The 144,179-nt window shown below is 46.4% G+C and overlaps 1 protein-coding gene across 3 annotated transcripts; it reads right to left on the reverse strand.

Annotated features, from left to right (window-relative positions):
* Positions 1-1,033: 1,033 nt before the first annotated feature.
* Positions 1,034-67,957, reverse strand: PTPN1 (protein tyrosine phosphatase non-receptor type 1). Of its 3 annotated transcripts, none has more exons than XM_032878983.1 (10): positions 67,740-67,957; positions 23,452-23,542; positions 20,290-20,390; positions 17,177-17,275; positions 11,349-11,486; positions 8,133-8,342; positions 7,552-7,713; positions 6,955-7,178; positions 4,379-4,550; positions 1,034-3,125 (listed from the first exon to the last, which is right to left on the reverse strand). In XM_032878983.1, the coding sequence occupies exons 1-10, from the start codon at positions 67,800-67,802 to the stop codon at positions 3,102-3,104; spliced, it is 1,284 nt and encodes a 427-aa protein (XP_032734874.1). In that variant the 5' UTR covers positions 67,803-67,957; the 3' UTR covers positions 1,034-3,101. The 3 variants fall into 3 exon arrangements, with proteins under 3 accessions (XP_032734874.1, XP_032734873.1, XP_032734875.1); XM_032878982.1 differs by having other exon boundaries at positions 1,034-3,930; XM_032878984.1 differs by having other exon boundaries at positions 1,034-3,930; positions 23,472-23,542; positions 67,740-67,857.
* Between the last annotated feature and the right edge of the window lie 76,222 nt (positions 67,958-144,179).

A 144,179-nucleotide genomic window follows, 5' to 3' on the forward strand; every position in this document is an offset into this window, starting at 1 on the left:
TGTATATGTTCTGTGCTTTTCGGTTGAATTTAGTATTTATTTGCCTTGCCCTTAGGTTCGATTTTCTGAAATTTTGATTAAAATGATTTGTATGGGTGCTTCCCTTTACCTGGAAAAAGCAGAGAGCGGTGGCTGTTTCCCCAAACCTCCCGGGGAGGGACAAAGTGGCCCCCCAACCCCTTCCCGAAGGCGCTCTCTGTGCCTTCGGTACTCCCCGTGTTCGCAAAGCCTCCCCGAGGGCCTGCTCCTACACAGACACCAAGCAGCACGGCCCCTCCTTGTCTAGCCCTTGGCCTCATCTGATTTCTGTGCCGGTTACGAATTCAGCCATTTTTCTTCCCCCCACACTGGCATTCCACCACTTCCTGAAAGCTTAGATGCCATTTTTGTATCTGAAACAAAGACTGAAGTGACAATGGGTGTGACACCACCTTCCCCTGGCCACAGTCCTCTGCGGGCGTTCTAAGGTTACATGACCACAGTCTGCGTTTACTCCCCAGTTCTGCGAATCCTGCCAGGAGGCCCAAGCGGCCAATCACACCACCTGAAGGGCATAGGGAACTCTTGGTACTGTTTTTGCAACACTCTATAAATCTGAAATTATTTCAGAACAAGATGTCAACCAATCACTTTAGAGAAGATGTAACGGCATACAGGGAAGGACTAGGTGAATTTTCTATCTCGTCACTTCTCCATCAAGCACGGCTCGACAGAGATACTGAGGAGGACGCGTTCTGAGCAGCCCTCCAAGCAGTCTGGGTGGTTTGCTAAGGTAGCCCAAGGCCCTGGGCATTCAGAAGGTAGGTTCTGTCGTCGTCCAAGAAGCTGGGTTGACGCCGGAAGTGTCACATAAACTCACCGGGAAGGGAATGGTTCCCCAGCTCAAAGGTGAGCACAACCCCAGGAGGCCACAGTAACCCTCGGCCACCTGAGCGACAGCACCTGCTTTCTGGCGGCGGCGGCAAGAAACAGGAGGTACCCGTCCTCCTTTAGGCCCATGAAACAAAGGCATGGGAGGCACCCCAAATCCATGTTCTTTAGAAAAAAATTTTTATTGTTGCAACTAAAATGCAAACCCATCATTTATATGGCAAGTTGGAAATCTGTACAGTTTGACAGTTCTGTGAGGTCACAGAAGACCCTGAGACGCGCGCCCCCCACCCCCCATCATGCAGCCATGTATACACACACCTGAAAAGGTATTATACCGAAACACCTCGCTTTTTTTGTGTGTTTTTATTTTTGTAAAAACGGTTTATTCCATGGCCATTGTAAAAAATAATGACCAGATGAGTAAATATTGGCTTAAGGCATATAGCAGAGCAGCTCGCTACTTCTCTAACATACGTGTAACAAGATGGAGAGCCATCTGTTTTCCAAGGATAGGAGGTTAAACCAGTATATCCATTTTGAAATGCTACTGTATATACACACCCAAACTACTACATACATATATAGGACCTCAAAAAACAAACAAGCCCAACTCAAAAACGCCTCCAGCCTGGCACCTCAGCCTCACCCACACCTCACCAAGGCTCTGCGGAGCGATGCCTCGAATGTTCCCGCCGCAAAGTTTCTCTGCACGGGCTTCTAACGTGGGGAAAGGCAAAATGTGAAAATGCTGGCAAAAGAGCAGCTTGTGAGCTACAGCTGCCTTGTTTTTTGTTTTGTTTTTCTTGTTAAAAAAGCCACTTAATGTGGAGGTCTTAAGCTCCCTTGCAGGAAGAGTCATGAGCACCATCAGTCCCCAGGGTTCAAGGGCAGGGGCAGACGTGGCTCTCAGCAAGGCCCCCAGAACGGGACGGTGGCAGGCGGACTCCGAGGGACTGTCACCCAGATTGCTTCAGGCGTGTGGTTTCCAACAGTTGCCTTGGTTCCAAATCACAGTCTGCTCGAAAGGAGTGTGAACTTCTGACCATGGAGGCTGATCCCCAGGGTGTTAGGGGGGACCCTGCTTGCCTATATGTCCAGAGCGTGAGGTGTGACTACGGCTTCCCATACCCTTGGAATGTCTGAGTTACAGTGGGCCCCGGCTGGACAAGGCCAGGCCGGGCCTCACCAGGAAGTCACCAGAGTGTCATGCCAGGAATTCGGCAAATATCTGTTACTGGAAAACATCACTCCACTGCTGAATGGCGGATTTCAGCAAGTCTTAGGAACCACAGCCATGTAATGATCAGATCATGCAAAGGTAGATTGGACTTGTACATGGGGGCACATTAATAAGCAGAGAGCTAAGTGTTTCAAGCACATGGTATCTGATCGGGGCACGAGACGATCGAACATGCATTCTAATACACACAGGGAAAGCAGTGATCGAGAACAAGGTTCTAGCAGATAACCGGGAGGGGATAACTGGGACAAAGTCATCTCATGTCATGTATCTTAAATATCCAAGTGTTCAGTATATATTATCCCATGTTCTATAAACATATGCCAAACCTCTTCTCGCGTTACCCACAATGTCACGAAATAACGACTGCTTACAACCGTCCACCTTCCTAGTACTGGTCTCATGCAGCGGGCTCATGGCAAAGTCTTATGTTCCCAGCACTACCTGAGGGTTTATTATTGTACTTTTTGATAAAGCCCTTGATGCAAGGCTGACATCAAAAATTTTTAATACATTATGGGTTTAAGAAAATGCTAGTGCACTATGGATGCCTTTGGGAAAAAAAGACAAAAACAAAAAAATAAATATGGAGTGGAGAGGCTCACTGCGCATGCTGTCCGTGGAGGTCGAGGGAGGAGGACACTGGGTGCTGCCTCCCCGGGCTGCACTGGGCCACACCAAGGGGGAGCACGCGGCAGGGTGGGCCTCGCGACTTGCACAGGCCACCAGCACTGGACTCTCCTTTGCTCTCCTCAAAAAATGGGTAGTGGATTGGATACTCGAAGGAAAGGGAAGGGAAACAGAGTCAAAGGGAGTGAGAACCAACAGCCCGGGGAGGGTGGTTTTAGTGCAGAACAAACGTCCGTCCAGGTCCCGGCTGGCTACGCTGTCCTCGGCCCTTACCGACCACGGCCTGCCTGCCAGGCGCGCACGGGCTCTAGCAGCGGAGGCGGACAGTGGGGTGGAGGTGGAGTGGAGGTGGGTCAGATTATGTGCTGCTGCTGAACAGGAACTGGAATGAAACCAAACATTTTCAGATGAGCCCGGACCCACCCCCGCAGAGCGGCAGACTCACGCACTACCCCGGCCTCCCCAGCCTCCAGCGAAGGGGGTTCGTTTCTCTTTTAGGACAGCCCGCCTCCCCAAAAATCACCCCCAGGGAAAACATTGTTTACACATTGCTAAACCATCCGATGTACTCAAAGATGGTCGCTTGCAAAAAAGACAAAATATTTTAAAAATGATTTTTAAAAAGTCCTGTGAAGTGATTTCCATGACCAGAGTTCTGAGGCTAAACCTCCGTCTTCCCCGCACATTAAAAGCGACACGCATCTCGTGTGTGGATTTCTACTGCAACAGCATTTCTATTCCGAAGGAAGTGGAAACTGTTCCTTCGGGACCTCAAATGCAGGGTGAGAAGCTGGTGGCCACCCTGCTGTGACCTCAGACCCTGAGGCAGGGGCCTGAGGGAACCCCGTTTGTGGAGGTGGGGTGAGGAGGGCGGGGCCTGACCCAGATGGCCGGAGCGAGAAGGGACGGATGGAGAAATGAGCAATGGGAAACCGGTGGGGACACCCTGAGCAAAAGCAGAAGCCGGGCTTTGTTTTCTAGAGATGGCCTTCTGTTGTTTCTCTTCTAAAAATGGGAAAGCTCAGAGGCGCTGTCCCAGCTCAGCGTGCGCACAGCAGAGGAAGCGACTGAGCAAGACGGCGCCCTGAACCCTTAAACCCTCTTCTCCAAAGGAGTTTACATTCGTAAAAGCACGGGAAATCTTTCCCTGGGAAATCCAATATAAACTGTGTATCTGCTGACACCACCTAAGGGTACAAGGAAGTTTCGTAAGTGCCTAGTCTCTTTTTTTTTTCCAGAAATAACAAAAGCTGCTTTTTATAAAGGTTAAAAACAACAATGTGTTGTAATTCTATTATTTTTTTTTTCAAAAACAAACAACAGTAACAAAAAAAAAAGAGAGAGAGAGAGAGAGACACATATTTGGCATTTTCTCTACTTACTCCTGAATAGGTTAAGGCCCTGAGATTAGACTCTTATATATTCTTGGGATCACAGGGCTCCTTAAAACCCCAGTGCATCAATCCTCAATTCTCTCTTGCTAGCCCTTCACAGTTCCAGCCTTTAAAAACCTTTGCTCTGTTTCTTCTGAGACTGGCTCAGATCCTTCCACAGCACTGAATGCTAACGCTGGGCTGTCGGCCAGTGCTTTCTGTACCCACGGTCTTGCCAGCACGTCCGTCAGTGAAAACATACCCTGTAGCAGAGGTACGCGCCGGCCGTGAGGACTGTGGCCATGCACATGTTGACCAGGAAGGGCTTCCAGGGAGTCAGCGCCGGGTCCTGCTTCTCCTTGGGTGGCGAGGGCTCCCCCTGGGCAGGACCTGCCCCCACGGCCCGCCTTCTGACTTCAGTGTCTGGACTCGTGCTGAGGAAGGAGATGCACAGAGACGGGTTACTCACTCTGGGGAAAACAACAGCGGGGATGCTATTGGGAACTGCCAAGACCTTGGGAACACGGATACTAACCCGAAGCCCTCCTGTCGCACACACCCCCCCCACCCCGCCCCAGAGACCCAGACGGCCGCCACAGCCAGGGTATGGTTCTGGAGCCCCGTGGACTCCTTGGTGATGGAGGGTGGGTGAGACTCTGCTGAGAAATACAGGCGCTGGTGCAAAGCTAGGTGGTAATTTCCCCTGGGTTTGCTTGGAGAATGTTCCCCTTCAGTTCAGGGAGGGCAATGGTGCGGCCCACATGCTCTCTCTCTCTCCCCGGGCCCCTGCATAGGAGTCTTTGCTGCTGTTGATGTGAGGACATCACGTATTCCCTCTGCCCCTCAGCCTGCCCTGTCCCCAGCTTGAGGCCCCAGCATCGCTCAGACCCCGCCAGTAGGACCGTTTCTCAGGCCTCCTGTGTACAGACCGGCTGCCCTCCTGGTGGCAAGCCAGAGCGCCCCCGTGCGGGGACGATGTGAACGGTGTTCTTCCAGGCCTATCTCAGGAGAGGCCAACAGAGGCCCTTCCTCTCTTTGCCACCTCCCCCAGGCCTTTCCTTCTCCCCCTGCCCTTGCCACCCGACAGAAGACCTGACCACAAGATGTCCTGCTTCTCACATGCATCTCCACAGCTTTTCTACCCCAGCAGCATCGTGTGTAGTGGGCAGGACCCCTGAGGCATTACCTCCCCCGGAGGTGGCACAAAGCACCTGCTTTTCTGCTCCCCATGGTGGGGCCCCAGCTGCAGGGCTGAGGCCTGTGTGCACGTGGGTCCCCACTGGTGTCCAGAGGCACCGATGTTCTTGGCATAACCCCATTTTTTCCTGGAACTCTCCGGCTTTTGGCTTCCCAGATCCACACTCCCCTCCTTGCCACCTTCACACACACACACACACACACACACACACTGAAAAGCACCCCCTCTCCCCTCCAGTCTCAGCGAATACAGAACAGAACACATGACAGACTGGACACCAGTCACGTGCCAGCTCTCACCTCACTCACTCTCAACTCTTGGCAGGCCCTCAGATGAAGCACACTGGCACGCCCTGAGAATGTCACCAGAGGCCCTGGGAAGCCAGGCACGGTCTCCTGGGCAGACTGTCACGGAGCTACTGCCGAGCACATTGCACAGCACCTGTTCTGGGAGGCCCCACTGGACAAGTCCCAGAGGTAATGGGGCTGTGATAGGGACCCAGTCACATGAAGGACCCTGCTGACTTAGGTGCACGCGTCAGCACTGGGGCCTGGCACTCAGCATTTGGCAAGGCGCCCAGGTAATATTCTGATGATGAGTTTAGCTAGAGGACCACTCAGGGACACGCCATGTCTAAGCTGCTCACTTCAGTATTGTTATTCTAACGTCTAGCTGCATTAGTGCATTTCTGACTGTGTCCTTTAACAGCTCCAAAGTATCCCAAAGTAAGGAGAAAGCACGAGTTACCTAATCCCTACATATACAATCAGCTTGTCTCTTGTCACTGTTCTCAATGATGCCGTAATGAACACCTCCCCCTACAGATCTCTTTGGACACCTGTTTGCAGTGTTGCAAACCAAATTTCTAGATGTGTACAAATGCTGGGCCAAAGCATGCACTCATCCAGGAAGCAGGAACAAGGGCACTGTCTCCATAGGCTGAGGCTCAGGCTCACACCCATTCCTTCTCCATGCTTCCATGCCTCATGTAGGCCCTCCTTGAGCACCCTGGGAAGGCAGGGTATCTTCTTGATGGCTGACCACCACAGCATACACTTCCATCTCCTTATTGTCCACAGGGTCCCATCCATAATCCACTGTCCCCGCCCCAACAAGATGGTTTAGAATACAGACCAGGGGCCATGTTCCAGTGATCTCAGTATTTCACATGCATCAGTATGTGTTCAATAACCTTTGCTAAATGGCATTACGTTAATCAAAACTACACAAAAGGTTAAATTCCCAGAAGGACCAATCTGGGGGCCGAAAGTACATGGTCTAACCTGGATAGTACGTTTCAGGACTGGCTAGAAGCCAAGGGCAGGGCTAGGTCATCTCTGGGTGGAACTGCTTACCCAGATGCAGGATTCCAACAGGCACCACAAGGTGGTGCTAGAGCCCCACCGAAGTAGGTACCCGAGGGCATGGGGGACAGCGGCCAACCTGCGGCAGCGTCAAATGCTCCTGGCTCCTACAGCGAGGGGAGGAGTGGTGCTGGTCCAGGGGTCCCATTCCCCAAAGACACAGAGGCGATGCTTGCCAAGAGGAGGCTGGGTCCTCAGGGTTTCAATATCAATGTGTTTCTGGATCAGAAGGTCAGTCCCCCTCACCCCCAATAAGCCAGGCCCATTCGGGCTTACCTTTCCACACCACAAGGGACGTTTAGAGGGCTTCTGGTTTCTTCCTTGATAGAGCAGTCTTCTCTATCCTCCCCGGTTTCGTCCTTTACCCACTGGTGGTTGGGGAAGAATTCCTTGCACTTCCCATTGTGTGGCTCCAGGATGCGTTTGGGGGGCCGGGGAGGAGGGGGGACGTGTTCGGGTGGGGGCTCCAGGTCCTCATGGGAAAGCTCCTTCCATTGCTCCTAGGGAAAGCAGCAGAGAAAGCCCCGTTAGCATTCACGGTGGGCTGATCTGTCAGGAAATCTGCTCCCCTTTAGAGTGAGCAGAGGTGAGGGGCTCTCTCTGCTTCCTGGGGCTACAGATACGTATACGTGGAAGATGAAATCTTTTGAAAATAAAGTCTATTCTCCCTATCCATGTTCTCTACGTCAGTGTGTCCACAGCAGAAATCGGATCGCAGTGAGCACTTTCACAACCTTCTAGCTATTTCGCCAAGGAAGACAGCTATTTCTTCTGAGCCATGGTAGAGTATTTGAACTTTTACAACTGACAGCCTCCTTCAGAGACAAAAATTCAAAATCGACATACGAGGATGTGAGCAGAAGCGAGGCTTACCTGCACTGAAGCGTCTCCCATGATGAATTTGGCACCTTCGATCACAGCTAGGTAAGAGAAACGGAGCTGGTCTGCTGTCTGGATCAGCCCCATCCGAAACTTGCGCATTTCTAACAGAACTTTCTTGATGTCGACAGAAGAAGGGTCTTTCCTCTTGTCCATCTGAAAGCCAGAGAGGAGACACCATTCAGTCAGCCCCAACTCCCAAGTACAATGTGATTTTCAACGTTCCGGAGGCGTCCTCCGGTTTCTGCTCAGGAAAAATCACAGCGGGGAGGCAGAATTCTAGCAAATGTGTGAAAGTGCAGCAAAATCAGGACCACAGGAGCACGGGGGAAAGAATAAGAGAAAGGGAGTCTCTGGACCTTCCCAATTCCACATTCCACTTAAGAACATCCCTCCCAACAAAGCTACTTAGCTTAGAGCTACTGTCATAGGAGGACAATTGTTAAAAATTAAAGATCCTGGCTAGTTTACTGCAGAGACAATGACAGAAAAGCTTGGGGCAGGCCACAGGGACCAGCGGGGGCCCCCTAAGATGGGTTCCCTTCTCTTCCCGGGGCCTTCAGGGGCCTCCTTACCAGCAAGAGGCAGGTGTCGGCCAGACAGAAGGTCCCCGACCTGCCGATGCCCGCACTGCAGTGCACCACGACAGGGCCGTGCTCCGTGCTCAGTGACCCCGACTCACGAACTTTAAAAAGAAAGTTCAGGAATGAAGCTGGCGATTCGGGGACTCCAAAGTCAGGCCACGTAGTATAGTGGAAATGTAAGATCTCTCGAGTTTCCTGAGACTAAAAGAAAGAAAAAAGAAATTCTCTAAGAAAAAAGATTCTCCAAGAGAATCATCTGTACAGAAATCACGGCTTTCAAGTAAGCACGAAGTGTACCCCACCCCCACCGCATCTAACTGGAAGAGCAGCTTCCCTTCTCAGAGTTCCTTCTGTCTGCTCAGTCAGCCAAGATGTACCAAGCACTGGGGGGTCCCGACACTGGGCCTGGAGGCTGCTCCCGCCTCGACTTCCCCTCCTTTAGCATGGAACGTTCTCGTCCACATCTCTCCTCCGGTGCCCCATCCCCCTGCTGTCTTCATGGTTACAAGTGATTTCTCTCTACCCCACAAATCGCAATGACGCTGTGTGGCCACCCAACGGCAACCCTGTCCTAAAGCACTGTAGGGTTTCCCACGGAAGAGTAAAAAAATCGTCACCGCATGGGTGTGGCTCCAGCTCTGGGTAACGCAGGGCTTGACACGACTACCTGGAAGTCTCAGAGGACTGTCATTTTATAGAAAAAAGTAACCCGGCCAGGCTCCAAGGGCTGGCAGCTGACAGCTATGGTCAATAAACAGCTGAGGAGGAGGGCGTCAACACCACCAACCCCGCCGGCCCCGCAGCGTCCCAGGGCGGTGCACATCAGTTCACTGATGCGAATTCTCGCTTGAATCCTTCAAGGCCTGGATTCCTGGATTCCCATTTTCTCGACCAGGATACTGAGGCTTGGAGGCCAACCCTCCATGAAGTGAGGAGACAGGAGTTAAAAATCGAAGTGTGCCTGACTCCGGAGCTCCTGTTCAGAGTCCGCTGCAGGCGCTTCTGAAACAAGGGCCCTGAACCTTGTCCCCACCTGTTTCTCCCCCTGGCCCCGTCTGCTCCCAGTGGAACAGAATGAAGAATGGCCTCCAGTGCCATTTCCAGCCCCGCTCCTCCCTCTAAACCTATGAAGAGTCCAGAGGCCTGTGGACCAACAAAGCCTCCCCACCCTTAGCAAAATGTCCACAACATGCCTGCCACGCCAGCCACCATGCCCAGCAGGATAAGGTAAGGACACTGCCCTTACCTTCCCGGAGCTTACAGCTTCAGTTCTAACAGCCTCCCGGGGCCTGGTGCGATGAAAACTTGTGAAAGAGTTTACAATCAACACCAATGACCTAACATCAGCAAAGAATGCTCGTACGGAACCCGCACCAGCGGTGACACACAGAGGCCCTTCTGTGGAACTGGGACACTCTGCAGGCGACATGAGGGTCTTTTCTAGAACCACCCTAAGTAAGGCCATTTTTTCCTCCCTCGAAAATGGTCTCCTTGTATGGCTTAAAATGAGAGATGCCCTTTCTATTTTTCAGGGAAAGAAAAACACTTAAAAATAGATTTTAAAAAAGGAGTAAGAAGAAAATATACTAACAGCAAGTTCCTTCTTTAATCATTAAAAAGGTGTGGAGTAGCTCCCGCTGACACCCTCCCTCACAGCTGCCCACCTCTTTCTCAAGGAATTTGCTTTAAACCTGTGCTTGAACAGATCCACGCCTGAGAAAAGAATTTTTAAGAACAAGGTCTGTTAGAGCAAACAGCCTTTCCCAACACCAAAACCTCCGCGCTGCTGCAGGCGCCCCACTGAGCTGACATCACGAGCCCCTCTTGCTCCGTCCGAATTCCATTTCCCTCAACAAGCGGGAAACATTTTCTCAAGGGTTTGCCAGAAGTCCCTCTTGATGTCAGGGCTTGCACATTTTAAAAAGCATGAAAAAGAACGTCTACGACATGATCCTCCAGGCACATTCCAACACGCGGCTGCTGTTAGTCCTGAAAATGCTCCGTCGAAGCCCTCGGTAAACCAGAGCCCCCGAGGCTTGGGGGGCTGCGGAAGGCCCGGGCTGTCATGCTCAGGAGCCGTGTCGCTGCATTCCACAAAAAGCCACGCCACTTACTTTGCTCTGCTTATGGCAGCCCGCACTACGTTCTAGCTCTTACTCCAGTCAGTTATGCAACAACAGGAGGCAGGGGACTGGAATGCAGTCAGCTGAACACGAACATGTGAGCTGAAGTCATGGGCAGCCCCCCAGCTAGCCCCCATCCAAGCTGGCACTGCTCCCGCCATCCCTCCGATCTGGGTGGGGACCACCCTGGCTAATCCCGTCACTTCAACCCCACAGAACGTGCTGACCCCGGCAGGGGCTGAGCCAGGTGCTGTTCTAACACTTAACCGTGCTTCGTGCCGTCTGAACCCTTACAAAACCCCCATCTAGAAGAGAGTGAAACTGAGCCATGGTGAGAAGTGATGCCCTTCACTCCACGTCTGACAGTCTGAGACGGCGGGGCCGGGAGTCCAGCCCCGCGAGTGGGCTGGAAGGGAGTGGCTGACCGCCACGGCCGAGGCTGTCCCCCGGAGCTGCCCATCCTGGTGCAGGGTCCTCCGAGTGATGGCTTCTGGAAAATTATTTAGAATCCCTGTGGGTAGGGCCTTCTGTGGTGCTGCTGCTTAGCCCTGTGCCTTGATCTGTTCCAAGACCACCTTCTGAGGAGAGCCAGCAGCCAAGACAAATAAGCCCAAAACCTCACTTAGAAAATGTACACTAGTGACTTGGGAGTCAGCCCCAGAAGGGCCCTTCTTCCCTCGATTCAAGCTAAAGAGACTGTGGACAAGAAACAAGGCAGTGGCCACTATGTGACCTGCGGCCACCACATCAGTTCCATGGCAGTTGCAAAGACAGGAACAGTGAGAAGTTTTAGCCGAGAAACTCCCTTTTCCCTAGAGACTATGATGAACTAGTGTTACAGTTCAGGGAGAGAGCTCTGTGGAGGAGGGCCTGAGGACCTCCCCCCCTTCCCAGACTCACCACCACACACCGCCCCCAGCTCCCCTGGTAGGTAAGCGGGTAAGCTCTGCTTCCCACAGGGCTAAGACCACATCTTGGTCAGAGTGTACAAAACTCAGAAAAAGTGGCATTAGGTAATAGCACCCAGGCGGAAAGACATCTCAAGCAGCGGCCGTGGGAAGGACGGAGTACATGCCATACTCACTGTAAGGTTTTCCAATTCCAGCTGCCGTACTGTGTAATATGACTTAATATCTTCAGAGATCAAGGTTAATTTCAAATTTGTGTCTTCAAAGATCATTTCTTTCTCTTCTTTTTGTGGCCAGTACTGAGCACATTTTAACTAGGAGAGAAAATGATGAATTACTATAAGCAATGGACTGTTTTCCCTCGAAGGGAGGTAGAGAGTTCCTTCCAGGAGCTTCAGGACAACCCAAAGGTAAACTGGGGGTTTTCTGACCTTGGATGTCACCATCAGCATAACCGGCCTGCCTCTGAGGGAGATGGGGGGTGCGGTGGAGACCCAGGGCTGGCTGGGCAGAGAGGGCTTGGACCTCCAAACACAGCTGCTCCCTGGTTCTCCCTACACAAGGATAGGCTTCGGGGGTCTGGCTTTCCAGGCTGTCTATGAGGTGAAGCCAGACTGTGCCACAGCTTTAGTCTCTCACAGAGTACTTTCTGTAGCCATTTTGAAGATCACCGAGAACCGGATTGGTGCTATTGGCCCAATGCAGACCACTTACCTGGGGGAACGGAACCAAGTCTGGAGGAGACTGTGGGACACCTGTGCAGGCTGGAGGGCTGTAACTGAATATTCAGAGAAGGCGTAGACAGGGGCTCCTCCAAGGCTTAGGGTCGCCTGCTGCCCCATCCCACCCTTTCATTCTGGTTTGGCTCAGTACCAGAAAATCCTTCTTTTGATTTTCTAGTTTAATAATTCCAGGAACTATTCGATGGTCTTCATTTAAACATAGCTCATTCACTTTTTCTTCAAGCCAGCAAACTCCCAAAGATTTGGTTTCACTTAAGAGCTGGTTTATTTTATTTTTTTTTAAGATTTTTTATTTTTTCATTTGAGAGAGAATGAGAGTGAGACAGAACATGAGAAGGGAGAAGGTCAGAGGGAGAAGCAGACTCCCCACGGAGTCTGGGAGCCTGATGTGGGACTCAATCCAGTGACTCCCAGATCATGACCTGAGCCAAAGGCAGTCACCCAAGCAACTGAGCCACCTAAGTGCCCATCACTTAAGAGTTTTAAGAAAGAAAGTTTGACTCAAATTTAGTGGTGTACTTTGAGTCACGTTTCTATACTATACCTTTCTGTTTGGTGATGGTGATGCTGTGAACCAAAACAGCAGGCAGATGGGGGCTAAGTTGTAAGGTCTATAAGCCAGAGGGTCGGACAATGTGCCTAGACAGAGGGAACCCCAAAGACACGATGATTTCCATCACATGAAATTATCAGTGTGTGCAGCCAGCTCTTCAGGAAATGGTACAAATCCACGCCCACTGCACCTGAATGCGGACTGCCCCCCGCCCCCCGCACCTCCTCTGAGTTGCAGGATGAGCCACCTGAAATGCCAGGGCAGGTGGAGGAGGCCCCTCCAGGCCCAGCCTCTGCTGGTTAGAAGAGACCAGAGGTGCAGATCAGTGACAAGGGGGCATAGCGGGAGTAAACACTATGGATGTGCTGTGGGAATTCAGAAGAGGCGAAGGTTCCAGGCCAGCGGAAGCTACATGCAAGAGATGAGAGAAAACCCTATGGAAGGAGAGGCCTCTGTCATGATCCCAGGGTCCTGGGATGGAGCCCCACATCTGGCTCCCTGCTCAGCAGGGAGTCTGTTTCTCCCTCTCCCTCCACTCTCCACCCCCCACCTCACGCTCTTTTAAAATCTTAAAAAAACAAAACAAAACAAAAAAAACAGTGGCCTCTGACAGAGGCGTGCCTGGAGGGGTGACTAGGATTTCCTAGGCAGTGACGGCCCAGAAGTCAGTCTCAGAGGAACAGGGAGCAGGGCCAAGGGAAGACCAGGCCACAGTGACTCTGGGGGCAGGCTCGGGATCCGCAGTGTCACCTGGGCAGGGGAGGGCCAGGAGGCTCCCGAGCAGAGTGCGGATAGAATCAGGAAGGCCCATCAGTCCTGCTCTAATGAAGCTGCACCGCCCAAAAAAACAAGAGAAAAAGAAGCAGCAAACTGAGAGACACCAGACTGGGCCTGTTGGAAAGACTGAGCCGGTTTCATCCACATCCCCTCCGAACACCGAAGAGAAGTGGCCAAATGAACCCCTGGAACAGGACCAACCTGCCAGCATCAGAGCAATTCTGCCACTCAGGACATGGAAGCAGCAGTAACCCGGCAAGGTCCTCTGTGGACCCAAAGGGGTGGGGCAGCTGAAAGGGGGACCGGGGAAGACACTTCAAGGATGCTCGTCTTCCCACACTTCCGTAATCAGACCTGTGCAATTCCTGAAGACCCCAGAGGCAGAGAGACTGCCCTGGTGGGTTCGGCGCCCCATGTGCTGGAACGTGTCCCCAACACCACACACAGAGAAGCAGAAACGCAGGACGGTGCGTATCTCAGAGGAGAGGCCGGTGCTTTCAGGTCTCATGGGCAGGGAAGGAGTCTTCTACAGCTCACCTCCACACAGCAAACACTCACTTTCAAAAGCAAATCTAAAGCCCAGTAAGTCTCTGTGATGTGGTAAAGACTCAGGAACTCTGCTACCGCGCAACGCCAGTGCGTGCTAGGTGTCAATCAAGCAATATTTATTTTTAAGAGCTCGCAGGCATCCACAGCAACATGCCGTGCTCTGCTTGCTGTCATTTCCTGTAGACACTTTTAACACACAAAATAAAACAAAACACAAAAATAAGCTCAAGAGCACGACTTATTACTCTTCTATTAAACCGATCCATCCCCCTACCCCGGAGAAGAGACGTATTTTATTAGAAAGCAGTCTTTCCCCAGGATTCAAATCGTGCTGCATCCTGGGTCAGCAGCAAATGACAGCTAGCTGTCCATCACAGCTGCCCTTCCCGCCTCGAAGCTGAATGTGAGAGAGAGGCCTTGGGGCCTTCCCAAACAGCCAGGCAATCTTCAGAAAAATCCAGAGTCTCATGTGCACAAAAGTACTGAAGTCAAACTGCACCTTTAGTTGGGGTTTTGGGAGAGAGATAGAGGCGATATTTCTGGTTAAACACCTCCTTGTTTGTCTTTTTCTCTGCCTACACAATCCCCGCCCTTGCACCCAAATATACTCTTCACGGACATGTCTCAACTCCTTCTTTAAATTGAACCCCCAAGAACTTGGGCTACTTGGATGAGCTCCGTCTAACACACATAATCATCTTCTGTACCACTGTTTTCCAGGAAGCACAAAAGCCCAAAACGGTAACAGGCAGGTCTGCCAAAAGTAAGAGGGGCACATCCTATACTGTTCAGAGAAGGAAGGAAACCAGAAAACAAACACGCGTTGCATGGGAGCACTCCGCAAGCCGGGCTGACTGCAGGCTGTATGCAGAGATCATAACTACATCAGCTGAGCAGAAAGACACGGTGACTTCTTAGAATTTTCCCCAGTCAGCTCTAATGGGGAGGATAAATGTTGATGACAAGCTGAAATCGTTGATTCCCAAGAAACATTAAGAATCTCAAACCACCTGCTGCTTTCCACGCCAGTGTGCCTGGCTGAATGACCCTGAGTAGGAGAGCAGTGCCACAGGGAAACAGAGACTACTGTCACACGGTCACAGTCAACCGCATGGAAACCAACCAGCCAGGTTTCCTTTTTTTTTTTTTTTAAGTGGCCAAGGGGAAAAGCTGCCCGTTTACAGTCAGCCTTGGATGGGAGACAAAGCCAAGGGCAGGCCTGGGGGCCAGCACGCAGCTACAGGACAGCACCCTGGCTAGTCTGGGCCAACAGCAAAGAGGTTTCACTCAAATATAGTAACGAACAAATAAAAAGGAAATGCTACCATATCCAATCATTTCTGAATAACGAACCTGATTTAAAAGTCCCAAACCCTCAATGCCATCGAGAACAGTGCTTCTCAAGGGGAGCAATTTTGCACCCCAGGGGACCCTGGACAATGTCTGGGGACATTCTGGATGGCCACACGTGGGAGTGGGTATGCTAGTGGCCCCCCTGTGGGCAGCACTGAGCTCCCGAGACCCCGAATGCTCATCAGGGCCGAACACATAAGGCCACCCTATCTCTGTCACCTTCCCCTGCGGAGAGTATGTGCTGTGGGAACCTAAAGTTTCTTTATTCAAAATTGCTGACAAGAGTGGTGACGGTTGAGAGCTGGCTTCGCACTTGTAACTTCACATTTTACTAATCAAGCCACTAAAGCAGAAAACATTAAAAGCCACTTTCACTGAAAAAAAAAAATAAGTCTCGGAAGCATTATTCCATTCTTCCAACACTCAAGTATGCTCTTCATCTGTTATCATCAAGGAAATAGATGCTTTAAGAACAGGGACTGAGGCAAAAACCATGATTTTAAACTTGTGCTGTCTTAAGAGGACGATCTACTGTAACTAAGGCTGTCACTTTGTGGGGGGAGGGGAGGGGCCTGACGGTGAGTGCTTCCCCTTTGACCACTGACGTTTCCTTTGATGTCTTACTTCTCTGCACTTGTATCTGTTCCCTCTAAGGCCATGACTGTGCTTTCTTTGGAGGGGCAGCTTCTCTGGAGCCTGCATGTTCTCCTGGCAAGCCTGGGACCGAGAAGGCCGGGCCAGCAGGGAAAGCAGCGGCCCCACTGAGCTCGAGCGCACTGTGCCAGCACCTGGCAAGGCCCTGGGCACATGCAGTTCTCCGTGCCTGGGCCGCTCGCTCCTCCTGGTATCCACACTCCTGAGCCCATCCCAGGGCCTCCGCCTCTGAGGCTGGAGAGCCGGAGTGTGCTGGCCATGGCGGGAAAAGAGGGAAGGAGCCAGGGAAGCAAGGGTGCAGCATCCACTCGCTACGTGGCTGCCACACTGCTCGCTGTACACATCGCCTTTCATGGGAGACAGGCCTCCAGCAGGCAATCTGCAGAGTTGGAGGGGGGCAGTGAGGAGAGCACGAGCGGTGGCTGATCCAAGGAAGCACCCGGAGAACCTGCCAGAGGGGTGGGGCCGGGCGGGGACTCAGCTGTCAGGCCAGGGAACCTGGCAAGAAACCAGTAACAGAAGTTCTGGCTGGAGTTTGGAAATGGAGGTGGGACATCGGGGTCTAGGTTAACTAGGTCCTGTAGCCATATTACATATATCCCAGGAACCAGTGGGGGCTGCACAAGGGTTTTTGGCTGGAAGAGGCGTAGGGACACTTGGTTTCGAAAGACCATTCTGGACACCGGGGGTAGGATACACGGAGGAGAGCAAGTCGAGAGGCTACAGCGGCGACTGCAGGGACAGGTGCTGCCCAGACCGTCACGCACGTCCGGTACACATGCTATCCCTGGGGATGTTTTAGAGTTGCAGAGAACTTGGGAGAAATGCCACACCAATCCTCCAGTAAACGCACAGGCAGACAGCGTCCACGTTAACGAGGCGGCCGAGCGCCAGGCGTCTGGGTATTTGACAGAAGCTTTCCCAAATGCAGCGGCTCCCACAACTCAGTCAACAGGAGGCAAACTTGTCCAGCCAGAAAAGCAGAGACGAGGAGGATACAGAAGAAACTTGCTTTTCAGAATAAAGCTACGCTTACACAGCTCCATAAAGGAACAGTAGCAGCCCCGGAACCCCCGGCAGAGGACCACAGAACACGCGCAAGCACTCTGGGGAGAGACCGACTGATGGGGGCGGGGGGGCAGGGGTGGAAGAGGTCCAGAGCAATGACTTTTCCCCCTCTTTTTAATTCATTTACTTTTCAGACTAACAGACATGTATTTATGTAATGTTTCTTTAAATTTTTCTAATAAAGCAGATACAACGTAAAAGAAATACAAAAGCAATGTAAAGAAATAAACTCAGACAAAAATGTCAACTTCACGGACTGGGACACATATGGACGGTGAGGTAAATAGCAGATAAATCCATGACTTACCGATCCTTTCTCCATTACTCTGTTGAGCATGACAACGCCCCTGCTTTTCTGCTCCCACACCATCTCCCAAAAGTGACCGCACGTGTTAGGCAAAGGGCCCTGCAAATACACAATCCACAAAGTGTATACCATTTTACACGTGGACATGTGCTCGGACACATCGCACGTGCTCCAATGTGAGCACACCGCCGGCACTTAGCCATGACCGTGCCCTTCGGCAGAGTGGCGGCTGGGGTTCGGACAGGGACTGCCCTCCCTGCCTAGCAGTCAGTAACCTCAATTCTATTTTCTGCCACATGGTGAAAGGTTATTTCTGCCTCTCAGGGCTGGTTTGGGGCTGACCCACAGAGGACGGAAAAGGCTGATTCTACTTTCTGGCGTGAGCTGACTGGTGGAGGGGCCCCACTGCGGTCCCTCTGGAGCACGGATGGAATATCGAACAAAGCTAGGGGTGCAGGCAAGAAGCAGTAGGGGAAGCGATTGTCAGCGACACTTCCAGGGGCTGGAGTCTCAGCTCCAGTCACTTATCATCCATTAGACCTTGGACAAGTCACTTTACATCTCCATGCCTCAGTTTCTCCACCCACTGCTCTCGACTGATCACAGTCCTTATTCAGAGGGTTATGAAAGTTAACTACGTTCTTACACATAAAGGCCTTACTGCAGCACCTGGAAGACAGTAAATAGCTAGTAAACCGTTAGCTATTACTATCAATAATGATGGGACTGACCATGGACTGCCTTCCTCCTTGGACCAACGAACATCTGAGATGTAGACACATATCATCAGTCAAGGGGCCTAAGGGGTCCAGCGTGGGCACCAGGACATGGTGGGCTGCCTGCCAACCTAGCAATGGGCACAGATGTTTACTGGATACCAGAATAGGAATGCCCCCTGCTGTGTCAAGTGTTAGTACTGCCCAGAAGGGACATCACCTCTCACCTCCATGATAGCATGTCACCTCCTCCAACCAGCACCATGTCTAGAATGGTTTCTGGTGTCACCTCTTCTTACCCAAATTCTCCCGACTATTTGCATCTGTTCCCTTGAAGTCCCTCCATACCTTCCCTGACCAAATGAGCTCTCAACGCCCACTCACTTTCCTGAACTCCGCTCCCTCCTGCTGCCTAAACCAGACACATCTGAGCTCCACACAGAGCCTCAGACAACAGAAGTCAGATACATCACCCTTTCGAGCCAATTAACAGAAACACAGCTCCCAGAAGACAGAGGTCCCGGGGCCTCCTGGCTGGCCACCTGGGTCTTACAGTCTGCAGCCTGGGCCCAAGGACCCGGTCTCACAGCTATGGCTCTCACCAGTTACCAGCCTGTCACTGTCCCTGCTCCCCAGCACCCTAGCTTAGAATGGGTTTCAGGGATGAAAAATCATATAAGATCCAAAGGAGAACTTAGCTAACACTTCATTGTGGAAGTGACAGAGGGCATCTTTGACATTATTCTCTACATTTCCATACCACTGCCTTAAAAAACAAAACAAAACAAAACAAAACTACAGATTTGTATTATTTGCATAATGACCAGCACTGAAAATTTAAAAAATGGTCATGGTTTTCTTCGTTTTTGTGGCCTAGAAAATGTGTCGCTCCTACTCTCTAGAGGTACAACTTTGGGGTCAGGCTACTTTGATCCCTTTTATAAATCCCAGGGCAAAGGGTGACCGTGCAGGCAGCTAGGAATGCCCATGGTACCACCTGACAAAAACAGAGAGACCTTCAGATGTGCAAGTAATTGCTAGGGCATGAGGCTGGGGAAGACAGTAGTATGACAGTTTGCATGGCTATATCCTAGCGCTCCATTTGACTTTCTACGTCTATCCGTCTTTGCTTTGGACTTCCTATCACACCAAAGTTAAATGGCTAAGATTAAGAAGTAAGAAACCTTGAAAAAAAAAAAAAAAAAGAAAAAGAAAAAAAAAAAGAAACTTGTCTTCTAAAAAGAGAAGTTACCAAGAAGCTGCCTTTCCCTCAACCCCTTCCCTCCAGCTTGCTACCACCAGGATCTCGTTCCTTATCACCCTACCCCAACAACCCCAGAGGTGCTAGGAAGACCACAGGCTGAGGCCTGGTAAAAGGCCTGCCCCCTACACATATACCAAGAACTTCCTCAATCGCCCCAGGGCTGAACATGGCGTGGCTGATGTTCCATACACTGGGAGGCATCTGAGATGATATTCCTCATGGACAGAGAGGAACTGGGACAGGACCAGATGGGGCAGTAAAGAAGGGCCATGGTAGGTATGTTGATCAGCTCCCTGCCCCGAGGCAGCCTCTGTTCATATGCTCTCTGGCTTCGCTATCACCTTGATCTCCCAGTGTTAAACAGAAGTACCATGTTCAAAATCACCCTATACCCCAAAGCCATAGAGAACACTGATAAACAGATATGGAATGAGAAAGCAAAAACTATGACTAAAAAGAAAGAAACGTCAAGTGTTTAGAGCAACTTACAGGTAACAGACTAAGTAAGACTTGAGAAAATGAATTAAAAAGAAACTTCTCTATCCTCTTTCCCAGAGACCCACGGTCTTTGGGTCATATGCCAATAAGTGTTTCACAAGAAGGTCAAGTAGTAGTAAATCATTTTTATGTTTTTCCACAAAGATGCCAAAAGGCAATGGGAATTTTAAATGATTTTGCATGCTTATCCATTTCATCTCAGGATGCTTTATTTCAGGGCCAAAGAATGAAGACCATGCTGAGGAATTCTGAGTGGACACCTGGACGAAGATTACTGGTCTACTGCTTTGATTTCCGTGAGCAGCCCTCAGCGCCCTGAGGTGAACACTTACAGGCCCTCCTCTTGCCATGGCCCTACTGCCTCTGTCAGCAGACCACAGGCAATTCTGGCATTTCAGGCCATTTTCTGTAAGCCCAGCAGCGGCATACTTCCTGGAAAAATCACATGTTACAACCAAACCCTATCTCTGAAGGAAGATATTTTTCCTTTCTCGCTTTTTTGGATTGTGTACAACCTGGCCTTCTAAAGGAGGCGGCAGGTTTCATGTGAAGTATAAAGGACAGTACTGGACAATTTTCAAGTTGACATCAAGTAAGGCAAAAACCATTAGAAAAATTCTGAACAATCCGTTTACCTGGGTAAGAATGTAACTCCTTTGGGCTTCTTCCATCTTGATCAAACTGGCATTGATGTAGTCATTATCTTCCTGATGGAGTTTAATCCGACTATGGTCAACTGAAAGGCAAGCCAGAACTCGGACGTTAGTCCTGCAGGACCAAAGCGTCCGCAAAGGTCATGCACCCAATGGGGAAAGCGAAAAAGGTGAGTCGGTGGCATTAAGGGCATTTGCACTGGCTGGCTTTTAATCATACACTGGCTTTTAATTGAGATTAGTCATCAATAAGGGGATGACTTAGTATTCTCAGAAAGGTTTCTGGAAGTGTTTGAAATTGAATGTTAAATAGCAACAGGGACAAACGACACTAAAACATGGGTTCTGTCCTAATTGGACAATCTATTCTTAGGTCCTATCTTCCTACACTTATCACTGCCCCACAACTCAGGAGGCTGTGAGGAGGGGGTGCCAAGGGATCTTTTCTTGGATGCCTAATAAAAACTTTCACAAGGTTAAAAAAAAATACAGGGGATTCAATCTTTAAAAGGGAAAAAAATCCACCGAAAATTTCATCCAGTCCCTAGAGCTCTAGAGTTGGTAGGATTTATGATCATATTTCCACCTAATCTATGTCTAATGGTTTGAAGATGAAATGACCTAAATATATGGTTGTGTGGAAAAGGTTACCTGAATTCCTTTATATAAAGTTGTTGTTGTTTTAAGTTTTGAGTGTAATATACTTAAATGATTCTAACCTATGAACAAAATTCAATTAGAACTGAATTCTAATATTTCAAGTTCAGGAACTGTCATATCAAAGACTTAAAAGATAATTAATTGGAAAAAATAAACTCTAGAGTCCAAAACACCAAAAATACATCAAATATAACTTGCAAAAGTTTTCAAAAATAAACTCTCATTTGAAAGGTCTGCCCAGGTTACTGAAAATGCATAGCTACATTTTTTTTTCCTTTTACCATGACTTTGTCACATAAGCAGTGGTTCCCTGAGGGCCACTTTCCTGATCCTGCTAGTGCAGCTAACAAGAACAGGGGGTTATTTTTACTTCTGGTACAACACAGGGGATGATGAACGCAGGTGACCGCTGTCATAAATACTACTTTTTCTTCTCTAGCCCAGGTGGAAAGGAGAAGTTAATGGGGACACATGGTTTGGGGCTTTCTGTTCTAAAAGATTTCAAGGAAATGTTTTCAAAAATCAGTCACCATTTGGAATAATGTTTCTCATCGTAGAGGATTAATACAAACTGGAATACTTGGGTAATATTTAAGTCATGGAGATAGATCTTAAAGAAAAATGATGAGACCATATAAACCCTTGGGGGTTTATATGAATGGGTTCCAACAGTACTGGGTGACCTTGGAGAAACAATTTCTCCTCTGAGCACTGGGCTTTTCATTGGCCAAATGGAAGACAGACAAAAGATCACTTTCTACCTGAATCATTCTTCTCATGTCCCCCCTGACCTTAAGAGCAAATTATCTGTCCTACTGCAGAGTTGGGGGAAAACAAGAGAAACAGGAGGGAGATTGGGAGTGAAAAGGTTTGGGAGCTGTTTCCTGGGAAGAATATTTTAAATATTCCTTTCTTTCCCCCTCTGTATCTGTAAAATTGACTCATAAAACCATTTAGATGAGCACTAATGAAAAATGTAGAAAAGAAATATTAAGAGGACATTACTGCCTCGTGTAGAACAAGGACGGCAAGGCGCGGGGAGGGGGGCGTCTCTTGGCTCTGCATGAAAGATGCCAACAGTGATTATTCTCTGTAGTTCAGAGCTGCTGGCGGGGGCTTTACAACCGAATCACCCGAGGTTTTGTTTTTTTTTTTTTTTAAATAAAACATGTTAGGTGCCACAGCCTAGACGTGCTGAATCAAGAGTGTTGGGGCACCATCACATGGCACTTGTGCACAAGCACTAGACTTCAGATGTGCCTGGCGTGCGCCTTCAGTTAACAACCGTCTCAACCACGGAGAACGTTTATGAGCCAGGCGCTGGGCTAAGTGGTTTATGTTATTTTATTTCATCTTCACGCCATCCTGAGATCTGCGTGGCTCCTGCTTTACTGGAGATCAGAGAATAGACCCATCCGCCCAAAGCCACACAACTGTAAGCGGCAGGCTGAGACACCGCCGGGTGGGGAACCGAGGCAGCACGCAGAGGCAGACTGCCCAGGACCAACCTGGGTCCACTGTGTGCCCCTCCCAGGAACCAGGTGCTGCACAGCTCCGGGCAGGAGGCACTGCTGACTCCCCCGCAGAGAGCGGCAGACACCAGCGCCCATGGGAGTCGTGTGACCTAGCAGGCGTGCGGGAAGCGCCTGGGCAAGGGAAGACTGACTGTGTCTTCTGTGTCGCTGGCAGATGGAAGGGACTGCCACGGGAGACACTGGCAGCCACAACCATCTCTGATGGACAGATTCTAAAATCCCTGGAGGGGAGTCCGAGGGTTCTCTGTGGCCTAGAGGAGGTGGCGAAATTCATGCCCTTTACTTGGCTCCAGTGTTTCTTGCTTTACACAAATTCTAAAACCTTTAGTTCTTGACTTTTGAAATATCAGCAGATTCAGAGCCAATTACTCAGAAGGCAGAGGAGGCTGTCAGAGGCCAGCAGGCATGCTGGGAGATAATGGCAAGAAAGAGCTGGAAGAATGATGATGGCGGTGCGTGGTAGGGTGGGTGGGGTGGGACTCAAGGAACGAAGTTGTCTTTAGTGGAGGGCAAACGCCACTCCCATTCTTCAGTGGCTGTGTGGGGCACCGGCACAGTTCAAGACACTGCTCGGGGTCTAATAATACTGTTGCTGAGTCATCCAGAAAAGGTTATATTATGCCTACTATACTCCGCTTCAGCTGGGAGGAAAATGATTCATCATAAAAATAGTCAAAGCTAAAAAAAGTGCTTTGAACTTAGCTGAATTTTCCAGAAACCGAAACCTTATTCCTTCTACAATCGTGGAAGAAACGAACAAACCATTACTCTACGCCTCTGATGCTTTGATTACAGGAAACAACCATGTCATAAAGCTGTACTTCTATGGCTTTACGACCACAGCCCGGGGTTCAGGGGTCCTGCCGGAGAGGCCCTGTGCTGAGAAGACGCCGCTGCACGCGCACCCAGTGGAAGCGGGGAGACTGGCAATGGCGATGTGAATACTTACAGGGACTGACATCTCTGTACCTGTTTCGGTTTTTGTTCTTAGGAAGCTTGGCCACTCTACATGGGAAGTCACTGGCCTCGTGTCGGATATCCTACAAAAGAAAAAAAAAGGATAAAGAGTTCTCTTTTGAAATCTCTGGCATCAGGAATCCATGCGGACATTTAACAAGTGTGGGCTACATGCCAGGCACTGAGGGGACCCGGGACAGAAACGCATATCAAAGAGCACTAGGCAGTGTGGGAAATGCAAGGTGATCATTCAGAGCCATGTACAAGGTCAGGAAGAGAAACCAAAAGAGGAACAACCACATGCCTGCCGTGGGAGGAAGGCGTGGGGCTGGGAGCTGCAAAGATGTGGAAGAGGGCAGGGAGATGGAGAGGGATGGGGGGAGGTGGTATCTTCTGCGAGGGACAGTGAGTGGGCTCACGGGAGCAGTGACAGGCGGCTGGAGCACACAGGTGGGCAGGCTAGATCTTGGAAAGCCTTGAACGTCACGCCTGGCAGTGCCCTGTAGCCCTGTATAAAGCTACAGTGATTGAGGGCAAATAAAATGCACTTTTATGCCAACACCTGTCCAACTGTTTTCTGAGGAGATGGCAGATAAACCCCATTACAGCAAACTGTCCGAAAGAGGAGTGCCTGGGTTAACAGAAGACCCGAATCATGCCTCCTGCTAGACTGATCACAGGCATCTGATCCCGCTCTTCTCAAACACCACTGTAATTCCATTTAAAAATCTTTTCAATTTGTATTTTGTTCTTATTAAAAGAAACCCACACGACAATGTGAATGTACTTACTGCCACTAAGGTATACACCTAAAAATGGTTACAGCGGTAAATTTTGCTATGTGTATTTTACTACAATTAAAAAAAAAAAAGGCAAACTCACAGGAGAGGGCAGAACAGGAGAAGATAGCGACAGAATTTTGGAAGATAGAAACCTTATTAGTAGTTGGCTGGTCTGAGAAAGCTCAATTATAAGCCAGCAGTGGGGAAAGCAGAGCACCAGCCCATTTCCACCACAGAATCCTGCAGAGGCTCCAGAAATGCTGCTTCTGGATGGAGGGGTGGGGTTCAGTGCAGGGGACCGGGCTGGAGCTGACTGAGAAGCAGCGGATCTCCCCACTGCCCCCCTTCCGTGCTGCTGGGTGCCTGCCACCCCACCCCACAGAACTCCAGAGAATCATCTTCTGGAGAATATAAATCAGAGCGCTTTGCATGTGATCCAAGCAGACAAGAGGGAAGACCAGAAGATACTATCACCAGGGCATACAACCAATAGCCCAGCTAGAGGACTCACGGCCAGATTAGGGTTTATGGGCCCCTTCCACCTTCTCAAGGCTTTCAATCTGCTTTGTGAGCCCCAATTCTTCATCACACACAGACAACCACTGATTCCAAGATGTGAGAAGAATGCTTCGAATATAAAAGAGATTTACAAGAAAAATGAAACAGGAAAAAAGCCCCTTGGAAGACCTAATCTACAGAGAAAAGAAAGCTTTAAAAAATGTATTATTGATATACTCAGTGAGATAAGAATAGATATTGTATCTATGAACTCAGAACAAAATGTTAGGTAAAGGTAGAAGAAATCCTCCCAGAAAGTAAAGCACCCCCATCCCCCAAAACCAATAGAAAATTCGGCAAAACAAAAGACAAGGAAAGAAAACATTAAAAAAAAAAAAAAAAGTTCAAGGAAATCTTCCAGACCCATCAAATGCTCACCATAATGATAAAAACAGACCTACACTAAGGCACATTAATATGTGATTCCAGAATCTTTCAAAGAAAATTTCTGGGGGCACCTGGGTGGCTCAGTTAGTTGAGCACGTACTCTTAGTTTCCACTAGGGTCATGAGCTCAAGGTCATGGGATCAAGCCCTATATTAGGCTCTGTGCTCAGCGGGGAGTCTGCTGGAGATTTTCTCTCCCTCTCTCTGCCCCTCCCCACAAGTGCGCGTGCACTCTCTCTCCCTAAAACAAACAAATCTTAATAAAGAAAAGAAAATATTCTGTAAGTTCCTCGAAAGAAAAAATAGTTCACTTTCAAAGGATGAGGTCATCAGAATGGCTTCAGACTTTTTGAGAATACTGAAAGAGAGCAATGGAGCAATGCTTTTAGAACCTGAAACAAAAGGATCTCTAGCCTAGAATTCTATACCAACCCAATTATCACCCAGCCAGCTGGGGCAATAAATTAACTAAATTAACCCTGCAGAGCGGCATAGCCTCCAACACTGGACCACACCCATGCTTGCAGCTTCCGCAAGACACGGAGCATATCTCCCCCCTGAGGAAAGAAAGAAACCAAGAAAGAGGAAAGTGTAAGATACAGTAAGGTTAAAAAAAAAAAAGTCTGACACAAGAGCAAAGGCAAAGGAAACTTCCACTGAAACTGTGGAGGGAGGTGCTCCCTACTGGACCTAGGAGCAAGGGGGCCAGACTGGAGCAGTACGACTACAAGAGATCGATGGGTCTGTGACCTGCGTTTGTCCACCACACCCACTGTGACTGAAGGAAACCACCAGAGGGAAATCAGGAGAAAACCTGAAATCCAAGAAACAGGGAATCCAATCAAGGAAAAAAGAAGAGGTTTCAAGATGATAGCTATGTCTGTCATGTCTCCAGACCAAGCAATCCAGATAGAAGAAGGAGGTCTCCAGTACAGATGCCTCTAAAACAAAACCTGGAAAGACATCACCTGAAATTGCTTTAATACTGAGGCTACCACCCTCATGTGGCTACTGAGAGCGCAGGAGAGGGGGCCAGTTGGAGAAGAGGTGCTGTGTTAAGTGTTCAAATGCGCATCAGATTGTGCTGACAGTACTAAAAAAGGAAAGTAAAATATCTCATATTTTCAGTAGTATTTGTTGAAATAACATTTTGAACACACTGGGCCAAATAAACTACTATGCCTCTCATCTGCTTCTTTCTACCTTTCTTCCCATGGCCACTGGGAAGGCGAGACTGCCCAGGCAGGGTGCCCAGTATCCCTCCTGGCCAGTGATGACCGACCTCGTGGAAAACTGCCCGAGAGGCTCTAAGAGGTCCGGGAAGAATTAGCAATAGGCAGAAAGAGCCCTTTGCAGATCAAAGTATACAAGGCAATTATTAACTGTGGGAAAACTGTGACTATGTGCAGAGGCAAACAATGTCCATGACGGATACTGTTTTAAGGAAAAGGTGTAACAGACTGGGAGAACAGGGAAGGGGAAGCAAAGGGGAGGAAAAGCAACAAGGATGCCCGTTCAAGAAAATGAAATCCTCCACCTGCGTGAAGGTCTAAACCAATAAGAAGAAAAACATCCTCCTTAGAGATATGGAGATCTATACAAGCAAGAATCAGCAGCTCAAAGAACTGAAAATGGCTGTGAGCAGAGACGCCACCGCAGTGGGCCGAGGTGTAGACCGCACAGGACCAGCCTACATCACCAACCAATCATGGCCCTCTTTCACTTCTCAGACCATGTGCAGATTCAATGGGAATTTAAAAAAAGCCACATTCTGCTAGTCTACTTACTTAAGAAACTGCAAAATGGTGGGGAGGCTTTTCTGACTCACACTAGAGTTGAGCTAATAATTTAGCAGCACCTTTATGGATGATAAACTTACCTGAGACAAGCAAAATAATCCAGCATAACACACTCATCGTGTCCTTTGAGGATGAGATCAAGCTTTCGGGGAAATGCTATACAACAGAGAAAAATCACCTGAAGGAATAAAAATCTAAGTCTTAAGTATGTTTTTCTGTTTGACTGGAAGCACTTCGCAACAAGGAGGAATTCTGCCTTGGGAGGTGAAACGATCTGGTCAGTCCAGCTGGTGCGACTGAAGAGACGGAAGAAATCACTGAGAGGGTTAAACCACCGAACCAACAAATATTCGCTCTGCGGAAATAAGGGCCAAAGTATCCGTAACTGTGGGCAACTGATTTTATTCAGCTAAAGGATTATATTAACATGTACTTTTTTATCGCGTTTGCCACCATCCCCCTCAAAAAAGAGAGAAAGGGAAAGAAAGTAAAATTTGGAGATGTCACTTAGAAAGATCTTGAGAAAATAAGAGGTACTCACACAATACTTGTTAAAAACTGATTTTAAAATTAAGGTAAACTCACAGACTAAAATGCACTGATCTTACATGCAATAAGCTTTCTTAATTAACTTGAACCTACAAATAATAAAATACACCCATTTAAGTGTTTCTCTACATTACAGTGGCATATGGGAAATATATACATGCTCTGAATACAAGTATTTTTATTTCATTTAGTCAAATAAAATGCCAGGATTACAGTCTTGAACTTGAGCAGTGATGAAGTACCTTTATAGTTAAAGGTAAGTAGTAACAGTAGTTTGGAATTAAAATGGACTAGACCAAACACCTTCACAGAATTATAGCAAAACAAGATTTCCACATTGTGAGACTGTATCAAAGGTAAGGTAACTTTCTAAGAGCTGCAGAAAAAGCAGATTACTGACTAATGAACAAGTTTAAGGAGATTTCCATCACCAGTATAAAATATACCCAGATCATTTATCATGCTGATCAAGATTAAATAATCCAACAAGTGTGTAGAATTTCCACTCAGAGAAAATAAATAATAAAATAAAAGGTCTTAAAGCTGATGATGAGAAGATGAATGCAACATAAACTGGGAGCCAAGACAAAAAGGAAATAATGAACTTGCCATGAAACAGGGGTCCCAGAAGCATCCCTTCATGAGAAACAACAACATGTCCAGATCAAAGTTATCTCTTAGCATTTCAGGGAGAGGATCACATTAAGTGAGAAATTATACTAGTAAGAAATGAAATATACCAACGTGTAACAAATAAATTCTTTATTTAGCGCCTCCTTCTCTTAGCCAGTTCTTTACTGGCTTTTTGAGAGCCTACTTCGTATTCTTCTAGATTTCAGAAATGTGACAGAATAAAACAGCATGTGGACTAGATATCCAAGATTCATGCTTTCCTGGAGCTAATATGATAACGTGCTCCTGAATGGGGGGCTCAAGTTTGGCCCAAACTTATAGGCAAATGATTGAAATTACACTCTATCATTTTATACGGGCACTGGGCACCCTAATGATCTGAATCATCTCTATAGTGAACTACTGTCATGAGAGAAAATTAAGTTCTTAACTGGGTTAGAAAGCAGTGGTACAAATGTTTGATAAGTTATAAACAAAACATATGAACTGGAAATTTAAAAAGAGGCAAGGAAGTGAACAGGACTTTAACATTACCTAAATAATTTCTTTTTTTTTTAATTTAATTTTTTCAGTGTTCCAAGATTCATTTTTTATGCACCACACCCAGTGCTCCATGCAATACGTGCCCTCCTTAATACCCATCACCAGGTGAGCAATAATTTCTAAAACTGGTTCTTGATTCCTATCCACCCATTTTTTTTTTTTTTTTTTTTTAAGATTTCAGGGGCACCTGGGTGATTCTGTCGTTAAGCATCTGCCTTCGGATCAGGTCATGATCCCAGGGTCCTGGGACTGAGCCCTGCATCAGGTTCCCTGCTCAGTAGGGAGCCTGCTTCCCCCTCTCCCACACCCCCTACTTGTGTTCTCTCTCTCCCTCTCTCTGTGTCAAATAAATAAATATTTTTTAAAAAATAAAAGATTTCATTTATTTATTTGAGAAAGAACAAGAGCGAGCAAGGGAGTATGCACTCTTGAAGTGGGGAAGGGGGGAGAGGGAGAGCAGACCCCCCACTGGGTGCCCCTTTCCCCCTCAAGTGGGCTTGACCTGACCCTGGGCTTGATGTGCGGCTTGATCACAGGACCCTGAGATCTTGACCCCAGAAGAAATTAAGAGTTGGATGCCTAACCGACTGAGCCACCCAGGCGCCCCTATCCTGCCCCACTCATCTAAGGAGGTTAACAGATAATGTCCCAGTGAATACGAAGGGCTAACATACTTAGAAAGCTCTGCTAACAGAATGAATTAGGGCCTGAGGTGAATTCACATTCAGGAAAGCTCATTATCCATTATTCAAACACCTCCCAAATCCAAGGAGGCAAAGTAAAACTTGGGTGAAAAGCTGACAATTTTTTATTTGAGATTTCAATTTTTTTTCTTTTTAACCCACACAGGCATAAAAGCCAGTCTAGCCTTGCAGAAATATTTTCATGTTTATAGTAAGCACATCGTTAAGTCAAGCATAGCAATTTTGGTTTTAACACCCTTTTCTCTTTAGTCCCACAATGAGGTCAATGTCCTTTACTGGCTCCGTGGTAAAATGCATTAGTCACTTTTAAGCTGTTCCACACATGATGAGGTAGCTAGCATGTAGGCACCCTTCAGCAACTGCACATCTGACAGAAGTGCCTGGGTCCTCGCCCCTCCATCCCTCCCAGCACAGGCCCAGGCCCAGGGGAGGACACAACCAAATTCTGTTGACAAATCAATGAACGGTCCCAAAGAGTCCCCAAACTCAGAGTCCTTTACCTCTATACCAAATGCTTCATTTCGTGGGACAGAAAAGCTCCTAAAAGGGAGTATGTATGCAAATGTCTGATCTGATCCTATTTTCTCAATTACCTGTTACAGAATGGAAGTAATTGGAGTAATAATATCATTATTCTACTTTGCAATTGGGACAGAGTATCATAACAAGATAGTACCAAAATAGCTACTAATATGTGGATTCAAAGCAGAAAGGGTTATATTTTAACGGTTCTGACAGTGATCTGTTGTTCTACAACTCTAAAGGAAGAAGAACTCCAGTGGTATTCTACATTCACCAGGACCGAGCTGAACTACAAAGTCCCACCACACCTTCAACAGCTACAGTCCCCCGGCCCCCATTTTAAGAATGGTGGCCTAATTTGATTGTTCGAGCTATAACCTAGTACTTTATGGAGGTCCTGGCTCTCAGAAATGGACACAGCAAGCTCGATTGAGGGGAAGTGCTGAAGTACAGTAAAGGCAGTAATTTAAAATGCAGTAAGTGAGCATACAGGGGTGTTCATTTCCTGGAACTCTCAGCAGTTGCCCGTTGAACAGGGAGATATATATAGAAGTGGGGGGAGGGCGCTAGCCTAAAATTTTAAAAACCAAATCTCGAAAGTAATGTGTGGACCAAATTTTGTTACTTGTAAATCTCATTATAAAGGTGAACATTAAGTTGCTGTATACCAAAGTACAGTATTTCTGTATATACTCTAAAAAATACAAAAATTATCCAAATCAGAAGTTAAATGCCTTCCAAGCTAAAAGCAATATCGTGTCCTTTATATATGGAAATTAATGGAACGATACCATTTACTATAAAAATCTTAGAAAAATATTATTATTCTACTCATACCTTCCTATAATCAACATGCAAGCAATCATATGATCAATGTTGTTAAATTTTAAGATACACTACAATGCTGAGATAATAAAGAAAGGGCTTAAAATTTAGCTAACCAACACCAAGCTGGTTTCGGTTTAAGTTTTGAAATGACTGTGTATAAAATTTTTAAAAAGATGTTGAAAAGTAAACCAAGCACCTAAGAATCTTCTGTGGGGGCTGAAGGAGAGACAGGGAAAGGAGGGAAAAACTGGTCGGCATTTAAAAGAACGCAGAACATACAATCACGTTCCCTGCTGGAGCCTGAGAAAGCGCCGAGTCCTCTTGTACACGGCCCCGGCGAGGTCAAGATAAGCGAGTTACAAATCACTAACAGAACAAGTATGTCCACGTGGGAAACGACATGGAAAAAAAAAGCATCATCAAATCGCTTTACATATTCCTCGCCAGTGAGGGCAGGCCGGACGGGGGTATGGAACGCCCTTCACGAAGTTGGCAAGGGGAACATCTGGTGGAGATGGCGGAGCCGATTCCACGCTCTGATGCACGCCCTCCGCTGGGAGCACCGAACAATGGTCCATTAAACGTAGAGAAAAGCACAAAGCATAGCTAGGCTCAAAACCAGAATGAGAGTGAAGGCAAAGGAAACAAAAGCCCTCCCACTCAAAATGGCCTGTAAACACAGTACCCAAAACACAGCAGATGACTAGTTCTGAAAAAGATAACAAATCAGCTAGAAATAAATCCATCCCATGTGAAATGTGTTACACACCCTGTCAGGCACTTTCAAGAGAAATATATTCAAGATCAGGGATAAACGAAGGAAACCTTTTCAAAAAAGATGTTACAGATAAAAACAGGGAGAAATGAAACCCGAATAAGTAGATAGAAAAGAACAAATGAGAAATTTGGGAAAGGAAATTTAAAAACAAAAATAAGATACAAAACCTCAACAGAGAGGATAAATGCCAGATTGAACACAGTCAAAGGAGGAGTAAACTGAAAGCTAGGAGGGAGGAACAGAGAAGCATGAGAAACACGACACAGGAGAGAGGCCACAACACACGTCCAAACAACAGTCAGCACCCAGACACATCAGGGTAAGGGTTAAGCTGCAAAATATTAAGGATAAAAATCTTCAAAACAAGCTATAATATCTTTTAGAAGCTTAACAAAGCTTTAACATTATCACTCAATTTTAACAACTCTGTGGTTATACAGACATTTAAAGTAAAGAACTCTTTTTTTTTTTTTTAAGACTTTATTTACTTACTTGACAAACAGAGATCACAAGTAGGCAGAGAGGCAGGCAGAGAAGCAGGCAGAGAGAGAGGAGGAAGCAGGCTCCCCGCTGAGCAGAGGGCCCGATGCGGGGCTCCATCCCAGGACCCTGGGATCATGACCCGAGCCCCCCTTTCTGTATTTTTAAGAGTTCTTTACTTTAGGAGCGCCTGGGTGGCTCAGTGGGTTAAAGCCTCTGCCTTCGGCTCAGGTCATGATCCCAGGGTCCTGGAATCGAGCCCCGCATCAGGCTCTCTGCTCAGTGGGGAGCCTGCTTCCTCCTCTCTCTCTGCCTGCCTCTCTGCCTACTTGTGATTTCTGTCAAATAAATAAATAAAATCTTAAAAAAAAAATACAGAAAGGGACCACTGTCATTGATGATGACCCTAAATCATTTACAAGAACAAAGCCACTTTATATATTTGTAGTTAATAGCTATTTTTGATTCCCTAAGATCTCATGCAGTTTCAGAACTGAAAATTATGTTCCATCTGCAACAATAGGACTCATTTAGAAATGGAGGATTTGACCTTTAAAAAAACTGTGATTAGTGAAAGCATATCAATATGGTCTTCTACTATCGAAAAACTTTGAGGCAGATAAAATTAATTTGGAAACAGCATTCTGAGTTCATTACAGTAAGTTACTATAACCATAAGTTATTTGTACATGAAATAGAACAATTAACACAGAAGTATGAAAACTGCTTTTTCAAGTGTCACTGATCCTAAACCTTATTTTTACAATCCTTAGTTCATATTTTTTCTAAAAAATCACTTATGTTTTCTGTTAAATGTCATGACTTTCACCTTGGGCAGAAATCAATAGGCAGAAAATGAATCAGACTTACAGTAATTGATGTCAATAAAGCACACTGGAACCAGTATCTTTTTAAATGCTGAGAACCACAAAGCCATTCCTGTAAGAGAACAGTCTCAAAAACGCACTCTACTTTCGCTTCTGTTTTGTTTACCTTCTGCTTTCCATAAGGGCAGTTTAAGTACTTCAGGCCCTGGGGTGCTGGCACTTGGCCGGAGGACAGCGGTACAGCTGACTAAGGACACAAGCAGCCGGCAGACATGAGAGTGGAAGGCACAAACCTTCCTTACAGGGAACCAGACGGCCAACCACCAGCTTCCTCCTTCCACAGTTAATTCCCCTAAGCTCAGCGGTCACAGGGAGGGACCTCAGGAACCCACACGATGTTCCCTCTGAAGTAACTGAGAGTCATGCTTCTAAAATGGATATGGTACTTCTGTGGGTAATTCAGGAGGGTGAATGGAAGAAGACACAACGTCCAAATGAAAGGAACTTCGGTTAAAATTTCCTAAATACGGAGAGAACAGTACAAGATTCTGGGGCCGTCACCAAGGCTTTTTTTGCATTTGTCATCATCGAATGAATAAATTTTCCGAATCCATTCGAGATGGAATATGCTTTTCTATGCGCCACTTAGGGGGTCGGGGTGAAGAAGAGGAATTTTCCAACGCCCCAGAGCATTATGAAGCGGTAAGTTCTTCAGTGAGGCCACAAAAATCAAGTGATAATCTGGGAAAGAGGAAGCTGGTGACCAAGCTCTTCAATACGGCTTTCCAAAGAACTCTCCATAGTGATCAAGGAAGCAAGGCTCACATTCAGTGTGTGAGTCCCTTCAACTCATCTAAGTATCTGCCGAACCCTGACCATGGGGCAGGCACTAGGATATGAGGCTGAAGGACCTCGTGTTCCACTGGGGAGGACAGCCAGATCAACGGGACGCTACCCTCCGAGCCAGGTGCTGTCACGTGGAACTCCCACAAACACACCCACCGCCACTCATCCGAGTTACAGAGTATTAACAAGAAAACAGACAGACTGAGGCCCGCAAGCAAGCGGACATTCTACCTACGCCCGCACCCCACCATCAGGGGTGCTTACTCTCAGAAAGGCAGAGTGAGCAGTTCAAATGCCCCAACTTCTATAGGCACTTGCATCTTTCTTTTGGCTTCTTCCTCTGGATTAAATTGAGGGTCTCAGCACTGAAATGTACCTAAGAACATCGGTATCAGGCTGCATGCATAAAACCACACACATCAGACTTAATGGGCAATTTAAGGATTAAAGATAAGCTGGTCTACACACAGATTGCTTGTCTTTTTTTTAGAGCCTAATCCATGAGCGAGATGGACTCGGCAGACATGAAGCTAGTTGAGGACGTTGCTACACCAACAGCAAAAGTCGCAAAAACTTTAGGGCTTCAGAAGAAAATCTCCTTGGGCCAATCTGGTGAAAGGGCTTTCAGACAAACCTAAAATCATCAGTTTATTGTACGCTTGCTATTTACCATGCCAAGACAAGCTAGTCTTACCATGAGGTTGCAAGAGACAAAACCCTTGTGATCCCATCGCCTGTGGTTTCATTTCTCCATTAAGAAGTCACGCAATGCTCAGGGTGACCTGAAATCCCTCCTCGAGAAAGTATATGTGAATGCAGCAAGTGAAAGTAACATCATGGGAATGACTTTACAGCCACTCGAATTTAGTTAAAGTAACTTATTCATCGCATAAGCACTAAAAGCTCGTTAACTGGTGGCACCCTCGCTCCTAAGATGTCTGGACAAGGAGCTGCACCAGCTCAAGATACCACTGCTACAGGCCACAGGGACCGTTGAAGTGTTTTTGGAGAAAGGGTCACTCTTTGTTTTGCAAATTCTTTGTTTTGACAAATGTATGGTGACAAGTATCCACCATTACAATATCAAAGATTTTCACTGCCTTAAAATCCCCTGAGCTCTACCTAGTCATCCCTCCTTCTCTCCCCACAAACCCCTGGCAACCACTGATCCTGTTGCTGTCTCCACAGTCCCGCCTTTTCCAGAAAAGTCATATAGCTGGAATGATATCATATGCAGCCTCTGTCCATGTTTTTCTATTAGGCTGTCTGTCTTTTTCTTAATATGCGGTGCTCCTTATGTACTCTGGGCACAATGGCCCTTGGTGGTCATATATACTGCAAGTGTCTTCCTCTGTACCAGCTGGTTTTTGCTGTGCAACAAACCACCCCAAAACATAGGGCTTACAACAACTGCTTGTTTGCTCATGATTCTAGATGAGCAAGACGGCTCGTCTCTGTTCCATGTGTTGTTCACTGGGCTTGAATTTGCACTTATGGTCAGCGGGTGGCCCAACGGCCTCAGTCACACACATACCTGACGCTTGGCAGGCTGCTGACAAGGGTGATGGCAGTCATTCAGCCCCATGTCCCTCGTCAACCAACAGGCTAGCCTGGGCTAGTTAACAGGGTAGTGGTTGTAGAATTCTCAAAAACAGCAAGAGAGGGCAAGGCTCAATATGCAAGTACTTTTTCAGGCTTCTGCTTGTGCTATGATCACCAATATTGCACTGGCCGAAGCAAGTCACAAGGCCAACACAAGTTCAAAACTGGTTCTCTACCTCTTTATGGGAATCACACTCAGACGGGCAAGCAGACAGGGGTGGGAGGAATTTGGGGCTATTTCTGCAAACAACCTAATGGCATCTTTTGATGAACAGAAGTTCTTAATGTCAGTGTAATTCAATTTATCAATCTTTTCTTTTTTATGGTTTGCTTTCTGGGGCTATCTTAAGAAATATTTGCCCAGGGGTGCCTGGGTGGCTCAGTCATTATGCGCCTGCCTTCTGCTCAGGTCATGATTCCAGGGTTCTGGGATCCAACCCTGCCTCCAGCTCCCTGCTCAGTGGGAGGCCTGCTTCTCTCTCTCTCCCACTCCCCCTGCTTGCGTTCTGTCTCTTTGTCATACAAATAAATAAAATCTTAAAAAAATATATTTGCCCATCTCAAGTTCAGAAACACGTTCTCCTACATGGGTTTTTTTGAGAAATCAACTAAAGAAGAAAAATGTTTCCCACACATCTTAATTTATATCTTCATTATGTCTCAGAATGTTGGAAGAGAACACAGAGAAGACAATGTCACCGGTCTATCCCAACAGCCGTTCGTGTGCATAGGAAATGCAGCTTTTGTAAGGAAGCCTAACCAATTTGGCCAAACTGGGTGTTCAGTGTCGGCTGGACAATGTACACATAGTGAACTCCTCTGTCCTTTGCCTACCGATCTTTGAGAATACTAGTATTTTTCTTATTCATATAACCTCTTTATATATTTTAAAACCACCAATTTTGTCTCTGTTGGAAGCCACTTTTCCAATTTATTTGTTGTACATTTAAAAACTTCTTTGTATGGGAAACTAAATTTAAGTGTGGGAGGATGGTCATAAAACTGTCAATGTGCTAACAGTGGAGTGGCTACTGCTAGTTGGCAAGATGATAAGTGGTTTTTATGTTCTATTGCTTTCCAATATTTCCTACAGGGAACATGCATTGCCTGTGTAATTAAAAGTCTAAAAGTAGTTTTAAATTTGTATGTGTTCCAAACTATTGACCTTTTCCTGTGCAATTTCCTCTACTGCTCCTAACAGTAGAAAGTCTATCTTCCTCAATATGGCAATATCACTTTTTTAAAAAAATTCTTAATCTATCTGGAGTTTATTTTCCTGCTACAATTTTCAACTATGCCCATTATTAGCCTTTAAGTCTCACACTGTGCTTCTGGTTCAATCAGTTTATCAGTCCCACCATACTCAGTGCAATCTTTGTGCTTGTGTATTTCAGTAGCTCAAGTTGTATATTACAGAGAGCTCCCCCTCCTTTTCCCTAGGTTGAAATAGTAACAAAATGCAGCTGCATCTGATAATTCTGATTTCAGAATGAACAAATCACTATTTTTCATAGACAGATGAACGAACGCCTACAATTAGGTAGAGTTGTTTTTTAAAGGAGACCATACGGCCTAGACTAATTTTTTGCAACTATTTAGCAAATTAAAATTCATCAGGAACACAAGAGATTAAAGTATGGGGATTTTAAAAACCTACAATAGTAGTTTTGTAGTTAAAATGAATACGGTTTCTTTATTCTTCTGTAAGGAAAGAATGGACAGGATGACTAGGATACAAAAATCTCCCCCACATCCATCTAGTATGTATTACTATGTATATAAGCTTGTAGCAAAATAAAAGAAAGAATTAAAAACACCATTTCTAGTCACCATGTTCATAAGCAGTTCTGTTTAAAAAAAAAAAAAGGGCAAAGCATTGTTCACCATGTCAACTGCCTGACTTCTAACCTCCCGCAAAACAAATTTTATTATTAAGTATATTTAACTAGGGGCACCTAGGTGGCTCAGTGGGTTAAAGCCTCTGCCTTCAGCTCAGGTCATGATCTCAGGGTCCTGGGATGAGCCCCGCATCATCCAATCTCTCCTCTTCCTCCAATCTCTCTCTCTGCCTGTGTCTCTCTGCCTACTTGTCTGTCAAATAAATAAATAAAATCTTAAAAAAAGAAAGTATATTTAACTAAAATACACCTTTTAGATAATATACAGGTAGCAGTTTCCCAACAAATTAAATTAGTACATCTTCCTACCTTGTCAACATATTTAGTGAGATGAGATTTTTTTTTTTTTTAAAATGTTCCATCCCTTCCTCCTCTCCACTCACAAGCCTTGGGCTTTTAGTCTTCTGCCTTCGAGTTGAACACATGAAAAGCACATTCTCTACACAATGGAAAGAGGCAGTAAACCTTTGCTAATAACATACGATCAATTTTTAGAAGCTTTTTAAGGCTGAGAGATGCCAAATCCTTCAAGAGGGTTTGCTCAATATCTCAATGCCACAACTAAAACTAAATAGGAACCAAATCCATATACATATTGCTAGACACAAGCTGGGGTCACTATTGTTACATAAATAACCGAAGCTATTGGAGACGTAATATCCTTTAAAGATAGTACAATAGCTAGATATTCTTCCTCCCAAGGCTCACTAACCGACTAGCAGGAAAATAAATCCCAAGGGCCAAGTGGATCAAACATTTTGCAAAGATCAGGATAAATAAAGAACTTTAGAAGCACTAAATCCAGGGGCATTTTCCTGTTACAGCAATACATAAACTTAAAAAAAAAAAATCACTAGCGGAATGTTGGTTTTCCTACTGTGCTGAAAAGCAATCTTCACAAGAATACTCAGAGTGAACAGTACAAAATTTACCTAGGATATATTCATTAGAGGACAGGATAGTTAAAAGGCCAGAATTATACAATTCTTTAAAGGTCATCGGTTTTGCCACCCAAATATAGTCTTTACAGCAGATTCTTCCACAAGAGGCCGAAAGTGGAGTTTTGACAATGACCTTCAGAATCAAAACCACAATATATCATTGTACTTGGAGCCAATTTTTGCCCTTGCATTTCAAGTTGTGCCAAGTGTTGATGAGGCAGGTAGTTAGGTCATGGTCCCCGTCCTCAATGAGTTCCCACTTAGTGGGGGAAGACCACCTGAGGCCTTAAACAAATACTACAGGAAGTACTGATCAGAGGGGAAATCTATTCCACAAGAAAAGAGGAAAGACACCAAAGTTAGTTGGTAAAAATGGGAACAGTAAATTCAGGAATAATTAACTCAGAGAGGCCACATCTGATACAGAGGAAAGAGACCCTCCCGGCCCAGCTGACCAGTCGCTTCTCCTTGCAGACTCTGACTGGCGTCAATGGGAGGAAATAAATCAGACAGCTATGCCCAAGCTGTTTTGCCCAGCCCGTCACAGCACTGTTGCTTGAAAGGAAACCTTGGCACAGAGGCACGGGGTACAGAAGGGATGGCCATTCTTCCACTGGGCAACTTCAGAAGCCTGCTGCTTGGGCCACAGACTAGGCCCCTGTCCTCACACCAAGGTCAGAGTACAGTGGGCCGCTGCAGCACACTACAGTGGCCTGCACCCCACACAGAGGTGTGCTCAGACTCCTAAGGATGCCCAGGGCACAAAGCACACTTCCTAAACTTCCTGCCCCCCCATTCAACAGGGCTGGACAGGTTTTCCAGAAGAGATGACAGATGAGTCTCTCCTGCTCACGGGAGCAGACACTCACCGGGTCTAGCTTGCTGGGCAGCGCAGCCCAGTTCTTACCGCAGGGCCTCAGTGAGGATCTCCTAGGGGAGTGTGCTAAGGTCAGAGAGCAGCCAGGGAGAGCTAGGACTCTGGAATCAAGAGAGAGCCACAGCATGAGGACTGCAGTGGGTACAAAATGACGGCAGTAAGAAAGCACTGATGACAGAACTAATTGTGAGAATTCTGTTCTCTCTTCGACCTCAATACAAGGCTCACGGGTGATTTTCCAGTAATGAGTAATTTCCTGCCTAGGATACCCAGGGAATGCTTGGGTGTGAGAGAAACATTTCTTGGAAGGATGTGTCTCTACCCCCCACCCCCACCCCTTCCCCTGCAGGCAGAGCCATTTTCTGATGTGATACATTCCTGGAGAAGGGAACATTCCATCGGAATACACACCCTCCCTACCAATCTGGGATGGCACAGGCCAATGGGGGGGATAGCAGGAAGGATTTTACACGGGGCTGCCAAGCCAGGCTGAGGCAGGGCTCAGTTGAGTACGAAGCACTCCCAAATGATGAAACACTGGGACCCCGCAGACACTATTCAGGCAGGAATGACAAGCATGGTCGTGCTAGCTCCTTGTGCCCAAGCGGGGACTGCCATGATGCCCAGCTCCCCAGAAGCTGTACTCTGACTGTACTTCCAGGCTGAGGGGCACCTTGGCCCAGACCCGGGACGCAATCATCTCCTTTCCTTGACCCTTCACCTTCCTCTAGAGATGCTTCTGGATTCTCCGATCCCAGAGTATTCAGGTGTTTTTTTTTTTTTTCTTCTTCTCCGAAAAGAGCATTTGTTATGGTGCTAGGACTTACTTCAAAACAAAACAGAGCTAAAAGGGGTTCATGGGGTGGGGTGTGGGGAGTTCAAATGAAAGAAGATGGGTCCTGAGTTTATAATTTTTGAAACTAGGTGATGGATACATAAGGGTTCATTATACTAATCTAATTCTTTATGTTTGAAAGTTTTCTTGAAACAGAGTCTAAAAGCTCAGTTTTTCAAAGGTAGGGGATGATATAATGAGATGTAGGTTTCTGAGTGATTACTCTGGTTCTAGGACCACGAAGGTGGTGGCAGCAATGGCAGTTTTCCCTTCCTCCCAAGTTCCTCCACATAAGTAAAAAGAGCAATAAGGATAGAAGACTAACTCAGATAACAACTAAACAAAACCAGAGACAAGGCACCCGTATGATCCTGCAAGTGCAAGGACATGGGGACAAACCACTTGCTGAGACCCACATGGCATCAGCTTTTGTGTGGGAAGAAGGTGAGTCAAGACCACAGCTGATTCTGACAACTCTGAGATGGGAAGAGCCCCCCAGTCACCAGTAGATGTGTGCTGTGAAGTGTGACAGCCAGTCTGTGTTAGTAGCCAAACTGGAAACAGATTCTGCAGGCTCCAGTTTAAGGGCAAGGCCAGGCTCTCCTGCCACCCAAGGCGCTGGGGCGTTGCAGGCCCTAGAGACTCTCAAAACTGGGCACAGAAAGGCCCTTCTAGGACAAAGTCCTGCACTGAGGAAAAACTTCTAGGAGTAGAACAAATTAAGCAAATACGGGCAAAACCGGGCTAAGGAAAGAGGAGGCTTATTAGATGAAGGTCTCTGAAAGTTCAAGGTAATTTTAAAATAACTTCACAAAGACATCGGAAGAGGGAGCCGGAGAGCCCTAAACTAGATTATCCACCTGACCCACCCCTTCCTTCCGAAAACTACAAGGAAACTGTTCAGTTAAAAATGATGTGAAGGGACGCCTGGGTAGCTCAGTGAGTTAAAGCCTCTGCCATCGGCTCAGGTCATGATCTCAGGGTCCTGGGATCAAGCCCTGCATGGGCTCTCTGCTCAGTGGGGAGCCTGCTTCCCCCTCTCTCTCTGCCTACTTGTGATCGCTCTGTAAAATAAATAAATAAAAATCTTAAAAAAAAAAAATGATGTGAAGACAAGGAGCACTTGAGTTCCACACAGTGCTATTCTAAGGAAGACAGCAAGGCACACAGCAGCATCTTTACAGAAAATAAAAGCCAGCTAGAGAGATGACCACGAAAACTCAGCCAACCAGCAAACAGAAATTAGGAAAGTGGTAGAAGCTCTGGAAGAACAATATAGACAAGAATGAGAACTCAAGAATCAAGGTCATTGAAACAAAGAATGATCTGAAAAGAGAAGTAAAAGACATCAGGAAAGAATTAAAAATTAAAGGAAAACGTGTTTTCAGAAATGAAGACAAAACAAGGAGGATTATGAGTGCAAAACAACACGCTTAATTCCTTGAAAGAAAAAAAAGGGGAGTTAAAAACAATTTTTAAAGAAACAAACAGAAATAGCCTCCTTGTACTACTATAATTTTTATGTAAAATTTTTTGAAATCATACTTAATTTTTTTAATCAAAAAGACTTTTTTTTGAGAGAGAGGGTATGAGCAGGAGAGGCAGAGAGACAGGGAGAATCTCAAGCAGACACCATGATCAGCTCAAGGCAGAGCTCGATCTCATGACCCTGAGATCATGACCTGAGCCAAAACCAACAGTCAAACACTTAACGGACTGAGCACCCAGGTGCCCCATATTTTAAAATAATTTCAAACTAAATATAGTATAGCTTTTAAAAGTAATCTCTACCCCCATTGTGGGGTTCGAAATCATGACCCTGAGATCCACAGTCGCATGCTCTACTGATTGAGCCAGCCAGGTACCCCGCATTTTTTTTTTAATAAATAAGGAAAGATTTTAAAAATTTTGAGAGAAGGTGAAAGAAACAGATGACAGGCAAAGAAGATCAAACAGAACAGGCTGAGTCCCTGAAAAAGGAACCCAAAGCAATGTAAGGAAAGAAATACTAAAAACTCTAAATCAAGACTTAACTAAGGTAAAAAAAAAAAAAAAAAAGGGTACGAAATTCTTCACTGAACAAATACACTGACTTTTTTTGGAGGAGAATGAATGAAAATGGTGACCATGGTATGGTTTAATAAATGATCAGACTTTGAAATAAAAGGTTAAAAAAAAATCCTTTCAGAATCTAGCAAAAAGACCTAGTGACTTTTAAGGGAAAGATAATTAGGCTGTCAAACACCCATAGTAATGCTTTATACCAGAAGATAATAAAGCAATATACTTAAATCACTTAAGGAAAAAAATGTGATCCAAAGATTTTTATATTCAGGCAAAGTGGTCTTCAAATTTAAAGGCGGCAGATAGACTGTTAAGAACATGCATTATCAATTCACAGAATATTGTTCCATAACCTGTCCTGAGAAATCTGGTAGAGAATGAGCATCAAGCAACCGAAATGACAAAGGAGACTTAGGGAAGAATGGGTAGTTAGCCTTAGTATCTGCTAGTTGATTTAAAACCAGGACAGTGGGCGGTAGGGGAGACCATGCACTGTGTAATAACGTGGAGTACAACTATCAAAAGGGGGTATGGGAGGCAGATTGGAAAGAGTTTTTATCTCGTTGATGGGTTTTATGGATATTGGCTGAGAATCTTCAAGAATCAACTGAGAGTAGCTCAAATCAGATGCTGGGGAAGGAGGACGGGAACAGGAATAAATGCCCACCAGGTAACATCAGTCCTGCTCACAGAAGGGCACCACAGTAACAGCCGAACACGGAGGGCACCAAGGGTACATAATAAAGATTTGTGCAAGAGGAATCATTAGAGAATACAAACATTCTCCAATACCAAAATACTTAAGCATTTATAAAGTTCCTTCTCAAAAATTATAAAAACAACATGTCCCTAGTAGAGAATACAAAGATGCAATAAAAAAACTTAACCAAGGTTAATAGTCTAGTCAGTGTCTACTCTCCCAAATTTTCTCCAAACACACGCAAACATAAATCATGAATTCTTACTGCTTATTTTTACAGACAGGCTCACACTAGACACATTATCCTGTAATATAATCTCGTAATCCAGCCATCTAACCAGCTTTCATTTACTCAGGTTTTTTTTTTAACCGCGTTTTCTAGGAGTCTATCAATTTCGTTAGCAAATACACTATACCTGCATCTACCGATACTTTAGCAATAATTTACTTTTCTTATTACTTTACCTAGAACCTCCACAATAATGGTCAATGAAAGCTGGTTTAAGTTAAAAATCACTTCAGCATTTTACCAGTTAAGTTTGAGATAGAAATTCTATTTAAGTAGGTTCCTTCTATTCTTATGTTACCACATTTTAATTGTTGAGAACTGCTAAGTAAGGCCAGTTAGAACTCCATAGTAAAAATTTTTTTTTTTAACCAGGGAGAGTCTAACCTTCCCAGAGAGATACTATTCTGGACAGAAAGAGCTCCCTGCCTTCTCTCACTGCCCAAACTCTAACCTCACAATCGTACCTAACCAGTTTCTCTCTTTGGGCCTTTTCCATTTGCTTGGATAAAGTCCCTTGACAGTTACTTCTGCTTTTAATTTTTCTCCAGCCCACTATCTGCTCTGTGGTGCTCTGATGTACTCTGGACACAGCTCGTGCAACCGGACAAGCAGCATCAACCATCCTGCTTCCCTCCGCCCTCTTCATGATTTTGGAACTCAAGTCACTCTAAAACAACGTCCTTTTCACGCATCTACTGTTTCCTTTTTATACACCCCAATTGAAAAATTCTCATTGAGAAAATCCAAGCAACACTGAAAACCAGATCACGTATGAAAATCCTATGACCGCTGACAACCAACTGCCCACATGTGTATCCACCGGGGTGGTGCGTATCTTTCTGGTTATTTGTCCCACAGAGCAGCAGTCATCGACGGTCGCATGATCTGTTACCGCCTGAGAATGTTCATTCAAGAGTCAAAGCGAAGGTCTCAAAGCCTCCTTTGTTACTGGTACTTTCCCTGGATGTTTAACTCTTCTACTTACTCTGCTTTTTTAAAATCACAGGCAACTTGACATCCTTATCACTGTCAGGTCTTTTTCAGACAGTTAATACTTCAGTCCATTCTGAATGGCACTAAATGGTTCTCTCTTGGTTAGAAATCATCCACAGAATCTTTCAGCAGCCAAACTAGCTAGCTAGTCAAGCTGAACTAGCTAAACAGTCTATAAACAACCACGAGACTGGTAAAGTACGTTCAGACTGACAATTTGTTTTCAATCTACTTCTTTTCGTGTAGGCAGCTGATTTTTAAACAGCTTCAGAGAAAACACAGAGGGGCATGCCAGGGATATATGATTAGGGGAGGGGATGCTTCTTACGGGCATATTAAAAAAAAAAAAACCCTACAATTAAAGCATCAAAAATAGCATTACTAATACAAGAGTCTATGGAAAACAAACTATACAAATGACTACAAGTAAAACCGAAATCTGAATAAGATGGGCAAATTCTATCCATGTCACTCTCCTGGTTGTGATATCGTACTAGTTTTGCATAATGTTACCATGGGGGGTACTGGACAAAGTGTACAATGGATTTCTGTATTACCTCTCATTGGCAGCTGCATATGAATCTACAATTATCTCCATAAAAATTTCAATTAAAAATATAATTGACAAGAGTGCATGGCTGGCTGAGTTAGTAGAACATGTGACTCTTCATCTCAGGGTTATCAATTCCAGCCCCATGTTGGGTGTAGAGATCCCTTAAAAATAAAATATTAGAAGAGCACACTGATGGCTCAGTCGAGTAAGTGTCTGCCTTTGGTTCAGGTCATGATCTCAGGATTCTGGAATCTGGCCCTGCAACGGGTTCCCTGCTCAGCAGGGAATCTGCTTCTCCCTCTTCCTCTGCCCCGCCCCCCCACTCATGCACACTCGCTCTCTCTAAATAAATAAAACCTTTAAAAAAATAAAATTTTAGGGGCAACCTGGGTAGCTAAGCTTGTTGAGCATCCAACTCTTGATTTCAGCTCAGGTCATGATTTCAGGGTCTTGAGACTGAGCCCCGCGTCAGGCTCCATGTTCGGAGGGGAACCTGCTTTGGAATTCTCTCTTTCCCTCTCCCTCCGCCCCTCCCTCCCATGCTCACACTTTCGCTTGTGCTTTCATGGCTCTCTCTCTAAAATAAATCTTTAAAAAAAATTAAAATCTTAAAAAAAATGATTGGCAGAATACAGACAAAATGTTTATAGTACTTATACAGTGACAGGGATAAAGCAAATTTTTATTCGTTCTTTGTTTTTACTTTACAATGAAATGCAGTATAAATTAGAAATATAAAGGATTCTTAACAAGGTTGAAAGGACATAATCAAGACTTTGGACATTTAAAAAATATTTTATAAAATCTCAAGTAATAGGAGGAAAGTAAATACAGGACAGTTCAACAAATCACAGAATTCTACTATAAAACAAATCCTTAATTTCTAAAATCTGTATAATTGGGGTGCCCGGGTGGCTCAGTGGGTTAAAACCTCTGCCTTCAGCTCAGGTCATGATCCCAGGGTCCTGGGATCGAGTCCTGCATTGGGCTCTCTGCTCATCGGGGAGCCTGCTTCCCTTCCTCTCTCTCTGCCTGCCTCTCTGCCTACTTGTGATCTCTTGTCTGTCAAATAAATAAAATCTTTTAAAAAATAAATAAATAAGATAAAATAAAATGAAATCTGTATAATCAAAGGGGAAGTACTACTTTCTAGCAATAAATAAACTTCCAGGGGTCATTCTCTCAAAAGGTGACATACACTAGAGACCAGTACTCTGGCCACTCTGGCATGCCTTCCCTGTTCCGGAAAAGGCTAAGCTATTTCTAACCGAGAGGCTCGCCCACCTGCTCCTTCAGGCCTCGCTTACCCAGTCAGTGACCCCTTGCATCCAGCTTAAAGCCCAACCTTCAACACCCTCCTGGCATCCTTTAAGTGTCCTTCAAAGCACTTCCACCATAAGATTAATCGTTTGTGTGATGGCTTCAGCTCTCTCCTCCCTAGGACCATGAAAAAGACCACAGGTCTATGTTCCCCATCACTCCTGTCCTTGTCAGTGCCTAGCACACTGCCTGGCACCTGCAGGTGCCCAATAAACTCGTGATGAGTTACGTGCCAGCATGACTTACATGGATTTATAGATGGCCGTCATGATGGTTTATAGGGAAAATTAGAGGACTCTCCTGTTCAAGACGAACTGTTAGGTAGATTACTTAAGTGCTGAGTCCTTCATATGGTTCATTTCATTCCATAAACATTTCTAAAGGATTTACAGAAGTATCCAATTCTATGCAGCAACTAAATTCTATAGTTAGCAAGAAGCAAAACCACATGCAATTAAGATTAACCTTGGAAAAAACACCCTCAATGGCCAGCATAGAAGCCTCAGATATTTTAAAGCCCAGATCTTAACCCCTTGTTTCTCTTTCAACTGCAGCCTCCCTTCTCCTACAGGAGATATCAAGGTGTGGTCTGTCAGGACAATGTGATATTTATTTATTTATTTAATAAATTTTATTTATTTATTTTTTTAAACATATATTTTTATCCCCAGGGGTACAGGTCTGTGAATCACCAGGTTTACACATTTCACAGCACTCACCATAGCACATACCCTCCCCAATGTCCATAACCCCACCCTCCCTCTCCCAACCCCCTGCCCCCATCAACCCTCAGTTTGTTTTGTGAGATTAAGAGTCACTTATGGTTTGTCTCCCTCCCAATCCCATCTTGTTTCATTTACTTTTCTCCTACCCCCTTAACCCGCCATGTTGCATCTCCTCTCCCTCATATCAGGGAGATCATATGATAATTGTCTTTCTCCGATTGACTTACTTCACTAAGCATGATACCTTCTAGGATGGAATTGGAACAATGTGATATTTAAAGGAATGTCTTTGGTTTGGGGTGGGGGGCGGGGAGGATGACACTATGTCCTGTTTAACTAAGGAAGGTTCAGTGTGTGCAAGTCCACAAGGCAATGCTGGGCCAGACACTGTGGTACTTTAGGTACTGAGAACACGAAGATGTGAAATGCACGATCGCATATTCTCAGAGGGTTCACATGCCAGCTAAGAAGGAAATAAATTATATATAAAGAATAAAATAAATATAATAAAAATAAAATAAACTATTTAAAATAATAAAAATGAAAGTTACATCATATAAAATGCTAAGTATTAAAAAGGAAAAGCATGCTGCAAAAAACACTATCTGGCCTCTCAGAAGCTGACGGATGTTCTTTCTAGTGGCTTTCTTTCGGTAACCAAATCCTGATTTCCCCCTAGGCAGAGGATTCCTCGGGTGGACCAGGGCCAAGGGAGCAAAGCAGCTGAAGGCAACTGTAAAAGGCCAGAAACCAGGAGGGCCTGGATGCCCTCAAGGAAACAGATCAGGAGGAAGGGGAAGCAGTTCAGACATACAACCAAGAATGAAGGTGGAGGACTTGGCCATCAGCTGGATGTAAGGGTAAATCAGAGAGTTGAAGATTAGATTTTGAGTAAGTGCCACCACAGATAGATAGGTAAATGTAAGTATCCCCTGATTTTATAATCACCCAATGGATTTCTCAAAGCAGAAAAAAATTCTTAGTGGTTAAAAAAAAAAAATCAAGCTATAAAGCAGTGGTCTACATCACAGAACAAACCTCAAAAAGCATACGAAAGTCTACAGAAACCTATTTAATATAAAAAGAATGTATTAGAAAATACATAAAATCTTTTGGGTATCCCACTGCTGATCCCATTTTAAAAGAATGTAGCATATTTGCACAGGTTAAAAAAAAAAAAGACAAGTGCTTGAGTGATTTTGTGGCAAAAATAATTATACATTTTTCAGAAGAAATGCTAGGAAATTACAGAGAGAAAAATCTAAAATCTCATTTGGGTAATATTTGCTAAAAAGCAAGACAGCATCTATGACCAGACAACCTCCCTACCCCCCCCTTCTGTGCCCTTGATTAAGGGGGGAAAATGCCAGAAACTTTCACCACACTATGCCAGAATGTACTTGTGGAACCATCTGTAGTTCTGGAGAGCCCCCACGTTCCTCCTTCAGCTCCACCTGACCCATCTTCTTGATTACAATGATGCCAGATGGAACCTTTCAGAAGCGGTACCTTTTAGAAGCGGTGCATCAAACCCTCCTTTCCAGGTGTGCATTGCACAGTGCCCCTTTCTGCTCAGTAGCCATCCAGTCAGGGACAAAAAGCTGGGTATGAATGGGCCGAGAACCTCCAGCTCTATGGTCTCCACAAGCCAGTTCAAAAGTGCGCAAGCTGCCAGAGGGGAGGGCTCAGCCCTGTTATCTACATCAGCTAACAGCCCAATGTCCGAGCATTTTAGTAGTGTTTAGTGGAGGACAAAAATTAGGTACAGGTTGAGTTGTCTATGTGTTCAGGGAGAGGGATGTTAATATCCGCAGGAAAGGAGAGGCCTGGAGCACAGGCAGACGCTCTCCCACAGGCCCTGCTGCGCCATTCAGCCCTCCCAGGTCCTGCCTGCTATACTGCATGGTGCTGCCAGTCCTTGCCCAAAAAGAAAGACTGTCTTTGTACCATGTGAAACAAGAGTCAAGCTGTAAGAGACCATAGTCAAGAATGACCCTAAGGTTTAGCCTCTCTCCCAGCAGAAGACATCTTGGACTCTACAACACTGCAGAGGACAGTTCTAGAGCGGGTGAGTAGGTAGTGCACTGCATCACATCACGGACTATCACAAAAAGGTCTTCTCTGAAAACAAAATCAGAACTACAACCAAGGGAGGCAACGTTCATTATAAAAGCCATTATTTTCTGCAATGGGATGTACAAAAGAGGAGAAGGAGATAGAAATTCATTTGGTTTATAAAGTGTAGTCATCTGGGATTCTATAATTTCTCATAGCAAAAATAACATGGGATAACTCTGCCGCAACATTTAATTTAGAAAACCTCAAAAAGACTATATATTTCTTCCCAAAGCAGGACAGATAGGGTATTTGGTTATAGACCAGAGACAAGCCCCTGCTCAGAAGCAACAAAATGGTAACCAAGGGAAAAAAAAGGCCAATGCCAATGCCTGGGGACCCCAGAGGAAAACAAAAACAGGGTAAGGAAAAGAGAGAGGCAGGCCCGAGAAGAGTCCTTAGGAGCTGTCATCGCTCTCCAGCCTAACCGTGTTCTTCTCAGTTCTTCTCTACCCCCTGCATCCTTAACTCCAGCCTGCCTCCAAAATCCACAGGCGTCCACACTACACAGAAAGCGAGGAGCTAAATCACATTGAGTGCCAGTGTAGCATGGGAAGGGGAGACATTAACCCGTACCCACACCCACCTTTCCCTCATGTACACACATACGTATTACCCCCGAGATGGACTCCGGAACGGTTCTTATTTGTAAAATTACTATTATGTGCACTATTAATCACTATCACATACACTAATTCTATGGGGAAGTACCTGTTATATTAATAGGAAAATTTTGCCACACACTGACCCTGCTCTACTCTATGGACATACTGTGGTAGCTTTCCGGCTGTTTATTAACACCCCTCCCAACCTGCTTCAGCCTGGGCTTGCTTCTCTCGTCCATGGCTCCCCACTTGGCACTGGCAGGCCATCCATGCACCCTAAATGCAGAGGCAGCGAGCAACGACAGATGGACCAGACAGCAGAAGAGACAGTTTATTGCTGGTCTGCAGGCAGTCAAACGTCACGAGGTACACGGGAGAGAACCCACAGAGTTTGGTTACCATGTCTATAGCCAACACCACATGCCCTGTATCCTTATAGGGAAGCAGCCTCAAGATCCAACATGCCGGTAATTGCTAGTGGTGGTTGCAGTGGGGGTGGGGGGAAGCAAAGAAGGGGGAAAACAAGACAAAGAGTACGATTGTGGGTGGGGACTCAGTGACACACAGACTGCAACACGGGGACCGAATAAGTTTGCTTAAATCCAACACAATGGAACACAAATGCTTACTGCTTCCCACACAACCTTCAACACGTTTTATAAGACTCCTGCCAACAACCCTGTCTTTAAAGCTATTTCTACTCTGTTCTTAACTGTTCTACCTCTGACCCTTCAACCTTGTTTACAGGCATTTTGAGGTTTTTAAAAATCTCGGTAAATAGGGGTGCCTGGCTGGCTCGGTCGGTAGACCATGGGACTCCTGATCTCAGGGTTAAGCCCCATGCTGGGTGTAGAGAATTACTTAAAACAAAACAAAAAAAGCTCAGTAAATAACACAGAGGAGTCAGATCTGCTGTTCTAACGGACATAAGCAGAATGAAGGCAAGAAAGTGCTATAATCTAATAAGAAATCTCTATTCCGTTTAGACTCAGTTACTCTGATGAAAGGCAATCGTGGGGCTCCAGGAAAGTAACACATTTGGAGGAAAGGCCGCTGGACCAGGAAGAGCAGGACTCCCTTTGGGTCAGAGGGGTCACGAGTGGGGTCTCAGTTCACTTGAAAACAATCTTCGCCCCAAGCTGTTTACCATGACAGTTTTAAAATGGGTGCTCGGCATATCGCAAAACTAAGTGTTTCTATTCTAAATTCGGTTACATTCTCGTAAAAATTCCAGTTTAAAAGAAAAACCTTCAAAAAAAAAAAAAATCAAATACAAGAAGCCAAACCAACCCTAAGTATCCCTTCTTCACCAGACTAGACGTGTCATTCCGCTCCAAGCTATAAAGCCGAGCTTGCCCAGGCAAGAAACAAGGCTTTCGCATTTATTTTTATTCTTCTCCTCCTCTTCTCCACTCAAACAATACCACTTGTTTCGTAAGATCCAGAAGATGAGGGAAAGGTTAAGATCCACAAATAATGGAATAATCTTCAGGACTGAACCAACGATCATATGTTAAGAAAAAGTTAACAACAAAAACAGCGACTTCGTTTCAGATGCAAATGATTCACCTGCCCAGATTTTTTTTTTTTTTTTTTTTTTTGCTCTGAACTTTCTGGCAAGATCCAAATCTCAGGAAATTCCAAACAAATGAAACTCTAAAGGCAATTTACTTAGGGAAAAGGATCTAACTTTAGAGACCCAAGCACATAGCCCTCATTCTTGCCTAGTTCTTTACAGAGTTGCACCAAACCAACCACAAAATCATATGCTAACAAGAGCTTTGCTTCCTGCAAGTTGACAACTCTCTGGCTTTTAATAAATGTCTCTGTTTCCTGTCAGCGTTGGTCAGTCCCGGCTACCAAACCTCTGAAGTCTGAGCGAGGGAGACTTTCATACCATGGCTGTCTCTCATGCTTGGCCAGCATGCTGGAACACAGCAGCTAATAAGCCACAGGGAAACTGTCCCTCTGGACTGCCATGGTCTGCGCATGGCACAGAGGCCAGGCCAGCTGAGGAAGGCAAGGACAGACCGCAGATGAGACTCTGTTCCATTAGGTGTGGGATGGTTTATGTGTATGCATGAGTATATCTGGGTTTAGGACCAATGAAATGAAATCAGAGGATACACAAGGCACTGAGGGAGACACCCAGAATTACACATGGTTGTCCCTCAGAAAGGGCTTCTAATGTCACTGGGGGAGGGAGGGTATGTCAGACACAAAAAATTAATAAAAAGCAACAAAAACAAAACAAAAAACAAAGTGTGTGCTAAATCGATGGTGGGTTAGTAACACACGGTTTCCACAACATTATTAACTCGATCCTCCCTATCAACAGTTCATGAACATTTTGGGGGGAGGGGAGTGCCCAGGGAGAGACAGAATCTCAAGCAGACTGCCCCCGAGAGTGGAGCTCTACACAGGACTTGATCTCACAACCCTGAGATCGTGACCTGTGCTAAAGTCAAGAGCCAGACGCTCAACCAACTAAGCCACCCAGCCGCCCGATTCGTGAACGTTCTGGATAGCAGAGCTCACCCATTTGTTCAGGAACTGCTTACTGGGCACTTTCTACATACCAGGTACAATAAGGGGTACGAAGAGATACAAACGACTCAGACAAAAGCAGTCCCAACTCAATTTGAAGACTTGACAGGTGACTCGGAAATTCGTCAGTGAACAGGCAACTAAAGGACAGTGGATATGACTACAGCACAGCTGCACAACATGCTACGAGAAGGGAAATACGGGGGTCACAGGAGGACCTAGAAGAGGTACCTAACTTGGATCTGGGGAAAGGGGAAATCAAAGAAAGCCTCCTAAAAAAGGATGCCTAAGATGTGACTGAAAGGAAGAACTAGAATTAGCAAGGTAGAATGTTCTAGGCAGAGGAAACAGTACATGTAAAGGCTCTAGGAGAGACAGAGGACATTACCATTTCAGGAACTAAAAGTGTTTTGAAGGCTGCACCAGACTGCGAGAATGTACCGGCGCATGCTCTGCATTCAAGGGCCATGACTACTTCCTGAGTGAGGAGCTGAGACAGCCCCGGAAGAAACAAAGAGTCAGATGAAAAGGAGCAGTGTGGGGGGACCCCTGATGAACGTCCCCAGTAGAGGATCAGAGAAGAAGCCCAAGAGGGAGAGTGAGGATGAGCTAGAAAAACGGAAGCTATAAAAAGAAAGAAAAAGGAAATAATAAGAGCAAGTAATGGAAAACAGAGGCTAGAGAAAATTGAAGAAGCAAACAGAGGTCAGCCACGTTGAACGGTACCATGGTAAGAATGCAAAGAATCCCTTGGATTAGCAACAAGGAAGCCAACAGTGACATTCTCAGGAATTACTTTGTGGCTCGGTAGGGTGGAACCTAACTTCCCTGAGTCAAAGTGACTGGAAGGTGAACAATGGACACAGTGACCTATTTATTTCGAACACTTCGACTGGAGAAGGAAACTAAAGAGCAGTGGCTGGAGGGAGAGTCACAGCTGGAGGAAGCCTGAGTTTAAATGGTTCAAGTAGGATGACAATAGAGAGGGAGGGTTAAGGACACATGCCTAAAAGGTCACTAACCTTTAAGGGCAAGATGCCTTCAACAGGTGAGATGGGAAGGTGTCAAGAGCACACACCTAAGGGTTGCCTCAGACAGGAACGAAGGGCCCCTTCTCCCTGTTAGAGAAAAGAGGTAGGGAGGATGGCAGCTGAGTTTCAGATCTGACAGCCAGAGGTTGGGGGAGACAGATCTAGGCTGAAGACTGGATTTCTAGTGGCTCAAGTGGCAAAACCAGGTGATTTTCTCCACCTGGAAGATTTCCTTCCCTTAGCATTTAGGAGCCTGAGCGCAGGGAGAGAAAGGCTGGTCCGGGGCTAGAGCAGGTCATGGATGCTGATAGCAAGCAGATGGGCAAAAAGGCTAGGAACGTCGGAGAGACAGCATTTCACATCATGACCACTGTGGGAAAAGGGGAGAGAGGACTTGGGGCTGGGAAAGGAGCAGCTGAAAATCTGGATTAGGACAAAACCCAGAGATGGGGAAGTAACTGAGTGAGGGAGTGTGGAAGCACAGGAGGCCGGGACTGCAGAGCACAGGGTCTGAGTGTGAGGAGGTGTGTAAGGGAGAGAAGATCCCAAGGACCCAGCCTTGCCCACGGGAGGGAGGCAGCAGAGAGGGACATGCGGTTTCCAGGGATGAGGTGGGCATGCTGGGTGGACTGCCCAAATGAACACTGACATGGCCCAGTGGTGACAGCAGCCTTGGAACAGAAGACCCACTGTGAGTCAGGTAAATTAAGAGGAGGAGGCAGGGATGGGGGGTGGGGCAAGAACTTAAACACTTCCCTAATATGGCAATTTATTGACTAGGAGGAAATCCTTAACCAACTCCTAAGATTAAGATACACACACCCCCGCCCTCCCCTCCAACCCCAAGTGTTATCACTTTCCTTAGCAAATCTGAAGACAAAGGATAATCAATGAACCATGGGTCTTATCCAGAGTCTGGACTTCTATAAAGAATGCCTTTTTATAATATTTCTTCTTCACTTCCACCTTAAAAATGGTTGCTTCCCCTACCACATCCTGCAATATTTTGGCCATTTAATGGCTATGTTTTAGTGATTCTGTTGAGAGGCTTGTGAACCATTCTTTTTCTACCTCACACATCTACTTCTGCTATGTTCTACAGACATGGATATGATTTCAAAATAAAACCAGAAAGAACACACACTCACTCAATCATCCTGCTCACCATTAAAGGAGAAACAGTCAAAATGTCTTTTTTTGTACTTAGTCATCTCTTGGTAAAGAAAACTCTCCTTTTCAGATCTTTAATTAGTGATCAATGACTACTTTTTTTTTTTTTTTATCACATGCAGGACTTCTGCACATAATCTTCACAGCTAGAAATAGAAGGGAAAAGGGAAGAGGACTCCCAACACCATAATGGTTTGCAGATACCAATTCTGACCACTTCTACACGGCAAGGAGCACAGTAAGCATGTGAATGAGAAACAGGCAGTAACCGGTAATTCCCTCAGAATTTCTCAAGAAGAACATTTCTGTGTCTAAACTTAAGCAACTGTAGTCTCAGAATTTGTAATCATATCCCAAGTGTTTAAATGCCTAAAAATTAAAGCCTATTACTCAGCCATTTAAAAGTAGGATAATTATCAGCAAATTTAAGTTATTTTATAAGGTACTTGACTTGAAAGAATCACTCAAACAAAGCCATCTGTGTACCAAAAACTGCTAATAAACAGACCACATAATGGGATAAGCCAGCCAACATCATTAAAAATATCCTTTAAAATCCACAATGAATAATTGAGACCTTTAATCTCATAGTGTCAGCTGCAAATCAGGGGTCTAACCACATAATTTCAATTTATTCATAACAAGTCAGGCTTATACTTAAAGATTCTTATAAAGAACCTTTATTTTGCCTATTAAAATATATAATAATTCTGCTAGTTTTACAGACTGAGGAGACTGCATAAAATCTACAGCCAAGTCACTGATCACGGCAGTCAGTACCGCGCTGACTTGCCGGCTAGGTGCAGCTCACTGTGGCTGGTGCGCCCTGGCTGGAAGCTGATGGCACACCACCCTCCTCCTGAAGAAGACACCTACACAGATAAGTCAGTGCACGGTGGCACGCGGTCAATGCCATGATGTAACCTCTACTATGCCATCCTATCAGAAGGGTTCAGAGGCCATTAGCGCAGTCAAGGTAAGAAGTAATGGCACAGGAAACGGAAAAAAGGGAGAAAAGAACTATATGTGGGAGGGCATAAAATGCACAAGAAATGTGTGCTAGGGATGGGAGAAGGGTTGAAATCGGAGAGAAAGGAAGTCACATGCGTTCCCATGTTCTCAAACGCAGGTAATGTTAACACTTAATATGAAGGGCAAGGAGGAGCCCAGATTCGGGGTGTGGAGTACAGGGCTTGCTCCTGCTTGCTTGTGGGATCCCCACTTAGGCGTTACTTTTATAGATTGTCCTTCCTTACCTGACAGCTCCTCCATCTGTTTTTCAAGTGTGCCCTGGGCCTAGGCCTGTGAGGGTTTTTATCACTCTGAACTGGGACTCTCTCCACTCAGCCCCTTTGCTGGCTGGACTCTAAAGCTGCCACGGGCGGGACCAAGCGTGCCTCGTTAACCACCGTCCTCACTGTCTAGTGAGGCCCCAGCACCCAGGAGCCATTCATGTGTTCGCGGAGCGACTGAATGAATGGACCCTGCCTGCAAGGAGCTTACAATCTAGGAGAGAGGAAATGAGGCGGATGAAAAATGTCACGGAGAAATTGTGGTCTTTAGGTTTTCATTTCATGTCATATATACAAAAAGTATAAAATGGCTAATGCCATCCTGTCACATGACGTAGGGGTACTAAAATATTGACTGGTTTGGGGATCCCCTTTTGGGATTCTGCTTTGGGGGGAAAGGTATAAAACTTAGAACAAAGACCCTGACTGTTTAATAATGGTAAAGAATCTTCCCTGTTTGTTCTAATTTGTCATATACAACATTATCTCTGTGGAATAACAGATGCTCAAGAAGGATCAAAGAAAAAGAATGACCTACAATATAACACGTCCTTCTGCTCCTGAACAAGAATAGAGACCTTAACAACACACATTCTCTGTAACCTGTGTATTTATTTTACTTGTATCATGGCTACCATTTCTTTCATCCCTGGACAGAGTAAGGTAGAGAAGCCATATAATCATGAGTTCAGACCTGTGACAAATGGTCTCATCCCTAACCAAGTCATAAAACAAGTCATTAAAAATACCACTTCTTCAGTTTCTCGATGCAAGCATATTTGTGCAACTCATTCTTTTTATCAAGTCCCAATTTAATTTCCATGTTGGTCATCAAAAACAGTTCGCGGAAATAGCTGAACATGGGACAAAAATACCCTTACACTCAGTCGCCCAAGGTGGAAAAAAATGGTGGCAGCTTCCAACTTCCTCAAAATAGCAGGAGCGGGGGCGCCTGGGTGGCTCAGTGGGTTAAAGCCTCTGCCTTAGGCTCAGGTCATGATCCCAGGGTCCTGGGATCGAACTCCACATCTGGCTCTCTGCTCAGTGGGGAGCCTGCTTCCCGCTGCCTTTCTGCCTACTTGTGATTTCTGTCAAATAAATAAAAAAAATCTTAAAAAAAAAAAAATAGCAGGAGGGGCTAACGATGAAGAGGGGAAGGGGAAGGGCGGGAAGAAGCACCTGGTTCAAGATTTCATCCTGGATGTTAATGTCAAGGGCATTCTCCTAGGCATTTTCAAATTTGCCTGTGGCTAGTCTTCCCTTGCTTCGATCTTCCCTAATGACAGTGTACCAGCTACTTAGCAAGGCTAAACATCTTTTTAAAATCATCTTAATTCTGGGGCGCCTGGGTGGCTCAGTGGGTTAAGCCTCTGCCTTCGGCTCAGGTCATGATCCCAGAGTCCTGGGATCGAGCCCCTCATCGGGCTCTCGGCTCAGCGGGGAGCCTGCTTCCTCCTCTCTCTCTCTCTGTCTCTCTCTCTCTCTGCCTGCCTCTCTGCCTACTTATGATCTCTGTCTGTCAAATAAATAAATAAAATCTTAAAAAATAAATAAATAAAATAAAATCATCTTAATTCTAATACTAATATCAAATGCCAAGGAAAAACCCAACTTGGACTAGACGCTGCAAACTCAAGAACCTCCAAGAGCTGGGTGGTTCATGTAAGGGAGGGCGGCGTGACCTGCCGTGGAGCTGCTAAACTGAAGCACACACACGTGTGTGTCCAGCAGGAGGGGTGCCCCTCAGCCTAGCAGACCACGGCCAAGGTAGGCTCAGACAGGGTAGTCTTCAGATTTTTCAAGAGAATACCAGAAATCCAGATTTGTATGTAACTTCTCCTGATTTAGAAACAATGACAAAAATTTAAACTCCTCCTAAAAAAACAAACAAACAAACGAAAACACTGTGTAGACCAACCAAAACAGGACTGCAGGTGGCCAGTCTGACATCTAGGAAAAGAGGACAGAAAACTGAGTAAAGGTCTAAAACTACAAACTATCTCTTCTACATCCTAACAAACTGGGAGACCTCACACAATTCCTTATATCTCTCTCTGCAGCCGAGCACCGGCGTGACGTGACCACGGTGCTGCTGTCAGTCTGGACTGCGGACACGGGCGATCTGAGCAGAGAACATCAAGGCTCTGATACCTAATTGTCCTCCTAAAACACTGCCTGCTGTCAAAGACCAATTTACGGTGCACACTATATGGCAGGGCATGTAAAGCACTTTGCACAGTGCCTGGAGCACAGAACAGATTCGATAAATGTTCTCTGTTTACTGTGTTCTATTACAAATGCGGGTAGAACATGGGTCAGACCATGCATTTCTCCCTTGAGCAGGAGGTATTAGTCCAATTACAAAACCCAATAATCCTTTTTAGACATAAAAAGGATTTCTAAGGAGAGTTTCTAAGGAAACAACATTCATCAATTGTACGTAGTTATTTTACGAAATAATCGGATTTACGCCCTCACTGGGCAATGTTAATTATTTTTATGGACATAATAATCGATTTTTAAAGATTTAAGTTGAGGTAATTTGGAAATGTAAAGCTCCATCTCACTGTTAGGTAAGGGGGAATCACATATAAAGCTACCAAGTCCAGCAAGAGTAGGACACGAAGCCCCACGTTTTCCAGAAAAGCTGCCCCATCCTCCTGGCTCCTTGTGTGACTGTGCACTGGTAGAATGTTAGCTTCGAGTCATGCTGTAAGGCTATCTCGTCTAATCTCCACATTTTACACATACTGCATGTAACTCTTTCAAGGTCCCACAACAGTCGAAGGCCGACTGAGAACCCGGACCCAGCCGTCTTTTTCCATGACCTCACAAATCCCTGGGGAGACGTCTGCTCAGGCTGGATGGTTAAGGGTGGTAGCCGGGCAGCCTGGGACTAACACCTGGAAACACATCTGTCCTGTGTGAAACTGACCAGCGCTAGGGAGAGATTTAAGGCCCAGCCCTTAGGAGCAAATGGCCCTATCCACCGAGGGCACAGGGTGGGGAAGGTTTCCGACACACAGCCAACCAAAGCCTCGCTTCAGCAGTACACCTCAGGGTCCATCACGCTCTTTTAAAAATCCTCAAATATCAACTGTGCCCTTCTAGCCACCAGCTTGGAGCAAGAGTGCCAAACCTCGATGAAAGAATCTAATTCACCCACTGGAAAAGGAGAAATGTCACTAAGCAGAGGAATTAATGATTTTAAAAGAATGTTACTATGCTTCAAACTGTCCAACTTCCACAGCACTGAGAAAGTATTTTGTGAAATGCAGGCCAGTGGAGAATATAGATTGTGTCCTACATTCAAAATCTTTCTAGAAAGCATGTTTTAATGTCAAAGGATATAAAGCAAGCTGTGAACAGGAGACTAAAATTAGCTCAAACCACAAATAACCTAACACACTTATCACTTCCTTATGATCAACCTACAAAAATCAACATTAAAGGCATTTACAAAACTAAGGGTGTGATGCCAATTTACACCTTTAACTTCAGCTGCATCCTTGCTTCCTTCCAAAACACACCTGATGTGTGAACATTACCAAAAAGTGACAATTTATTAATCTGAAGACAAGCAGGAGGGAAACCATTAGAGCTAAGTTTTGCCCTGTCAATACAACAGCACAAACCAGTTCTTAAGTGGTTAGAATGGTAACCACCTCCTCAAACTGAAGATGGGAAATTCTAGGGGACGGACCACACCCATCTCCAGCTGCATTTCACCTGGATTCCTACTTCTAACCAAAGCTTGCCTCCATCTCCTAAAAACTTTTATTTCCTTTTTTTTTTTTTTTGAAGATTTTATTTATTTATTTGACAGAGAGAACACAAGTAGGCAGAGAGGAAGGCAGAGGGAGAGGAAGAAACAGGCTCTCCGCTGAGCAGAGAGCCCGACGTGGGGCTCGATCCCAGGACCCTGGAATTATGACCTGAGCCGAAGGCAGCCGCTTAACCGACTGAGCCACCACCCAGCACCCCCATTTCCTACTTTCAAAAACAACATCTTCCAACAAACCAAGTCTGTTGGGAAACACAAAAGTTTCCTGTCATCAAGTGGTGGAGCAAGTTGCAAGAGGAAGCTCCATTGACAAATACACATCCATAAAAAAACCAACAAAACAAAAGCAAACAAACAACAACAACAAAAAAACCCCAACTAGGTTGGTTAAACTTTTACAGTGATTCCCTCTGCACGATGACTATGTTTTGGTAAGTTTTCTGGGGAGAACACAAGCTCACAGAAAATGGAAACAAGTGGTTAAGGAAAGGTGAGGTAGGACCTGCCAACAGCCCCGTGCGCTCCATGCTGCCGTCACTCAAACGCTCAGAAGCACCCTTCCTCGCAGGCACAAAACTAAGGGCAAAGCAGCAGACCTGGGTGCTGCGACAAGAACAGAGGAAATCACATACCAGTCACGACACTGATATCTGCAGGGCATGCTGAGAAAACTGTTAGTGGGATGTGAAGGACTATTTAGTATACTTCGACAGAAGTGGTATCATGATGGGTGCATAAAGGATCCACTGAAATCCAGCATCACAGGGATGTGGCTTCTCAAGGACTGTTCAGAAGACGTGACCAGCTCTCCCCTACTGTAGCTAAATCACTGGGTGCACGGGGGACTGCTCTGGGAACGTGGCTTTGGGCCTGTAAACCTGATGTGGCTTAATGCAACTTCCTGACCTTGCCCCATTCTGCCGCACCCCCTCCCTCACCCCATCCCGGAGGAGGATGACCCCAAAGATCCCGGAAATAGGGAGCTGGTCTCCAGGTCATGCAGGACAACAATGACGATGCTCCTAGATGCTCCTAGATTCTCCTAACTCTAAGATGCCCTTAAGATACACTCCCAAGTGGAGGACAAACAAAGCCAAACAACAACAAAGACACAGAAAACAAAATATCCCAATATCCTCCTGCAAAGAAGACCAAAAAGTATCTTCTTAGAGGCACCTTCTCTCCTGGCACAAGTGAGCCACACAAATATTTATGACCCAGTGAAGGCATTTCTTTCCTTGGCCCATGCAGAAGCAAAGTAAGCCCTATTTGAATAATGAAGCAGGACAAAATCTAAAAGAGATAAATATAACAGTGACAAATGTGTAACCATCAAGGGAATTTGAAGCTGTTTTACCACATTCCGTGAAATGCAACTTGCCTATTTGTTCTCTCGAGTGAAGTTATATTGAGAAGTGATTTCATCCACAGGCATTTTTAAGTAACCTCTTGTTCTTAAGAGAACTCCAACTATTTGGAATAATTACTTGATGTTCGCTTTCCTGTAAGCAATTCGCCATAGTGTATAATTTTCTGAGTAATCAGTACTCATCGGGATAAAAACTAGCTAAGCTGTTCAGTGAAACTTAGTGTGGCAATTGTAAAACGAGATTCCTCAAAAGGAAGAGATACACCAATAAGAAGCCCATTAAGTAAGAAAAAAGGTCAGGGGAAGAACATTTTATGAGAATAACGGGATCAGGAACACTTTTTCCTTCTCCAATCACTAACTAATACATTTAAAAAAACACAATTTTGGAAACCTAGTTTTGCTATGCTCATCTTATCTTTGCAAGCGGTGTCGCTTGCCCACAAAAGCCACAAACACAGCCGAGGTTTTTTTTCCCTTCTTCATCTGTAAAAGAAAACATGCCCCACTCAGTCTTTGGGAAGAAGCCTCGGCAAATAAAAGAGAAGGAGCCCAGGACACAAGCCCACCTGGGCCCAAAGGTTTCCTTCAGCAACTGGCAACCCCTCAATTAGGATCGGGAATTTCTTGGCACTGCACCAGATTCAGAGTACGAAGATATATATACATATACATTTATTTCCAGGGAAAATATAGACCTTAAGTGTCCCTTTGCTAATAAGCATGTTTACTCTGTGAGTCCATATGGTAAAAGTAACTTCTTGAAGCACCAGTTTTATCTAATTACCCTGGGCGATGTGGAAAACATATTGCTTCACTAGAATCACAAGCATTCAGAACGGCAAATTCAATCACGTCACAATTTTTTTTAAAAGACGAAAAATCAGTCATTAGTCGCTGTTACTTTGTCTGCAGTGTGACCCATATCACATCCCATCCCATCAATGGATATAGGGGACTAGACTTTTCTTTGACTATTTATTTCAGGGGGGAAAAAAAATCTTCCACGTGAAATGGTCTTGTTTCCAGTTTTCAGACATTCGAAATTTATAAACTGTCAGTATGATACCCGTGATTATGTCAAGCTGCCTAGCTGAAAGGGCAGCAGCAAGTGAACTGTGAAGTCCACTCCTACCAAGGACTATTTCTAAAGCGCTGGAGACTTGGGTACTTTCTTCTCAAACAAGGCAGCTCTGTAAACGATCACACTATTCAAATGAAGTTTAGACCAGATGTAGGTCTCTTTCTAAAATTACATCATAAAGGGCAGCTACTCTTGGGTACCTAGCTGGGGTTGAATCTTTCGTAAATTCTCAAGAATCAGTTCCTCTATCTTTTACGGGAAAAACCACCCAATTGCTACTTAGAGAAAAACTGCAAGCACATTGCATAGGTCAGTGCTACTCATTTTCCCACATTACTAAATCAAATGAACCCCACTTATTACAAATGTTTGGTACTTCTTGGGGTGGGGGGAAGAAACTCAATTCTTTTGAGTCGTTAACTATACTCACAAAACTCATACACATTTTTAAGCCTAACTGTACTCACCAACACCCACACCTTACAAAACTGAGTAATCACTGCAGTGTTTATAAGGGTGACTTGAGGAACATTCGATTCTCTTTGTGAGTACATTAAAGACTCTTTATTACTTGATGTGAACTCTGTGATCAGTTAGGCCAGGATCATTTTACCAAGGAAGGGACTGAAGAAGAAAGGAAGGGGCCCAGTTAGCACGGTTAGTGACAGAGCTGGGACCAAAAAAAAAAAGCGAAAGATTCAACTACTCTCCTGGCCGGAAGGGTGGTCTGATCAAAGACCAAAAAACATTTGCCTTTACCATTTATACTTAGGGGAGGAAAAAAAAAAAAAAATCACACTTTGTAAGGGTTGTTACTTTATGGAGAACCATATTTTATATTCCATAATCAAAAATATTTCACAAAACAACCACACGCAAAGCCCTTCTAGAAGGCACGTGAGAGCAAGTCAAGAGGGATAAGTACTGAGTAATTCTTAGAGAGAGCACCTCCAATTCTATTAAGTTCGCCTTAGTCCAAGTACAAATTTGCTATTAAATGTAAAGATCCTATAAAACAAACTGGTGGTATCAGCTTCCACAAGGTAAAAATTCAATCCTTTCTTCTAAGCCACCACGGTAGACAGTATGAAATTGCCTCAGTAGGCCATACCTTAAAATGTGGTAATTTTCTTCAAGAGTGACCTCTGCTACCAGTACTAATGCAGGCTAATCTAATTGTTTCTACCATTCCTTCCCCACCTAGAATGGGAGCTGGGAAACAGGTCTTGTTTGTCTTTATACTGCCAGAACCTGGCAGAGTGGTGCCAACCAATTTAATCCCAACATTTCTTAGGCACTTTGTGCCAGGTGCAGAGGACATCAAGATGAACCAGAGAAGGAAAAGCTGATCTCAACAGCTTGGACTCAAGAGAACACAGGCCCTGATAGAAACAGTGCCTTTAAGAGCAGGGTTTTAGATGAGATAGGTATGAAGATGTCTGGAAACACATAGGCAGGGGAGAAAGCAAAATCCAAAGCAATGAGGCACAAATTTGAGCTGGGAGATGTGAGCCAGACCGTGGGAAAGGCAGCCTGGACAGAGTGTTAAGCCAAGACACAGAAGAGGGAAAGCTAAACATGAGTTAAGTTTGGAGGACGCTGCACCTTCTAGTGTGGCTAGAATAGAATGTGCATGGGAGGGGTGGCTGCAGCTTGGCTGCCACATGAAGGAGTTTGGACCTTACAGGTATCTCGAAAGCACTAGAAGTAGTTCGACCAAGTGACAGGATCAGGTCTGTTCTTAACACAGTTATTCTAGGGATAACGTCAAGAAATATACAGGGTGGGGAAGATGTGAAGAGACTGTGAAGGGATCGTATTAGTTCATTACTAGCTGCCCTCGTTTCTGTGGTGTGAAACTAAAAATGACAAGTGTCTCAGAGGCAAAATTTGAGAACCTAGACCCCTGGGGTGGTAGAAAGGATGCCATGGCCAATCAATGAAATGTGGTAGAGGAAATCAAGGACCATGCCCAGCGTTCACGGATATTCAAAACATGTACATGAAATGACTGGTACCAAACTACACTGTCTTGGACAATGACCTAGTAGACTTCCCATCTCCCCCCACAACATGGGCAGTAGGAAGAAACATGCCCAGCCTATTTGTCAGTATTATCTGGTGACAAATTAAGCAACAAATGAACAAACTGACAAAGTAACAAAAATGAACAAATTCACGTCAACACTAGGGAGGGATAGCAGCTTGCATCTGTCGCTGGTAGGAAGGTTTAGAAGAAAGTACCTGCTTTATAAAACCACGGCGCGGGACAAAAACTGCCAAAAGCATTCTGCAATATAGAAATCAGAAAACTGACAATTCAAAAAGGGGGGCAGGGGAGAAAAAGAAAAGGCACAATTATTTCAGCAGTTGATAGTCTGAAAAACCCTTACAGGGGCATCTTTAAATGTATTTCTATCATGAAATTCAGTATACACTCAATTACATTATTCAGTACCAGGTATGGAATTTAGGGGAGCCATTCATGCTAAAATGCAAACGCAGTGAGGAAGCTGTGGAGCCCAAGGGTAGCTCACCAGCAAGTGACAGTCGTCAGCATCACTGTGATCCCCCGGCTGACTTTTCAGAGCCATCTGATACAGCTTACCTGCTTCCAAAAGTACCAAAGTGTACCTATAGATATGCCAGCGATGCCAAAGAAATACTAATAGCAAGAAGTCCTCCCCTCCACTGTTTCTACCAGTGCTCCCAGTTACCTTGAGTCCAATTACAAGGTCTTCCCACCATTTCCAAAGTGGTGGTCAGACACCTAAATTTAGTCCACTCAAACCAGGGCTACACAAGAACATTTAGATCTAATGGGTCACTCAAGATGACTAGAACTTCCCAATCTCTCCATGTCATTTCCGTTTGTCATTTTTTTTTCTTTTTAGTGAAGTGAGTCATAGTGTATAGATCTTTCTCCTCTGCACAAAATAGTTTCTCTCTGAAGAGAATGGTACTGATATAAAAATTACAACGAAATTTTAACATTCATCTTCTTGGACTGTTAACAATGTAAGCTGTACACAGCAGCAAGGAATTTGGGTGAACTACTGTTATAGCATGGTTTAACCTAGTCAGGCATTTGATCGGATTTCATAATGAAAGCAGCTATAAAAACAAATGTCAATTGGAAGAGCGGCCCACTTTACAAAGCCTGCCTCTAACATGGAATAAATCTTGACTTCAAGTCACGAGCTATTGTTGCAATCGTCTTTATCTGAAACAATCACATCATTCACACTGAGAAATAGTGAACAGTGTCAGAGAATCGAAGAACTGGAGATGAGACCAACAGCAAAACACCTGACCCAAACCTTAAACTACAAACAGAGGGCAGCTCATTAGCTATTTTCATTCATTCCAGCCCTCTCCTCTTTCATTCCAGCCCTGGAAAACCAATCCCTTTCCCGTGTCTGCCATCTCTCCCCTCTTCTGGACAACCAGACCAACTCAAACTCCAGGCTCACTAAGTATGACTTCCACTTTTCAAAACAGGCACACAATCACTTAAATGACAGAAAACAACTTTTAAAGCCATCTACATATGCTAGTACAGCTGACTTTTTATATATCTAAATGCTGATTAGTATCTATGCGCTTAACAATTAAAAACACAGTTATGCTCACTTTCTCAAGTTAGGCTAGCACAGAATCTTTGCCAGAAACATTTGTTTCCTAAGCTACCACATTCCTCGGCATTCAAGCCTAATTCACCCTTTGTTCTCCCAATTGTTTCCAAGCTTTTCCATCTTTTTGTTTTAGTTAGGAAAGAAGTATAGTGAGAAATAACCGCAGTCTCATTTACAAAGTTGTAAGCCAAAATTACCTATTATTTTTAAAATCACAACAGACTGCACAAGCTCAAAATGACTTTGTAGAGGGCTGCCCTCACTGTGACATGCTATAAAATATTAATTTTTTTACTTCCATTTCCTACCAATGATGAACACATTTCTTTGAATTTTTGAAAAATAATGGTTTTGGGAAATTGACACACACTTCGGGAAATTTGCCACTTTAGACTCAAAGTCATTTGAACTCTACGTTTTTAAAAATGCCCTGGTTGCCCAATAAAGAGCCACTGTTAAACTCAAAAAGGAAAGGAGACTCTGATTTCAATTTTAGAAAAGAAAAATATCTGTATAGTATAGGTGAGAAAGCCGATAGTGGACAATTCTCTAAAATAAAAAGGAACCTGACTTCCAGGAACATCCAATCCACCAAGAAGCTGGGAAAATCTTGACACACTGCAGTGTGGCTAACTCCTGGCATTCAAATGTGGTAGCCACACGTAAGAATGGTGAGGGAAATTAACTGAGAACCAACATGCTTCATGATGGGGGCGTGCATAACATGGTTTTAACAATGCTTGGATGATAAGTTCCCCACTCTGCCCTAAAACAGTAAGAAATAAAATTCAACCAAGAACTGTTTTTTTCCCCCCCAAGAACTTTTCATAATATGAATTTGCTGCTGCCAACTTAGTTTCAGTACGAAAGATCTTCCCCAGTGCTTCCTAGAGGCCATCTCCACTTGTGATGGGATATATTCTAATCAATACTTCAAACCAACGGTTTTTTCATTTAAAGCCACTTGAGACTCTACTGCATTAGATTTGATGTAGAAAATCTGTCTACACATTCTTAAAATTACTAGTGGAATTCATTCAATTAACTCAGAGATGAGACAATACAAATTTCATATATTGATTCAGCACAGTTATACAGATTACAGTGGTTAAAAATACTAGTCTATTAGAAGTTAATATCCATTACAGTCCTAGTAAGAATCCTGTCAAATAAGTTTGATGCAAATCCACATGAAGCCAGGCCTGCCGAAAAAAGGCTTTTGTTAGTCAAGCATACCAAAGAACTGCTTAAAGCTTTTTTCCTTTTTAAGTGGAGCTCAAAATAGATTTTAATACGACCAGCTGATGGATCTCACAATTTGCCTTTTGAGCCTATAAGCTGAAAACAGAGTAAAATGCATTCTCCCTTCACACAAGTAACAAAAATCTCCCTATTCTGTCCATCGCCTATTTAAGATACTGAGTGTGGTTTTGGTTAATCCTCACAACCCCCGCAATGACATTTAATCAGGAGCTCATATTTTCTTTAGAGGATTTAGCTGCTTATGAAAGCAGACCTTCTCGTGTTGTTAATCTGATGCTGCAGACTGGTGAGAAACCCTACCTTCCTAACTTTTGTTTTATTTATGAACCACGTAACCCACAAGGAGACGAAGACTGGGAGGACTCGATTATCTCAGCCAGGACAAAAAGGGTAAGATGCTCCCTGGGGAGAGAAGCTGTTTTAGAGAGGGGCAAAAAAAAAAAAAAAAAAAAAAAAAAGTTAACCTTCCCGGTTTCCTGCCCGGAAGGGTACTGTTTTGGCCCCAGAGCAGTGGGTTTTGCAGGTCTTCTGGCTGAAAGGCACTTTGGTCCGAGCATCTCAGGGCTCGCCCCTGCTGCCCATTCAGCACACAGAGCAGAAGTCTCTTCCTCTGACAGATCCTCCCTGGCCCCCCTTGAGGTGGTCCACCTTCCAGGCAGTGACTCTACCCCGTTATGGTGTTTTGTTTTCCTCACCGCATCTGTCACAATCTGAAATGATTTGCTCATGTGTTTGCCCTATTCGACTCCAAGCTCCGCGAGGCATAGGGTCTTGTCTGTCTTGTTCTGCAAACACTACTTCCAGCGCCATGCCCAGCACGGAACAGGCAGGCCGATTCATGTTCACTAAATGAATGAACAGGAAGGGGGGAGAGGACTGTCATCCTTGGGACTTGACACACACTGCGACGAGGGGAAAGGAAATGTGAAGGAGGGAGGGGGGAGTCACCCTTTCCCCCCAGGGAGACAAAGGAAGAGAGTCTGAGGTGGTCCAGGCTAGAAAAGGAAGTAGTGGGGGTGTTCCATCAACCCCAGGGGACAAAGAGTGGATAAGCAGGGGGGCGGGGTCAGGGTGCGAGGGATTAGCGCTGAGAACCCCGACCCGCGGCCTCCGGCCTTGAGGATATAAGGTGGGTGGGGGATCAAAGGGGTTTGAGAGGCCCGGGAGAGACGCAGGCCCACCGGGGGGACAAAGAGAGAGGAGGCCCGCCTCTGCCGCCGTCGGATCGAATCCTCACGCAGCAGGGCCGAGGCGGAGGGCGAGACCCAGAGGGAGGGCCGGGCCTGGGGATCTGAGGGAAAGGTTCACGCGGCCTAAGAGAGGGGCCTGCCGCGCTCCGGGGCGCTACCCCACCTGGTAAATGGCCGCCCAGCTCCCGGCCTTGTCGATCTGCTCGAACTCCTTTTCCATCTCCATGACGGCCCAGGGCGGCTACTGCGCCTCCTCCTGGGCCCAGTGCACTGCCTGCCGCTCTAGGCCGCGCCGCGCTCTCGGCTCTTCAGCACCTCTGCAAGCCTCTACTCCCGCCGCTACTGCCGCCCTAGCCGCCGCTGCTTCTTCATGTCAACCCGGCAGCCGGAAGTACGCACCGCGCTGCCTCAGGCTCCGCCCCCCGCGTGAGAGAACCAATCAACATTCGAAAATGTGGGCAATAACTTCCGTGGGGCGGAGCCGGGGGGAGGCGCTGGGGGAAGTGGCCTCAGCCCGGCGAGACGTCAAGCGGCGTGCGCTCTCTCCTCCCCACGCGGGGCTCGGGGCTTGGGCGTGGCCCACGCCGGTTGCCTGGGCGACCCTGGGAGCCCCGCCCACGGAGCGTGGGTTTGCAAGACCGGGTGGGTCTGGGGTTCAAGCCTCGACACAGCCAGTTGAGTTACAGAGTGACCTTGAAGTTACCATGGATCTGTCCTGCCGCGCCGGCGACCTGGCCTCAGTGCTGCTAGCTGGAGTATGGGCCGAGGGCTGCATGCCTTCTCCTCAGGCCAAATGTCCGCCCCTTTTTCTTTTTCGAGGGTACTGTCCTTGTCTGAGACGCAAGATTTCTGTTTGAGGTCTCCTATCCTGGGCACTGCAAGAATGAATGGATTGGGGTCTTGGAATGATTTTCAGTATTTCTCAAAGTAGCAAGGAAATCCTGCTCAGACTGGACTCAGTGGAACACAAATTACGCAGTACATTCATGTATTAAATAATGCAGATTTCTAGAAACACCTTAAAAGGATTCAGATACCAGGAATCTGTATTTTTCACCAGCAACTCCAGCTGTTATACCTGTGGTCCTTCAAGCACATGTGAGAAAGGCTGGTCAGGTTGCCTTCCTCTGTGGGTCCTACTGTAAGCCATCCATTTCTGGGCCTGGCACATTATATGGAAATTGTGAGCTCCATGGGGTCAGAGGACCTAGAGAACCGAATCATCTCTCTTTCATTGTTCCCATCTCAAGCCTGCCTAGAGAGGCTGCCTGATGGCACTGGTTGAATCCCAGATCATCCCTTGACGGCTTGTGGCAGGCACTGTGCCTGGCATTCCAAGTACACGTTCTCATTTAATTTCTATAACAACCCTACAATATAGGCACTATTATTATTCCCATTTTATAGATGAGGAAACTGAGGCACAGAGAAGCAAAATCACTTGTCCTCAGTAGCATTGCACATTGGCACAGAAGCCAAGATTCTCACCAAGTCTGCAGGGGAGTGCTTGCTCAAAGAGCCGGGCGGCCAAGGTCCAAATTCCAGCTCTACTAAATAGCTAACTCACAACTTTGAGCAAGTTGTCTAACCTCTCTCTGCTTTTGTTCCCTCTTTTGTAAAACGAGGACCGTAAAAGTACCCACCTCATAGAGATGTGTGAAGATTGAGTGATTTATATATATTGCTATAGATCTTGCTTTTAGTATAGTGAGTGGATGGATCAGCACGTAATTAGACCACGTTATTATATACTTTCAAATAATAACAAATAGGGAGGTAAATGAGTGATAATTGAATAACAATTGGTTTGATAACCAATGTCTTTATTATTTTAAGGTTTTATTTATTTATCAGAGAGAGAGAGAGAGAGAGCACAAGCAGGGGGAGTGGCAGGCAGAGGGAAAAGCAGGTTCCCTGCGAAGCGGGGAGCGTGGTGCAGGACTCCATCCTAGCACGCTGGGATCATAACCTCAGCCAAACACAGACGCTTAACAGACTGAGCCACCCAAGCATCCTAGCCAATGTTTTTAGAAACTCAGTATTCTGTGGGGGGAAATTAACCAAAGATGCCCATTCTGGTGAAAAGTTTGGAAACCACTACACTTGGCTAAATGGCTAAATCTTAGCGATTTAGGTGACTCTCCAGTCTCCTGCTCTCTTCCTGCCTTTATTTCTTTGAGTGTAGTTTGTGTGGAGCTCACAGAACTGAGAGCTCCTTGGAGGAACAGAGACCAGGGCTGGTTCATTCCTGTCCTCCTGAACTGAGCGAAGTAGGTAAACAAATCAAGTACCTATCTGGAGTGCAGGTGGACCCCATGCCTGCAAGGAGTGACACTTGGTGACTGGAATGGCCTCAGAGTGGCTCCAAAGCTAGGTACAGGTTCCTGGGGCCAGTGAGAGGACAGCTAAAGCAGGGTCCGAGTTTGGGCTCTTTCATGGCTGTATTGATATCCTAGAGCTGCCGTAACAAATGTTCACCAATGTGGTGGGTTAAAACAACAGAAATGTATGTTCACACAGTTGTGGAGGCCAGAAGTCTGAAATCGAGGTGCATGAAGCAGAGCCGTGTTCCTTCTGAACGCTCTAGGGGAGAATCTTCCTTGCCTCTTGCAACTCTTGGTGGCTGCAATCATCCCATGGCTTGTGGCATATCATTCCAGTCTCTGTCTTCTTGAGCACCGTTGCAAGGAAATCCTGCTCATTACCTGGTTTTCTTCTCTGTATCTTCTCTTCCTCTGTCTAATCTCCCTCTGCCTCACTCCTAAAAGGATGCCTGTCACTGGATTTAGGACCTATCCTAATCCAGAATGATTTGGCAATCCCAGATAATCCAAGACGAACTCATTTTGAGATCCTTAAATTAATTGTATCTGCCAAGCCCCTTTTTCTGAAAAAGATCATATTCTAGATTCTGGGGTTTAGGACTTGGACATACTCTTTTGGGAGGCCCCACTCAATCTATTACCATGGTAAAGGGTAAAACTGGTCACAAATGTCGATCCTGAATAAAATCCCTAATTTCAGGTGTCTGCTAATCCCATTACAACCATTCTTCACAGAGCAATAGAATTTTTAATATTTGGATCATGAAACTCTAATACATAAAACCCTCCCATAGTTTCCCATCCCTCTTGGAATAAAACCTAAATAAATCCTAACCCTGGGCCACAAGACCCAGGCTTCTCTCTTCTGCCCACCTCCCCAGCTTCTTCCCTCTTCTCGTACTCCGCTCCAGACCAGTTCTTAATACAGCGAACTAGTTTCCACCTCAGGACCTTTGCACCAGCTGTTAACTTCTGCCTGGACCACACTTCTTGCAGATCTCACCATTCAGGTCTCAGGTCAAATGTCACCTCTGTAAACAGGCCTTTTTTGACCACTTTCCAACTCAGAACAGAGCTTGTTTTGGGAACCATGGCATTCACCTCCGTCTAAAATTCCCCTGTTTGTTTATTTGTTGGCTTGCTTCCCTCTCCTGCCCTCCACTCTAATGTTCTGTGGGGGCAGGGACCTTGATTTCCTGTCTGTGTCCCAAGCATCTTATACTAGGTCAGGAGGGGGGACCCAAGGCCTTCCGTGGCTCTCTGCAGCTTGCTTTTCATCTGTAAAGCTCTGCCAGTTCCTGCCAAGGCCTGGCGGAGAACCAGCCAAGTTCTGCAATTCCTTGGAGATTTGATGGTGATGATTGGTACTCTTTTAGCGATGACTGTTTAGAAAATAAATAAATGACCATATGTCATGATAGCTAAAACCTTTTCCCGGCAGGCATGCCTGAGGAATGGGCTCATGCAGTTTACTGGGCCTTTCCCTCGTGGATTTAGCTAATGAAGGAAATCAGTGACCCATTAAACTTTTTAAAAAGTCCTAAAGAGCTGTCAGTGGAGAAGGATGGCTGTTTACCAAGCCTCCAACAGATCATCTGCTCCTAACTTAGCCGTGTCAGCTAGTTTCCTGGTAAAAATCTGTCCTGGTCCTTTTCCTGGGAGATAGCCCAAGGTAAGAGGTTGGGATCCAGAGTGAGACCAAATTGGTCTCTGATGAAATGTCACTTCCTCAGAGAGGCTCTCTCTGATGTCTTCTAATAAATGGAATCGCATCACCCTATCCCTTTTCCCTCTTAGCCCTTACCAGGCATTTAAGGACTTATTTTCTCCCATCTGTTAACACGTGGTGTTATGTTCTATATTTGTTTTATGTGTCTATCATCCATCTCCACCACAAATACAAATACCATAAAAGAAAAGAGACTAAGTGGATTTGGTTCAATGCTGTCTTCCTTGAGCGACAAGTCATTCCCACATGAGCACTGGAGTCCTCGGTAGGTTCCAGAAACCAAGATAACAGGGCTTCTTACTACCCCCCAGACCCAGAGCTCAGGGTCATCCAGCTCCCTTTGTCCACCAGTAACGACACATGGCCAGGAAAGGAAGTGGCCCTGTTGTCTGAGAATCCCACGTGCTCTCCTAACATAGTCTGGCACCTTGACTGGATGGCTTGCTGGTTTGGGGTGAGCCAAAGAGGTCCTTGAGATGGAATAACTAACTGCGGACAAAGCCAAGCCCACAGCGCTGGAGACTGAGAGCATAGTGTTTCAGTCTCCAGCCACAGACTGCACTGGGGTCCTGCACTTTATACTTCCTAACAGCCCTGCAAGCCTCGCATGACCCCATTTCGCAGGTGAGGAAATGGCTGTTCAGAGAGCACAAAGAGGTAAAATCACTGAATACCCAATATAGAATGCTGGCTTGGGCACAGTGCATAGGAAGCTTTTAAACCTTGCATCTGCTACTTACTTGCTTTTGGGCCTTGGGCAAGTTGCTTCACCCCCTGGTGTCAGGCTGGATGCTTTCCAGTGAGAAAAAACCCAACCGAAAGTGGCTTTCACAAAATGGGGAATTTACTGGCTCATGAAACTGGGAAGTCCAAAAGGGCTTGCTTCAGGCACAGCTGCATCCAGGAGCTCAAACAATCCTGTCATGACTCTCTCCAGCTCTGTTATCTACTGCCCCTGTGTTAGCTTCAGACTCATGTAGGCTTTCCTCCTGAGGTCACCAGGATGGCCCCAGCAGCTTCAGGCAGACATCCTGCCAGCCCAGCAACCCTAAAGGAAAGAGTCCTTCTTTTCCTTGCTGGTCTCAGCAAAAGTCCTAGCCTTGAAAATCCCATTGGCCAACTGAGTCTCACATCTCTACACCAATCTCTCTATCCAAGAGAAATATTGGCAAATGACGAGACAGGCCCAGAGAGGTCAGCTTCTTAACCAAGGTCACACAGCTATAAGTAGCAAAGTGGGATTTCAATATAGGTAGTCTGGTTTCAGCAACTGTATTCTCGGTCATGATTCTATATGGTCTCTCCAAGAGCTCCCATGAGCACTATACAAAAAAATCACCATGAAAAGATCATAACAGTGATAATAATTGTCACTTACAATAACACAGTAGAGCCTGTATTATTTTCCCCATTTGAAATGAGGCACAGAAAGGTTAAGCAACTTGCTGTAGGTCACACTGCTAGGAAAGGGTTGAGCCAGGATTTGAACCCAGTTCAGCTCTAGATGCTGCTCTCAGTTCTGACATTCTGCCCATAGATACAAGTCTGCATTGTTCCAGAATTCTGAGCGAAGTTTGCAGTCCAGAAACTCCTCACTCACCTCCTTCCTGGACTCCCCCCACCCCTCCACCCCGAGAAAATATTTTAGATTACTCCAAGTCATTAAAAATAAAAACAGAAATAAATACATAAATCTAGCCGAGCCGTCTGCCCTGAAGGGTGACTCCGCGGCCGGGGGAGGAAGAGGCTCTCAGGGGGAACTAGGGGAATCACGTGTGTTCCGAGAAAGGAGGGTCAGCGGCACGGGGGAAGGTTCCAGGAGGGAAGTTAGACCCAAGGATGGAAACTAGACCAGGCCCCATGCTTTCAGCAGAGGAGGAGCCTGGGAGGGTTTCCAGAGGCCACTGCAACTTCCCCTACCCTCCAGTTTAGAGGGTTGGAGGTCGGGGACACAGGGAACACACAGTGATTCTGGGTAGAGGTTCTGGAATCCAGCTGACTTGGGCATGCATGTGCCCTTGGACAAGTCCCCCACCCTCCGCAATCCTCAACTTTCAATCTTCTTCCATCAAAGCAGGGATGTGATGGTCAGACGAAAAGGTGTCCAGCCCGATCACCAGTTCCCTGCAAGGAATTAATATCCATGGCTGTTGTCATTCTGACTGTGTGGGTCGCCGAGTGGAAAAAGCAGGCTGCCATGGGCTTCCAGACATATCCATAGTATATGTTGTAACCTGCTGTCTACCATCTCTAATTTTTATCCTGCTGGTGGAGGTGAGCAAGGCCTGCTTTTCGGGCACATGGACGATCTGTGCACATCCTTATGAAGATTTTGAGCTTCTCAGTAATTTTTGAACAAGGGGCCCTGTGCATTCATTTTTGAACTGGGACTTGCAAATTAGGTAGCTAGCCCTAGAGGTGAAATCTCAATTTTTGAATTCTTGAAGTGGGCTAGAAGCTGTTTCTGTCTTTGAAAATGGAAATGGCCTCTCCCCTTTATTCTGGGAGAAACCACTGCTCTTGGGGGAAGTCCTAAAACACTGACATAGTGCAGATACAGATTCCCTATATTGGACTGTGTGCTATCGTTCAGTAACAGGAATTAGAACAGCTACCCATACTGGGCATTAACTGTGGGCCAGGCTCTGTGCTAAGCTAGCATTTTACCTCCATCATCTCTCTAGATCTTTCCAACAAACCTGTGAGTGGGGCTGTCATTAACCTCATTTCAAGATCAGGAAACAGAGTGGTTATGTAACGCACCCACTGTCACACAGCAGCATTGGCATAATGAGTCGAGTGGGTCTAAAGATAGCAGCCTTTTCGAAAAAAGGAATTATGTTCTAAGCTTACATTTAGATAGAAATGTTCCGGGAATCCTTGGGAGAGACATGTGTCTTTTTCATCAGTATCTGCTGTAGTAGTTTTTTTATTTGAAGATGGAAATAGCTAGTCATCTGAGACCCGGCTGTGCAGAGAGGGAGCACCTGGCCCCAACTTTTCTTCTCCTTGTGCTGGAGACAAACATGTGGAGATGACCCACACTTGGGAGTGACCAAAAGCAGAGGGACCCAGACTAGAGGGAATGTGCTTACTACTCTGATGCTGGCCTCACCTGGGCTGTGGTGAGGGCCGCACAGTGGATGGGGCACCTCCGCTGCCCATAACTGGTGTAGGTAAGGAAGAGGGGGGTTCTAAATTCTAGAGACAAAAGGCCAGGAAGCCTCCCTCCATGAGAGGGAGACTGGCTCCCACAACACAGTGGCAGGCTGGAGAGAAAGGAGAGTAAAGACCAGCATGAGAGAAAGAATTATCCACATACATGGGCCCAGGGAGCTATTTGTTTACAAACTCATTTTGCGTGTTCCTTTTCTGCATTGTAACTCCCCCTAGTATCACCAAGGCTTCAGTAAAATTTTGTCCCCTGCTACGGACTTGTCTTAGCTTTGGGGTCAGATATTTACTGTCACCAACATCAAATCTCCTCCTTTTTTCATAGAAATAGGATTGCCACCAGGCAAATGGTTGCCCAGCAAAAGACCACATTTCTTTCTAGACATGCCATGTGACTACATGCTGGCCAGTAAGAGGAGGATAGAAGAGATGTGCTCCACTTTTAAGTCACAGGGGTGCTGGGGAAGTTCTTTCTTTCACATTTTCCTCCATCCTGCTGCCTGCCATGTGGACATAGTGGGCTCCAACTTGAACTGTGCATTCAAGGGCGACAGTGCAGGGGAAACAAGAGAACAAGATAGAGGGAGCCTAGGACCCTGACTCCGAGGAGCTGCCCCGTCCTCCCCAAACTGATCACACACAGATTGTTACATGGCAGCGACATAAAAAAAGGCCTCTCTTCAGCTGATACACATGGATCTGGTCATCTCGGTTGCTTACAGGCATCATTCTGATTGTTAGAAATGAACTTTGTTGAAGCCGATGTTAGTGATGGTCTTAGTTATGATAACTGAACCTGTATTCCAAGGAACTCGGCCATGATCTTGGGAACTGTTGAGGAAGAAGGCTGGCTACTGCCACCAGGTCAAGATGGTATTGGGGACAGGAGCAGCATCCTGGTGTAGGCAGTTAAAAACTGGTCATGGAGGGCAGTGGAAGTCCTGAGATGGCTCACTGTGGTTGCCAGCAGCCCCAAGGACGGTTCGTGGGACATGTAAACATGCTGCCGTTGATTCTGAGTAATATCCTGCAGAAAGAACCTGATAAAAAATGTGGTCTTCTTATTGTCATGGGGTCCTTCTGGAAATTTGGAAACAGTGCCCAGCTGATGTTAATTCCCTTCTGAGGAAGACACTTTAGGTTGTCTATCTTCTACTCATCATTGCCTTTCCCTTTCTTCTTGGCTGACAGAGCTCACCTGTTAGAACAGAGGCTGAAAAAGTGAGATGTTCCTTGTAGAAGCCACCTTTACCACCCGAGCATGGACATATGACCGTCCCAGCCAACGGGATGTGAGGCAAAGTCTGCCCAGGAGCTTCTGGGAAAGAGCCACACATGAGAGGAAGTGTGCCTTTCCTTTGCCGGGCTAAGGCTGGAGGGGCAGAGAGATGGACAGCACCTGGGTCCTTGGCGACATCATTGGGTTGTTAAACTGTCCCTGGAACGACCTAGGTCTAGACTTCTTTGTAAAGACATAAATGGTTTTGTTGTTAAAGCCACTTTGGGTTCGCTTTTTTGGGACTCGCAGCCCAAAACATGTTCACTGATCCCCTGCGTTTGTCTTCTTTCTCTACTTTCCTGCAGCCCCATGGGTCTTCAGAGCACCAGTTGTGCTGGAAGTCAAGATCTCTTGGAAACCACCTAAGTCTCTGGTCACCACTGTCCTCAATAAGAACGTCCCTGTCACTCCTTCCTTCTTCATTTCAGGAGGGAGATCTGTATCTGGGTGGGGTGAGAGCAGAATTTCAGCCTTTGTGCGAACTTCCATTTTGGCATGGATCGATCATCCAGTATTGGTCCCATCGGGTCACCTGTGTGTCTCTCTCAGCTGACTAGAAGCCCCTCAAAGGCACGGACTGTGTAGTATTCATCCTGGCCCACCTCCAGGGTAGCTCAGGACCTGGGCAAGAGGAGGCGCTCCCTGAATGCTTATTGAATGAATATGTGAAAGAATGAATCATCTAAACCCAACGTTATCACCTCCCTAAACAGAGCCGAGTTCCCTCCCCACTGTCCTCCTACAATACTCTAGGACAAGCCAGTTCTTGCAGAAATAGAGCCAGGAAGAAAAAGTTAGTCCAACTCTCCTTGCAAAGCAGCTTCTAATCCTCTCCTCAGAATCCCTTTAACCCACCCGCTGTCAGCCTCCGGCTTAGCACTGAGCCGGCTCTGACCCAGGTTCTTCTCAAAAAAGAGAAAAAGAGAGGAGGGTGAGAAGGATGGGAACTGTATTTAAGACGCTTCCAGAAACATTGAAGAAGTAAAGATAGAAGAAATCCAGAGCGGGTGTTCTCTCCAGTTGGAGTTCTAAGTGCTAGCATTGAGGGCGGGACATTTTAATTTTTCTCAGTTCTTTTTCTATCACAAAAGGAAGACACATTTAATGAGGAGATCTTGGAATGTGCATGTGAAAGTGAGAACACCTCCTTCTTTAGTCTCGCTGCTTATGATGCTCACTGTTAACATCTTAGTGCATGTGTTTTCACGTTTCTTGAGTTCTCCGCCTCTTCCTCTCTACCTCCATCTCCCCCACCTCCACACCTCTCCACTCTTCCAATCTGTCTATCTCCAGGTCTCTGACTCTTTCTCTCCTTCTCTCTCTATCAAACTTAACTGTTTCCAAGTTCTTCACCCTTCAGAGGGAGCCATTCCTCCCTTTAAGAACCCATCCACATGGTCTAATTCCCATCTTACAAGGCAGCTGGAAATCAGGTTGCCTCCCCTCTACAGTGCTTTCTAGAAATCCAAATACAGTGTCCTTGAACTCTGGTTGTCACCACCTCTCCTTGCTATAAATTGTTGCTTCAGTCTCCTCTCCATCTCCCCCTTGTTCTTCACGGATCAGTGTGGCATGCTTTTGGCTGCAAGGAACATTCGATCTAACTGATGGCAGCTTGAGCAGGTCAGTTTATTTTCTCGACAGAAGCCTGGAGAGAGGTCTTCTCTCATTGGGCTGATGACCTGCCCATGTTTCCTCAGTGCACAGTGTTCACACCTGTAGCTCTCTGGCTGAAGGTTTTCTCTGCCCCTGGAAGTGGGTTCAGCTCACCTTAGGGCCTGGCCAAGAGTTTTGGGTAGTTTTGTGTCTTCAGAAGAAGCTCTCGATCAGTAACAAATGCAAGTTGGTGAGTAAGTACCCCAGTCCCTTGTCTCTTGGGGAGGGCAACACAGAGGCCCCACCTGCCCACAGTGGCGATCTGCTCACGAATGCCCCTTCACTTCCCTGTCTCATTTCCCCACTCTTGAACTGGTGCCTCCTGAGATCTCCTCTTAAATAAGTTACTTGCTTTCAAATCCTTGCCTCAGAGTTGGCTTCTAGAGGAACTCAGCCTAAGACAGAACAGTTTTGGCTCTTCCTTTTGTCTAATTCAAAGACTGCAAATAGGAATGGCTTCTCTGATCACTGTGATGCCACAAACCTTTAGCATCTTTAAAATAGCACTGCATCCCAACTTCTAGTCCTCAAGTCGTCAGAAATATTGGGTTTCCATCTAGGGGCCTCTATTATACCTGCTTTGCACCAGGTACTTCACATAAAATGTGATGTTAGGAGCCCTGTGGCCTGCTGAATCACTCAGCCAAGTTCAGAGGTCATCCAGCAGTTGGGGTCAGCCACCTTTCTTCAGGGCTCACAGTGAAGTCATTTCAATAAAATGGCACCCCATCCCGCTCTTACTTCCCACCATCTCCCTCCCCAGTTCCAAGTCTCTAGAGCCATGAGTCTAGCCTGAACCGAGTGATAGAAGGAAGGGAGTGTATAAAAGAACTCTGAACCAAATCTGAGATTACTTTAAGTACATTTTCACTGAGATATAACACATATACAGAAAAGTAAATGTGTTGTAAGTACAGAGCTGAAAAAATTTCCACAGACTGAACATACTCGTGCATCCAGCATCCAGATCAAGATACAGAACTCTACCAGCCCCCTAGAAAGCTGTCTTATAGCCCTTCTCATCACTTCCCCGGCTCGAGTTCTACCATCACCCTCACAGTGAACATCCCGGATTAGTTTGGCCTGTTCTCACACTCTACACAAATGGAATCACACAGCGTACACACTTTTGTTTCTGCCTTCTTTAGTTCAACATCATGACCGTGAGATTCATCTGTGTTGGGGGGAGATGTGGTTCACTTGTTGAGACTTACATTTGAACTTGAGGAGTTTTAAGTTTTGAAAGCTGGAATGAGATAGCTTTGGTAACAAAAAGGGCCCAGCAAGGAATGGCAGAAAGGTAGACTGAGGAGATCCATCCCTAAAGAGCTGTATGGTTTGGGGCAAATGACCTAACTTCTTATTTCTCTGATCCTATAAAATGGGAATAATATGGGTCCCTACCTCCTAAGGTCATTTTGAGGCTTTAGTGAGCTAACATACCTGAAGTGTTAAGAGCCGTGCCTGGTGTGTGGGGAGCACTCTGTGAGGACTTGATACTCCCTCTACTACTGTCTCTACTACTACTACTACTACTATTAGTATTACTACTATTACTACCACCATTACTCAATGATTTTTATTATTACCCAGAGGGGAAAGGGAGGTTTCAACAGTGGATATTCGATCGTAGTTATAAAAATAAAAACTATTTCATAGTTACATCTCAACAAGTTGAGACATATCACTAAACCGGTTGGACGTGTGTCATCTCAGTTAGAATGCACATCAACCTTGAGAAGCTAATATGATAATGCTCATTTTACAGATGAGCCAGCAAATGCTTGGAGGGAGAGGCAAGTCCCTCAGGGTCACACACTGGGGGCATGGTGGATCCAGGGTCTCTCTGACCACAGAATCCTGCTTTCCTCTTTGTCCCCTACTGGATCTAGCCGTCCTCAGGGATATGCTGGGGTGACTTCGCTGGGCTGCCTTTGGCATGACCCCCTCTCCCATGCGGTGTTTTCTTTAGAACTTACCAGACTGTTTTCTGTGTTGATTTTCCCATCCACCTCACCACATGAGGCTCAGTCGTTCTTGTAGGTTTCAAGAAATTTGTGAGTTACCAGGTGAGTCAGTCATACTCAGCAAACACATCCTTAAGTAGCTCCATGGGGGTGGTCTGGTGGCTGGGAATGTGGGGGGTTTTGGCTGAAATTAGTCAACAGAGGTAATAGAATTCTCCCACTACAAATCACGAAATCGGTTCTGGCTGAAGGAACAGAAGAGGAACTTATTAGAGGGACACAAGGCACTTTATAGTAATAGAAAGAACTTTCTAGAGAGAAAGCTCCAGAGCAAGTTTGAAAAGGATTGGAAACAGGATGCCCTGGGGGGTCTTGCTGGATCAACTGGCTAGTGTTGTCTTCAGCTCTGATAATGTGTCACTTAGGATGTTTTGGCTTCAAGTAACAGAAAACTCAGCTCGAACTGGCTTAAACAGTGAGGGAGTTGGTTGGTAGGGCAATTCCAGGGGTGGTTGACTCAGAGGTTCGAGAATGTACTTGGGAACCCAGGTTCTCTTTATTTCTTCCTCTACCATCCACATACTAGCTTCATTTGAAAGCTTCTTCCCTCTCTGATTTCAAAGTGGCTGCCAGCATTAATTGGGCTATAACATTGTTAACACCCAGTAAAGGAAGAAAGAGAGAAAAAGGCTTCCTTTGGCTCTCTCTTTCTCTTTTTTTCTTAAAGATTTATTTATTTGAGAGAGAACGTGCGAGGAGGGGAGAGAGGAGGGAGGTGCAGAGGGAGAGGGTGAGAGAGAATCTGAGGCAGATTCGAGCAGAATGAGGAGCCCAACGCAGGGCTCGATCCCACCACCCTGAGATCATGACCTGAGCCAAAATCAGGAGTTGGAGGCCTAAACAACTGAGCCACCCAGGTGCCCCTCTCCTGGGTCTGCCTTAAGAGTGAGGAGACATTGCTTCCCAAAGCCTCCCAGAAATCTGTTCAGGGGTCTCAGTGGTCCAGCTGGCTTAGGCCTGTTCACCCCCAAACCAATCAACAGGAAAAGGCACAGAGGGTGATTCTTGGCTCCCAGAGGACATTTGGCAATGTTGGGAGACATTTTCAGGTATCACAAGTAGGTGTGTGTTGGCAGGCAAATATCTTACAATGCCCAGGACAGCCCTGCCCCCTCTTCACACACTACAGAAAATTATCTGTTCCATATGTCAATGTGCAGAGGTTGGGAAACCCTGGGTTAGACTAATCACACCTGCCCTGTACCTGGGGTATAATCACTGGTGGAAAGGCACCTACAGTGTCCACTGCAAACTTTTATTTCAGAATTCTTTTTTCACACCATTTGAGATTAAAATTTCAGAGAGGGTGTTTTTTTGTTGTGGCCTGGGTCACTTGTCCATTCATAGGCTACTAGAGTGCAAGGCACACATGGTTGACCACTAGTTTCCCCACAGGAAGACTGGGATCTGAAGACAGGAAGTGGGAAGGGATGTTAAGCAAAACAAAGCAAAAAATCCCACCTCAATTTCTCAAAGAATCTTTAGCTCTTGATGCTCCTGGACGGGACAAGTTTCATGTCTTATCTGGAACCCCACAAACTTGTGATGCATTTCCTCAGTGGTACTCTCCTCAAAGAAGAAGAGGGAGACATCCCAGAAGGATATGGAAAGGGGAAATCATGTAACATCCTGGGATGATATGGGGTAGGGGTGGGTAGAGGAAGAGTAAAATATACATTAACTTGACTTCAAAGATGGCTATCATCAAGTTCTTCTCTTGAGCTATGGGTTCTACTCTTCTACCCCTCTTGAATCTGGCCAACAGGAACAGAAGAATCTGGACTGGCCTTGACCTGTGTCTGTTTTGACCAATAAAACATGGTAGAATAAGTGCTGGGCCATTTCTGGGCCTCCTGTCTCATATAGCCCTGAGCCACTGTGGAAGAAATCCAGGCTACTCCAGGGAGAAAGCACTGGACACCAGATGTCCAGTCCAAGGTGAAGATGGTGACAACCTCCATTGCCATCAGCCTGCAATGGCACGAGAGACCTCAAGTGAGAACACTCAGCTGAGCCCCATCAACCCACAGAAGTAGAAGTGGTAACCCCAAACTGTTTTTTTTTAAGATTTATTTATTTATTTGACAGAGAGAGAGAGAGAGAGAGAAATCACAAGTAGGCAGAGAGGCAGTCAGAGATAGAGAGGAGGAAGCAGGCTCTCCGCCGAGCAGAGAGCCCAATGTGGGGCTCGATCCCAGGACCCTGGGATCATGACCTGAGCTGAAGGCAGAGACTTTTAACCCACTGAGCCACCAGGTTCCCCCAAACTGTTGTTTTTAAGCCACTGAATATTGCGGGGCCTTGTCATGCATCAAGTGATAACCAAAACAATACATAAATACATACAAATATAAAATAAATACATATATCATTAAGATTTTTCTATTTTAATATTCACTAATACTAGATCAGCAGACGCTGTGCTGTTGGCTTTGAAGATGAAGGATGTGCCATGAGCCAAAGGGATTCAGCTGGTCTGTAGTAGCTGGAAAAGGAAAGGGAATAGATTCTCCCGGAGAGCCTCTAGAAGGATGCCATTCTGCCAACACCTGGATTTTAGCTCCCGAAGACCCATATTTTCGACTCCGACATCCAGAACTCTAAGATAATAATTCTATGTTGCTTTAAGCTGCTAAAGCTGTACAAACTTGTTGCAGCAGCCATATGGAACGACGTCCTTGCTGTCCTGAGCATCTTACATGCGGTGTCTTATGGAATTCTCCCGACTGCCCTGTGAGGCGAGTCCTGTTATCATCTCCCTTTTAGAATTGAGGAACCTGGTACTTAGAGGGATGAAGGGACTTCCTCAGGCCCCACAGCTATTACACGGTAAGGCCAGGGGCATATGTTGGCCCTGCCATGCTTACAAATACCATTGGTATAGGATTTATGTGGACTTGTGTAAACATACAGACATTGGTCTATGCCTCTGCCACGTTGCCATCCTTTATTAGTTGTTTGTTCCAGGATTGAAACTGTGACTGCTGTGGAAGTCCCCACTGGCCATAAGATGAAAATGGCAGTTTTGAAATTACAAGGGTCGCTGACTCATTAGTCTTTATTGTTATTGGCACCAAAAAGACAAAATTCGCGTGGGGTTCAGGTGGGCCAGATGCACGCCTGAGCTGGAATTTCAGCGCTCTGCCACTTACCCCCCAGGCTACCAAGAGCCAGTCTCGTTCCCTGTCTGAACCCGTTTTCTCAACCGTGAAACGGGAATTATACAAATGTGACTGACTGTGCTAATGGATGACAAGGGCCCTGTGCTTTGTAAGTGTCGGTTTTGTACCTTTCCCCCATTTCCCTCCTTGTCTTGAATTTCCTGGCCAGCATCGGGATCCACTGTCATCCCCTTCAGCCCACCATGGAGGACTGCCTGTGGATTGGTAGATTGTTTTCTAGATGCCTGTGGCTTCCCACATCCAACATTCGCAACACTGCCTATGGCCTGTATGCTGGGGTGCACACAGCAGCTCACGGGGGAAGGGCCTGAGAATTGATGACACCAGCCACAACCTTCCACCATTGAGAGATGGCCATTGTTCTTAAGTGTCCCGGCTTCCTTGCTCCTGCACGAGATGATTCTGAAGGGTACTCGCATCATCTCCCAGAGGTCCCCACTGGGACTGGGCTGCAGGTGCCCATAAAAGGAACGAGCTCACTGCCATGCTCTTTAGTGGGGGTCCTCCCATCCCCATTTCACTTCCCCACCCTCTTTGTTCTTCCTGAGATTGTCTCCTGTATACACACACTTGCTTCTGGGGAGTAGTGGCTGCTGTCCTCTGTCCTTAGGTTCTACCGTTTGCCCAACTTCCAACTGCCCACCTTCCAGTTGCTAACATCTGCATTAGTCTATGTGAGTTGACTTAGTTTTCCCTCTGGTTGTTGGACGCAAGCAGGCTAGAAGTGCTGGAGAATTCATGCTTCCCTCCCCCCTACCCCGACCCCACATCACACAGTGCACAGTAGGTGTTGTAGGGCTCTCCCAGTTCCCCAGTCGCTCAGGTAGGATAACTATGGGGCAGTGTTCTACACTGATGGGAATAAACCCCAGCTGCCCACAGTACGGTCTTGATAACTTGCTTGATTTCAGTTGCGCTGCCTTCCCTGGCTCACTTTCCTCTTCTCTATTGGTGTGTCTTTGGCCTTCCTGATAAATTATATGTCCCGGAATCTTTGTCTCAGGGTCCGCCTCTGGGGAAACCCCAACCAAGATACGAGCTCTGCTACTGGGGGTTTCCAAACTAAGATATTGATTCGATCCACCGTAGTCTTGCTTTCAGTCTCCCCCAAAGAACCGGGTAGGGCAAGGCGCTCCTGGAGGAAATAGCACTCTTGGGGTAAGTAACTCCACTTGGAGTCGAACCTGGTGACTCTTATTCCCTATTTGGCGGGGCCTCATCTTTCCCGTCTTATTAACAAGACTTGCGCCATACCCTTGGGTACATAACCGCCCCCTGTATTTCCCGTGAATTCCTTTGTTGCATTTCACAAAGTTACGGAAACACAGAGGATGCTCTGTTGGTATCCTTGGAAACGCCCCTTGGGTCTTTAGCCCGGGGCGTCTCTTGCAACCATTTATTAATTCCTTTCCGCGGATAGTCACACACATTCGAATGCTGGCAGGGGAGGCTCAATACTTTCATTTGGAAAACAAAACAAAACAAAACAAACTTGCAGAGTGGCTGATGGGAAATCCCTCAGCAACTACCCCCGACCATGACACTTTATGTTATTTTCTAAATTTTCCTTCTTTCCTATTGGTATAAAGAATGCTTGCTAGTTGGGGCTCTCCTGCATCTACTGCGTTCCCTTCTGTGCCAAGCACTCCACGTCCCTAGGGTGCAACCACTGGATCCCTAAATTTTCCTGGTCCAGGAGGTGGCAGCGATGCCCCGCCCCACAGCGCTCATGTGATTAGCACCAGCCAATCAGAGCAGCTGAAGTACCATGGCCATCGCGATTGGTTCTGGGCGGGGCCAGCAGTACTTCCCCGCAATCCGAGCTCATCCCAGGGCTGGTTTGGTAGCTCTCAGGAGGCAGCTCCCTCTTGCTCCCTTGGCGAGTTTGGAGTGGTTGGCCCGCTGCCAAGTGACCTTGACTTACTGAACATCTCAATTTCAGAACTTTTTTCCTTCACGAAACACTGCCCCCTGCTGTGTTATGTTGCATCTCCCAGGAGAGCCGATTCCTTAACAGTATTTTATTTTATTTATTTTTAAGTAGTCTCCACACCCAGCGTGGGGCCTGAACCCACGACCCTGAGATGGTGACCTGAGTGGAGATCAAGAACCTGATGCTCAAGCAGCTGAGCCACCCAGACTCAGGGGATTTTTGAGCAGAGGCTGTAACTTTCCCATCACTTCTGCTTGTTTTAAAAAGCTCAGCCTAAAATAGTTCCAAAATCTGAACACATCCCTGATTTAAATCTTGTACTGCTCAGGTTTTTAGTTCAGTTGCTGTAATAAAAACCAAAATAAGGGGCTTGAACAAAATAAAAGTTTAATCCTCTCTCATGGAACAGTCCAAAGCTTAGTGTCTGGTGGGCTGTGGTGGTACTATGTTATCTGGGATTCAGATTCTTCCCATCTCGTTGCTTAGCAGCCTCAACATGTGACTTCCACTATGTGGTCTGAAAGGGCTGCTGGAGCTCCTGCCATCCTATCCATACTCCTTCTTATGAGTGAGAGAAGGAGAGGGAGAGGACACTTCTGTGCCTTCCAATTGCACAACCCAGAAGCCTACAGTCACTGAGTAGGGGATGCAAGCCCTGGTTTCCAGCCTCCTCTTCCAACCTGTCCACTCTGTTCTGTGACCTGTGTGGACAGCATCAAAGTGCTCTCCTGCCTGCTGGCTTCTGGCTGGGTTTGATCCATGAGAGACATTGGCAGGAAACAGGAAGAAGGAAGCAGAGTTATTCCTCAGCTGTCCTGTTGGGCACCAGGGGCTACTATGTCCCCCAACTGAAGGTCACAGATCCTTCAGAGTGCCTTTCCATAGGGTTTCTTCTCTCCAAATCTGCAACCATTTCCTTCTTTGCCCCTTCGGGCCCAAGTGAGAACACCTCCACTGCTTCTATCTAGGGGCTGGAGTGCCCGCAGTTACTACACGGTGGTAACACACCCTGGCTACTTGCCTTGGGGGTATGGAGGCATCCCTGTGGGTTCCCTACAGCCCAGCCATACTTTTATAAACGTGTTCCTAAACTTCTGCTCCTGCTGGGGCCCTGGTTGATGTGAGTCCTCTTAACAACCCCAAGCAACAGATGCCTTTACCATCGTCCCGATGTTAGGGATGACACACTGAGGGACAGAGGTTAAATGAACTGTCTAAGTCACAGAGCCAGGCAGTGGTGGCACCAGTGTTTGAACCAAGGCAGCCTGGCTCCAGAAACCACATTCCTTACTACTTCCCGAGACCTGGCTTCTTGGAAATGTGACAAGGACAAAGACTGGGCTGGGAATTAGCCCTCAAGGTCATCATGAACCTGCTATGGGTCTCTGTTCCTCATATTTTTGGTGAAGGGCTTCAGTGGGTCTGGGAGCTGCAAACCCAGATGCCTGCAGGGGTCAAAAAGCGACAGCAGCAGGGAAGTGGTCTGGGTGATTGCCACAAAGAAACATGCTTTCACCTTTTTTACATTCAACATTTGGCCCTCTTGTCCATCTTCCCTTTCCCTGCTAGCATAGAAAACCAGACACAGAGATAACTCATTTAGATACTGCCCTTGATGGACAGTAACAGAGACTTGACTCTGGTGGCTTAAGCAAAGTAGAGATGCGTTTCTCTTCTATAAAACCAGGCTGGAGGTCAGCATTCTAAGGGGGAAGGGAGGGTAGCTCTATGATGTTGTCGGGGATTCCGTTCCCTTCCATCTTTAGCACAGAGTTGCCCTCCTTGAGGTCACAAAATGGCTACTTGAGCTCCAGCCATGTTTGCAATTATAGGGAAAATGAAGGAGAATGGCAAGACACCAAAGACCTTTCTTGGAAGTCGCACCATCAACTTCAATTTGCAACACACAGGACCACTCAACTGCAGCCCTCTGGACAGATGGACATTCTGGACTGAATAATTATCCCTTGTGGGAGACTGTCCCAAGTCTTGTGGGATGTGTAGCGGCATCCCTACCTCTACCCACTAGATGTCAGTAGCACTCCCCCTCCCCCGTTGTGACAATCCCAAATCACCCCTAAATGTGAAGGCTTAGGGCACTCACAGATTCCAGAGAAGCTGGAAAAGGTGATTTTTGAATATATCGCCACCCCCAGTAGTGTAGGAGTTTCTATTAGTAAGAAAGGAGTGGAGATTAGATACTTGGATGGCAAATCACGGTCTTTGCTCCAAGAGAACTTGTTCATTTTCCTTTCTTTTCTACTAAAAGAGATATGGTGACCTAAGAGTGATGATGGACAGCGTTGGTGTCAGGGGTGATAGAGATGGGTGGGGACTGGGGCAAACTGAGAATAAAGGCCCCAGCTAAAGGGGCTGTTTGGCAGCTTTGTTATTGAAAGGGAGTATGGGACCAGAGTCACTAGAGCTTCTGATTTTTTTCTAGAAAAGCTGGATGTCCAGATTTTTAGGTGCAAGCCCCCATTTGTAGGTATCAGCAGTGAGTTCAATTTTTATAAAGATTTTTACAAGTGATATTTACCAGGATAATAGTTTGCAGTGACTTAAAAATGTATTATGGAAAATATCAAACATACAAAAATAGAATCATGTAACTAACATCTCAGTATTTATCTTCAACAATTATCCCCATCTTGCCAATCAATCTCTACACTCAACCTGGGGCTCGAACTCACGATCCCGAGATCGTCGTGATCAAGAGTCACACTCTCTTCCGACTGATCCAGCCAGGTGCTCCTCATTTTTATTCTCTCTCCTCAACTTGTTCTTTCTCTGCTCAAGTGTCTTAAAGCAAATTGCAGGGTTCTTGTCATTTAACCAGTAAATATTTAATGATCACACTTTTGAAATGAAATCACCATGCTATTAGGACACCTACCAAAATTAACAATGAGATCTCAGTGTAGACCAGATGATTTTTAAGGGCCTTCTAGCTTTGCCATTCTAAGCTTTATTAACGGATTCTCCTCCTTATTTCCTGATCATCCTCCCTGTTCTCCCCCTCCCCTTCCTTTTACATAGACAGACACACAGACATGCATAGAAACATACAGAAGCATATAGACAAACACACAGAAATACACATGGACCAACTCACAAAACACCACATACAGACATCCCAGAACATAGACACACACGCAGAAACCACACACACACACACACACACAAACACACAAGCACACATACACCCCTCTACTGCTTCTTGGGGAATAAAGCACACATCTTGAACTTAGACCCACAAGCACTTTAAACTGGGCCTGAATCAGTGCCTGCCTGATTGCCACCCACATCCTGCCATCTCCCTCGTGCTGACAGATGTTTGACCCTGAACTTGTTCACTCACCCAGGCCTTCATTTTCTTTTGTGCAAAACAGGGAGAACAATTCCAACTTGCCTCGGACAATGATGCAGGGAGGGACGTAATTAAAGGATTGCACCCTTCTTGTGCAAGTCTTAAAGTACTTAATAATCACGGCGACAACAGCGGCAATGATGAGGTGATTACACAGCGGCAATGATGAGGTGATTACGAGCCTGGGCAGAAGCACAGCGTAAACAAAGAGGCCTGGGAAGAGCTCTGCTGGTCTTGCATCTTCCAGTTCCAGACAATCTAAGACCCACAACCCTCCTGTCCCTGCAACCTCACGCTTGCTGTCTATTAATACATGAAGATGTTTTGGCTGCCTGGCAGAAGAGGTTCAAAATCCAAATTCCCAACTCAAGCCATTAAGGGAGATATATTTTGTAGCTCAGTTCCTAAATTAGAAGATGATTTCTGGGTGTTTAAATATCTCCCTTTATCTCTGTACCATTTATGCTGCTGCTGACACAGCTCTGGGGCCTGGGTGGGGCCTGGGGTCAAGGGGAGGCCGGGTGACACATTCTTTAAGTACGTCCTTGGAGATATCCAAAGAGGCCCCTGGCTCCTGCCGTGCTCTGCCCAGGACACTCCCAAAATATCCAGGGGACAGATGCTATTTTTGAGGTTCAGCTTAAAGGCCGCCTTGTGGCCCCCACGTAATCTGGTTTCACTTTGAGCTTGCTTTTGAACAGCTCCTGCCTTTGACTTTTGTTCTTCCAGGAAACTTGGTTTCTCTTGGGGTTGCTTGAGTAACATGTGAATTAGCTTCAGCTCTTCTGGCCTTTTCTGGAGAACCAAACCCGATTTTGATGTTAAAAAAAAAATTTTTTTTTTAACCCTTTGCTGTTTCTTTCCTATTATTGAGTGGAGAGGATCGTAGCTAAGTTCTTGAGATAAAAACTCCAGATGCCAGCTTTCAAAATCCAGGTCTTCCTGAGAGGGTACAAATCGATCATTCCCAGAGGTCGGTTTCTGGCCTAGAGTCAACAGAAGAGGAGGCATTTTTGTTTCCTGTTGTTCTGCTGTCTTAAATACAGAGCAGAGGTCGACGCCTTTTGAAGATAATTTCAGCTGCAAAATGTTCTGAAGTTAAGAAGTGGCCATTTTTATTTCTGCAAAGAGAGCAAGATAATAACGAGGATGATGATGGTAGCAGCGCTGTGTGCCGGGCACGGTGCCGAGTTTGCCCTGGCACATCTCATTTAATCTTCTCCACAGCCCTGTGAAATATGTATGGTTTTTATCCCCATGATGAAGATCTCCACCTCTTCCAGGAAGCCCTCCCTGACTCCACCCCATGCCCTTACTCCAGGTTGAGTGCTCTGTTCTGCGGGCCACTGGGGTGAGTGCTCTTGCCACGCTCTTTGAAATGACTTGATTTCATATCCTTGAGAGCAGAACCCATGTCTTATTCGGCGTTTGTATCCTAAGGGACCAGCCCATAATAGGCATAGAGTTAATACTTGTTGAATGAATTGAGTAAGACCTTGGGCAAATTACCGAATTTCTCTGAGCTTCACTTTTCTCCTCTCTAAAGCTGGGCCAACAACAACAATACTAATAGTGAATATTTATTTACTAAGACTTCATGTGGCAGGGATGTCTGGCTGCTCTCCCAATCCATTCCTTATTGACAGACCCTGATCTTGTTCTGGGCAGTAATATGTCTCCCACGCATTGAGGGGAAAAGCAAGCAGAAGTTGTTAGGTGGAGCTGATGGCATGTATATGCCTTGCTTCCCTCTTCTTTCTGCCATCAGGAATGGGGACCTGATGGCTGGTACTCTGGCAGCTATTTTGGTCCATGAGGAAATCTGGCCACTGGATGAGCGAAAAGATAGAAGTCTAGGACTCCAATGACTCTTCGTTATTCCAACCCTGGATACCACACCTTTTAGTTTCTTAAGTATGTGCACGGAGACAGTGCAGGGGAGAAGTAGCTCTATCTCGTTTAAGCCACTTCTGTGGGTTTCCTGTTTTATATAGCCAGATCTAATTCTAACGGACAAAACTTGGTCAGTCCCCTGTTGAATACTTATTATGCATTCGGTTAATCATCACAATGGCATATGTAGGCAGACATCATTCCTATCACTTTTATTTTATAGATGAGGGGACAGAGGTTCAAAGGGATTTGAAGTAGGTTTTCTGCCTCCAGAGCCTGGACTTGTGGCTGCTACATTAAGCTGCTTGCTTTACGAAGATCTTGGGAGTGCTATGGATGCTGTAAATCATGGGACATGTATTCACTCCCTCACCTACTCATTCACATATTAATTCTTTGATTTAGTCAACAAACATTTAGAGGGAGCCAAATTAATTGACTTAAGTTATGCTTGGGTGTTATGGAGCAAACCAAGATGGTTGTCCGCCCTCCAGGACTCCCTCAGTATGAAGTTCTATTGTTATTACTTTCAGGAAAAGAAAGTGGGCCACGGTCCCATATATAAAGGTGCACTGGACCACACTGTAGGGCACCATCTATATAAACCATAATGTAAAACCATGTCATTTCCCCTAGAGTTGGCAGTCTGTGACTTGCACAACTGTATGTGGCAGCCTTGTTAGTCATGGAGCTAGGATGCAAAATCCTGGTCTTTGGGCTCCTATTTGGATGCCTTTTCATCTGCTTCCTGCAATATTTTGGTTTGCTCCCAGACCCCTTTTACCGTGGGTTGATGCTGGTCTCTGTCTTCCACGCTGGAAGTGTTTCTCACATGTCAGGGACTCTTTGGACCTCTGTTCATATTTGAGAGGGAGGCACTAAAAACCGTTTGGAAGCTCCATGTGTTTTGCTGTAATGTGGCTGGGCTGTGAGCCAGCTTTTTCATTCTGGGACCCAAATGTCATTATCAATCAGTCATTTTGCTGAGGAGGTCCACTTCCACCTCTCCATCGAGGATTCTCCGAGATTCCTGCTGGAGCCAGGCTGCCTGTGTTCTGGAAGCTGAACTAGGGGAGGGAACTGGGTCGGACCATTTTGTTTTTAGCTCCTGGCCTCATCCCCAGCTTCTGCAATGTCTGGTGTCCCTAATGTCCACCCCCTTTCTATCCCAGTGTCTCCAGAAAGTAGTCCCCAGACCTCTGCCAAGAGGGGCAGTTACTTGACTGCACAGGTTGGCAGAGGGAATCGAGGACCTTCTAACCCCGATTTCCGATGAGGCCCCTATGCTCAGTCCATCCCTGTCCCCTACCTTCAGAGGCATCTGGTGCCACCAAGACATTTTTTTTTTTTAAATGGAAGACATAACTTATTGAATAAAGTGTTAAAATGTAATTTGACCTTCATTTAATAAGAGGAAAAGAAATGGCAATGAAGGAATTTCAAAATTCAAATAAAAAACTTTTATCCCTAAAAGTATTCATTTATTTCATTTTTTTCCCTAAAGTTAAGGAAGAATGATTATATAGATAATAAGATAATTAAAGACTTAATTTTTTATTTATTTCTGTTTTTAAACAACTGTGTTGGTTTTTGCTAAGATGACATTAATCTACTTATTCTTCAACAATATTTTTAAGTTGAGGGATAACATGCATACATTATAGGAGCTGACATGCTTCTTACATATGTTCACACCTGGGTAATTACCACTCCCTTCTAGGAGATTTCTAAACCAACCCCCTACTGCAAATTTCCCTTTCCTTCCCAGTCTATTACCTCCCTCCCACCTGAGATGACCCCCGTTGTTACGTTTATCACCCGAGATCAATTTGGCTGATTCTCGAACCGTGTATATGTGGCATTATACTGGACGTATTCCTTGGTGCCTGGCTTCTTTTGCTCAGTTGTGTCTGTGAGACTCATTCATGCTGTCGTGTGGATCAGCAACTTTCCTTTTCGTTATTTGAGCCTGTATCTCCTGTCATCTCTATCTGTTGTCTGTCTATTACAGTTTACGTAGCCATCTGTTGTTGAAGAACACTTGGGCCATTTCCAGTTTAGGGCCATTATGAATAAAGCTGCTCTGAACATTCTCAAACATGGCTTTGGGTAGGCATGGGGCCCCCACTTGGAATCCATGCAGGATCTGTCCTTGTTATTCTGTGTAAGTCAAATTGGTGCTTCCTGGCTCCCCCCATCACAGGCTCAACCACCCTACTCAACACTTGCCAGTTAGATGTTTTACCAACTTCTTGACCTTAACATGCCCTCCCCGGAACACACCTTCATCCCAAGCCAACCCCATGCCCCCTCCCTAGTCTTCCCAGCTTAGTCACCACTGTCACCACCTATATGTGCACCAGAGATCAGGTCCCAGCCTCCCCTTGTCTTCCCTACCCCTTCCGGTGTCACATCCAACCCACGGATTCCAACTTGGAACTGTCGTTTAAACCTGTCCCCTCTTCACCATCTCCACCACCACCTCCAGGTCCAGCCCACCTTATTGCTCCTGTGGCTAACTGTCCAACCTCTTAACTGGTCTCCTTGTTTCCATCTTGCTTTCTTCCAACAATTTCTCCAAATGGCAGCAAGATGTTCTTAAAATGCGGATTGGATCATGTTCTCTTTTGAATGTCTTCCCACTGCATTTGCACTCTAGACTAGACTCCTAAATGGTGGTCTACAGGGCTCTCTAGCATCTGGCCACCACCTGTCACGTGTCATCTTTCCCAGGCTCACTCTTAGTCCTTGGAATTTACCCTCCCCCTACTATTTTTTTTTTTTTTACCTTGGGGCCTTTTGTATATGCTGTTTCCTCCAGCACCCAGTTACTAAACCCTTGCATATCCTTCTAATATATTTCTTGCATGTATGAGCAAATGTGAATATAGATTATTTTCCCTTCCGCCCTCTTAAAATGTTACAAATGACTACATGCTCTACACATGGTTCTACCTGTTGTTTTGTTTTCTTAGGAAACCCTGGCATGAGCTTTACTTACCAGCTCACACAAGGCCACCTCTTTATTTTATACCAGGAAACACACTGTATGTGCAGATGCACTGTCTTTTTTTCCACTCTTTATCGATAGGCATTTTTCCTCCTCCTTTTTTTGCTATTAAAAACAACATACAGTGAATATGTACGTCATTTATGTATGAATAGGCCTGTAATTTAAATTCTTAAAAGCAGAATTGCCAGGGTAACAGGTATGGACATTTTAAATTTAATGACTATTGTCAAAAGCATTTTTAATTTTTTTTTGTGCTTTTGTTTTGTTTTGATGTGGAGTTGCTCATTTTCTGATGTGCCAATACAGTGGATTGTCAAAGTAGGATTTTCGCTAATCTAATGGGGAGGGGGAATGATATCTCATTTCTCTTCTATGTGTGAAATCGAACATCTTTTCATATGTTTACAGCCATTTGTTTTTCCTTCTCTGTGAACAATCTTTTTTTGCCCATTTTCCTACCAACTTGTTCATTTTTTTCGTATTAATTTATTGGAACATTTTGTATATTAAGTAAATTAGCCCTTTGTGATAAGCCCAAATTAGCCCAATTTTTCTTTTGACATTTAATCTAGTAAGATTGGTTTTAGCCATACAAATTGTTTTTAACATTTTTATGCTGTTAAATTTATTAATCTTTCATATTAGGACATCAGGCTTTGCTTCATTATTAAAAAGGATCTTTCACAGTCTGAAGTTATAAAGGATTTATACCAGTTTTATTTTACTACATTTGTGGTTTCACTTTATATGTTCAAGTCTATGATCTACTGGGAGTTTGTCCTGGTTTAGGTATGAAGCAGGGATCCACCTTTTTTTTTTTTTTTTGTCCCCTATGACTATCTGGTTGTTCCTTCTTAATCTCCTTCTTGGGTTTAAATGTCACCTCCTCTCTGACCATCCTGGTCAAAGTATTTTCCATCTCAGTCCATTGTCTGTGGCTTTAACAGAAGTTACTTTAATTTTAAAAACATTTGTTTGCTTGCTTTTTTTTTTTTTTTTTTGGTCTCTCCAACAAAGATGTCAGCCCCTTGAGGGCTGGGACAACGTCTTGTTCACCATCACATCCCCAGCAGCTTGCAGGGTAGGTGTCTGCCCTGGTTGTGATGTTGTTTTTGCCTTCCAGCATATGCTGTTCCTTCTTCTGGCATTACCACTCCGATTTTCCTTTGGGCAAAACCACACCTCCACTGTTTCTCGCCCACCTGGTTTGGGCGGTGGAGATTCCAGCCCTGGCTTCAGGGAGTGGGGTGTGAGCCATTGGAGGTCCACTCCCTGGCAACAGTGATTGGCTGGGATGGGCACGTGACTACAACTCAACCAATGAGATAAAACCTGGGAACTGTTAGGCATTATTCAGAGGGAGGTATCATCACCAGAAAAATCCCTCCCAGTGTTTCGTGCTGCCTTTGACTTTATGGGGCAAAGGCATTAGCCTCCTCCCCTGGGGAGAAAAAAAATCCTAGGCAAGAAGACTTTGGTCTGTCTGTTGTTGATCTTAAAAACAAAAGAATACTGTAATTCCACATCTGGGGGTCTTTGGTGGTTCAGTTAAAGAGAAACTTTGGTTTATTTCAATCCAACAAATTTTCTCAAACACTTATAAAGTCCAAGACTTGAGCTGAATTCTGGGCCTTGCCTCAATTCTTGGCGGTGATTTTTTGCCCAATACATTGTACTTCTAAAAATTTTTTGAAAATAACATACATTAGAACTTTTAAAATAGACAAAAATATAAAGGCAAAAAAAAAAGTCCAAATGCCCTTATTGACATTAAAAAAAAATACGATTAATACTTGTACATGGTTAGAAAAGTGACATCATTTGGAAAGACTCAAAAAATAGTACTCAGGTGTAAACAATCACCCTCAAATCCAGGGAGTTAATTAACTTTTTTAAAGCTCACAGATGTAAAAAAAAGAAAAAAAAAGGCATCAAGTCTATTCCCTTATTAACAGTTTCCTGTGGCTGCTTGTAGAAAACTGGTATGCACATACAAGAATATTTACATAACTATGCCAGAATATTGCTTTGCTTTTAATGTACAAAAGAGATTCCAACACGTATTCTGTTCTGCCCCTTTGTTTTTTCATTTAATAACGTCAGTAGAAAAATGGACAAGGGCTACGGACACGCAGTTCACAGAGAAGGAAATACAAATTGCTCATAAACATATGAAAGGATGTTCAACCTCCTTCATAATAAGAAAAATTCAAATTAAAAGTGCACAGAGAGATCGTTTCTCACCTATCAGATTGGCCAAAATCCAAAAGTCAGGTAACACCCCGCGCTGGCAAGGCTGCAGGACAAGCAGCAGTCCTGTATCTGTTGGTGGAACTGGAAATTGGCACAATCCGATGGAGGGCAATTGGGCTCTCTCTGTCAAAGTGACAAATGTGTATTATCTTCTGAAAACGTATCCTTCAGATAATCTTGCTCAAGTGCATAATGACATATCCTGGGATTCCGTTTACTATTTATTTATTTATTTATTTAAGGATTTTATTTATTTGACAGAGAGAGAGAGAGAGAGAGCAAGAAAGAGAAAGAGAAAGAGAAAAGCAGGGGGAGCAGGAGAGGGAGAAGCAGGCTGCCCGCTGAGCAGGGAGCCCATTGCAGGACTCTGTCCCAGGACCCTGGGATCATGACCTGAGCCCAAGGCAGATGCTTAACTGACTGAGCCCCCAAGGCACCCCTGGGATGGTGTTTAGAATAGAGTTTTTTGGTTTTTGTTTTTTAATAAGGGAAGTCCTGTGAGGGAAGTGGCCCTATTGGTTTGGCTCCCCTCAGGGTCCCCAGCTCCAACATCAGTCCCTTGAAAATAGCAGATATCACAGAGACAACGCTCACTCAACCTCTCTACGCTCTCGGCCTTCCCCAGCCTCCCTTGCAATTAGGTTTGAACTATGTGGCTCATTTCTGCCTAATGGGATGCGCAGAAGGATGTAAGTCACTCCCAGCCTACCCTTCAAAAAAGTGCCATTAGACCTTCCAGCACTCTCTTTGCCTGCTGCGTTCATCTCTAAGACCACCTGTTCCAGATGGCATAGCATGAAGGTGAAGGGGACTCAGTCCTCATCATGACATGAAAGCAAGAAATAAACCTTTGTTATATTGAGTCACTGCGATGGGGGGGGTGGGGTTGCTGCTGCAGCTCATCCTGTTTCATCCTGACTAAATTGTGGGTGCTCAGGTGTGTTTAAGTATGTGCAGCAATGAGTGTGCTTGTACACAGAGCTGGACTGATGAGAATAATCGTAGGCTAAGTTTTCAACCATGTTGTTGGGTCTTAAAAGTATGTATTTAACATCCTGGAAAATAGGGCACATGGTCTTCCATAAAGTTTGCCTCAGTTTACATTCCCACCAGCAGGTGTAAAGATAAGAGACACATGAGGCTCCCACTCTGTTCCCGGTCCTAAGCTAGGTGTTCTGTACATGTATACAATGTATACAGGTATACATTGAAAGTATGTATTAAATATGTATGTATGGAAAAGTAATAAACTGATATAAGTGAATTAAAGCTATGTACTTCTATCTGTTCTTTTTTTTTTTTAAAGGATGTATTTCATGTATATATTTTATGGGCTTTTCTAAGACCGACTGACTACTTTAGAGGTATGAATATAATTTGAGTATAATTTCATCTGTAGGGTCCAGAGACATGAGAGAGAAATACAATACAAGGTTCATTTTCCCACCGAAATCTGAATTAAGGTGGTGGCTCTACATCATTAAGTTGTCAGAGGTTTGGGTCCCTAACTTTTTGCTCCATTGGCAATAGCATGTCATCCCTACCCCAAAAGCCAAATGGCTGACCACCATGTTTGCTCTACCAAAGGCTCTGCTCACATGCCATTGCCATACCTGGGTCCACCCCCGCAGCGCCTTGCTGCAAAGGAGGCTGGGAAATGTAGTCCTCATTCTGAGCAGCCGTGTAGTTCTATCATAAAAGGGGAAAGCTGATATTGGGGGACAACTCTCAGACTCTACCACGGGAGGCATTATTAAAGAGTTCAGAATTTCAATTCTGGAACAAAATAGATTACTCATTCCCAATAAGAGGACTATGCCATATGGTTTCAGAATTTCAGCTGACCATGACTGCCAATTTCAGGAGGCCCCACTTGGCTGGTTGTGGGGTTTGCGGTATGCCTTATGGTCCTATCATGCAATAAGCACATGTGGGTTCTCAAACTAATCAACAGTAACAGATTAGAGCCAGCAATGTTTATTTTTAAATGTCTTCTCAAGGGTGTCGTCCTCAGTGTCAGAAGAGAGATTAATATTTGCTGATTATGTAAGAAGTTGCATGCAGAAAATTTAGATTACTTTTGGTTCTAAACTTTTAATCTCTTTCAAAAATGTTTTAATGCCATGGATGTATTGGCATCTAGGGACTGCCCCGATCACCTGCTATTTATTCTAGCTCTATCTGTGGTATTAACAGTTTCTCCAGGGGCGCCCTGGTGGCTCAGTGAGTTAAAGCCTCTGCCTTTGGCTCAGGTCATGATCTCAGGGTCCTGGGATTGAGCGCCCGCATCGGGCTCTCTGCTCAGCAGGGAGCTTGCTTCCTGTTCTCTCTCTGCCTGCCTCTCTGCCTACTTGTGATCTCTGTCTGTGAAATAAATAAATAAAAATATTTAAAAAAAAACCAAACAGTTTCTCCACTCTAGTCCAACCCTCCCACCCCCCCGCCTGAATACAACTTTATCCTAAGTAAGTCTCCTCATTCACGGAACCCTCACTAAGTCCTAGGGACTCAGCTAGGTGAATAATTTACCTTTTTTGTTTTTGCCTACCTAACATCCTTTTCTACTTTCTCTGATAACAGCATCACAGTTTACTGACGGAACGCTCCTGCTTCCCTCTCAGTCCACATGGCTTAGGTAGGGTTCAGCCTACTTCTGTACTTAAACAGGGCCATTGGACCTACACCTGGCAAATCAGTGTATTCCATTCTCCTGGGCCACAGTAATTGGTTCAGGGAGAGATGTGATCTGTGGCAGCCAATGATACTCAAGTTTGAACCACTGGCTAGAGGATTTCTCTAGCAACTGGGTGTGAAGCTAGTGCCATGTGGGTCTGGAGCCACGGGTGTCCCCGCCTTTGACATCTTTTCATCATTCTTTCGTTCAGCAGGTACTTACTGAGCACCTACTATATGCCTACAGCAGTAAAAAACAAAACAAAAAACAAAGCACCAAATGCTTGCCTTCAGGGAGCTAACGTTCTACTGAGGATACAGTAGACAATAAAGAAATATGTAATATGGTCGGAAGGTAATAGGTGATATGGAGAAAAAATCCAGGATAAGGAGGCAAGAGAATGAGGAATTGCTATTTTATATAGTTCTGGGAAGAACTCTTTGAGTAAGTAATATTTAAGCAGACACCTTTGGGAGTGTGGGAACTGCCATGTTCCTATCTCTAGAAGGGGTCACAGTGGAGAGGATGGCAAATGGGAAGTCCCTCAGGCCCGAGCGTACTTGCTGTATCTGAAGAATATGTTATATTATATGAAATCAGTGTGGCTAGAGCAGAGAGCACAGAGGGAGAGAAGAAGATGAATGGACAGACTATGACCGGCCTGGTAGGCCAAGATGAAGATTGAAGACTTATCTGAGGGTACAAGGGAGCCATCAAAGAACTTAGAACAGGAGAGGAAACTGATGAGATCTGCACTTCAGAAAACTCACTCTGGCCACATGGTGGAAGGCAGATCAGAGTTTGAAATGTGAGTTGGGAGGTCTTAGGGAGGAGGCTCTGAAGTGAGCCACCTGGATTAACAATTTTCACATTTAAAATTGGGCACTGGTGTTTTCTGAACTTCAGTCATCTGACCACTACCCTCATCATATATATCCCCAGCTGCCTGCACCTCACCTACTTAATGATTTTCTTTAAATGAACACATTAATTTGGCTGACGTATTTATTTCCAATGGAAACAATTGATCTCTACTGTATGAGTCAATTCAGGTTAAGTTCTGTTGCAGTAACAAACCGCCCCACAGTCTCCCTGGGCTGTTACCTGGGAAGGTTTCTTTCTCACGTGTATTTCATGTCGGTTGCAAGTGGACTGCTGCTGGGTCTGCTTTACTCTGGGACTCAGGTGGCAGCGGCAGCCCATCCCTGGCCCATCCCCTGGGCATCTCTCCGACAGAGAGAAAAGAGCAAATGGCAGAAGCACATGCTGTTTCTCAGAGCATCTGCTTGGAAACTTAATTCACATTCTGTCCGTCAAGGGATGTCACACAGCCATCCCTGAAGTCAGTGTCACTGACTGTAGGAACTGCCAGTAGGAAGGACTAATAAACATTGACAATAATACGATCTACCACATCTATTATAAATGGAAAACCAACAACACTTGCCCTCAGTAGAAGGTGGCCGCAAAAAAATAAATATTATGAAAACATTTACTTTATTAAATTGCAGCCAAATAACCTTGCCATATGAAGGCTCTGAGGCCTGCCCTCCTTCTGTTTGAAAAGGAGATGGGTAATCCTTAGAAAGGCAGTAAAGACACAGCCGTGTCAATCTCACAAGGTTGCCTCGAGATAATCAGAAAGATTGAAAGAAAATGTACCCCATTACAAGCTTCCCATTAAGCACTGTTGGTATTTCGCCCACACTTTGGGAGACTCGGCTTTAGAATCGCTCTGGAGGAAGGAAACAAAGAATTTGGGGGAGTGGTGATAATGAAACCACACACTTGGAGATGCTTACGGTGTCGCACAATTTCATGTATGCCCCCCCACCCCCCAGCCCTGCCTGAAGTTGTGCAACCTAACGGTCCTGGAGACGATTTCCGTGGGTTACCTCATTTAATCCTCACCTCTGCCCTGCCAAGTAGTTAGCATTATCTCCATTTTCCAGCCGAGAAAACGGAGGTTCGGAGCGTTCAGCCCTAGCTCAAGACCACCGCTGGAGCGGACAAGGACAAGTTCCCAGGCTCCGGGAATACCTGCGGCCTGAAGGTGTAGTTTCAGGTTTGGCCACTTGGTGTCACTCTCTCCAAGCTGTGGGGAGACTGTCCAGCGGCGTTGGGCCATGTACCACGGACTCGGGACACAGCCAGTCACAAACTGATCCCCAGGGAAGCACAGCCGCACCCCCATCCTGCCCTCCGTCCTGTCGCCCTCGCGTGTGCAGAATTCCTTCCTGTTCCCTGTGTGCCTGTCGTGCGCGGAATAAGAACTGGGCCCGTTCTATGTACACCCCGAGTTAAGTGCTTGGCAGGCATCGCCTCCCACAAGCCTCCTGGCACCCTGTGGCCTTCCCATCTCAGAGCTGAGCAAACGCAGGCAGAGAGATCTGGAACACGTGCCCAGCTATAAAGGGGCTCGTTCGAACTTGATTTGAACCCAGATCTGGGTTAGAAGTTTGGGGTTTGGATGCCTAGCCCATGCATGGGAGGAGGGCTTTATTAATTCTCACTTTTTTATGGACTGTATTTCCAACCTGCAGACTTCAGACTCCATACTGTTTTTGGCCATGAAAATAACCCATTTAGGGGCTTGCACATTTTGGGGGGTTTTGTTGTTGTTTGATGTAGAAGTTAGTTTTCTTCTGACTACCAAAAAAACCCAAAACCAAAAACAAAACAAAACAAAAAACCAAAACAAACAAACAAACAAAAAAACACCGCACTGAAGACTTCCTTTTAAAGAAGTTTTTAATCTACCAAATATTCTTTGATAATTATTTTAAAAAATTAGAAAGCCATCTAAGTAAAAAGAAAATAAAGGTCACTCCCAGCTCACATCAGCCACCCAGAGGGGAGCCCTGGTGACACTTTGGAGCTCATCTTTCCAGGTACTTCTCTCTTGTTCTCATCTATTTGTGCATTAAACATTTTTTTAAAAAATAAATTAAAAAAACATATTCACATGAAAAATAATTGAAAAGGTACCAGAAGATTTACAGTGGATAATCTCCTTCTAATCCTCACTCTCTGCTCCCCAGCTCCAGAACTCCAAGCTCCCTCCCCAGAAGTCATCTCCGTTCTGTTTCTTGGGGATCGTTACAGAGATACACAGAATGTAGATAAGCAAATATGTACATGGATTCCTGGAGCTGTTTCTTTAAATAGAAACATCGACACACCCTGTTCTGCACTAGTTTTCTTTCTTCTTCTTCTTCTTTTTTTTTTTAGACTTAACAATATACCTTGGAGATCTTTCCAGATCAGCAGTAGGAGAGCATTCTTCACATATCCCATTGTCTGAATATAATCATTTATCTAGCCAGCCCCTGGTGATAGTCATGTCTGTGATTTTAGTCTCTTGCTGTGGCAAACAATGCTGCAATTAGTACCCCTTCCATGGGAATCTTTCCATGTATGTGGATGTATTTCTGTAAGATAAATTCTAAGTAACTGAGCTAGCAGTCATAGGGCAAGTGCATTTTAAAATTTTGACACTTATTGTCTCAATTCTTACTAAGATCCTACGTACCAATTGACATTCAGACCAACAACCTACGTGAGCAGTGGTTTCCCCACCCTCTAGCCAAAGCCAACTATTATCAGGCTTCTTGATCTTTGCTTTACAGAGGGGGATAAAGGTATTCACCAAATTCTAATCTGCACGGTCTTTCCTTTTATGTTAGATTCAGAATTTAAAACTATATCTAAAGGCCATTCGTATTTATTTTCTGGTAGCAAAGCATTCGTGTACTTTGCCTGTCTTTCTGTTGGATAATCATTTTTCTTTTAAATTCATCAGCAAGAGCTCTTCATGCACTAAGAAAATGAGGTCTTTGTTTCTCGTATATGTTACAAATGGATGTATTTTAAAATATGGATTTATCAGACAAAAATGGGATCCCACGTGCACAACGTTTTGGAGGCCCGTGGTTCTCTGACAATAGATTGTGGATCCCTTTCCAGATAGGTGAATATACCATGGCAACAAAATTATTTATTTGCTACTTACTTAAATTTCACCCCCGGAGACATTGGAAGTTCACCGAATATAAAAGACTATGGATTTATGGGAACACAAGTGTCAGAGGGGAGGATTATGAAGTAACCAGTATGTGCCATCTGTTTACGTCTGTTACTGAATCTAAACTTCCAGGGTGAAGTACAATCGTTGCCAACTTACAGATGAGCTCCTGAGGTCCAGAGTTTCGGGGATTTGTCTAATGTCTCCCTGCTGGGCTCTGAAAGAGCTGGGGGTTCTAACCCACATCAATCTGTCTCCCAGGCCTTGGCTGCCACCTTCCATCACCTTAAATCCCCACATTCCCCACCAGCCTGGGTGCAGGTGGCCTTGGGACAAGGTCCCATCCTCCCTCCCACAGTCCCAGGCTGGGGCATAGCATGCAGTCTAGGGATGAAGCCACGGGGAGGCGCCAGGGTCACATCACTTGCCTACTGTGCGGCATTGGGAATAGGCTGGGTCCAGGCATCCTGGCATGGGACAGTCCTGGAGGCTGTCCGGGCTCAGGGCCAGATGGAATGTCTCCTGCCACCCCCAGGGCAGTGTCCTTAGCCTTGATCTCCCTTGAGGGACCCCTGCCGGCAGCCCCAGAGCCTCCCAAAAGTCTGGCCTCAACTCAACCCCTCTGGAAGCTTGGATCCCTGTTGACCAGAAATCCTGCATAATCCTTTGCTGTGGGGGTCTGCCCTGTGTGTTGTGGGATCTTTAACAGCATCCCTGGCCTCTGCCACCTAATGGTGGTACCTCCCCTCAAGGTGACAGACCAAAATATCTCTAGAGATTGCCAAATCTAGACATTGCCAAATGGCCCTCGGTTATAAACCCCTGCTGGGGACCCACGGGGCCTTGGCAGGTCACGCCAATGACGGAAGCCAGTAAGAATAGTTCGCACTCAGAGAGCTTACATATAGGAACTTATTAATTAACATCCTGGGAGGTGGGGACCGATAGCATCTCTCCTTTACAGAGGAAACTGAGGCCCAGAGAGATTCATTGACTTGCCTAAGGCCATGCACCCAGAATGTACTGGAACCAGGGCTTGAATCCAGGTTGCCAGACTCTGGCCTCCTTGCCCATAAGCATCGTCTACTGGCTTCAGGAAAATGCACATGGCTTATGGGTGGGATCTGCAGGAATGTCCTCTATTTCCACAAAGAAAGACCTCTTCTCCTGGTTTCCTCGTTACCTGTTTTCGTTTTCCCGCTTCTGAGGGAGAGTCAAAACACGAGGTTTTTCCCTTCTCCTTACGATGGTACTATGAGAAACCCCAGCATCAAGTGTAATGACACTTGGCAGCTGACACCCAGCCCAACACCAGGGATGCACTGGGGGTTGGGGGGTGCTGAGGGGTCCCAGAGGGTGCAGCCCCATCAGTCCTGGTGCTTGGTTTCCGAGTATATGCATTGGCCCAATTTTTCAAGAGAAGCCAGAAATCTGGATTTCTAACATAAACTTTTCTAATTTTTATATAATAGTAATTAATTTAAAATATTTAGAACCCTGTAACAACCAGACAAAACATGTCTGATGCCTGATTTGGCCAGTGAGCTAGCTGCCAATTGCAACCTTTCTGAAGGGCATATTCAAAGTATGGGAACAAACATTTTCATTCTCTTAGAGCCCTCTGCCTTTCATTATCATTTATGTAATCAATTTTTCTTCATGTTCAACCATACTTAGATTACATGCGTGCTTTTCCACCCATCCACTCACCTATCAATCCATATATCCAGGTCTCCATCCATCCATCATCCATCCATCTATGCATCCATCCATCACCCATCCATCCCTCCATCCATCTTTCCATCCCTCCAACCATCCCTCCATCCATCCTTCCATCCATCTATCCATCCATCTATCCATCCACCCATCCATCCCTCCATCCATCTTTCCATCCCTCCAACCATCCCTCCATCCATCCATCCATTCGTCATCCAACCATCCCACCATCCATCCATCTATCCATCTATCTGTCACCCAGCAATTTGTTAGTTCATTTATTCAACCATTATTATTAGGCCCCCATTGTGTGCTAGACCCTAGGCCAGGCCTCAGGGACATAGTGAAAACTGTAACCCAATTCCTTTCCTCCAGAAGCTCATCATCTCTTAGTAGAAATGAGAAGGAAGCCAATGACAGACAAAGATGGAACCAAATGATGTAAAGTTCAGACTCCGCCATTTACCAGCAGGACAACCTTGGGTGAAGTATTAAGGCTTTTGAGCCTCAGTTTCTCCCTCTGTGGAATGGGGCTAACAGCGGTACCTACCCCCTGCCCACAGGCCCACTGTCAAGACTAGGTTAGGTGAGGCAGTGTATGTGGAGTGGGACACATGTCAGGCCCTTTACAGACACTGTGGTGTGGACACGTGAGGCTGCAAGGAGGCGGAGGGCGGGGGCTGTGGTGATGTGCAGGGTCGCTGCCCCCTCAAGGGAGGCTTTGTGGGGGCCGTGGTGTCCAGAATGTCCCACCATGCCCTGTGTCGGGAGAGGGGCTGCTTTGTCATTGTCCTGCACAACTTCCTCCTGGTCGGCTGACACTCTAGCCACCCTGAAGGCGCTGGTTTTCCCACTCTTGCTTCACTTCTAAAGGGCAGCTCTTTCTCGGACCGCCCCGCCCCGCCCTGCGCCACCCCACCCCAGTTTGTGGGAAAACTGTATGGAACAGAAAGGGCTTGCGGGCTCCCTCTTCTCCAGATCTGTTGTTATTTTTTTCTCATTTAAATTGAAAACATGCTTATTAAAGAAGATTAGAAAAAAACACATCAAACGAGAAAGAAGAAAAATTATTCTTTGTCCTATCCTTCTAATTCAACCACACTGAACGTTCTGGTTTTTTTCTTTCTCTTAAGCCAGGGTGTGTGTGTGTGTATGTGTGTGTTTACATAGTTATTAATCATACTGTTCAACTATTCAGTGTTGTGTTTTTAAAAAACTTTTCTATTATATCACAAGTATTTGCCCCCATTGCTCGTCGTCATGAACATGTTCGAAGGGCTGCATTCAATGCAGCAAATGTTAAGTGAGCACCTACTACAGTCTGTGGAGAGAGAGGTGGTGTAATGATAGAGCCGACCTTTACTGCGTGTGAACCCCGTGTTACATGTTGTTCTCATCACTTGCGCTAAATCCTTTCTTTCTCACAACAGTCCTATGCGGCGCATCTCACCATCATGCCCATTTTTCCAGATGAGAAAACCGTGGCCCAATGTGGCACAGCTTAGCTGTGGCACAGCTAAGACGGGCAGCCGGCATTTGAATCCAGGTGGGCCAGTCATGGGTGACCCCAATCCAGAGTGATCGGAGCTGGAATCAGGAAGGTACAGGAACATGTGACAGCCTTCCAGGAAGCTCTAGATCATGCAGGAGCATCAGGGAAGCCTTCCTGGAGGAAGAGGTGACATTCTGGCTGAAGACGTAGTAGGTGAGGGTGCTGCAGGCAGAGGGAGCTGTTTGATGAGGATGTGAGGTAGGAGTAGGCATGGACTGTCGACAAGCGGACGGCACTGAATCTGGATGGAGAGGTTGGCAGGCCAGACTGTGCAGGAACTATGGGCCCTGGGGATCCTGGGGAGCCCCCAAGGGCTGTGAAGCTGGGATATGGCATGACTGGGGAGGCTGTCCTCCATCTGCTCTAGCCCCCACAGCCAGTCTGTCCCCCGTGGCAGCACCCAGCACCCTGGGCACTTCTTGCCTGTTTGTTGCCTGTCTGCTATTCTAGACCAAAGAAAGTCCTGGGAAACGGGAACCTGGACTCATTTTTTCACTACTGTGGCCCAGGACCAAGATCCGTGGCTGGCAGGGAAAGCGCTCAGCACAAGATAATGGTACACAGCATGTCGTGATGCCGTGTGGAGACTTTGCCCATGTTGTCTGCCACAGCCGTGGGGACGGGGCCCCTTCTGTGGTCCCCCTCAGGCCCCGCAGAGCACAAGGCCTCTTTAGGATGGGTCCGGGTCTTAAGGTGCGCCAAGACTTTGCTAAGACTTGCCCACAGTGTCTTGTTCGGTTTAGGAGATGCCGGGAGGGTAAGTTACCCCTTGCCAGGCCCTCTCCGCGTTGTTCTTGAAGTTCGCAAGGGGGGGAAGGAGCAGGCTCGTGTACGGTCACCTTCCCACCCCTTCTCCTCCCTCTTCCCCAGCCTGCTTGGCACCCGGCACGGACTTGCCCTCCTCCCGCCCACACCACTCACTGCAGGAGGTGTGGAGAGACCTCGGGGGCCGTGGCCCCTTCCTGCGCTCGGGCTGAGGGCCTCCAAGGTAAGTATTTACTCCCGTCCCCCTCAGCCAAGGGCGCTATCTTATCAGCTCAAACACTTCAGAGTTCAGGCCAAGAAGCCAAAGTCAATTCTGAAAAAGTCTTTAAAAGGCCAAACACACACACTGGGGCGGGGGGGAGCTTGCAGGGGGTTGGCGATGAGGTTGAGGAAGGGCTCCTTCCTCTTTTAACAGACTCAGAAGGGCCTTGTCTGCCCAGAGATGCAGGCCCCAGGACACCCGCTAGAGCCTGTTTGCCCCGAGCGGCCACCCCTAGAACAGATCGATAAATAATGAAGTGCACAGGCCTTAAAAAAGAACAAACCACTTCATACGCAGTGATGTGGAAATAGATTGTAAAGTGGAAAAAGAAAGAGCAAAGCTATAAAGCCGTGTGTACACTCAGACCTTTTTTGTGTAAACAGAGCAGGTGGGCATATGGGTCTCTGCGTGCCTGTTGATGTAGAGAAAACTTCTAAAAGCCTTTACTGGGTATCTGGAAGTGTTTGCTGCCTGGGGGAGGAGTCAGAGGGAGACTTCTCATTAGACACTCTCTGTGCCTTTTGAATTACTTTATATCGTGTCAACGTGATACTATATAAATAAATGAACTGAAGAAGAGGGTTAGTCTTTTTGTTCTAGGCGAATAGTAGCACAAAAGATGGAGGGGGAAATGTTTGCAGACGGCATAGAGACTTCTAGCACGGATCAGTTTATTGAAGGTCTAGCTCAAGGGGAAACCTAAGCCTATTCATGTTCTCTCCATGGTGGGAACCACATTCAAACAAAGCTTTCAAAGCTCTCTTGTGTTTTATAAACCTAGCTGCTTTCAAAACATCATCTCACTGAATCTCTTGAGGGTTCTATAAAAGTAGAATCAGATCACTCTGTAGACTGATTAATTAATTCAACAAATATTTATTGTTTCAGGTGGTGAGGATATAGCGAAGACCAAGATAATCAAGATGCCCAATCTCATGGAGTCAGTGGGTTGAGAGGGAGTACTGAACAAATACCAAGTAGATAAAACAGCCACACAAAAAACCAAATATGACCACTTCAGAGAGTTAGAAGCACTGAGAAGAAAACGAGCCCGGGAAATGTAGTTGAGGATGGCTGGTGTGAAGAATGGTGAGTGAGGGGCTCTCTGAGGAGATGATGATTGAACTGAGACAGGAAGGAGAAAAAGGAATCAGTCACAAGAAAATCAAGGAGATGGTATTTCCAGTGCAAAGGCCCTGAGGTTACCCTAAGCTTTGCTTGTGGGAGCAATAGAAGGATGGCCAGTGTGGCTGAAGCTTAGAGAGAGAGAGCTAGAGAGGGTTGGGGGATCCAGCTGGGTTGGACAGAAGCTGACCCCGTAGGTCTTTTGGGCATAGTAAGTCATCTGGATGAAGGAACCGAGGGTTAAGAGTGGTACACAGTTAGCCCAAGCTGACACATGCAACAGTGGCTGAATCAGAATTCAGACTGGGCTTCCCCAACTCCATATCCAGTCCTCTAACCCTTCACGTGACAAAAACATGAAGTATGTATTTCCATATTGCATAGCCCATGTTCTGAGAACACCATGTGTGTGTATGTGTTTTCTAATTGCACAGAAAAGTGCACATGTCATACAGTGAATTCTCATCAGGTGGGCAAACTCATGTAATCAGCACCCAGAGGAAAAAAACAGAACATTCCAGAAGCCCCCTTCATGTCCCCTCCCTGTAAATCTCCCGAACAGTTAACCACTGTACTGAATTCTAACCCCATCTATTAATTTTACTGCTTTTGAACTTTATATCGAGGGAATCACACAATATGTGTTCTTTCCTGTCTGGTTTCTTTCGCTCAGCATTACGATGGGGGAGAATCATGATATCCCAGCAGAATTTTACTGTTTTCCAGTACAGACCAAGTCCGTGTGTGAACCATGAAAGCTTCTCTCCTTACAAAGGCCATGAGAAAGGAGCTAATACCGGGAGCAGTTCAATGTACGTCATTAGAGGGAAAAGGCAGGTACAAAATCCTATGTGTAAAGTAATCCCACTTCTCGGCGGGGTGAGGGGGCTGGGAGTGAGGGCTTGGGTGGGAGTCTCTTTTTATGTGCAGTCAAGGTGGTCCTGGAAAATATGTTAAATTTTCACTCAACCACAGTGCACCATGAACTCTGAGCACATCGAAACCAGCGTGGGATGGAGGGGTGTCTTGTGTTGGGAAACACACTGAGCTTGGCTTAGCCAGCTGGGCTCACCTGTACCATCTCTTCTGCTTCTTCCTCCTCCCACCCCACTCCCTTTTTAGCCCAGTGTGCATGGTGACATCGTGTAAGTTCAATGCTGGTACATTATGATTCTACCACAGAGTCAAGGGCTTCATGGAAGATTCTCCCTGTATGGTGAGTGTGACACGTGGACTTCATTTTTCCTTATTTGTTTATTTTACATTTTCTACAAAGAATCAAAATCCTTGTGTATTGAAGAATAACCACGGTGGCAGCAACAAGCTGACGCACAAAAGCAAGCTCTGGTCAGCCCAAGAAGGGGATGTCTGTCAGCAGATACACTGGGTACAGGGAAGGGTGCATGGATCCCGTCCTCATGGCCTGCAATGTGGGGCAGCACCCATGGGATCCCCAGCTCTGATGGTGGTTAAAGCAGTGGCCTCAAGGCCAGATAGACCGGGGAGGGAATTCTGACCTTGCCCTTTACCTGCCATGTGTTTTGGTTACTATCACTGCATAATAAACTCCCCAAGACTTGGTGGCAATAAAGAGTTATTCTGTTCTCATGGATTTACATCTCTCAGGTTCTGTGGGTTGGGAAATCAGACAAAGCATATCGAGATGGCTTGTCTCTCTTCCATGAGGTCCGGAGTCGTGGTGGGAAGACTTGAAGGCTAGGGGTGACTTGGTGGCCGGGAGCTGGGATCATCTGTAGTCTTTACTTGCATGACTGGCAGCTGTTTTCTTGCCTGTGCCAAGACTCACACCCTTTCTGTGACTTCTCCCCATGGCCCCTTCACGTGGGCTAGAGGGGGCTTCCTCCTAATATGGCGGCTCGGTTCCCAGGGCAAGCATTTCAAAAGAGCAAGATGGAAGTGTGGGGTATGTGCACGGTCTGGTCTCGGAACTCATGTAGGATCATTTCCACGGCGCTCTGTCAGTTGATGCTGTCGCAAAGGTTGCCCGAGATTCAAGGGATGGGACAGATAGGAAGAGAGGGACCTCACCACTCAGTGGGAGGAGTGTCAAGGCCACTTCGTAAGAACATCTGGAGGAGGAGGTGGTAAACTTGGAACTTCACACACTGGCAGTGGGATTTACAAATGGCGTAGCCACTTTGGAAAATAGTTTGGCAGTTCCTCAAAGGTTAAACATGAAGTCACCATATGACCTGGCACTTCCATTCCTAGGAATACACACACACACACACACACATGCACGCACGTGCGTGCACTGTCACACAGGAACAAATGAATGGAAGACCAAAATGTGGCATGTCCATACAGCAGTGTATTACTTGGCCCTGAAAAGGAACGCAGCACTGATACACGTCACAACATGGATGACCTCGAAGACATGCTAAGTGGAAGAAGCCAGTCACAGAAAAACCACATAGCATATGAGATGTCTACAAGAGGCAAATCCAGAGACAGAAAGCCAATTAGTGGTTGCTGGAGTCTGGAGAGGGGGGAAATGGGAAGTCTTGCCTGATAAGGGGCACGGGGTTTCTTTCTGGGTGATGACAGTGTTCTAAAATTAGATCGTGGTGATGGCTGCTCAACTCTGTGACTATGCCAAACCTGCTGGGTCATATACTTAACAAGGATGAATTTTGTGGTACACAAATTATATCATGAATTATAAGCTATTAAAACAAATGAAGAAGGAAAATATCATGAGGGATGGGAGATACTTGTGTGAGTCTCTTTAGAAAATAAATTGTGTGTACAGGAGTAATCTTCTTATGCCTCAGTTTCCTCATCTGTAAAATGGGACTATTTAATAATCAAATGAACTCATGGGGTCTTTAGGGGATTAAAGGCTGTGTTGGGCAAGGACAGTGTGGCTGGAGCACAGTCAGTGAGGGAAGTTTCTGACAAACACCAGAAGGAGACAGGTGGGAAGCACAGTATGTCCAGAATCCAACCTCTTCTCCCCACCTCCACCATCTTGTGCCTGGACTATTACAGTAGGGTACTCGCTGGTCTCCCCGCTTCTGCCCTTGTCCTCCACCCTGCCCTCTATACACACACACTCACACTTGCGTGCATGCACACACACACAGAGAGTCCATTCATGTAGCCAGAGGAAGTCTATCAAAACCTAGGATTGACCATGTCCCTCCAAGGGAGCAATGGAGGGTTCCCACCTCACTCAGGGTAAAAGTTGAAGATCCTACGAGGCTCTTTAAGAATCATACCCCTGTCATCTCCGTGACTTCATTTCTTTCATTTGCCTCCTCTCCCCCTCTTGCCTAGGCCTCCTTACTCCTACTCCAACACACAAGGAACAGTCCTGACTCAGGACCTTTGCACTTGCTATTTTCTGTGGTAGGAGCATTCTTCCCACAGATATCTTCAAGGCTTCCTTCCTCATCTGCTGCAGGTCTTTGCTCAGATGTCACCTTCCTAGTAAGGCCTTCCTTGGCCCAACACCTCTTCTCCACCTTTGCTGCGTTATTTTTCTCCATAGAATTTATCACTATCTGGCGTTATATCTACCTTTCTCCTTCTTTTTCTCCTCCTCCTCTTTCTTCTTCTCCCTCTTCTTCCTCTTGTCTTCCTCCTCCTCCTTCTCCTTCTTCTTAAGATTTTATTTATTTATTTGAAAGAGAGTGTGTGCAAGTGGGGGGGTGGGGAAGGAGAGGGAAAAACAGACTCTGTGCTGAGTGCAGAGCCTAGCGGGGGGCTCGATCCCACAACCCCGAGATCACAACCTGAGCCCAAATCAAGAGTCCGAAAGTCAGACACTCAACTGAGACACCCAGATGCCCCTCTTTCTTCTTCTTTTATTCACTGTCTGTCTTCCCTTTCTGTCTGTTCTTCAACTGGAATGCAAGTTCCATGAAGTGGGGGAATTTTTGTCTGTTATGTTCTTATCTATAACCCCAGGGCCTGAAACATGGCAAGTAGTCAGGGAATGCAGGCACCCTATGAAGTATTAATACAAAAGGAGTGAGTGAAGCCATTCTAATGGAGGGCGACAGGGACCAGTGTGGACTGAGGCGAACCAGGAGCCCTTGTCCCATCTGGAAGGTACAACAACTACTTGGCCACAGCCTAAAATTTCCATGTGGTGGGAATGTGGGCCCAGTTGGCTGAGCTCCATTTCAAGGGAAGCCAGAAGCTTCTATATTTATGTGTAATGTCTTGATTTTGAAACCATTGCTAATCAAAAAAATCCACATCTGTTGCTTACCTAGGTGGGAGGCTGCCCTTTGTGGTCTCACCTAGGTCAAAATGCTTGCTCATGGGTTTCAGAGAACCCCGAATTTCTGGGAAAGCTGACTACAGTTCCAAGACAGGGTGCTGAACAAGTAGACTTGGCCTCGAAGTATGTTTTTTTGTGAAACAAATGGCATTTTCATATTTAGGTTCTTGAGATGATCTTATTTCAGGGTGAGTTCCCTTCTCTTCTCAAAACTCACAAGTCCACCCTCATATTTATGCTGGGCCCTCCACTCTGGAGCAAAGATCAGAAGTAAATATTGGCAGAACATGAGTTTTACTGTGGCTCGGATAAGGAACAGCATGAAACGGAAATAGATTTTATTGCTCCTCCTACAACTTCCACCCCAACCCGACTCCCACAATATTTGCTTATTAATTTTACTTGGTACAAGTTCTTGGTGTTAATTTTGTTGCCAACGGGGCTGCCACACAGGACTCTAGTCTAGGAGGGACCCCTGCCCGAGTGGCATCCCCCTGGAGTTGTGCCGTGGTGGCCTATGTATATGTCTATCTAGATCATCCCATTCTCGTTGACTGAAGCATGGGAATCCCTCTTGCTTTGGCCAGTTCTTTCTGCTTTTCCAAATAACTGAGTGCATAGAGAAAAATACAAAAAGTAGGAACCAGTTGAGGTGAAAAATGTGTGCTTTCTGCCTTCATCTGGCCTTTCCAAGATCCTCTCTGGAGAAGCAACTGTTAGCTGTTGCCACTTTCCTGGGTGACCTGAGATACACGAGCAAATCTCTCCTTCTCTCTCTTCCTTCAAACTCGTATATCACACGTCCACATGCATGTCATGCAGTATGACATACTACCTTTCCTGTTTCTCTATCATATCTTTTTGCACCAAAAAGGTTTACGCGAGGGACCAGCAGATGACAGTCCTCAGGTCAGATCTGTCCTGCCGTGTCTGCTTCTGAGCCTATAAGCTAAGAATGGGTTTTATATTTTCCTCCATTTTTAAAGGATTGCAACAAATCAACAGAAGAATAGTACTTTGTGACACAGGACAATTATAGGAAAATAAAAATCTCAGTGTCCACAAATAAAGTTTTATTGGCACCCAGTCCTGTCCATGCACTTAAGCGCTGTCTGCGGCTGCTTCTGGGCTGTGATGGCATGCTTGAGTAGTGGCAACATGTGTACATTCTGTGGCCTGCAAAGCCCAAAGTATGTACCACATGGTTCTTCCCAGAAAAAGTTTTTTTTCTTTTTTAAAAGATTTTATTTATTCATTTGAGAGAGAGACAGAGGTAGTGACAGAATGCAAAGGGAGGAGAAGGAGAAACAGCTGAGAGCCTGACGTAGGGGGTTCGATCCCATGACCCTGGGATCATGACCTGAGCCGAAAGCAGACACCCAACCGACTGAGCCACCCAGGCGCCCCCCAGAAAAAGTTTCTGACTCCTGGTCTATGCCGTACATGACATTCTGCTTTTTTTTTTTTTCTTTTCACATAACCTTAGGTCCTGGAGCTCTTTTGATATTAGTGCCTAGTGATACACCTCATGGCTTTAAACAAAGTCTCCTGCGTATCTCACTGTCTTGCTGGGCTGCAATTTATTTATCCCGTTCTTACCCAGACCCCTGAACTCTTGTTTACAAGACCAGAGTTTGTGTTGTAGGAAAGCGTGACAATTCCTGACAAAGATAAGAAATCTCAGGTGGCCAGTCTGTTTATTATTTATATCTTGTTCCTTCAGAAATAGGATTTGTGGCTGCTTACCACAGGAGGGGCCGATCCAGTAAAGCCGTAAACCCACTAAGGCAGAGGTGAAATACCAGGACGGGACTGGAGTCAAGAAGCCTGCCCTTCCCGGCGGAGGAAGCCTGGATTATATTTGAGCTGGAGGCTTATTTGAATCATATTTGCAGATGATGCAAAAATCTTTGTGGGTGTTTATTTTCCTCAAGAGGGAGGTTGAAGTCAGAAGGCCTGAGAAGTTGGAAAAAATGCCAAGAAGGATAACATAGAACAGTGTTTCCTACCCTTACAATTGCCAAATCTTGAAGTAAATGAACTATTATTTACTTAACATTTTTCTTTAGCTCATATATGTGTTTAAAATACAGTTAAATACAGTTGTTTCATCTGGAAAATAATATCCATGAATTCATGATTCTGATGAGTTAGCCATAGATATAGTCTTTCAAATGCTCATAAATACTTAATAAATACTAAGATTAAACACACACACACACACACACACACACACACACACACAACTTTACCCATGTACCACCTACAGTAATCTTGCAAACCAACAGCAGTAACTGGGCTAAATATTTTTATATTCTGGGGTATCAGACATAGGGGACTGCCTTGCCAACTGCCATGTCCCCCTTCCTTCCTGCTGACAGAACTCTGAGGAAGGTTCTGTCCAGCCCTGGGAAGTAAGTCACATCTGGCATAAGCCAACCATGGTCAACCTATTCTCCCAGACCTGACATTGGTCTGGGGGGTGGGAGGAGTGGGTAGGTCATATGACCCAGTTCTGGACAAAGGGAAACTCTGCTGGGGACTTCTGGGAAACAATTTCCTCTCTGATAACAAAGAGGCACATGAAGAAAGACCGTTCTTTCCTTTCCTTCCTGCTTTGGATATTGGCTTGAAGAGGTGATGAGTGAGCTGTGGCAGTCATCTTGTGACGTTAGGTGACCAGCTTAAGGACAAGTGGCTGACTTACTGTTAAATGGGGTAGGAGGTTGCAAAGATACTTAGTCCTTTATGAAAACCTTAAGATGGCAAGGACACCCTACAGTCTCCAATCTCCAGATGTCTTTTAGATAAACAATGTTATTATAGTCTGAACTGCTGTAGTGAAGTAGAATTATCTGAAACTGTCTTAATAGATCCAACTGGCTTTGCCCGTTAGAGCTAAACTCCAGGGTCAAACACACTCATGGTCATGTTCTAGTTCCACCAGATACTCCCAGCTCTATTACCCAGGGCAAGTGACTTAACTTTTCAAAGCTTTTGTTTCCTTGTCCATTAAAAAAAAAACATGTAACATTACTTATCGTAGATGAAACTCATTGCAAGTACTTCAATATAGTAATTGCTCTTATTATTAATATTATATTAATTTCTTTAGTATTCAAATAGACCTCTAAAAACGGGAAAGGCAACATGAGCAAAGACAGAAAGTTGACAGCATCTAATTAAAGGCCACCAGCTGGGCACAAGAAGAGCAGAAAATGATCTGAGCGTCAGAGCTGACCGCAAGCTGCAGATGAGTCAGTGCTTCAGAGAACAAACTCAGTGTAAGCCCAGGAGATTGGACTACCAGTGTGATTGGCAGACTCCTTAGCTGCGAACCTTCTGATCCATGATTCATGACTCACACCTTTCCAGGAGCACAGACTCTACATTTGGTCATCTCATCTTTTTAAAGGAAGTGGGAAGCTGTCCTGGGTCCAGAGGCATGGAGACAGTGGCCTGGGGGCTATTTATGTAAGAGACTGGAAGGATTCAAGAGCAAGGTCAATGCTGCCTTATGTTTACTTTACAAAACAGCTGTTGGTCATGTCTACAGCAGCCCGAATGGAAGGACAGGAGTACGGCATGAACAGAAGGAGCACTAGATGGTGAGTCAGTAGACTTGTGACTCCAACCATGTGGCCCAGGCATATTTTGTCTCCCTTGCAGACCAGGGTATCTCCACGTCTGTTGCAGAGATCCAGGCTGACCCACAGTCCTGAGGAGATGACTGGGACAGACAGAAATGCATTTGGCTGCAAGTAACTGGAAAAGCAGTGGACTGTGGCTCAAACAGTCAAGGGTTTACTTTCCCCACATAATAACAGGTTCAGAGGGAGATGGTTGTCGGTCTTGATTTAGTGGCTCAGGAAAATGAGGGCTCTTGCTAGCATCTCTGCAATTTCCATGGCTTCTCCTCCAGGCTGCAGGCCAGATGCTTCAGTCCTTCTCCAGGTAGGAAGAAGCCACAAGGGCAACACCAGCCATATCTGCCTGCTGAATCCCACAATAAAAACTTTCCCAGAACCCTCAGAAGAGCTCCTCTCACATCTCATTGGGCAGAGCTGGTCACATGACCGGTCACATGCCTGCCTCAGCTGCAAGGGATGCTGGGAAAGGGAGGATGTGGGTGCCACCCGCAAAGGAGAGAGTGACGAGGTAGTGGCTCTTAGGCTGTTGACCAGGGGGTTTCAGGGTAGCAAACCCTAAATTCTGCCCCCTACTCTCAAGAGTAGCCATCATTGTCCACCTGTGGGCCTGCTGGTTACAGTATAAGATGTGAGAACAAGACCCGAGTTTGAATCCTGACTCCCAACACGGGCTCTCTGTGGGACTGAGGGAGAGTCACTTCGTGTTTCAGAGACTTCCTGTCTCACTTGTACGGAAAGTAAAATCCAACTCTTTACTATAGCTGTAGGACCGACTTCAGGGGTGAGCGGCCTGTGTAGTGAAAAGGCACTGCTCCCCACGCTCCTGGGCCCTGTGCTTGGGTTAATGTTCGACTCTCACCATCTTGGAAATCTTAATTTCAGAGCACGGGGCCCTGCGTTTTCATCTCACGCTGGGGCCTGCTAATCCTGCAGCGGGATCTGCGTGGTTTGTCAAGCCTTGCCCCAGCCACGTCTTTGCTCCTCTCTGGCCTCATTTCCTGATATCTCCTTCCTCTTCCTCACTCTGTTCCCGTTAGACACCCTTCTCCTCCCAAATGCTCCAAGCTCACTCCCCTCCAAAGGGCAGCCGAGGGAGACCGTGAAGCAGCTGGGAGCTGTCTGCAGACCACTGTCTCCATGGCTGAGCCCCAAGTCCTTCCTGGAAAGGGTCTGTGGGTGCTCGTCTCCATGCTTGCTTTATTTTTGCCTTCAGATACCTGTTTACCATCCTTGGTAACACATTTTGGGGCAAAACTTTAGAATGTTGGCAAGAAGAAAATGAGGCAGTGCAGCAGAAGGGTGAAAAGCTTGGGTTTTGCAGTCAGTGCTTCATCATCTTGCTGTGTGGCTTTGAGCAAGTCACTTCACCTCTCTGAGCCTCTGTCTTGTTTTATGTAAAATAAGGACGATAGTGTTTACTTCATGGTGCTGTGTGCAGATGAACAGGCTGGGGAAAGGCTCTGCAGAGGGCCTGATGCCTGGTAATTCATTCAGCAAATGGTCAAACTCTGAATGGATAATAGAGTTTGTGTGGGAAGAAAACAAAAGGCCATCTTTTCCCTGAAGCCAGTTCTAGTTTTCTCTCCTCTTAACTCCCCAGAGCACTTTACATGGATTTCTCATGGTCTGTTTTTGCTATAGCTATTTGTTTTCTGGTCTGGAAATAGCTCTTTACCCACCTGTATTGTCTGGATCTTTTGGTTGAAAGTGACAGAAACAAGCCCAACTCAAAGTGGCTTAAGAAAAAAAGTATGTATATGAGTGCATTGGTTTACATAAATGAAAAGTTTTGAGATGGGTTCAGCTTCAGGAAAGGCTGGATCCAGATGTGTACCTTTGTTTGGGAATCATGCTCTCCAGATTTCAGCTCTGTTTTCTTTTGTGTCAGTTAGGGTCAGCCTATAGGAGGGCGAAGACAGTCCCCAACATTCCCTAGGCTCCCAATCTGCCAGGTCAGCCAGCCAAGTGGATAGAAGTATACTTTTCTGTGTAGCCCCAGCACATGTCTAGGGTTTGGCTCTGGTTAGCCTGACTTGGGTCACATGCCCATCCCAGAACCAGTCTCTGAGGCTGGGGAATGGGATATGCTCATTGCCCAGGCTTGGTCCATTTACAGCTCTTGTTGGGAAGATGACCTACTTCCTCTTGAGACACATGGAGTGATGGCAGGGGAGGAGTGGTTCTCCAAAGGAAAACCAAGGCTCTGCTACCAGAAGCTTGGGGGCCGGGGTGGGGGGATGGACAGCAGTCAGGTACAAACAACATTTGGCTGTTGAATAGCCCCCTCAATCGTCCTATTATCTCTACTCCCAGGCCTCCTTTGGACATCCTTGGTGCTTAGTGTTTGTTAAATGAATGAGTGATTGTATAAGTACACTACTAAAAAATAAAAAAGTCCATCTAATTTATCAGGAAGGGCACGCTCCTAGAGATAAGTTCCTAGGAGGAGCAAGCCATCTACTGATTTCCCCTGTCCTGCCCATTTTTATTCTAAACGCACAGGCTGGCATCCTTCCAAACCGCGAAGCCTTGACTCGGCCTGCTTGGGCCGAGCGCTGCGGCTTCACAGCCGGTCCCACGGTGGGTCCCCACCCGCCGCAGGCCCGGACAGAGGACGGTGAATCAGGAGCAGCTCACTCTGCCCCAACAAAAAGGGCTCCAGAGGTTCTAGCCCAGGGAGACGAGCAGGGTCTGAGCGAGGCCACTGTCACCAGGTCTCTTTCCTCCTCACGCTTCCCCCGGGTTCTTCCACACCAAGGACTTCTGAAGAACCCTCTTCATGCCTGAGTCATGCGCGGGGATCAGGCAGGTAGCCCCGGAGGGGGGCAGTCGCAGGGGCCTGGGGGACGGGAGCATGCACGCTCAGTGGAAGGGGAGCCCAGGGGCTCGGTGGCCGCCCACGGTGGCCCCGTGAAAATGTGGGAGCAGGGTAGCCAGACCTTCTGGTTGTTTTAAATAGACTTCATTTTTTAGAGAGTTTTACGTTCACAGAGAATTTGAGCGGAAAGTACAGAGTTCCCACGTACCCCCCCAACTATCAACAGCCCCCATCAAGGGTACCTTTGTTACAAGAGGGACCCATTGGTATCGCCCAGAGTCCCTCGCTCACATTGGGGGCTCACTCCTGCTGTTATCCACTCTGCGGGTTTGGACAAACATACAATGTCTCTATCCGTCTAGAACCATAAAGAGCAGTTTCAGGCTCTACAAATCTCTGTGCTCTGCCTGCTCATCCCCTCTCCGTTTACCCCCCTAGGAACCATTGATCTTTTTATTGTCCCCATAGTTTTACCTTTCCTAGACCTTTGGGTTTTCTAATTGCTTTTCCTTGCAACAGCCACGGCTGCCGAGGACTGCCAACACCCGCTCTGCGCGGCTGATGCCCAGGCCAGTCTGCTTAAATATTTTGAAAACTATTCCTGGAAATATCCCTTTCTTTAAATGCTGATGACAAATCCTAATTTTATGAAAACACCACGGAGGCAAATCAGATAGTCTGCAGTTGGCTCATGGGCCTGCAGTTTGAGATGGCGGACGTGGGGCTTAAGAAGGGAGAAGCTAGAGTCTGGTAGATCTAGTCCACCTCTGCCACTTCCTTGCTGTGTGACCTTGGACCAGTCCCCTGAGCTCCCTAATCCCATCTGCCAGGTAAAGGCCTGCAGCATGTGACTATGGAGCGGGACCCACCCAGTACCAGTGTCTGAGGTCGGATGTCCTGGCATTTCCACAAGTTCCCCCGGATTACAGGATGCCCGACAAACAAGAACATAGATGTATTTCTCTTGCAAAATCTGAAAACCATAAAAATATAAAAAATACCCAGAATTATGCAAACTTTGGGGGGAGAGGGAAAAGAAAGGCGAATGAAGACTTGACACCTGCCTGGCAGGGCAAAGGGAAAACCTGTTTCTCTGCATCCCAGAAACCCACCATGACAATCACCATCTTGACGAGGGCTCATGTTGTAGATTCAGGATGGGAGCCAAGTTCTGGAATCCCGGTTGTGCTGTGTATCAGCTGTGTGACCTTGAGCAAGGAACTCAACCTCTCCGTGCGCCAGAGCATCGGGGGTGCTGTTCTTATCGTGGTCTGTGTGACTGGTATCCTCTGAGCTGGGCAGTGCGTGGTTATCCCTGGCAACCCTGAGGTCCTTGTCTCTGAAAAATGAGGGTAGTATTTCCAAGGATTAAGTGAGTTAACACAACATGCTTGAAGTGCTGTCTGGTGCCAGGCAGTGGCTTCCGATGTGTCGGCCAGGAGAAGGGTTAGTTTCTGTGCTCTGTGCCACTCTTTACCTACGCTGAACGCAACTGTGCTGTGATCACCCCATTTTAAAGAAGGGCAAACTGAGGCTCAGAGAGGGCAGGGTTTTGCCTAGTGTCACCCTGCTAGTAAGTAGCAACGAGGACACTGAAAGCAATATGGTGGAAAGGCAGGGGACATCTAACCCCAACTGAGCGTCCAGGCTGTCGCCCTTCCTGGGTCCTTAGCTTCAAGTGTGTTATCTCCAGCCTGCCTCCAACATCCATGCACCACTCCCCCAGGGCCCCTGCCCTAGGAGGGTGTATTTCCTACTGCGCCCCAAATCCACGTAGGACCTGAGAGAGGGTCAGCTCCGGGTGGGCCGAGACAGCATGAGTCTGGTTCTCAGAGTTGAGTTTGGGTTCCCAGCGGGTGCCCTGGCCCTTGTGACCAGAGTTTCACCCTTCTTCCCTTTTATCCTCAGATTTCAAAGCACTTTACGCTCACACTCTAATTAGAGAAGACACCTTCCTGCCCTCCCGAGGGGCAGGCATTTGTAATTAACTGCTCTGAGAGGCTGCAGGGCATGGGGCTACAAACGCTACTAATTCTAGGATATACTCACAGGATGTAGCCGGGACAGCCTTGACCGCCACCTACTCAGAGGCCCTCCCAGACTACCTGATTCAAAGGCGTTCCCTACTCTCCCTCCGTCTCTCTCTCCCTCTCACACCTGCTCTGCTTCTGTGTACTACTTAGCAGGTTTTTAAAAATCATGTATTTATTTAATAGCATATGGACTTCAAATAGCTTAGAATGGCAACTCATAGAACCTCCCCTTTGGGCTAGTCCTGCACTTTGCTCCCACCAGCCTCCTGGGGGTACAGAGAGGTTCACTAACCTCACGGAAGGTCACACAGCCAGGGGGGAAGCTCTGATTGCTTATTTGTTCCTTTATTTGTCTGAGTGTTTTACTATTGTCTCCTCCACTCCCCCACCCACTCACCCATCCCACCTTCCATCTATCCATTGACTCGATAAACGAATTGAACAAAAGCTATACACCCAGCTGGCTTTTGGGCCCCAAGGACACAGAGGGAGTCTGCTCCCCGCTGCATCCCCAGTGCCCAGAACAAGGTCCTCAGTAGTAGGTGCTGGATAAATATTTGTGGGCTGAATGAATTTGAGATCCTGTGCTCAGCCTGTGTGAGAGCCCCATCTTTTTCTGTGCCTGAGGGACAAGGAAAACCACATCCACTCTTCCCTAATTCTCCACCCTCCATATCTCCACACCTTTGCTCAAGCTGTTCCCTCTGGTGGCCTTCCCTTTCCCATCATTTAGACCAGGGGTTGGCAAACGACAGCCTGGGGGCCCAATGTGGCCCATCGCCTGTTTCTGTAAATAAAGTTTGCCTGGAACATGGCCACATCTGGTTTGTCTAAGGATTACCTATGGCTGCTTTTGACCTATAACAGAATTGAGTAGTTGCAACAGAGACATGTGAAGCCTGAATATTTACTCTCTGGCCCTATCCGGACAAGTTTGGTTGACTCCTGATTTAGCTGATTTTCCCATATCTTTTAAGAATGAGTTGAGGGGCACTTGGTGGCTCAGTGCGTTAAGTGCCACCTCTTGATTTCGGCTCAGGTCATGATCGTAGGGTTGTGAGATCGAGCCCCAGGTGAGGTCTGAATGAGATGCCCTCTCCCTCTCACTCTGCCCCTCCTGCTCATGCTTTTTCTCTCTCTCAAATAAATAAATCATTTTTTTTTTTTTTTTTTTTTTTTTTTTTTTAATGAGTTGAAATGCTTCCTCATCCAGGAAACCTGGTGATTTCTCAGGCTGGATTAAGAATCCCTACTATGTGCTCCCATAGCCCCATGCTTCTTTCTAAAATAGTGTTTCTCAATCTACCCCCATTCTAGGAGCCCTTTAATATATTTTTTTCCTAATTGCCAACTCCTCTCCACCAATGAAATTTTAATATACAGATAAATGGTGTATCTGTTTATGTACTGTGGTCCTTTGGAAGGTCACAAACCATTGTAATATCCAAAATTTTTTTGCCCCCGTTGAGAATACATGCTAACCTAACTCTAATCGCCCTGTGTGCACTGAGTCATACAGACTGCACTGTGCATGTACTACGTGCTGGCTCTGTTCTAGGCCCAGAGGACACGTGGTAAACATACCAGACAGAGCCCCCGGGTCTAATCACTTACTCATCGGAATCATCCCTTGCTCTGAGCAATATGGTGGCAGGGACTAAGCTAATTCGACTTTGTATCAGAATCATTTCCCAGGGCCTGGCGCATAGTAGGTCTTTAACTAGTTCAATGACTGATTAATGCAAGGAGTAGTGGAAATGTAAAGGCACATGATTTAGGGGATGATCGGGAAAAGTAAAGTAGCATTGGAATAGAAACATGGACTGTTGGATGGATGGTACCATTTTGGAGATTTTCAACGAGCCCACAGCATAATGTCATCTGGTCAGCCATGATGAGGTGCCCTTCTTCCCTAGGCTGGGCTACGGATGTCACAAACTGTCAGCTCCAACTGTGGACGTGTATTTTGGTTTGTTCTTCATGGTGTTTAAAGACGAACACACACAGAAACTAGATTGATTGCCAATCTTTAGAAATTGGGAGACTTCATATAAAAATCTGAATTTCTGTCTTGAATGGGAATGATCTGGCAGCCTGGGACCTGCATTCCTCATTGGCGGGAATCAGATGCAGATGCCCCCTCAGATGGGACACACACTCACCAGTTTACCCCAGTCCCTACCCGTCCCTGCTGTCTGCTCAACCTGGAGCCAAGAGTCAGTTGCTTCCCTTACACCTGGCCCCCTTCACTCTTGCCAGGCTCCTAAAGGCTTTTGGGCTTTCGATCCCCAGGGTCTGCAGGTAGGAAGGTCCCAGTTAGAGACCCAAGTGGCACATCTATGGCAGGCCCTGCCCTCTGGCTTCCTCAGGGGTCTGGATTGGGGGAGGTGGTCGTGGAAGGGGGATGGGAAGGAAGCCAGGGTATTTCTCCATCCCCCACCCCATGCCTCAGGCATTAGAAGTGCTCCTAGGTGGCTGCAAACTGTTGCTGGCCTGGCCCTCACTGGCCAGCTGGACTGTGGGGTTCAGTCCCACCTTCTGTCTCTATAGCCCCAGAGCCAGCAGCGTCTCCCCTCTCCGGACTCCCTCAACCTTCCACCACATGTAACCAGACCTTGTATTAAATTCCCTCTGCTGAAGACCTGAGTGTGTGGAGGCAAGTGAACCCTCCTCTCTGGGAGACAAAAGAACATCAGGCTCACTGGTCTCAGGGGCCTCTGGTCACTCCAGCTGCTGAGCTCCCTACGGAAGAGATGGCGTGTTTGATCTCCACACCCCTCCCCATCCTCCCAAGCTGGAGAACTCTACAGGGGGTCCTGTGAGGCAGCAGGCCAAGACCCTTCTGGAGTTGCTGGTCCTGGACACTTGGAGGAAATGGGGCCACGGAGCGAGGTCAGTACTGCGGTGGCCACAAGGGGAGGGGAGGCTTGGATGTGACCCTGACCGCCAGGAGGGGCAAGACAGGGGCTTCGAGGTGGGAAGCCAGGAGACAGAAACTGGCACCTTCCCAGCTCTCCTTAGGTGACTGGGCCTGGCCTTGCCAAGCTGGAGGGCGGAGTCAGGGAGAATCTCTCTGCGCATGTCTGCTGTAATATAAAAGGTGTAGCCCTGTTTCATTTTTTTCTTGAACTTGGGAAATTGCAACCCTGTGCTCGTGGTGATCACATTGGTGGGAGGATGATGAAAAACAGGAAGGAACTATACCAAATGCTCTTTTTGCTTCCTTTTGATGGGGGAGCTCAGGGAGTTCTTCATTTGGGGGGTGTGTGTGTGTGTGTGTTTACGCATGCACACCTATGTGTTATGTGTACTTCTAGACCGCATCTAGCTGGGTCTTTTAGAAAACGGTAGTCTACATATGATGTCACTCTACAATTTGATCTTTGGGAATAAACATCTTCCTAGGTCTTTGGCTGCTGTCTGTCCTCCCCACCATATTGGTACCCCCAAGGGCAGCGAAACAGGCCTCCTTTGCTCCCCATGTCCTCATGTGCATAAGTGTGAAAGTATTAAGAAAAGTCTTGGTACACCATACACAAAAATTGACTCCAACAGATCAAAGACTCCAACCGATCAAACCATAACACTAGAAAGAAACACAGGCAGGAAGCTTCTTGACATCAGTCTAGGCAATGATGGTTTAGATTTGACAACAAAAGTAAAAATAAGCAAGTGGGACTCCATCTAACTGAAAAGCTTCAGCACAGCAAAGGAAGCCATCAGTAAGATGAAAAGGCAGCCTACTGGACGGGAGAAAATATTTGCAAATCATATATTTGAAAAGGAGTTAATATCCCAGATAACTAAAGAACTTCTGTAACTCAATAACAACAACAAAAAAAAACCCCCAATCTGATTAAAATTGGGCAGAAGACCTAAATAGATATTTTTCCCCAAAATATGTACAGATGGCCAACAGGTACCTGAAAATATGCTCAACATCACTAACCATCAGAAAATCAAAACCACAATGAGCTATCACCTTGCACCTGTCAGAATGTTGATTATCCCGAAGATTAGAAACAACAAGTGTTGGTGAGGATGTGGAGAAAGAGGAACACTGGTGCACTGTTTGTGGGGAGGGGGGTGTAAATTGGTGCAGCCACTGTGGCAAAGAGTGTGAAGCTTCCTCAAGAAATTAAAAGTAGAACTAAGATATGAACCAGCAATCCCACGTCTGGGTATTTCTCCAAAGAAAATAAAAACACTAATTCAAAAAAGATATCTGTACTCCCATATGCATTGCAGCATTGTTTATAATAGCCCTGACATGGAAGCAACCTGAGAACCTACCAACAGCTAAGTGGATAAAGATGTGATGTAATATATATGTAATACATGTTCTGATATATAGATCAGAATAGTACTCAGCCATAGAAAGAAGGAAATCTTGCCATGACTACATGGAGGGACCTTGAGGACATAATGTTAAGTGAAATAAGTCAGATGGAGAGAGGTACATGTGGTATGATCTCACTTACATGTGGAATTAAAAAAAAAAAGAGTTATAGATACAGAGAACAGAGTGGTGGTTGCCAGCAGCAGGGGATGTGTGAAGGGGCAAAGGGAGTCAAAAGGTATAAACTTCCAGTTATAAAATAAGTCAGACATGGATGGGGCTGTAAGGCGCAGCACAGTGACTATAGGTAATAATACTGTGTTGCATTCCGTACAGTTGCTGAGAGTAGATCTTAAAGGTTCTCATGGCAAGAAAAAAATTCTGTGACTATGCATGGTGATGGATGTGAAACAAGACTTACATGGTGATTATTTTGCAGGATATACTAATATCGAATCATTATGCTATATAAGTGAAACTAATATGTTATATGTCAATTATACCTTTGTAAAAAAAAGAGAAGAAGAAAAGTCTTGGGTTACAGTTGGTTTGGTGCCCTGCACGGTTCTGATATCACCTCTGAGATCTGCCTCTGGGCATTTGCACACACTGCTTCCTCTGCCTGGGGGCCTTTCCAGCAGTTTTGGTTAAGTTAATACCACATCCCTGTTCATATCTCCACTTCAGTGTCACCTCCTCAGGAGACCCTTCCCCAGTTTTCCAGACAAGACTCAGTTCCTTTGTCAAATATCCTACATCATCCATTCATTGTTTCTTTCCATCACTTAACCAGTCAACCACATATCCAATAAACAGGACCTACTCTGTTCTAGGAATTGTTTCAGGCACTGGGGCCACAACCTTTGCCCTCATGGAGTTCACACACAGGGATTATTCAATAAACAGGCAAACAGACATGTGCTATGAAGGAAACAAATTCAGGTGATGCTGTGACTGATGGGAGGGAGTGGAGGCCTCCCTAAGGACATGATGTTTGGATCAAGATTAGTCAAGAAGCAGGAGCGGGCCATAGGAAGACCTGGAGAAAGCATACCAGTGAGAGAACAGCGAGTGCAAAGGCCCTGTGGCAGGAACATGCCCACCACATTGAGAAACAGGTAGGAGGTCACTGCCTAGAGAGGAAAGGTGGTAGCAGGTTGTGCAGGACCTTGAGGCCCTGAGGAGAACTCTGGATTTTGACCTGGGGGAGAGGGCAACTATTGGACAGTTTTCACAATAAGATCTTATGCTTCTTCACAATTCCAAATTTCATATCATCTGTAATTCTACTTCTGCGTGACTATGGGGGTGTTATCTGGCTCTCCTTCTGAGTTTCCAGAGGGGACAGCCATGTCCCTTCTGATTCCCAAATATATCTGTGTGTCTGACTCACCACACATACAGGTCTCAGGCTGGGTGCCCTCCAGAAAGTGACACCGAGACAAGGATTCAAGTTGTCTGGGAAGTGATCCCAGGAAGTAAGGGACGGGGGAGAGAGAAAGGAGAGCAGCCAGTACAGGGTACCTTTTGAGCAGGTTACTGCTGGGAACCTCTATCCTACTGGGGAGCCCTGGGACCAGTGTGAACATGTCTCCATGGTATTCCCACTAAGAGGGGTGGAAACAAGGGTTTGTATCCACCACCTCCCATCAGTCATTGGTTGCTGCCAGGGGCATGAACCCTTGGCCACTTCTGGCTCATCCCGCGGGGGCTCGACGGATTCTGGTGGCCAGAGAGAGCCCTCGGCAAAGAGACGCAGGCACTGGCGACTGGGAGCCACTGGGTCGGGAGCAGAGGGGTGCAGTCTATATTTAAGTAAATAAATGACTGCTTACCGGTAGAAGAGCCAAGAGAAAAGGGCCTCTGAGCACATTAGCGTGGGCACCACTTCCTCTTCAGTTTTCAGCGAATCCTCAGAATTCCTTGGGGGTTGGTTTTTGCTCCAGTCTCTTGGTTTTTGTGTGGTTGGGTTGGAAGTTTCTGGAAGCCTGCCCTGCCATCCCAGGAGGCTGGGCTTACCACATCCTGGGAAACGGGGGAGAGGAAATCTGGATTTTTCTCTAGGAAACAGTTCCCTCAACAGTCCACAAGACTTTATCAGCATCCGGCCCGTTCTTACTCGGGTGGGCAGTCCTGCTGGTGACGAGCCCTCCATTCCAGGAACAAAGCCCTCCTCTCCTTCCCCTGCCTGGGAACGCTGGACTGCACTTGGATGGCGCCATGGCCCACTGCCCACCCCCCAGAAACTGGCCTGGCTGGCAACAGGCAGGTGGGGAGGAAGGCAGGGGTTTGAACATGCCCCTCACCACCTTGGGAGAGGTGGGGGATGGCAGGGGTGGGCTGTGAAACATGGCGAGGTCACAGTCCCTTGGGATGTTGGTCTGGTCTTGTGGTGCAAGATGCCTGGACCTCACATTCCACATTCCAGCCAGTGGGAAATGGAAAGGGGGAAAGGCACTTCCCTCCCCTTTAAAATACAACCTGGAAGTTATCCCCAGAGCGTAGGATCACATCCCATAGGTTACGTATAACTGCAAGGGAAGCTGGGAAATGTAGTCTTTCTGGAGGCAGCCTCAGGATCAGCTCTAAGTTTCCAGCTAGGCAACTGGAGGAGGATGGATACTAAGCGACAACTAGAAGTCTTGACCATATCCCATTTCACAGATGAGGAAACCAAGGCAGAGAGTGGTTAGGTGGCTTCTACAAGGTCACACAGAGAATAAGGAAATAAAGTAAGAAAATGTATATAAAGTGAAGGGGCCCAGAGCAAGCCTTATTCCTTAAACCTCTTCCCATACATCCTTTTAGTAACGTCCACTGCAATTTATCTGTTTTGAGGGTCTCCTTCAGAAAAGGATCCTAGAAATTTCCCCACACCTCCCAGACTGATGAGTTTTCTAAAGCCCCTGAAACCCACACCCTTTAGGTCATTCAGGTACAATCTTGAAATAACCCAAAGGTTTTCAGGATCATTTCTCAAGCAGAGCAAAGGACCGATGGCCCCTGTTTTCCTCCACGCCCTAGTAGGAGATATGATGAGGCAAGTTCCCAGCCAGAAAGAGTCCCCTGAACTTCATGGAAACCGAAGCTCAGAAAGGGGAAGTATCTTTCCCAGTGCTGCTCAGCTTGCTCCTGGCAGAGACAGGATTAAGACCCCAGATGAGGAGCCCTGGAGAAATACCGTCCTCCAGCTTCTAAAACCTGGGCCACATCATTCCTCCTTGACCTTCTCATTGCCCATTGTCTATCCTGGTGTGTTTAAGTCCTTTTCTGTTTTGTTTTGTTTTTTAAGATTTTATTTATTTATTTATTTACCTGAGAGAGAGAGAGAGTGAGTGCGAGCAGCGGGAGGAGCCAAGGGAGAGAGAGAGAATCTCAAGCAAACTCCCCACTTGAGCCCTACAAGGAACCCAGAGTCAGCCACTCAATCTCTGGAGCCACCCAGGTGCCCCTGTTTACGCTCTTTTCTGTTTTAATCTCCTTACTGCTGTGTTAGCGAGATTTCTGGAAGAAGCGGAGGTTTACATTCAAACTTTCTTACCTTCCAAAGCAGAACGCTGATTTGTTTAGGGATGGAAGGTGATACCTGGGCTCAGTCCATTAAGCATCTGCCTTCAGCTCAGGTCTTGATCTAAGGGTCCTGGGATCAAGTGCTGGGTTGGGCTTCCTGCCTGGCAGGGAGTCTGCATCTCCCTCTCCCTCTGCCCCTCCCTCTGGCTCATGCAAGTGCACTCACTCTCTCTCAAATGAATAAATAGTCTTTTTTTAAAAAAGAAAAAAATATTGAGCCAAAACAGTCATATTATCTCTGCTATAATATCTCCCCTTTGCTAAAAGCACTTCCCAGCCCCCTTTGCAGCGTGGAGCAGACACGTGGCCAGTTCTGGTCAATTAGATGTGAGGAGGATCCCTCCAAGAAGATTGTGGGAAAGATTTCCTTTCCAGATTGAAAGAGCTCAAGGAGAAATGACATTCCACCCTTCCCCAACACTTTTCTTCCTGTCTTGAACTTTATTAAGAATGTGATACTTGTGACTGTGACAACTACCTTGTGACCGTGAAACAAGACGACTAAAGACAAAGCCAAATTACAGGATGGCCAAGCAGAAGGGTAGCTAGTGGCCGGATACTGGATGACATAGAGAGATGACTGATATCGACGCTGCCTTAACCCTGAAGCCATCTCCTTCCAGACTTTTTGTTCTCTGAAAAAATTAAATGCCTTTACTACTTAAACCACTGTTAGTGAAATATTCTGAAACTTCCAGCTGAAGGCAGTCTTACTGGTACAACTATGCTTAGTCCACCCTATTTCAGCCCTGGAGTTTCTACCCAAATCCCAGATAGCAGAACAATCCCTGATTTCCCTGAGCAGCCACAACCCCGCCCTCTTGCTCCCTTGGAAGCCGGTTGAGAGCAGCCTGATGAACCTACTTGAATCCCTGCGAAACGCGTGAAGAAACCCACATAGTACTCCCTGCGAGAACTTTCGACATTGATTCAACTTAAAAGGGTACAACATTTGCTTATATTTTGAAGCTTGGATTCTCTGAGGAATTATCAGCACAGACTCGCACAGCATTTGGAGAATTTCTGACTTCATAAACGTGTCTGTGGGCACTGGAATGCTTGGGTGCAGATAAGAGAATCACGATGACTAAGTAATAAGTTCAGTATAGCCTGCCGGCTGCTTTAATAAGCACTTCACTCACACTAACTCATTGAATCTTTACAACAACCCCATTAAGTTGATACTTATCTTTCCTCCATTCTTTAGATAGGGAAATCGAGGCACAGAGCTAGTAAGTGACATAATGGGGATGCACTCCCAGGTACCTGACCCCGAAGTTCACACTCTTAGCTGTCACTCTATAGCGCCGATTAGCAGTGGCTTCAGCCAAAGGGAGATCTATCATTGATTTTGGAAAGAAGTTTGATGTGGTCAGCTTTGGAGTCCTCCGACATTGCCCTTGGCCATCCTCATCACACCAGCCTTGTGCCATGTCACTGGCACAAGATGGCAGCTGGGGCCAAACATTCCCTTCTCCTACAGCTGTGTCCAACACAGGAAGGGAGGGGCAGGCATGGCACGGGCAACCCTGCTTAGGGGAGAACATCTCCCTGGAGCGCCCATGCAGCGGACTCCCCTGGTGTGTCCTGCTGGTCAGAACCACGTCACGTGCTCATCTTGGACCAATCACTGGCAGACTGGAATGGGTGTATTGTGATTGGCTGGACCAATCACATTCATTGCCTGGGGCAGGGCACAGTGTGGTTGGCACAAATCAGGGTTCAGTTAGCCAAGAAGAAGGGGGTATGGCTGTTGGGTAGACACCAGTGATGTCCAAGAGAGACTGACATTTACTGAGCATGTACAGAGAGCCAGGCTCTGTTTTAAGCGCTTTGCATATACTATCTTAAGTCTTCATGGTGTTATTTATGATGAACAATTAGAAGCCTGAAGAATTTAAATGATCTGCCCGCATCACCTAAACAGGACAGGAGGAACCTGGATTCAAACGCAAGTCCCCTAGATACCCACTGTCAACCCCAGTAGGTAGGCTTACCAGATAAAGCACAAGATCCTCAGTTAAATTAGAATTTCAGATAAAGAAAGACAACTATTTTAGTATAAGTATGTTCTAAGTGTACATGGGGCATAATTATACTAAGAAAAATTTTTGTTGTTGTTATTGATCTGAAGCTCCAATCTAACTGAGAATTCTATATTTTTATTATTTGCTAAATTTGACAATCCTTCTAGAGTAATCACGCCTCAGGGGCGTGGGGGGCTTAGCCACATTTTGTTTGTATCATAAACACCAAGGAATATTCCTTAGCTCCACAAAGAGATATGTGTTTTTCTATTTTTCAAGACACCCGACCCCTCTTGGATTATTGTTTTGAAAGAAATGTAGGTACAGAGAAAAGATCCCTGCTCTCAGCAAAACAACTGTATATGCATTGTGATAAATGGCAATTGGAATTTGGCCTGAAGACCAGGGAGGCGGTAGGGAGAGCTGGGGAGTGTGGAAAACTGGAACATCCCTTTCAAACACTCCCACCCTCTGTTGAATGTGGGCCCAGCACAGTCAAATCTTCCAGTGTTTTAGGGAGGTAGAAATCGGGGTTTTTATGTAAAAATCTCTTGATTTGTGAACATTGGCTCAAATTTTATTAAAATGCCATGTAGGCCAAAGGAAACATATCTGCAGGCTGTGGACAGCCAGGAAAAAAAATCTCTGCTGTTTAGCCTTGAAAGAGGAGGCTGCAACCCTGTGAGGAGGGGAACAGAGGAGAGGCAGCTCTGGCAACTGGACAGTGCTTGGGACTAGGAACCACAGCCAGACCTAGGTTCGAATCTCTTCCCTTCCAGATAACTGCTGTGGGACAGTAGTTGGGTTGCATAGCCTCTCTGTTTTCTAAACCATTTAGAGGAAGTGATCATATGCATCCTACTTACTGTGTAGCTGTGAGGCATCCACTGACAGGTAGAGTGCCTGGCAACTAGGGACTGTACGCTAGTTCCTTCCCCTTCCCTGGGAAGCGCTCACGTGAAGTTCAATTTAAAGATTACTTGTTCCAGTTCTTTCTCCCTTCTTCCTTCCCTTCCTCCCTCCCTTCCTTCTGTTCCTCCTTCCCTTCTACTTCTACCCCTTTTTCTCCTCCACCTTTTTCTTCTTTTTAAATTAAACAGTGTGAAGGTTTAGGGTGACGTTTCAGGAGACCTGGGACCAGGCTGTGGCTCTAATTCAACCTCAGAGTGAGACGTTAGGGCCTCTTGTTTTGGGGGGCCTCAGTTTCTCCCTCTGTGAAATGGGCAGGTTTGACTGGAGATGCAGAGGCTCTTCTGGGTGCCAGGGTCAGGCTGGTCTGTGGAGCCTTAGCATGGAGGTGTAAGGGGTGGGACGGTGGCCTCGGTGGTCATGGGAGGGGTTGCAGTGGCAGGAGGCTGAGTCAGAATCCCTCTCCATGCTGGGAGCAAGGGAAGAGACCAGCATATAGTGCTCAGTGACTCGCAAGCCACAGGAAGGCAGCAGCGTGTGTCATCAGGGAGCCCGTAAACACCCTCCAAGGAGACCAAGGTCCCTGCTTGTCTTGGATCCGACCACAGGCCCTTCCCAGGGATTTAGGGTCAGAGCTCTTAATAAATCATCCTGCCCAGAACATGGAAGCCCAGAGCCATCCTCCCAGCTTTCTGAGATCTGACCTCCGCTGACCTCTCCCGCCCACCTCCCTCTGCCAGGCCCCAGACTGGTGAGTTTCTCGAACACACAATTCTCTTCCTGCCCCTTCAGGACTTTGCACCCACTGTTCCTTCTACCTGGAATGTTTCATCCCCTTCTCCAGGCTTCACCAAGATAACGCTTCCTTATGGTTATAATTTCAGCTCAAAGATCACCTCCTTCTCTCTTCTGCCAGCAAACGCAGGCCCTCCTGTGGTCTCGTTCATCTTCTCCTCAAAGCACTCACCGGCCTCTGAGAACTGTGTTGAAGTGCTTGTCTGTTTGATGTCTGCCCTTCTTCTCAGGGTGGGGACTCGGAGGGCGGTTTCCGCTACTCCAGCCCATTCATCCAATGAATGAGTGAACGAATGAATGAATGAAGGTCTCTGGAGGGTGCCAGGTAAATTTCACAGGCCTGGGGAGCTCAGCATCCTTTCAAAGGGATATCATATCAGGTCTCTTTCCTCAGCCTCAACCCTCCAGTATCTCTCCATTATACTTAGAAAAAAATACCAGCCTCCATCCTGGGCCTCACAGCTGCTCCCCAATAGCCAGCCCAGATCAGCTCTCTGACCTCCACCCTCCATCAGCTCCAGGCTGTACTGTATCCCCATTCCAGCTCCGGCCACATTGGCCTCCTTTTGTTTCCTGCCTCAGGGCATGCACTTTCTGTTCCTCCACCTGGAATGCTCGCCCCCGGGCCCTCCTGTCCCTCAGGTCTGAGACCACCTCACCTCAGGGAGACCTTCTCCCGCTTCTGTTCTCCCTCCCTTGCCCTGCTGTGTTCCTTCATGGTATGTATCACCCTGTGAAATTATCTCATTTATTTACAAATGTTTGATCAACCTTTAGTTGAGTTCATGGACATGCAGAATAAAAATGGCTTTCCCCAGCTTACCTAGAAGCTAGATGCAGCCATGTAACTGAGTTCTAGCCAATGGCTCATGATAGGGAGTGTGTTTGTCAGTTTCTGGAATATTTTCTAGAGGTTTAGCTGCGACCCACCCTTTCCCCATCCTCTATCCTTCCTGCCACCTGGAAGGCAGACGAGAAGGCTGGCACTGTGGCTTCCACCTTGGATCATGAGAAGGAGGGCCACACCCTAGGGATGGCAGAGTCATGAACAGGAAGGAGCCTGGGACACTGAGAGCTTTGTGGAGTCTCCAAACCAGCCCTGAACTGCCCACATCTGGACTTCATTCACACGAGAGAAAAAGAAACTCTTTTGTTTGTTGTTGATTTTTTTTTTCAAATTAAGTTTATTATATTTTCTTGTGACTACATTTGTATGTCCTAGCGTTATACTCTAATGCAAAATGTCAGCTAGAACACATGCTGTGTCTTTTTATTTTAAAATGTGCTTGATATGTTTTTATCTACTTTGTCCAGAATTTTAGCTGGTGTTACAGGAGGAACTCTAGGCCAGAGAGGGGAAGCCACTTTCCTGAGGTCACACAGCAGAGGAAGGACAGAGCTGGAGTTTGATGGCAGGGCCCCAGATCCTAACCCGCAGGCCTCATATCTCAGAAGTTCCCAGCTTGAGGTGTTGCCGGGCTTCCTCCGGGCTTAGTTGGGACCATGGGCGGTGTGGGCTATGCCTACTCTGCCTTATTTCCCAGGGGTCCAGAGCATACCGGGAATGTGAGAGGAGACCCCAGTTGAGGGATTGGTGGGGGCTGCAACCCAGCTCTGCCAATGGCAAGCTGTGTATCTCGGGGAAGACCTCAGCCCCTTTGAGCCTCAGTTTTCCTATCTAGTAACTGCCCGGGGCCAGGTCGGGGCCCTGTAGGTTCTCTGAGGAGTTATACCGATAACATTTGCTTCCTCAGTGAGGATAGAGCACTAGACCCCACAAGTGGAAATTCCTGGATCGCAGGCAGTGTCACTGGTATTAGGAGGTAGGCTACTCGGTGCAAACTTTGCAGTCAGTTCTGGGTTCAAATCGTGACCCCGCACCTAGCAGCTGTGTGACCCTGAGAGTCTCTTCCCTTGCGCTAGCTTTCTTTAGTGTCCTCATTGGAGAATGGGGGTTTGTTCATTCATTCATCCCACATATGAGGGAAGACCCCACAAGTCTTCCCTGGCCTTGCCCAGCTGAGTCCTTCCCTAGAGTGGGAGCCACGCAGAGGTCAGCTCTGTGTCCCTGTGGGAGCCCAGGGACGACGGAATGAAGCCAGGGACCCTCGGTCTCTCCTGCCTGCCCCCTAAGCCTCCAGTCCATCAGCAAGGCTACACGTTCCCGCTGAATCTGTCACTTCCTCGGGTCCCTGCTCATTTCCCGCCTGGACTGTGGCAGGAGCCCCCCCCATCCCCCTGCTTCCACCTGCCCCCCCCACCCCAGTCTGTCCCACCCACAGCATCTGCATTAGTTTCCTGTGGCTCCTGTAACGAGTCACGACAGACGTCGTGGGTGAAAACTACACAGACGTATCCGCTTACCCTATGTTGCTCAGGGGTCCACAGTCTTGGGATAAAGTCAAGGTGCTGGGAGGCTGGTTCCGGGGGATCCTGCTCCATTGTCTTGTCTGCCTCCAGGGGTCACCTGCACTTCTTGGCTGGTGGTCCCTTCCCTTCCACTGCTAAGTGTGGGCCTCTCAGGCTTCTGCTTCTCTCCGTCTCTTCTCGCTGCCTTCTCCTTCTGTAATCAACCACCCTCCTGCGGCTTCCCTCCTATAAGGATCCTGTGATTCTATTGAGCGCGCTCCGGTAATCTAGGATCACCTCCAATCTCCAGCTCCCGAAATAACTCATAGCTGCAAAGTTCCTTTTGCCATAGAAAGTAACATTCATAGGTTTGGGGGATTCCTGGGCAGACATCTCTGAGAAGCGCTATTCAGCCGACCGCAGCATTAGAATTCAAGTCAGATTGTGCGCCCCTCGGGCTCAAAACCCTCCCCTGGCTCCCGCCCCCTCAGAGTCCCTGTAAAGCCCTGACATCTCCCATCTCTGCTTCTCCTCTCCTCCTGCCTCTTCTGGCTCCAGCAACACGGCTGCCCTGCTGGGCCTCACAGCCCACAAAATCTCCTGCCTCAGGGCCTTTTCATACACTGTTCCCTCTGCCTAGAACCTTTCACCTGGCCTCTTCCCAAGGCTTGTCATCCTTCAGGCCTTGCCTCCTCAAAAAGGCCCTCTTGGACACCACCCGCTCTAGAACAGTCCTTCCCTCTCCTCATAGACACAACACAGTCTGAAATGACCCTGATTGTCTTCTTAGGTACTGTCCCTTCCCTCACTAGAGTGTTCTCGCCTAAAGGCCCAAGGGGGGCTGGATGTGTCTGGTTCTCGGCTGTGTCTCTGCTGTACCAAGGACAGGGCCTGGCCCATGGTAGGTGCTCAAAAAATACTTGCTCCAGGAATCCCTGTGTGGCCAATTTCAAACGTTTCTCAGTGCTGCTGCGAATAAAATACACATTCATTTAAAGGCATTCTGACCTTCCCAGGGACTTTTTGGCTTGATTTATTTTCTTCGCTGATGATTAAAACACTGCCTTCAGATGTAAAAAGTCGGTGAGGCATCATTTACGCTAGGCAAGCAAGGACTCAGACAGGCCCGGCCTGGAGCCGGGGGTCTTCTGAGGACAGGAGTCACAGGAGAGGCAGAGGGGGCTCTTCCGGTGAAGAGAAAGAGTGTGGCGCATGACCACCTGGGCAAGCGGCGATTTCTCTCTGTGCCTCAGTTTCTGCATCTGTAAAATGGGGAGCATAACGGGGCTTACCTTGTAGTAGGGGACTTCACTGCTATCAACCTCTGGGACTGGGTAATTCTGTGTTGTTGAAATCGAGCAACATCCCTAGTCTCTACCCAGCAGATGTCAGTAGCAGTCCCCCCCGTTGTATGATCCCAGATGTCCCCAGATAGAGCCCCATGCCTCGCAGGGTGGGGAAGGGGGGCAGGACTGCCCTTGGCCGCCTCATAGGGCCATCCTGGGGCCTGAGAGGTGATGTGAGCACAGCTTCTGGCACCGAACCTGGCGCCCAGCTGCTGCTTGGGGAACGGGGAGCTGCTGTCTGGTTAAGTGGGTGGCCGGGCTGGAATCCTGGCTCTGCCACTCGCTAGCAGGTGGCCTTGGGCAAGGGACTGTAACCCTCTGAACTCAGTTTCTTCATCTGAAAAATGGGATAATGATGTGCTTCCTGTCTTGGGGCCATCAGGAGGATTGGAGACCATGCCCCACACACAGTACATGCTCAATAAATGGGGGCCCTAATGAAGAGGGTGAGGGATGAGGAAAATGAAAGATCCTGGAAACGCAGGAGCAAGAGAAAGGACACTTTGCAAGCTCTCCCTGGGGTCTCTAGAGTGTGTGCCCCTGCATTAGTGGGGGACACAGAGGCACAACTGCCCACACCCAGGAGACTAGTGGTTCAGCCCCTCAGCCCTACTGGGCCAATTAATAATTAAGCTGGAAAAGGGGTGATGCAGCTGGAAGGCCCGCAGTGACCAGGGCCTGGCCTTGTTTGGCTTTGGTGACGTGATGGCCCTGGGATCATGGCCTTCTTGAGCCCATAAACAGGGGGTTGGGCCCCGAGACAGGCAAGGCCAGGCCAAGGTCTGTGCTGGTGGCCTCCTGCCCGAGTCATGGAGGGGGTGGGAAGGGAGGCGTCAGGCATCGGCCCCAGGGAGGGGGTCGCTGTGGAACTGGGGCTGTTGCTCACAGGGTCACTCCCCCTCCCTCCACCATTTCTCTCTCCTCCCCGGCCCAACCACTACTGTCCCTCCAACTTATTGTGCACCTACTATATGCAGGGCCCTGCCAAAATACTATCTACAGATTGACTTCCCCCCACCCCCACTGAGGACAAAGGGGTGCTCCGGCCCCACTGCAAGGGAGTGAGGCTCCCGCGGCCCAGGTAAGCAATCAGAGGCTCCCAGTGCTGGAGTCACCACATCCCAGCCTGGGGCCGGAGTCTCCCAACTAACCCCACAGCCCCTGTTGTTCCCTCTTGCCTCCTTCTCTCTGTGTCTCTGGCCGTGTGTGTGTGTGTGTGTGTGTGTGTGTGTGCACGCCCGCGCGTGCACGTGTGTGTGTGTGTGTGTTTCCTTCTGTTTCTATATTTCTCCTCTTCACTTCTCTGTCTCGGTCTCTCTCTCTCACTGTGTTGCTCTCTCTCCTCTTCTCTCCCCGCCTAGCCTGTCTCTCTCTGACCGCCCCGCCTCGCGGCCCTGTCTCCCTGCAGTCAGCCCTTGTCCCGACGCCAGCACATTATGTCCCTGGTCAGACCCTGACGTCAGGCAGGGCCTGGCGGGCGGCCACAGGCTGCTGCCGGGCAGGCGGAGGGAATGTACGCCTTCCCGGTCCCCACTGTAGTGGCCGCCTGCCCAGCTCACAGTCCCGGGCTCTGGCCCTCCCGGCCTGGCCTCGGCTGGCCCGAGAGCAGATGGCCCTTGGTGGCCGCCTGGCCTGTGAGTCTGGGGCTGCCGGCCTCTCGTGTCTCCCTTGCTTCACCCAGCCCCCATGGCCACACGGTTCCTGGCCCTGCTCAGTCCCAAGAAGCATTCCTCTATGGAGGGGTCGGGGGAGGTTCGGCGAGGTGTGAGGGGGCAGTTCTGGGTGACAGATGCTGGGGTGGCCCAGCTGGGATTTAGGGGCAAGGACTTGCCACAGGGGTACGGCCAGGCATGATGAAGGAGCGCCCTACCTGAGTACAAACATTGCCCCTTGCCAAGCTGGTCTTGGGCCCCATCAGAGCTTAAGTTAAGTGGTTAAAAAAATGTAATCTTTCTTGTTTGGTTTGTTTGGTTTTCCCCCTCGGATTTTCAAAGCAATGCAATTTCCTTGAAGGACATTTTGAAGGGCACCTGCGCATCCTGGTTTAAAAACAGACTTTGGGGTTGGACAGACCTAGCTCAGATCCAGCTGGGGGATGCCGGATCCGCGGCTTCACCCTGAGACTCAGTGTCCTCATCTGTCAAATGGGGATAAGAAACGTACACGCCTTGGACGGCTGTGGTCGGGATGAAGCAAAAATCACGTTTCCAGAGCACAGTCATCTTTTCTCTTGTTTCTTTTATTCTTCTCATGTTAAATCGAGGAATGCAGGAAAAAAAAACAAGGTTGCCCTGAGAGAACCACTTGAAGATTTTCATGGCGATTCAGCTCAGTTAACATTTTTATATTGAGATCCTACTGTTGCCGGCTTTGACACTTTTCACAAAACTGAAACCTGACTTGAAGTTTCATTTCAAAAGATCTTGGCTTATTTTATGGTCGTTTTATGAGTACACGCACATTCGAAATGTTCAAAGCAGGTCTAGCAAGAAACGAGGCTCTTCCCCACCCCGGCCCCTGGCTTCCCTTCCCGGAAGCAAACACAGCTGGCGATGTCTTATGTGTCCTTTCTTCCTTTCCTGGTGTTAAATCATTTTCAGACACATGATTTCTAACCCCTCTATTCATTTGGGCTTTGGTTGTGTTTTTTAATTTACTCCAGTGTAAAAGCATGACATTACAAAAAAAAAAAAATGAGAACATACAGACACTCAAAAGGAAGGGGAACATAAGGAAAGCGAGTCACCTGAAATCTTCTGACCTCTTCAACATTCTGGAGCATACCCCCATGGGCTTTTTCCATCCCTTGATGTCAGGGCACATTCTTATAGCTCTGGTGTGTTTTCTTTTTAGCACTGATCTGAGTTTGTGATGATGTATTTGTGTACTGATCTGATCGTTATCTGCCCTCGTCCCTCCCCCGGGGACAGGAACAGTCATGACTGTGTCGTCCCCCCGTCCACGCCCCTCGTAGCAGGACGCTGGCATACCATAGGCCTGTAATGGATATTTTCCAAATGAGTGAAGGAGGGAGTGAATTTTTGAAAAGGATTGTACGATATATTACGCTACCCTGTGATATATTTATGTATATATATATAAATTTATATTTCTATATAATTTTTTTTCAGCTTAACATAACGGATACATCTTTCCACATCTCCAGCTAGACAGCAAATCTTCATTTTTCATGTCTACACAGAGGTACCACAATAAACATCTTTTTGATGCTGGCCAGAAGCTTCTGCCTCTAACTGGGAAGTTCTTTTTCAAACACAGATTTGTTAACAAATTCCATATGATCTACCCGTGCCCCAGCCCTTTGGCATTTACTTTCAGCCTGACACTTTACTGGTTTTTGTGGGCCCATTGTTTTCTGGGACAAGTCAAGATTTACTGTCTGTCCCTGACATCATGTTTTTCCAGAGAAGCTTAAGAGCAAAGAACTCATCCCCCCCACACCCCACTGTTTCCGACAGTTAAAGGTTCTGTGGATTTGCTAAAGTTGGGAAACCCTATGTAACCCTTGCCTCTCTGGCTGCCTCGTTGCAAAGAGCACACACCAAGCTCAGTCCTACCTCAGGGCCTTTGCACTGCCTATTCCCCCTGCTTCTCACGGATATTTACTCGGCTAACCTATGTCAGGTCTCTCATGAAATGTCACCTTCTCAGAGAGCAGAAGTCTGCAACCATTTTTTTTCTAAATTAGCATCTCTCAGTCACTTACCCAGTTTTGCACTTCTTCATAAAACATATGTTATATCATATTATCATATGTCATATCATATATCATATTATAGTATATCAATATTTGGGGGTTTTCTTATTTACTGTCCATCTCCCCCACTGTGAGGGCAGGAAGTTAGTCTGTCTTCTTTCCTACAGTATCCCCAGCACCTAAAACAGGGCCTGGAGCATGGTAAGTGCTAAGGAAATATTGGCTGCATTGATAAATGCTCATTTCAGGATTCTAAGCTTCCTTCCAGGGCTAAGAACTGACTGCTATCATTCATTCATTTGTTCATTCATCCAAGATTTATGCATTGAGCACCTAGCGTGCGCTAGGGCCCAACTGGGTGCTGGGAGTACTATAGTGGGTAAGGCGGACATGTCCTCCTCTCAAAGGATGCGGCCCGGGAGACACACCTGCATCAGATAATGACATCCAGGTTGACTTTCACCAGGGAGACATGCCTCCCAGAGACATGTGATTAGAAGAGAAGGACAGGATGCATGGGAGGCGTCCTCAGCGACAAAACAGGTTCCCTGGGACAGCTTATACACAAAACCCGAGCCTCCTGGAGGTGTAGCCTCTTACTCTGACTCTGTGGCCCCCCTGGGATGATGGCTATTAAAAGGCATGAAGACAGTTGATGTTCTTTGACCAGCCCCCACCAAATCCCTATTCTGGAATTGCATACTGAAGAAATAACCACAAATAGTGAAAGTGCACAGAGATGTCCACGACAGAATTATTTACAGGAGTGGGGAGTCCGAAACTACCTAATCATCCAATCACCAGGGAACAGTTGAGCTAATTAGGTGGTAATTCCTAAAAGAATGTTAGAGACAATTCCTCCAGCAAAATATTAGTGCAATACTTAGGATTAGGTTCATCTTTGAGTGGCTAACAGCCCCAAATGCCAGGGGCTTAAATGAAACAGAAATTCATTTCTCTCTTATCTAAAAGAAATGTGCAGCTGGCTGTCCAGGGTGTTTTTATAAATTCATCCAGACTCAGGTGTCTTTTCTCTTACTGCTCCACTGTGCCCCAAAATTGCCACTCTGATTCTGGCCATCACGCCTGCATTCCAGCCAGCAAGGAGGATAGGAAGAAGAGCAGGCACCCTCTCTCTGAGGACACTTGGAAATTACTTATGTCTCATTGGCCAGAACTTAGTCACATGGACACATCTGGGAAATGTAGTTTTTTTTTCTGGGTGCCCACATGCCCAACTAAAACTTGAGATTTCTATCATGAAAGAAGAGGGAGAAGTCAGAGAATGGAGGAGAAACTGGGGTCTTGGCCACAATAAGCAACAATTACAAATAGTGTCCAAGAGGATTTTGTAATAAGATGAAAAAAAATGGTTTTGTAGTTTGGGGAATTTGTAGATATAGCGTGATTGCAACTGGGTGACAAAATTTCAAAGCAGAGAGAGAGTTTCTCAGAGGACAAGGCTGCTAGAAAGTGGGTCTTTGTGGGAAGTCCAAATTTTTTTTTAATTTTTTCTTTTTATTCTGTATTTTCCAAATTGCCAATAATTGAGCAAATTTAACTTCCTGAAAGAAAGAATCCTGTGCAGATTACGGAATCTTCTTGAGCTATAATTCATACCCTACAAGTCTGTTCTCGAACATGCCAAGGCAGCCAGATGGGAAAAGCAGAAATGAGATTACATCTAATCACAGACAACATGATTGTGACTGCGGAAAGGTCCAAGGGACCCACAAAAACCAACTGAGACTTATCACAGGTTCAAACCACAGCGTGGCTGAAATGTCAGCTCCACGACCTCGGGCAAGTAGCTAACCAGGCCATCTCTGCATCTATCACCAGGTGTAAGGGGCTCCAGGAGGAGGTGGCTTCTGTAGAGTGTGTGCACCTGTGCCTTGCACAGAGCAAGCTCTAGACCACCGGTTCTCTGCCGGGGGACAAAGGCCATGTCTGAAAACATTCTCGGTTGTTCCAAGTGGGATGGAGGGAATGCTGCGGACACCAGGGAAGCTGCTAGTTTTCTACCTGGCACAGGTCAGCCTCCCACTACAAAGACCGATCCAGCCCCAAATGTCCATAATTCCCAGTATAGAAAGCCTGCCTTACACACATACTTCGGCCAGTTTCCCGGCTCCTTCTTCTGGAACTGAGCACATGGTAGTGTCGGCTGGGCGCACACGTGTGTGTGGGAGGATGGGCACAGGATGGGGTTCCGGGCAGGAGAGACGACAGCACGGCTGCTCTGCATTCACACGCTGAAGCCTCCTGGCTGCCCCTGCGGGGTCTTCTGTCGCATGTCTCCAGCTCCCCGCCAGGAAGCCGGGAACATGTTTGTACCTGGGGAGCCGGGAGAAGGAGCAGGGGGGTCACTGGTCCCCAGTCCGGGGACTAGCAAAGCGGCTGCTGCTGGGCCCAGCAGGATCTGCAGGTCATGTCCCCAGTGTATACCATCCAGCGGGCACTCTGCTCAGCTCCTTCCGGCCTCCAGAGACCCCAGGGGGTGGGCAGGCACTGCCTCCTGCTCTGTGTCAGAGAAGAGGAGTCAGGCTGCCTGACGGTGCAGGAGTCAGCTGACCCCAAAGCCAACCCCCTTCCCAGAACTCGGCCCTACTCAGGGGTTTGCCACCTGGCTGCTTATCAGAATCACCTGTGGAGTGCTAGGACCCCAAACTCCCGGGGATCCCCGCGGACCCAGTGAGGCCAAGCTTGGCTCTGGAATCAAACAGATCTCGACTTGAATCTTGGTTCCTCTACCTCATAGCTGTGTCACCTGGGGTCAGTGACTAGCTCTCTGAGCCTCAGGTTTCTCCTCTAAAAAATAGAAAAGATTAGTGGGACACCTCAGGGGCTCAGTCGGGTAAGCATCTGCCTTCAGCTCAGGTCATGATCTCGGGGTCCAGGAGTCTGCTTCTCCCTCTCAGTGGGGAGTCTGCTTCTCCCTCTCCCTCTGCCACTCCCCCCGGCTTGTGCTCTCTCTCAAATAAATTTTAAAAATCTTTTTTAAAAAAATTAGTATTAGTTACTAGCTCAGAGGGTGGCCATGAGTTCAACGAAATGTCCTACCTCATAGGCTGCACATGGGGCCTGGTATACAGTAAATACTCATTAAGTGTTGGCTTTTATTTTTATTTTTGGAGGAGGGCTTGGGCGTGTGTGTGTGTGTGTGTGTGTGTGCTGTCTAAGCTCTTAAATTATTTCTGATATGCCCAGCTAGTCATCTATCCAACCCTCCAACCATCCATCCATCCACCAAATCATCCATCCATCATTCACCTATGCTTCCACCATCCATCCATCTCACCATCTATCCATTTATTCATCCATCACCATTCATTCATCCATTCATTCATCATCCATTCATCCATCCATCATCCACCCATCCAGCCCTCCAACCATCTATCATCCATCCATCTATCATCCATCCATCTATCCATCCATCCATCTATCCATCCATCCATCCATCCATCCACCTAATCATCCATCCATCATTCACCTATGCATCCACCATCCATCCATCCCATCATCTATCCATCCCTTCATCATCCACCCATCCACCCATCCATCTGTCCATCCAATCATCTATCCATTTATTTATCCAACCATTTATTTAACACAAACTATGTGCCTGGATGGGCTTTAGGCCCTGAGGACATAGAAATGACCAAGATAAAGACTCACCCCTCATGATGTGGACAATATCAGTGTTGGGAGAATAGATTAGAAAGTAAGGGAACAAATAAGTTAGTAAAGTCATGTGGTATAAACTGCTGGACACATAAACAGGTGGGATAATGGAATAGCAAGGGTTGAGCTTCTTTTCCAGATGGGGTGAGAAGCAGATACCCTCTATTTGCTCTTCCAGACACCCCTTCTGTGTCTCAGAGCAAAGCTGAGTAGACAGCACCAAACTTAGGAGCCCATGCCTCCCCAAGGTAGATGCCAGAAAACTCACTTTCTTAGCCTCTCTTGCAGTCTGGGTGCAGGCATGCCAGCTGTGTCTGAGAAACAGCAAGGGGTCCTGGGAGGTAGACGTGGGAACTGAGGTTCAGACAGGCCACGGGGTTGGTATGGAACCAGGCAGCTGGGGAGGGGAGGAGACCGGCTTTGAACCCAGGTGTACTAGATCTCTCAATCTGAGCCCCTCACAGGTTCATGGCCCTCACTGTGGGTGGTTGCAATGAGTTGACAGAAAGAGAAGGAAGAGTTGAGAAGGTCAGCTGGTGTCATGCCCTGAGGCCCCACTTCTCGTTTACCAGCCACCTGCTGTAACCCAGACCTGGCTCCGCCCTTCATCAGCATGGGCTGACAACAACCCTACAAGCAAGATGAGCGAATCAGAATCCAGAGAAGTCAAGGAAATTGCTTGAAGTCACACAGGAAAGGAGTCTGTATACCACGCTTCCAACAAGAAGATCAACGGAAGATGTGTGAGCCTATGTCTGACTCTCTGACCACATCCTGAGCAACCTGGGGTCAGTGAGGTCCACATCTGAAATTTGTTTCCATTTCCAGACTGAACCCAGGGCACTCCAGAGGATAGGCCCACAATAAATAACACAAACGATGCAAGAAAGCATGACCAATATACAGGGTTTTGCTTGAAAATTTTAGAGGCTCAGAGGTTCTTCCTTTTTATACATTTTTTTCTCCTAAATATCTTCCACTTGAAAACTCAACCCTAGTTGAGTCATTCTTTGGATTTACTTTAGTTCTAAAATGGTGGTTTTGTGTGTTGGGGTGGGGCAGGGTGTAGAAAGCAGCATTTCCCACATTCTCATCCCAGACTGTAGTATGGACCTACTCAGGCTTCCATTTCTCCATTTATCTACCTGCCCTTCAATCTACC

This window comes from Lontra canadensis, unplaced genomic scaffold (genome assembly GCF_010015895.1).
Source record: "Lontra canadensis isolate GAN:19392208 unplaced genomic scaffold, GSC_riverotter_1.0 scaffold65, whole genome shotgun sequence".
Taxonomy (NCBI): Eukaryota; Metazoa; Chordata; class Mammalia; order Carnivora; family Mustelidae; genus Lontra; species Lontra canadensis.

What these genes read in the sequence shown, in the direction of transcription:
- PTPN1 (XM_032878982.1), bottom strand. Translation starts at nt 67,802, where the DNA reads ATGGAGATGGAAAAGGAGTTCGAGCAGATCGACAAGGCCGGGAGCTGG. An exon ending in CCGACACCTGCCTCTTGCTG is followed by an intron (nt 7,714 to 8,132) that starts GTAAGGAGGCCC and finishes TCTGGCTTTCAG; the next exon opens with ATGGACAAGAGGAAAGACCC. An exon ending in GCGCGTACCTCTGCTACAGG is followed by an intron (nt 3,931 to 4,378) that starts GTATGTTTTCAC and finishes TTGTACCCTTAG; the next exon opens with GTGGTGTCAGCAGATACACA.